The 144,179-nt window shown below is 41.0% G+C and overlaps 2 protein-coding genes across 5 annotated transcripts; one reads left to right on the forward strand and one right to left on the reverse strand.

The window, feature by feature from the left end:
* Positions 1-11,614: 11,614 nt before the first annotated feature.
* On the reverse strand, positions 11,615-102,087 carry WRN (WRN RecQ like helicase). Of its 4 annotated transcripts, none has more exons than XM_051967192.1 (32): positions 102,001-102,087; positions 91,684-91,797; positions 88,465-88,565; positions 86,991-87,136; positions 86,343-86,488; positions 85,402-85,551; positions 84,335-84,404; positions 81,809-81,923; positions 77,815-78,220; positions 75,324-75,404; positions 74,726-74,855; positions 73,254-73,329; positions 71,501-71,568; positions 71,086-71,194; positions 68,945-69,013; positions 65,129-65,211; positions 61,203-61,309; positions 59,422-59,609; positions 56,323-56,497; positions 51,285-51,466; positions 50,788-50,889; positions 50,438-50,530; positions 48,424-48,565; positions 43,616-43,786; positions 43,275-43,372; positions 33,235-33,325; positions 32,429-32,541; positions 30,881-30,995; positions 25,380-25,511; positions 23,106-23,268; positions 15,408-15,598; positions 11,615-12,391 (listed from the first exon to the last, which is right to left on the reverse strand). In XM_051967192.1, the coding sequence occupies exons 2-32, from the start codon at positions 91,777-91,779 to the stop codon at positions 12,269-12,271; spliced, it is 4,032 nt and encodes a 1,343-aa protein (XP_051823152.1). In that variant the 5' UTR covers positions 91,780-91,797; positions 102,001-102,087; the 3' UTR covers positions 11,615-12,268. The 4 variants fall into 4 exon arrangements, with proteins under 4 accessions (XP_051823152.1, XP_051823153.1, XP_051823154.1 ...); XM_051967193.1 differs by lacking the exon at positions 102,001-102,087 and adding an exon at positions 99,283-99,384; XM_051967194.1 differs by lacking the exon at positions 85,402-85,551.
* A 351-nt stretch (positions 102,088-102,438) lies between these two features.
* On the forward strand, positions 102,439-110,021 carry PURG (purine rich element binding protein G). Its single transcript, XM_051967197.1, has 2 exons — positions 102,439-102,659; positions 104,381-110,021. Exon 2 carries the CDS (start codon positions 104,387-104,389, stop codon positions 105,425-105,427), a length of 1,041 nt encoding a protein of 346 aa, XP_051823157.1. The 5' UTR covers positions 102,439-102,659; positions 104,381-104,386; the 3' UTR covers positions 105,428-110,021.
* Positions 110,022-144,179: the final 34,158 nt, after the last annotated feature.

Below are 144,179 nucleotides of genomic sequence, written 5' to 3' on the forward strand. Positions count from 1 at the left end.
TCAGATCTGTTTGATGTATAGATCAGTTTGGGTGGTTTTTCCCCTCTTTTTAACTTAAATAAAGTTTAACTTAAACTTTAAAATTATTATTTGTTGTATGGAATGGGAAAGGAGAGGGGTAATGAGAAAAATTCTAGTGATATAAAAAATAAACAATTTTTAAAAGAAGCTTAAGTGGCTACAATTGTGCTACGATGTACTGGATATTTAAAAGGGAAAAATTAAAGTAAAGAGGAAAGACTAACGGGGAGCAGTCAGTGAAAAGTCACAGAAATGAGATGGGAATAATATGGAGCCAGTTTGATTGTAGAGGAATCATGAATAATAAATAAAGCTAACAAGATAGGTGGGGGAATAGTTGTGAAGGGGTTATTTCATGTCAGAAAGAGGCATTTGCAATTGATCCTAAAGTCATGTGAATTTTGAGTGTAGGAGAGAAACAAAGTAAGATCCATCCTTTTCAATTTTTTTTTATTCTGTACTCGACAATATAGGAACACAGAAGGTACAAGAGAAATATGTGAAAACTATGTGAATCCATAAATCATTATTTCATAGACATTTTTTTTAAAGAAAAGTATAAATTCAAAAAGTTCTTTTCAAAGCTGTCCTGATTTTCTGGATTTCCTTTTGACCTTCCTTCTATTCTCTCCTATTCATTTTTTAAATGCCTCCTTCTTCTCTTTCTGAAATGTCCATGACTGCCATGTCCCAAAAAAAAAAAAAAATCACATCTCATTCTAAAAGTCAATAAACATTTATTAAGCATCTACTATGTGTCAAGCACTGGGGATACAAAAATGGTAAATGGTCTCTATCCTCAAGCTTACAGTCTAATGGGGAAGATAACATGCAACCAAGTATGTACAAAGAAAGCTCTATACAAGATAAACAGGAAATAATTAATAGAAGGAAGATACTGGAATTAAGAAGTGTTGGGGAAGGCTTTTTGTACTAAGTGGATTTTAATTGAGAGTTAAAAGAAGCTAGGGAGATCAGTGGAAGGCTGAGCCCAACTTGCCCAAATTTTGGTTGAAAAGCCCCTACCTGCTAATTTAACCAAGGTCCAAGATATTAGTTTCATGACTGACACTCTCAAGTTTTTGATGTCATTGCTGATCTCCAGCATAATAATGCAGTGGGACAGACCTCTCAGATTGGTTAAGATAACAGGAAAAGATAATGACGAATGTTGGAGGGGATGTGGGAAAACGGGGAAACTGATGCATTGTTGGTAGAATTGTGAACACATCCAGCCATTCTGGAGAGCAATTTGAAACTGCTCAAAAAGTTATCAAACTGAACATATCCTTTGACTGTTACTGGGCTTATATACCAAAGAGATCTTAAAGAAGGGAAAGGGACCCACATGTACAAAAATGTTTGTGGCAGCTCTTTGTAGTGGCAAGAAACTGGAAACTGAGGGGATGTCCATCAATTGGAGAATGGCTGAATAAGTTGTGGTATATGAATGTTATGGAATATTATTGTTCTGTAAGAAATGACCAGCAGGATGAATACAGAGAGGCTTGGAAAGACTTATATGAACAGCCTCACATGAATGAGCAGAACCAGGAGATCACTGTACGTGGCAACAGCAAGATTATATGATGATCTATCCTGATGTACATGGCTCTTTTCAACAATGGGGTTGTTGATTTATGAGATGTTTGTTGTTTATGTTGATTAATGAGATGATTCAGACCAGTTCCAATGGTCTTGTGATCAAAAGAGCCATCTACATCCAAAGAGAGAACTGTGGGGATTGAATGTGGTTCACAACATAGCATTCTCACTTTTTGTTGTTTGCTTGCATTTCATTTTCTTTATCATTTTCTTTCCCGGTTTGATTTGATTTTTCTTCTATAACAAGATAATTGTATAAATGTGTATATTGGATTTAACATATATTTCTACCTTATTTAACATATTGGACTGCTTGCCATCTAGAGGAGGGGGATGGGAGGGGCGGACGACTGGAATACAAGGTTTAGCAAGGGCTAATGTTGCAGAATTATCTATAGATATGTTTTGAAAAATAAAAAACTTTAAAGAAAAATTATAAAATAATAATAATAAAGCAGTGGGGCGTTACTTTGTTGGTATTTTACTTTGTTGATAATCTTCACCCACCCATCTCAAAACACATTAAGTTGACTTTGTGATTGGCAATATTCTAACATCGGGTTCCTTCTTGAGACCACAACACAGTTAGTGGTCACTCATGCCAAATCTGCTTAAACTCTGAGTTGCAACCCCATATGATATCTTGTAACTGAATGTGAGAGTTGCAAAATATCAAATATTCCAGCAAGATTTAATTCTTTATGTAAAAGTAAACAAGCATATTCAACTCATTGGTATGTAAAATTTGCTATCATCTTTAATAAATGGTAAAATTATATGTATAACAAAATTGTTTTAAAATAAATGTTTGGTTTATATACCTATGCACTTGGGGGTCACATAAAAACTTCTCAATCGAAAAGAGAGAGTGGGAAAAGCATAAGAAGCCCTGCTCTAGCAGAAAAGGATAAAATTAGTAAAAACAGGATCTTAGAGAAGCTAAAAGGAAATTTTTTTCTTGCAACTCCTTCTGCAGCTGAAGCAGCCTATTTCTCTCTTTTCCTCATTTCATCCTCCCCACACCATCAGAATATGAAAGTATGGTTTCTTTAATCAACAAGAGACATAAGCCAAAAGTCTATTTTTACTGTTTAAAAAAAACAAAAAACTACTGGAGGGCAGAAAGCAGAATGAGGGCTGGGGTGGATGCTCAAAAAAGGAAAGCACCCAAGAAAGTATCGAAGGACTCTTCCTATAACCCCGATCCTTCAGCATAATGCAGTTCCAGGGAGGGTTGGCTGTCGGGATGGCACCAGGAGGGAGACATTCAGGCAATGCCCCTTATCCCCATGACTCCTGCTGGTGATATCTCCTTATTCATAAGGGGCCAGTGTCATCTGCTCTAGTTGACACCAGTGTCACCCTCTTGGTTTTAAACTCCTCTGCCTTCCCAGGTAATCATAAGTATATCTTAATTCTGGGGATCACTAATAAGACCATTGTAGCCCACGTTTCAGAACCTCTTCCACTTTTTATTGGAGAGATTGATTAGTGCTTTTCACTCCTTTGTTTTGGTCCCTGGGGCCCCTAGTCACTTACTAGAAAGTGATCTGCTCTATTGATTAAAAGCCACTATTTCATTTGACCTAAATGGAACCCCTTCCTTGTGTCTTTTATCCCCAGCACCCTCTACCAGGGAAAGTGCCCCCACTCCTTTAAGTCTTTTTCCCTTAATCCCTTCTGGCCATCCAATGTTTACCCATGGGGTCAGTTAGCAATGTCCCAAATATTGTTGTGCAGTTGGACCCTATCTAAATTCTTACCTCCCATACATCAACACCATCCAGAACTAAGGCAATTGAAAAGGTCAGGCCCCTTATTAATGCTTATTTATCTAAAGGCCTTATCTAATATACTTCCCCTGTGAACACACCCATCCATCTACTCCATAAGCCTGGTGGAAAAGGCTGGTGACTGGAGCAGTTAATGCTGTTGTAATACTCTGAATAAGGGGTAATATACCTGTCATCCCAAATCCCTACATTCTGTTTGTATCACCTTGGATCGCTCACTTCACAGTGGTTAACCTCTGAAGTGCCTTCTTCCTAATCCTCGTTGCCCCTGAAAGCCAATTCATTTTTGCTTTTACCTGGGAGGGATCACTGGGTAGCAATGTTGTTTCGAAGTCATCCCTCATAGAGGAGGATCTTAGTGATTTAAACAGGTAAGCAGAAGGTTTATGGAACAGGAGCCAAAATATTGCATAGTATGTTACTCTTTCTCCTTCCTTTCCTATTTTTCCTGGGTGCCTAGAATGCATTCTCCATTCTGCTCTCTCTCTCTCTCTCTCTCTCTCTCTCTCTCTCTCTCTCTCTCTCTCTCTCTCTCTCTCTCTCTCTCTCTCTCTCTCTCTCTCTCTCTCTCTCTCTCTCTCTCTTTTGTTTCTCTCTTTTCTTTCTCTCTCTCTCTCTCTCTTTCTCTCTCTTCTTTCTCTCTCTCTCTCTCTCTCTCTCGATCTCTCTCTCTCTTTCTCTTATCCCTCTCTCTGTCTGTCTCTGTCTCTCTGACTCTCTCTATCTCTCTGTCTCTGTTTTTCTGTCTCTGTCTCCTCTCTCTCTCTCTCTTTCTCTTATCCCCCTCTCTGTCTGTCTCTGTCTCTCTGTCTGACTCTCTCTATCTCTCTGTCTCTGTTTCTCTGTCTGTCTTCTCTCTCTCTCTCTCTCTCTCTTTCTCTCTCTCTCTCTCTTTCTCTTATCCCCCTCTCTGTCTGTCTCTGTCTCTCTGTCTGACTCTATCTCTCTGTTTCTCTCTCTCTCTCTCTCTCTCCCTCATTTGCCTTGCCTTCTATCTTGGCTTTTACTTTGCATCTCACTCATTCAATTTTCTTATATAATATCAAAATCATTGTTCCAGGTAAATATTCTCCCTTGGTCTGCAGGGCCATTCTGGCCTTTGACCAAAAGGGGGTAGTATCAGGAGATTTTAATTCTCATATTAATTAATATATTATTATAGTGTAATATAATTATAGTGTAATGATTATACTATCTAGATTTGTTGGAATTCCCATTTTCCAGGAGATTCTGGCTTAGGAGCCAGGACTACAGCCAACTTGCATAGAGCATAAAGTCATAAATCAACAACTCTTGCATGTTAACAATTTATAAATTCCTGAGTCAATAACCACCAAATAAACCAAACCGGAGGCTACTACACTCCTGTTCCCACCATGCTAACTCTGGTTTTATATACTGCTGAATAATTACGATACTCAATGACCCTTAAGACTAGAGACAATTAACTCAAGAATTGTTACCACAGGACTCAAGAGCACTTGTATTGGCCCTAAAATGCCTGCACACGTGGGCCTACCATAAAAACTTCCAAGACTTAAGAGTGATTGTGTTGTGATCTACCTCATTTGTGGTTTTTATGTATATAAGTCTTGCCTTTGCTCTAACAAGAGGATCTCTCCTCAGGGGAACTTTGTTTGCAAACTCATCTTCTTCACTCTAAAATTAATTTAATCACTACTTGATTCCTGACACAACTGCCTCAAGCCTTCTCTGTTTGACTCATCATTCCCAGGTTAGAGGCCAGTTCCAATCCAGTTGATATGATACAGACCTAGTAGTGGTATTACTAGATCAAAATGTATGCATAGTTTTAGTCTTTTTATAGTTCCAAATTGTTATACAGAATGGTTGAATTAGTTCATAACTCCATTAACAATGCATTAATGTCTTATTTTTCCCCATATCTCCTCTAACATTTATTTTTCTTTTCTGTCCTAACAGTCCGCCTTAAGAGGTATGAGAGAGTACCTCAGAATTGTTTTAATCTGCATTTCTCTAATCAATAGTGAATTAAAACATTTATTCATATGACTGGATAGTTGTAATTATTTCATCTGAAGATTGTTCATTTATCAATTGAGGAATGGCTCTCATTTTTATAAATTTGACTCAGTTCTCTATAAGGCTTTTATCAAAGAAACTTGCTTCAAAATTTTTTCAGTTAACAATTGCTAACTTATTTCCCTCCATCCTGTTTCCCCCCATTTATTCTATTCTCCTTCCTTTCACCTGTTTCTCCTCAAAGGTGTTTTGCTTCTACTCGTTCCTCAATCTGCACTCACTTCTATCATCCCCCTCCCTCTTATCCACTTATCTATCCTTCTACTTTGCTGTAGGAAAGATAGATTTCTACACCCAATTGAATGTGTATGTTATTCCCTTTTTAAGGCAATTCTGATGAGGGTAAAATTCATTCTCCCTCACTTCTCCGTTCTTCCTCTCCTCTGTAAAAGCTTTTTCTTGCCTCTTCTATTAAAATATTTTGGAGATCCCCCGTTTCGCAAAACTAAGGCCCAAAAAGGAGGCTGTGCCCTACATTTGACATAATAATGATTCTTTGCACCTTGGATAACTCACTCCCAGGCAAAATGTATTGCTTGGACCAGCATCAGGAATTTAGAGATTTAGCTCCCCCTATTTCCCAGGGCCATCTATCACATGTTCACAATTCCTGTTCCTTATAACTACCAGACAGTGTACTCCTGTTCCTATCACAGACTTATGTACCTCAGAATAATCACAACCCCAAGACTTGAGACAATGACTCAAGAACACTTGTACCGTCCTAAGAAATGCCAACCATGAACTGTTTCAAGACCTAAGAATGATTGTATATAAATGGCCCCAGCATCAGCAGCATTAAGCCCTCCTTTGTTAGGAGGGGAACTTCCACATGCAAATGTCATTTTCCTCATTCTGAAATTAAATAAACTTTTGTTTATGTCCTGACTCTCCTGTATCTAACCTGTTGTTTTGGATCTGGCCACCTGCAAGTTCAAGCTGGTTCCTGTCTGAATGACACTTTGATGTGAGATAAATTTCCCCATTCTACCTCTCCCTTTCCCTTTCTCCCAGTACATCTTCTCTCACCCCTTAATATTCTTTTATATAGCATCCTTTCATATTTAACTCACTCCCATGTTTATATATATATACGTATATATATATACTCCTAACTTTTTTAATTATGAAAAAGTTCTTATGTGGGAATGTAAACAGTTTAACCTTGTGTCACTTATGATTTCCCTATTTCTCTTTTTATACTTCTCTTGAGTCTTATATTTGAAAGTCAGATTTTTCTACTCAGCTCTGGTTTTTTCATCAAGAATCCTTCAAAATCCTCTATTTCACTGAATATTCATTTTCCTCCCTCAAGGATTATAGTCAGTTTTGCTGGATAGATGATTCTTGATTGTATTACGCTCCTTTGTCCTCTGCAATATCATATCCCAAACCCTCAGATCCTTTTATGCAGAAGTTGCTAAATCTTATGTTATTCTGATTGTGGCTCCATGATACTTGAGTTGTTTCTTTTTGGCTGTTTGCAATATTGTTTCCTTAACCTGGAAGCGCTGGAATTTAGCTATAATATTCCTGGGAGTTTTCATTTAGGCATCTGTTTCAGGAGTTTAATCAATGAATTCTTTCAATTTCTATTTTACCTTCTGGTTCTAGAAGATCAGGACAGCTTTTCTTGATCATTTCTTGAAAAATGAAAGATGAGGCTCTTTTTTTAAAGCTTTTTATTTTCAAAACATACATAAGTAGTTTTCAACATTCACCCTTGAAAACCCTTGTGTTCCAAATCTTTTTCTCCCTCCTTTCTCTCCATCCCTTCTGTAATAGGCCAGAACTCTGGAGAAATATACTTGAGGCAAGGATTCTTACAACAAGGTATTAACTCAGTGGAATTGATCAGACAATAGTTATCTAGTTTAGCATGGTGATTAATACTTCTCTAGTTCAGTGCGATTGATTTAATCTTACAACAAATAATGGTTCACTGGTGATATGCTAATTGGCTTATATCAGTATGATGAATGGATTTAATTGTAATACAGTTAATTAATACATCAGAGTCAGACCTAGAGGAGGACTCGAAGAGACTTGAAGACAGACACCCTCGTGGTGGCTGGCCTGTCCTTCACTTCTCCACTGAGACCAAGGCCTGTCTGAAGGTCCCCCAGAAAGCTAACCCAGCCCCAGGCGAAGAAGACTGTGAAGGAGACAATAAAGACTTTGGATTTTATTCCTGACTATTCTTGTGGTGATTATTCTGCTGAAAACAAGGTCCATTCAGAGGACCTTCAGAGAGCTAGCCAGAACATTACACCCTGTCAAATAATCCAATATATGTTAAACGTGTGCAATTCTTCTATATATATTTTCACAATTATCATGCTGCACAAGAAAAATCACATCAAAAAGAAAAAAATGAGAAAGAAAAGAAAATGCAAGCAAATAACACCACCAAAAAAAAAAAAAAAAGTGACAATATTATGTTGTGATCCACATTCATTCCACATAGTCCTCTCTCTGGTACCAGATAGCTCTCTCCATCATAAGAACATTGGAACTAGAGGCTCTTTTTTTAATTATGGCTTTCAAATAGTTCAATTATCTTTAAATTCTCTCTCCTAGAACTATTTTTCAAGTCAGATGTTTTTGCAATGAGATACTTCACATTGTCTTCTACTTCTTCATTCTTTTGATTTTATTGTTTCTTGATATCTCACAGTCATTAACTTCCATTTACTCAATTCTAATATTTAAGAATTTTCCTTAGTGAGCTTTTGTTCCTCTTTCAATTCGCCAGTTCTGCTTCTCAAGGAATTCTTCTCATCATTAGCTTTTTGTACCTTCTTTTTCATTTGGCCTACACTGTTTTTTAAGGTATTGTTTTCCTCAGTATTTTTTGTCTTTTACCAAACTGTGAACTCACTTTTTCATGCTTTTCTTGCATCACTCCCAAGTTCTCCTCTACCTCTTTTACTTTTCAAAATCCTTTTTAAACTCTTCTGTGGCCTGAGACCAATTCATATTTTTCTTGGAGGCTTTGGATATAGAACTATGATTTTGTTTTTTCTGTGTGTTCTGATCTTTCTTGTCACAATAGTAACTTTCTATGGTGAGACTTTTTTCTGTTGTCTGCTCATTTTCCCACCCAATTTTTTTACTTTTATTTCTTTGTTAAAGGGCTCTGATGGAAGGAGGGCATATTGTCCCAAGCTTTAGGGGTTTTGTGCAGCTGTCTTCAGAAATACTTCTAATAAATTTTCAGTTCTTCCATGGTGGGATGATCTAAGGAGGTATGTTTACTATTCTTCTGGTCTGTGCTCTGGTCTGCGAGTGGCCACACTCTTTTCTGCCCTGGATCAGTGAAAAGGTCCCCACTATATTGTAACCACAAGCTCTGGTGTGCTAGTGCTTCTCCTTGCCATGAGACTGCCACCCAGATCTAAATATGAGCAAAGCAAAACAGTGCTAGCAGAGATCCCTGTAATCTCCTTCTGACCAGTTGTTCAATCCTCTTCCTGTCTGAGAGAGCTCTGGAAGCAGCTGCTTCTGCTGATTCACTGGCACCAAAGTTTGGTCCTGGTTTGCTAAAGCCCAGATCAACTGAAAAAAAAAGAGTGATCATCTAAAGAAAACTAAGGAGAAACAGGATGATTATCATCAAGCATTTGAACAAAAGGCTATCTCACAAAAGGGGAATTAGATGTGTTTTTGGCCACAGAGGATGGAACCAGGAGCAAGGGCGAGGAAAAGGTGCATGTTGCAAAATGTCAATTTAGGTTTAATTGAGGTTATAAACAAAAATAATGTCTAACGAGAGCAGTGCTGAAGCAGACCATGACTTCCCCTTCAGGTGCTCCCTCTCACTGAGTGTCTTTAGGCAGAGGCTGCAAAAGGTTCCTTTTGTCCAGGCAGATCTACAAAAAAAGCCAGGTAATATGATTCAGTGTCTGCATGAGGTGAACTGAGGGAGCTGTTAGGCCTGGAGAGCCAATGATCAGTAGGTGGACTAATGGACACTAGGCAGAGAAGCCTTGAAGGCCCTTTTAAAAAGTTGCTTTCCCTGAGGTCTCCATTGTCCGAACTACTGGTGTGTGGTCACACTGTGAGTTATGGGTGGTTAGGGGCTGTCTTCTGCCTTTCTTAGCACAGGCCCTGGCACACAGTAGGTGCTTGAGGAATGCTTGCTGACTACAGTGCAAAGTCACTCTGAGGACTGGAACACAAGGGTTTACTTTACATACCATCCATGTCTGGCTGGCACTTTTCTTGCATCGTTTATACAATGTGCTATTGACAAGTATCACTATATTTCCCTATCAAACTATTCTTTTTCTTTTGCCATTCTGGGCTGCTTGCTGCTTCTTCCATGCAAGGCCCCACTTACTAGCCCTTTGCACAGGCTCCCCGGCCACACTTAACCTAGGCCAGGCCTAAGCTCCCTCCTCCCATCCTCTCATCCCATTCCCTCCTGGAATCCTTTTCCTACAAGACTCGGCTCATGCAACAACTCCTAAGACTTCCGGTGGAAGCCGGGAAGGGAACACCAGCCTAAAATTACCTGCATCTCCTTCATGTAGAATGTCAGCTGTTGTTTCCAATTGAACAAGTGAATTGAACTATAACAAAGTCAAGGATCAACAAAATGTAGAAGCAGCATTAGGATTAAAGTTGGAAGATCCAGATTAAAACCCCAACAGCTGCTTGTTGGTCATCTGGAGCTTAGTTCCTTCATCTCTAAACGAGAGAGCTGATCCAAAGTGGGGCTTTCCCCGCTTGTGCCCTGGACCTCCTTTCAGAATGATAGTTGCAAAGGGATAAAATACATGGCTGAAATTACTGAGTACCAGTTCTACCTAAAATAGACCTCCCATTGCATTTTTGGACAGTTCTAGCTGGAAGGGAAGTGTCCCTCCCATCAAGCTGAAAATCTGCCTCTCCAACTAACACACACACTACTGCTTCAAAGTTATCTGTTCCTGTGCAAGCCTATTCGTTATTTGCCCAAAATTTTCTGGAACATCATCTTAGGATAGTAAGACCATGACCACTTTAAGATAGCAGGCCGAACTGGAGATGTCATAAAACCCACAGAGGCCAGAGAGGGTCACTTAGCAGCCCAGCATCAGAGGCACCAGGTGGAAAGACCAAGGGAATCCAAGCATTAATCTTCTGACTCTGTATTTAACATGTTTCTCAAGCTACCACACTGATTCTCTGAGACTAGAGTGGTAAAGCGACTGGTTTACAGTCACATAATCAGAGAGCTGGAGACCATCATAAAAATTGCCCACTTCCTCAACATCAAGCAGATTCCCTTCCAAAACTGGATTCACAGTCTTTGGGCTATTCTCAATGGTTACAAAGCCTTGTCTATAAGACAGAATTGATTTCTTGAGAAAACTGTCTGGAGAGAAAGGTACAAGAGCATTGAAGGAAGGATGGATGGTAATAGAGGCATCCCACCTCAAGCTATTAACAGAAGAAGCCAAGGGAGAACTGGCAGGTATACTCTGGTAACTGAACCTGGAGCCCTGCTCTGAGGCCTGGGAACTTCTGTGTAAGGAAATCTCATTCACCATGTGGTAAAATGTAGATAACAAAGACAGTAATAGTAACAGATTCAGCATTTAGCAGTATCAGGCCTGAAAGTCTGTAAAAACATTTCCCATATTATCTCATTGAATCTTCAAAAATAATTCCTTTCCCTCCTTACCCCACAGGTTGTTATGAGGAAAGTGTTTGGTAAATGGTAAAAGAGGAGCATTTATCAGTAGCTAATTCCCCAGCTTTTTCTAGAGAGGATATATTATGACAGAGAATCAGTGAAAAGTTTCCCTCCTCAGGCTACAATCCTGAGCTCTGGCATCTTCAGCTTAACCATAATAATAAATAGCATTGCCATCACACTTGAGCAAATGTATTATCCTCCCCATTCTATAAATAGGAAAACCGAAGCCGAGAGAACTGGATGAATCCAAATCAACTACCTCAAACTTTTTCACTCCAGAGGACTAAGACATAGGGTAACCCAGGATGTACCAGTGAGGCTGCGTGGCCAAAATGGACTGGGCAAAGAGACAGTGAGGGCTGAATCGGCGAGAGAGTCTGGGAAGTCAGAACAGAAGCAGCACAACCTCCCAAGCCCAGGAGGCTCAATATAAAACAATGGAACATTCAGGAACAAATAGGCATTTATTTTATGAAAAACTACCAAACAGTCTAAGTACTAAATGACCCTTTAAGGAATGAGACTGAACGGCCATAATGAGCAATTCCATCCTTTGACGATGTACGCCACACATCCGGAAGCTAAAACGAAGGGGGATAGTCCCCGAGCCCTCTGCACTGGCAGCAGTAGACAGGAGGGCAGCCTCATAGAAAATGAGGAAATCACAATGTTGGGTCCAAGGGGTCCCAAAGAAACAATCTTCTTCTTTAAAAATAAAAAAAACTCTTGGTCACTGCAGTTCCAATAGCAGCTCCAATAGAAAGTGCCTGTGTTGTCAATGCCTCTGTGGCCAGAAGCTGCTTAGACTTGTTCACCAGGCCAATAGGGCACACTTTCTGGCTGGGTAAGGACCTGTTTCTACTTAAAAGAGAAAAAAGAGGTCTTCCCCTTCCCTTTAATGTCTCAGAGACCCAGGTTGAGGCCATAGAATAAACAAAGGTCTTGAGAAATCTCCCTAAAAATCTCTTCCTAAGGCGAGCTGGAAGGGAAGTGGTACAACCATGACATCCTAGAAAACATCCATGTGTCTGATGAGAATTCCTCCCCAATCACAAAACAGTTAATAAATGCCCAAGAGAGATGGGGTGTGAACACCAGTTCAAGTGAAAAGCCCCTTCCTGGCTCCAGGCTTTGCTTTCTTGGAGGTGCCCCCAGGAGGCATGGGCCCCTGGACTGAAGAGAACCAGCCTGGGAACTTCCTCTTGGAGGTCTCTGTCACTGGCTGTGGGGGAAAAAAAAGAGATACTGAGCAAAGAATGCCTCAGGGCATGCCCGTGTACACAAAAATCTCAAGCCACCCATTGTCTACACTGCACACACCCTCCCCCCCACACCCTCACACATACACACACACACGATCATATCTCCTGCCAGTCATTGCACCATACACACAGGTGCTAGGGGTTAGTCAGGGCACTTGCAGAGGTTTGATGCAAGAACTAAAGGTCTCAAGAGGTGCATCAGCAATGTGGACAAAGAAAACCCCCGGGGAGTCTGCAGAGTGCTCTCCCCATGTCACCTCATTTGGTCCTCACAATCACCCCAGGAAGTAGGCACTCTTAGTACCCCCATTTTACAAATGAGGAAACTGAGACAACAGGAGTTAAAGCGACTTGTCCAGGGTCACACAGCTGTGTGGTGCCCAAGGCTTGCAGGACTTGGCATCTGATGTGGTCTTCCTGATTTCAAGTCCCCCAACCACGTGCTGTCTCGAAAGTAATTTCCTATCCAAGGGATTCTACTTATAAGTTCAAAATCATTTAGAGTAATGTGAATAACTAATTAATGTTATATTAGGGAACTATGTCTCCCCATCACTTCTATCCTGGTTAACAAAAGGGAGCCTGAATGTTTGGGAAAGTGTAGCCATATGCTGAGCCATAAGGACACCAGGGAAAGCACAGCTCCCCCAGCCCCACCTCACCTCTGAACCTATAAGTTCATGATGTAGAGGGAAAGTACACTCAGGAGGAAAGAAGGTGAAAAACCCAGTTTATATTTAATTTGCTCAATAATTGGGAGCCTCTAAGGAAGTCTGTGTAGAGGAAACACATAAGCAAGTGCCTCTAATAGCCAGACTAAGGTAAAGAAGTGCAACTGTCAAGAAAAAAAAAAAAAGATTAACTAATGAAATCTCATGTTGGAAGGTCATAGCTTTAAAAAGAGAACAAGGAAACCTTTCTGGATAAAGAATGAGAAAACCCACTGGGGCAAAAAGCAGAGAAGGGTTTGTTAAAGGCTCTAGGTATGATGAGAGAGCACTGTGGTCCAGAGCTGATCTCCCTAGGCCAGACCACACAGACTAGATGAGGGCTTTCACGCTAAGAGGCACAGAAACTCTCCCTGAGAGGTGACTGGCTCAGAGTCACTTCACAGAGGTCACATATCCTTTTCTAGGTGCTCATCTCCCCCATTAGCAGGTCAGATCTTTAGAATAGGGGTTATTGCCTTCTTAGTACCAGTATATCTAGCACCTGACCAGAGGAGTGGCTCAATAATTTTGAGGGAATGGAGTGACTGAGGCTTTGGACTGTGGCCTGAGAGCATGGCCAAATGGCCCAACAACATGGCATCTCAAGTAAAGATTCTCCTCCTCCTTTAATGCTCCTTTCATTTCCCTACTAGACCTTAATCCAGCAAGAGACGAGGCTGAGTCAGAGCCAGCCAGCGAGCCAAGAAACAGAATGAAACAAAAGCCAACGAGGGGGAGTGGGGTGAGAAGCACTAAGTATTACTTCCCTTAGAGTAGAATAGGTGACCCAGTGCGGGATAGGGTGATATATATATAAATGAAGAAAAGGGTGATTGTGAGGGGTGGCATCTCACCCCCAATTAGGGTACAAAGTAGTAGGGACACTCATGAGAGCCAGCAGTGGTGGTGGGGATGATGTGGTACTCCTGAGGTCTCTACTCGCTCTGGCCCTGTCATTCTCCACTTTCCAGAGAAGTCCCAGGATGGAGGGCAACAGCTCCCGGTTACAAGCAGTGCCCATACAACAAGAGGAGGAGGTAGTAGCATCAAGCCCGAGCTCCAGAGTTAGATGGATTCAGTAAAACTCACTGGGGCCACTTGGAAGCCACTCTCAGTGCTAACTCCATCACAATTTACCACAACAGTTAAGGTTTTCCTTCTTTATCAGGGAAAGGAAGGCCAGGAACCTGAAAGGCAAAGTAGAACCAACCCCAAAGAGAAAGAAAGTAAAAAGAAGAGCCAGGTTTCATTAGAAACCTCCAATCCCAATAAGAAGGATCATCCTGGCCAGTTCCACTGCCTTGCTGAGCTGCAGAATTGGAAGGAATATCATTTCTTTGGATTAAATCAGAGGAATACTGTTCATCAGCAGGCAGAGCTAACCTGACTGGGCTCTTAGACCCAACAGTTTTCAGAGTTAGGGCTCTTCATCTTTGGGGGCTACAGACCCCTTGGATAGTAATCATTCTGGTGAAGCCAGAACCATATTTTTAAATGCATAAAACATAATTATAAAAGATGCCAATTAACCTGGAAAACAATGATCAAAAAAAAATCTTTTTAAGAGTTCATGGACTCTTCATTAAGAATTCCTGCTTAGGGAAAAAGGGATCCTTTGCCCACCTTAAAAGCATTAAGGTCCACTACATGGACATCATAAACAGCTTTGAACTGGAATGGAATCATAGCCCCTAACTATCCAGTTGTCCATCCCTAGAATGACCTAAGAATGCAACTCCAGTGACTTAGATTCACATACGAGAGGTACCCTCAGCAGGGAAGTTCAGATGGGCCAGCTGAAAGTATGCAGCCTTTGTAGACACCTTGAATGCTGTTATACAGTCCCACAGGGACCAGAGCCAAGATGGACAGAGCTTCTATACACTCTACCATAGCCCTCAACTTTCCATCAGAGGCAGGCAGAGGGCACATTTAAGCTCCAGTTCCTTGAGGGAAGCCAACTGTGTGACAGGAAGTTTTCATTTGGGACTTTAACAAGATGCTTTTTTCTACTATAAAATTTCCTCATATGAGCAGAGGATGTCTAGTGTGCTGATAAAGTCACTTTATATCAGAATTCATAGATGCTCAGGGTTAAAACTAAACACTAGTTATCAATCATTAATATTGAAAGCGACCTTGGAAATTACCCTGCTTAACCATTCCCTTGCCTACTGATATGACAATTGTATTAGCACAAATGGTTTAGGCCTGTACCTCCCCTGCTGGGAAGGGGGAGGTCACATCCTTTGACTTGACTACCTACCTTTTTGGTACCCACACAGGGCTTCGAAGTGCTGGGCACGACACTCTCCACTTTGGACTCTTTTGGGGATGGGTCAGGGAGTGTGGTTTCTGATTTCCTTTCCTTTTCTACCAGTGCCACTGCTATCTGGATGAGGTAGGTTTCAACTTCTGAAGGAACCAGTGTCCTGATGGCCTTTATTTTAGAAGTATCTGAAAAGAAATGCCGCTAAGTGACAGTGGAGGAAAATAACAAAGTTTTGAATCACACGCAACAGAACCCCAGATATGGGCATCCCCAGTGAGAAGGTCACGTCACATTAGAGAGAGCGTGTGAAGCACAGAACAGTGGAAGGAACAGCAGCATCCTTAGGTATCTTAGAAAGAAGCCATTAAGTACAAGCTTCTCCCTGGGACTCACTACCACTTCTCATTTACAGGTGGTAGAAAAATTTACCTCAAGCTTTACTAAAGTACACAGAAATACAAGGCATCACTTGACTCCCAAGTAACCTTCCCTGATCTCTACTGTTCTGAAGTGCCTGTCTCCATGCCCCACTTCTGATGGGGTGAATCATGAGGGAAACATAGAAGAGCCTTAGGGATAAAAGGTATGGAATTTAATTTAATTTAGTAATTTAATAAAAAACGCGGAATTTAAAAGGAACTTACTGATGTTTGCAGGACTCCTTGTGAACCTTGTCTCCCATTTTACCTACCTTATCTTCCCTTTTCACTAAGTTTCCTCCTTCATCAGCCACCCATCCTACTATCTGTCCTATCATCTGCCTACCCCTCTGTCCTGAATCTCCCTACCTGGACCACCAACATTCATGCCCTAGTCCCTATGGAAGCAAATCCACTGATCTTTGAAGCATCTCCCAGGACCCAACATGGGTGGTAGGTGACTGTATACCAACAAAACTTAGACAATATATCTCCTGGCTGGCCCCAAACCAGACCATGGGGACCAAGTGTCCCCTTCACAATCTATCCAATCTTCTTCCTAGGTCAACTCCCTTCCCTAGACATAATAATCAAATCTATAGCACCATCACTTCTGGAAAGGACATGTCACTGGGAATATTAACCCACTCTCCAGATAAAAAACTACTTCTCTGACAACCACTTCCCTCCATATGGTATCTCCCTTATTAAAACAGAAGGTCCTTGAAGAAAGGGATCATTCAGCAGGATGATCTCAGAAAGGCCTGGTGAGAGTTACATGAACTGATGCTAAGTGAAGTGAGTAGAACCAAGAGAACATTGTACATGGAAACAACAAGATTATGAGATGATCAATTGGGATGGACTTGGCTCTTTTCAACAATGAAGCAATTCAGGACAATTCCAATAGGCCTGTAATAGAGAGAGCCACCTGCATCCATAAAAAGGACTGTAGTTCACAACATACTATTTCACTATTTTTGTCATTATTTGCTTGCTTTTTGTTTTCTTTCTCATTTTGTTTCTTTTTGATCTGATTTTTTTTTTTTTTGTGCAGCATGATATTTGTGGAACTATGTATAGAAGAACTGAACTATTTAACATACATACATTGAATTATTTGCTGTTTATGGGAGAAGGGAGGGAGAAAAAATGTGGGACATAAGGTTTTGTAGTGATGGGTGTTAAAAACTATCTTTGCATATATTTTGAAAATAAAAAGCTATTATTTAAAACAGAAGAAAAAGAAGGAAAGGATCATTTCACTTTCTGAAGAACCCAGGTTTAACAAATGGGTTTTCATTCATGCTATAATAAAGTGGTGACTTTTTCCAAGCAGCTATTTGACATCATTAATGGGCTTCCAAGCACTGCCGGGCCACTGCCGAGGGCACTCTGGGTCTGAAAGGTCTAGAATGGATTCCCTCTAAACTCCTTTCCAATTTAAAATCTATGATTCTCTGAAGCCACATAGGTGAATGGCCTCGAGCTAAATGACTGAGAGCTTGGAGATCTGGCACAGTGAAGTCACTTCAGAAATGTTTGCTTATTGACTTGACAAGCAAGCAAGAAAGGTTTGGAATAATTGGTGTGAGAATTAAGGGTAGATGACAAGAATGTTAGAGCGTCAAGAAAGATTCATAATTAAATCCTCATTTTAAACCCTCTTCTTTGGACAAACACAAACAATTGGAGACATTTTATTTAGTCTATGTAATGAGTCAAAAGGTAGGATGTACATCTAGTAATACAGTTGACAAAGGAAAGGGGCCAAGTGGGGAAGGTTTTTCAAAACAAACAGAAGAGAAACCAAAGGAAGCCCTAGAGCTTACTCATAGGGAGAGGAATGTGGTCAGACTTGGGCTTCGCTGATGACAGTTTTTTGTTTTGAGCTCCAGAGGATCCTTCCTCACTGAATCAATCAATCATTTCACAACTTGACTCTAACTTCCCTTCCCTAACGAATCTTCCATCACTTCCCTGCATTCACTTTCTATAGCTAAGTTGGCTTACTGCTTCATACCTGGAACCTTGTCTGAAATATCCCTTCCCCTTCACTGTGCTTCTGGGGCAGCTGGTGGGGTTGTGCTAGGTCTGGAGGCAGAAGATCAGAGTTCAAATCCACCCTCAGATACTGGGTAACTTTGGGCGCATTGCTTAATCTCTATTTGCTTCAATATCTTCATGTGTAAAATAGTGCTTGTGAGGGTAGAGATATTTGTAAAGCACTTTAAAAACCATAAAGTCTAGATACATGCTACAAGGAACATTCTCTCTCATTCCTTCAAACCTCTGCTTACACTAGGCCTGTCCCCACCACCCCTCAGCTGCTGGTATCTCCTCTGCCAAATGATCCTGTATGTGCACTTGCAAAATAAATGAACTGGGGCTCACTTTCATTCTGAGAGCAGGGACTCCCTTTGTCTTTGAACATTGCTTTAAAACAATTACCATGTCCCACTCAAAAGTTTGTTCTTCTACCTAAACAATCTAAGTTCTCCCAACCCCTTAGTAGTTGATTTCTTAAAATCAGAGACAGTAATAATTCTCATTAAAAAAAAAAAAAAACACACAGCAAAGAGGAAAGAAACTAACCATAGAAATGTACTATGGGAACAGGGAAAATCAGGGTTCATCTTCAGAAGAGAACACTGAAGTGAAAAAAGCTTCTTCCACCCCAAAGAATAACATTAGATGGCCCCTGCCCAGAGAGAATTTATAGAAAAACTCAAAAATGAATTTAAAAGTCAAATGAAATACATTGACAAAAAACTAAAAAATAAATAAAAATAAAAACCATCCAAGAAAAACATGATTATTATTTAAAAAAAAAAAAAAAAGGTTAACCAACTAGAAAAGGAAAGAGAGTCTTAAAGATGAAAATAACTCTTTGAAAATTAGAATTGGGCAAGGGAAAGCCAGTGAAGCTATAAGGGAAATAAAACAGAATATAAAGAATGAAAAAATAGAATAGAATGTGAAATATTTTATAAGAAAAAACAACAGATCTGGAGAACAGATAAGAAGAGAAAAACCATAAGAATTAAATACCTGAAAGTTGTGACTAAAAAAAGAACCTTGACATAATAATGCAAGAAATGATCTAAGAAAATTGTCCTGGAATGATAGAACATAAGGGAAAAATAGAAATAGAAAACATCTACTGATTGCCACTTCAAAGTGATTTTTTGTGAACAACACATAGGAATATTATTGCCAAATTTCAAAAACCCCAGATCAAAAAGAAAATTCTGCAGGAAACAAGAAAAATACAATTCAAATATGCTGGAGTTACAATTAGAATTGTACAGGACTTAGCAGCAGCCGCAATAAAAGGCTGCAGGTCCTGGAATAATATATACCAACAATCAAAATAAGTAGGCCTACAGCTCAAAATATCATATTCCAGCAAAATTATCCAGAATATTGGACACTCAGCAAACTTGCAGATTTTCAGGACTTTCAACCAAAATTGAACTCAACAGAAAACTTAACATATAAGAACCAATATCAAAAATCAATTTCAAAGAATTTAATATTGACAAGTTGTTTTTTACATGGAAATATATTTAAGATTGTTTAAGATTGACATCAGCAACTGGATTGTTCAAAAAAAAAAGATTGGGGCAAAGTTGAGTATAATCTGAGTCCAAAAAGCAAAACTGTCTTAAAAAGGTAAAAATGGTAATTATGTTAGATAAGTGAGGTGCAGAGGAACAATAGGCACAGAAGCAGTAGAGGTAGAAAAAGGGCTCATAACTGTGAAAACCTTGGGAATGGGTTAAATAGGCAACACAACATATATACTATGAAGGGTATAGCACCCTCCAAAATCTATAAATAAATAAGGGAGGAGAGATAGGTGGAGGGGGAAGCAAAGGGTGGTGGAAGAAGACAAGAGAGGGATCCCTGGGTGGGGAGAGGTTAAGTAATAGCAAGGCAAGTTAAGGAGCAGAATTAAAGAAGAGTTGGCAGAGATAGGAAAGAACTATACACAAACACTACAAGGATCAGGAGTAGAATTTATTAGGAAAAAAAAGCATGGCTAGTAATCACTGATCTTAGACAAAGTCAAACTTAAAGATTCAATCAAGAGAGAAATCTAAGTTATGTCAGCCATACTAATATTGTAAATGCATGTATATGTATCTATGAGTCTGAATATATATGTTTACATGTTTCTCTATGTGTGTGTATAGAAATTTGTATGAGTGGGTCTGTGGGTAAGTGTGAGTGTATATGTATATATGTGCATGTGTATATATAAATATATCTATGCTTAACTGTAGCCTGCTTGAGGAAGGTGGGAGGGATGAAAAGGGGAAAAAAGAATAAAATAAAAAAAGTACACAGCAGAGAACAAAAGAATAATCTGGAAGGATGCAAAGATGGATACTCATGAATATAATTTCTTCTACTGTTATATATCCTTTTCTGAACTAGTAATTTATTGTTATATGTTCTGAATTGTTCAACATTATGTTGTCTGCTGGGCACATGACAATGTTCTATTCTGTTCTATTTTCCTTTTCTGTTTTCTTTTTTTCATTATTCTGCTTTTTTTAATAAAATTTTTTTAACAGCTCTATAGAACTATTACTAAAATGCAACTTGGCCTTCTGGTATCATCTCTTCAGGGCCTCCTGATCCCAAAGGGCTGATGAGAACATCACACAACTGTTAAAAGAGCAATGGGACTCAACGGCCTGCTTCACAGGTACAATGGATTCTTACACCTATATAAAACCTGTTTAAACAGCACAGACAATTGTAACATTTTTAAAGGAAGGAAGCAAATGAAATGTAGCCTGTTTTTAGAGACCTGATACTTGTGCAAAATTCAGCTTGGGCAAAGGAGAAATGAAAGTTTTCTCTATCTTGTTCTGGTATGTCTGTCAGGAGGATCCTAGAAAAACAGCAACCCAAGGAACACATAAGTACCTCTTTTAAGATGCAAAGAGATTGTTTTTACAAAAGTTCATTATTTTGAGTAACCTAGAAAATTAAACTAGACAACTTTAACTGTCTTAAATGAAATGTGTACAGAGGAAACTCAAGGGGGATCAATCTCAGGAAGACAACATAATATTGAATTACTGTTTGTTGACTATGAAAACCCATTTGACTTGACAAGGGAATAAGCTGCCCACGAGGCTCTCCCCTCCCCAAGGAGTCTCTCATGAGCACCTGAAGCTCACCAAAAAGTCAATGAAGGAGGTAACAAAGTGATCCTGGAGGTTAAAATTAACTAAGTCATAAAACAAGACAAAGGGACCTATCACTGTCAGAAAGGATGCCCAATGCTGAATATCACTCACCCAAAGGAGAAGGGAATCACTATGGAGTAGAAGGGGAGGAGGATAGAGTGAGTGTGTGTGTGTGTGTGTGTGTGTGTGTGTGTGTGTGTAGGAGGGGGGAGGGGGGAGAGAGGGTCTTCTATAAGACTGTTTGTGGATCAAATAATAGACTACCAGCCACAAGCCCAAGAAGACAGGTCTCAGCAGAGATACCAACACATATGACCTAACTACTCAGTGAGTGAATAACACATGCTATCCACACTAGGCAGCCCAACCAGTAAGCACCTCTCTTAGGGGCTGGGCCCAAGAGATCAACTGGACAACGTTTGGGAATCTGAGCCCCACTTTTCTGAAACAAAAACTCATTTTTTTTTGCTCAACCTTCCCTTGGTAAGGGTTGAGATATACAAAATCATCATTACAATAGCTAACATGCCTAACACTTTAAGTTTACAAGAGTAGTTTGCAGCCATGATCTCATCTGGTCCTTACAATCACAATCACTCTGTGAGAGAGGTGCATTTTACAGGCAAGAAAAAAAAAGACTAAGCCAATCTCTGGACTCCCCGACTCAGAGACATGTGATGTATTGGGAAGTAGAGGAAGAGGGCCATCCAACCCACTAACAGGTTGGACAGGGCCCAAGAAAGACAGGGACAGAACTGGCTTCAGATAAGAATGGCTGAGGGAGCTAGGAAAGGGAGGGGGAATACAAGCTGTTTGCTAACAAAAACTGAATACTTGCCCTAATTAGTTTCATTCTTTCTACTATTTGCTACAGCATTCTAGGACAATTTAAGACATAAGCATTTTGTACTTATGATGTCACTGACTTTAATGAATGTAAAAAATTATTCAAAGAACATCCAATTTGAAAAAATATATTGACCTAGACACTGAGGAGGCCACAAAGGAAAGTTTGGAAGAGAACATGGCCAGAAGAAGGGAAAGGCTTAGAGCTCCATCATATCAGTGACAGTCATGGCTGAATCCCAAAGAACCAAGCTGATATTAGCCCTCAATGTGCATGGTTTGGTGGGGCAAAGGGATATCCAGCATCAACCATAAGAAAAGATATGTGATTGTGACCTCCAAATGAAGAAATGCACCCAAGTTGCACTCAAATGCACTCAAAATGGCTAGGCTATGTACGTAAGGACATGGATTAAACAGGAGACTGCCCTGGAGAGTGAGGACAAACCCATATGCTAGAAGCACATACAGCATCTCAGGCAATCCTGCCTGCAGCCTTCCAGTGTGAGCCTGCCTCCCCCAGAGGCCTGTGGCTCCGTGAACAAACTGCCCACATAACCAAATAAGCTAAGGGCAGATCACTCAGGCAGTGAATTAGCTCAATTTGATTTAAATGTTTTGGCCCAGAGCTGTAACATCACCAGTGCATTAAACTCTCAGAGAAGAACATTCCTTCCACACCTGTTCTGTCCCTTGTCTCTGAGAGTGGCCTGGGGCACAGAGGGGAGGCCACCTGTCCAAAATCAGCCAGAAAGGAGGACCATGGGCCCAGGCCTCCCTCTGGACCATCCTAGAGGCCCGTTCCTGCCACACTGCCCTCCCTGGCTGCCACCATCAGTACTGAGCAAGGGCCTGTGACATGTATACCCCTCATGAGAAATCAGTACAGGAGCCCTAAGAGAAACAGCCCTGGACTGGGGGCAGGAGCACTTAGGTGCAGATCCCGACTTCCTCCTGCACTCCTGGAGCCGCCTCAGACAAAGCACTGCCCTCCTGCGCCCAGCTGATTAATGTGCAGACGAAGAGCCAGAACAGCTGCTGTCCTCTTGCTCTCTGTTCCATGCTTTACCTAGTGACCCGGTGGGAGCCCTTTTGGCCTGGAGAAGGGCAGGGAGGGGCGTGCCCCCAAGCCGCAGGGGGCGCCGCGGCCTCTTCCTAAAGCACCACACCAGCAAGGCTGGCCTCGATGGCAGCCGGCAGGCAAAGGCGGGGGGGCTCACCTGAGTTGATGGGAGGTTTCTGGATCACGTCAGTGATCATCTTCCGGACGTGGGGAGTCAGGCCGGCCCGCTCGAGGTCCAGAGGGTAGCCTGCCTTCACTGCCTGGGATAAGTGACTGCCGACCACGGGGAGAGGCATCGTCCTGCTCTCAGCGATGCTCCACTGGGAAGACAAGCACAAAGATCTGCCATGGCTGAGGCAGCGCCTGGGAAAAGCGCGCTGGACAAGCAGCACAGCCCGCGAGGGAACCGGGGAAGGGGCCCAGGCTCATGCTCTGGGCAACCTGAGTTCTGCTCTGCCCCAGCAGTGATGGGGGACAGGGCTCAACGACAGCCAGGGCTGAAGACCAAACAGCCCCGGGTCCGTGCCCTCCTCTCCTGGGACCGCCCGTGGCCCTTCACAGCAAGGGCGAGCCAGCTGTTGGCCCGGCCTGCCTGCAAGTGGTCTTGGGGACTCAGGGTACATGGGACTCCACCACAGTTTCCTGTGATCTATCACACCAGAGACTCTATGCAGGTGCTAAGCAGGGAAATAAGCCGGAAGTCACAGGAAGTGCCCATCTCAGAAAGCCTGCCACGGCTTTCTACTGCCCCTCTGCAAACGAATCATGTCCTTGGTCACGTGCAGGCTGTAGCGTGATGTACCGCCCTGGCCATTCGCATCAGGAGATTAGGGGAATATTCTTTAGATAAGTTTGCTGGGTGACAGCTTCTCTCCCGGGGTCTTCTTTCACTCTACCTTGACCTGCTGACCTCACAAGGTCTTGGAAGATCCTGAAGTGGACTTACTGCTCATGGGAAAGCCGCTATACTCCCAGAAGAGGCAAGAGAAACCTTCAAAGGGAGGTTTCAAATTACTTCCATAAACTTTTCACCCTTCCCTGCTAGACAGGGCACCATGTGTGTGAGTCATAATACCAGGGTTATTTGATACAGGGCATCAAGTTACCGCACACTAATTGCACCACTGCTCCTGAGTAATCAGTCCTTGGACATTTTTAATTTTGTGATTAACTGACAAGTCCCCTTATTTCAGCCTCTTGGGAAGGAAAGCTAATTACACAGCCAAATATACCAAAAATAATAACAAAGAGCACTACAATAAAGGCCACACCCACTGAGCATGGAGAAGAAGGTAACCAACTGCCGCTGAAAGGCCACAGGTCCATGAGAGGAAAGTGCTTTGGAAATCTTCCAGTTATTCTGGCATGGCTGGGACTGTGATTGTCATGTTCCACACAACTGCTCAAGTCCACATATTTGATTTTTCAATGGCAATTTTTGGTTCCTATTTATAACAGATTTCATCCTTTCTAAATGGCTTCCTGGGGCACAATGGCTAAAGTCTCAGATATTTACTAGCTATGTGACTCTGGGCAAGTCATATATTCTCTGCCTCAGTTTTCTCATCTGTGAAATTAGGAAAATAACACTGTGTCCCTCCATAAAGCATTATGCACTCTTAAAGTGCTCTATAAATGCTAGTTATTCACAATCAACAAGAAGGATGACTGGGACAAATCTTGACAAATTATGGAGATGTTCAGCTCTGTCTACACTAGGCCTTACCAGCACACAGAGTCTGAAATAGTCAGAAAAAAGACAGACAGTCAATACTTTAACATATTTAACACGTATTGGTTGACCTGCCATCTAGGGGAGGGGATGGGGAAGGAGGGAAAAAGTTAGAACAAAAGGTTTTGCAAGGGTCAATGCTGAAAAATTACCCATGCATATATCTTGTAAATAAAAAGCTATAATTAAAAAAAAATAATAAAGTATTAAAAAAAAAAAAAAAAAGACAGACAGTCAGACCAGGGTCAGCAAGAAAATCACTTTAAGACACACCATGCTTCCTTTCCAAAAAGACTCAGGAAAGTACATCATTCTTTTGGAGGGACACATTCCCATGAAAGCAAGGAGCAATGGAAGTCTTTGAAGGGAAAAAGATTTTGAAATTGCATCTAATTCTCTAATCTATGAGTTTCCATAAGTCACTGCTTTGAACAATGACCTTGACAAAGTTGTACTCTGGGGCATCTGCTTGTCTCAACATCATAATGTCCATCTACATATAGTAGTTAAAAAGGCCAGTAATACTAACACAAGGAATCCAACCAACGCTGAACTTAGCAAAAATCAGAGACACAAGAAAGCACAAATTAGACCAAAAGAGCAGCTGCCCAAATGACAGCTTGGAACCTTCAACACTGTCATGACATAAAGGGGCATGAAGCTTGGCACCAACCCCTCGGGATCAAAGGTAACACTCACCAAAGACATGTTCTTTTCCTGGAACAAAGAGTAAGTGATGGAAACCGACTTGGGAAGTGGAATGTGCTCATATTTCTTTGCTGAATTATTCTTCTCTTTCAATCCAGGTGAAGGGCTGGAAAACAAGTCTGTCTACAAGAGAGGAGAGAGAGTAGGGTCTGTGTTTTGTTGGAGGCAACGCAAGAGCTTCCCAAGTTTGTCCAGAAATAGACAATGTCATGGAAGGCAAAGGGATTCTGGAAAGTAGGACTATGCAAGAAAGGGATAGATTCAGGTCAACCCATGTAAAATGCTCATGGTGCATGTGGATGTAGGAGCAGGTTTGCAGACTCACAAATGTAAAGATGGGCATCTACTCCAAATCCCTCATGATGAGGAAACAGGTCTCCAAGAGAAGAAATAAGGGTTCCAAAATCCCAAAGGAGAGAAGAATTTGAACAGAGGTCCTGAGACTCCAAAGTTAGCTTCTTCAGTAGACTACACTGCCTCCCTAGAAAGTTTGAGTCTTCCCTCTGGCCAGAAAATGGCATGCCAAAAGGCTTCTAGCTGTTACTCTAAATGCTAAAAAGCAACACAATTTTAGAAGATCCAAAAATTGCAAACTTCCACTACTTATAATGGAACTTTTAAAACAGGAAGACTTGTGGAATGGAAAGGAAAACAAACTCCCTGAAAGGAAGCACCATCTCATTTCCATCTTTGTGTAACACAGGCACCTTACTCACAGTACTTACACTTCCTTTAGCTCATTTTTTTTTTCAGATTTATTATTGTTATTCTTTTTTTCCCCAAAGGATAACACATATACAAGCAGGAAGGCCTCTTGGAGGTCATTAAAGTCAACATTTTACAGATGAGGAAGCTGAAGTCCAAAGAGTGAAGGCACTTGTCCCACATTCCAGATCATTTAGTGAATAGCAGAGGCTACATTCAGGAAGACCTACCCTTGGGGGCAATTAGGTGGCACAGTAGATAGAGCATCAGCCCTGAAGTCAGGAGGACCTGAGTTCAAATGTGATCTCAGACACTCAACACTTCCTAGCTGTTATTTATAATCAACAAGAAGGATGACTGGGACCAATCTTGACAAATTGTGGAGCTGTTCAGCTCTGTCTATACTAGGCCTTACCAGCACACAGAGTCTGAAATAGTCAGAAAAAAGACAGACAGTCAATACTTTAACATATTTAACATGTATTGGTAGATCTGCCATCTAGAGGAGGGGATGGGGAGGAGGGAAAAAGCTGGAACAAAAGGTTCCATGGCAAGTCACTTAACTCCAATTGCATCAGCAAAAAAATAATAATAAAAAAAATTAAAATCTGGCCTCGGATACCTTACAGCTGTGTAAATCTTGTGAAGTCCCTTCATCTCTCCCTGACTCAATAATCCCCATATCTATAATGGAGAGCATAATACCTGGTCTATAAAAATGACCTGGTACTTAATACACATTTATTTTCTACCTTTTTCCTTCTTTGACTAGCATTACATCATAATTTGTTTACCATTTTTATTCTCCTTCATTTGTCACCTCCAATGGCGAATTACAATCCTTTGCCTTCATGTACTGGTGGGTCCATTCTCTAGTGGTTACATAGTGAAGGAAATCTCCAACGACATGGAAAACAGGACTGGGATAATAGTAAGCTATCAGAAAGTGCTTGAAGGTGTACAAAGCACTTCACAAATGTTATCTCCTTTGATCCTTATGTGAACCATCCTGGGAGGTAGGTACTATAATGACTCCCAATGTAGAGATCGGGATCACCAAGGCAGGCAAAAGCTAAATGATGTGGCCAGAGCCAGAAAGGATTTAAATTCAGGTCTTCCTGACTCCAGGTCTACCACACCACTTAGTGATCCAATGATCCATGAGGATCTGTATCTCAATATATAGCTAGAGTCCATCTGAAGGGTCAGGTCAGATGTCTGAATTTAAGGTAGGAAGAAAAGGATGACAATGGAATTGATTCTATACTATCAGACTATGCTTAGATCCAAAACTCACGAACCTATCTAAGGTAAAGCTCAGGGCTTTTTTATACAGACAGAAGTATCTGCATTGGGAGAAAAAAAAGAATTAGGGAATACCACAAAACACAACCACTGCAGAAATGTGGAAGCCACGGCCCTTGCTGGCTGGAAGAAAAGGTCTCAAAGGAGGAGGGAGTGAGTAGCTCTTCCCACACATGCACCTCTTCCTCCAATCTCACCACCTGGGCTTTTTGATGTTCCCACAACTGTTCCAGTCCCCTTCCAGAATCTATTATGTTTATCTATTGCTCCCTCCACCTAGGGGTCTCTAGGAATCCAAGCTGCTATTTGCACATTGGCAGAGAAAAGACCAATACCCTCTCTAGAGCATCCGAGGCACACCCAGACTATTTAAGAAACTGACCCTGTTGAAAAGGGATAAGAACCACATTTTGCAAGAGAGCCTAGAATCATGATCTATACCTAGAGTCTTCAGGCTTGAAGGCACACTGAGGCTAGAGAGGAGAATCAAATACACCAACTCACCTCCAGGGAATTTTCCAAGGTGCTGACAAGAGAGGGTCAGTCTTAGGTCCTCTGGCAAGCATGCCAAGTTAGTTCCAAATTTCATACTCCCCTTCTTCCCCTGCCCGCCTTCGCTTTCCCCACCCCCCACCCCTGCAATGACTATCCAGAGTTAATCTCACAAATCTTGAAAAGGAAATTCAACCTTGAAAAAACATGTCATGAGTGAAACAATGGAGTTAACCCTTCTGTTTAGTGAAGCGCAATATAATGTCATTCTGACAATCTTATGAGTTAAAATTAACTCTCAGGCTCCTCAAGGTTTGGGTCAGAAATACTAGTACATTCAATAATTTTGTCAGGCTTTCTTATGTTTGAGGATCTGCATTTCAATGAGCATCACATACAATGAAAAACGCTATTTCTGCCTCACAGGAAGCTCTTTCAGGCCCCTAAAAGTATGGAATTAGAATCTGCTTCCAGAGCTGGAGAGTATTTGAAAAGACTCTTTGCATTTACATTCATGAAATTCAATCAAACTATTTCCTCCTAATTCCTCCCTAAGACTTTGTAACCGGGCTTGTGCTCCTATCTTCAGCTACAGAATTGTGATTAGAAACAGAAGCACAAATGCTGTCATGAGGTTTTTCTATATATCTGCCCCTCTTTTTCCCCTACTTCCATAAAAGAGATTTGGACAAACCATGAAATCTCATTTATGATGCCTTAAAAAACTCCTATTTTTGAAAAGAAAAAGCATCAAATTGTTATTTGTGCCCTTGGAGATATGACTGGTGAGCAAAGATCAATCCTAGTATGTAAACTAACTATCCCAAACCTATGCAGAAAATTCTACTCTAAATTAGATGCTCATGAACTTCTCCAAATCCTATTTCCCTTCAAGAGGGAGGAAACACAGTCTTTTAGAGGCATCTGGGACTAAATAGGGTTTTTTTCCCCTAGCATTATTTATAATTACAAACTTCTGAAATGAAGCATGTGGAGGGAGGAAGAGAGAGCATGCTCTTCTTTAAAGGGAAAAAATCACCATGAAAATATAATTTGGACTCTAGCCATTCTCAAATTCAATCAATCAATAAGCAGCATGTGCCGAGTATTATATTAAGCATTGGGTACACAAAGACAAAAGTGAATCAATCCCTGTCCTGAAAAGAGATGATACCAATAGTACCTATAGCAACTAGTGCACAGAGAAGAGCTCCCAATAAAGATGAGAATAATGGGGAGGGAGAATGCTCCCAGCTCCTGCAGGAGTTTGCTCCTGAATCAAGTTTGAGGCACAGAGATGGAGGAGGTAGTGTCCTGTATGAAAGGGACCACAGGCCACAATGGTTTGTACTACAGTGCACATGAAAGAAACAGCAAGAGAGTGACAAATAAGAACCAGGGAAAAGTGGGATAAGGACAAGCACAATTGGAGAGTTTATGTTTAATCCCAGAAGCAATAGGAAGCCATAGAAGTTTACTGATCACGGGAGGACTGTGCAGGGGTTACTTTGTAAAGAAATCTGGAAGCAGGGAGTCCAGAAGAAGGATAACATAGTCCTGAATCAGGGAAGATGCCAAGGAGAGAAATCTCCAAGACCAAACAGCTGATGGTACTAGCAGAATGAGTGGAAGGAATCAAGACTAGAAAGGCCAGTGGTACCTCAGAGAGGTTCAGAGGGGAAAGACCCTGAGCTCTGCCAAGAGGACAACCAGTTCTAAATGCCCAGGAGGCACTGGCAGTGATCAAAGAAAGACTGGTATAAAGATATGTGCCTGGAATCATCAGAGGTGATATGAATACTCACAGGGACTAATGAGGTTATCTGCCTCATAGACAAATTAAAGTCCCTGGACCCCTGCCCAGGACAAGGCTTTTATATAACAAAAAATAAAATGCAGACAATTCCAAAGGAAAACAATTATCTTGAAATACAGTTATCAAAATATTTTAAAAGCAAATTCATTAAGGTGAAACAGCCCTGGAGTAGAGGGAAAAGAAGATAATCCAGTTGATTCTTGAGGAACAGTCAGTTAGTAAATAAGCATTTATTAAGCACCTACTATGTGCTACGTACTGAGGACATAAAAAGTGATAAAAGACGGTCTCTGCCTTCAGGGAAATTAAAATCGAATGGGGAAACAACAAGCAAACAAATATACACAAATAACCTCAAGACAGAATAAACTCTCTTTTTAGAAGGAAGACTCTGGAATTAAGAGGGGTTAGGGAAAGCTTCCTGTAGAAGGAGGGATTTTAGTAAGGACTTAATGGCAGCCCAGGAGGTCAGCAGTTGTAGCAGAGGAGGGAGTACATGGAAGATCTGGAGGCCAACCAGAGAAAATGCCCAGAACTAAGTGAGGGCAGGTTGTGTTTAAGGAACATCCAGGTGGCTACAATCTCTGGACTGGAGAATATGTTTTTGGGACCAAGTTATAAAAAGATTGGGCAGGTCATAAAGAGCTTTAGGAATCAAAAAGAATATTCTATATTTGATCCTGGAAGTGACTGGAAGCCACTAAAGTTAAATGAGTAGGAAAGACAATATGATTAGACCTGGGCTTTAGGAAAATCACTTTGTTAACTGAAAGGAGGATGGACTGGAGAGAGGAGATACCTGAGAAAGGCAAACCCACTATCAGCCATTGCATTAGTTCAGCATGAGGTGATGAGAGTCTGAACCAGGGCAAGGACAACATCAAAGAAGGAAGAGGAAAGTATTTGAGACATGGTGTAGAAGTGACATGGACAAGGTAGAAAATGAGCAGTCCATGACCTTTTTGCAGAGGAAATACACCTATCAAGGAGAGCCCACCACACATCTGCCAGCGTATGAAAAACCCAGTGTCTACCACAAAGGGTCACAGGTCATTTCTGTTAGGAGCACATCTGATTGCAAGAGCACTTGTTAGATGGCAAAGAGAGGCTGGGCTAAAGAGCAGGCCATGAGTTGGGAGGAGGGAGAAGGTCCCTTGCCTCCACTGCATCTTACCGGAAGGTTGTTTGTCTGGCTGAAGGCACGAATAACCTCCACAAGAGGGGCTAACATGGTGCATTTGGCCTCTGACACGCCATCAATGTTTTTCAGACTTTCCAGGGTACTTGGCCTGTTGAAAAAGATGAGATGAACATGAAAAAGGCACTCTATACACATGTAGGTAGGAACTGACTGACAATGGTTTCATTCTGATCCTCAACAAATTAAGGGGAAAAAATGGCCCAACTGATAAAACTCCTTTTTCCCAGAGATGATAGGTTAACTTGGGCTCTGCTATCATTTTTGGGCTATGTGGGGACCTAGGGCACAGTGCTGGGATTGGAGTTAGGTAGACCTGAGTTCGAACCTACCCTCACTCCCTAACAAGTCCTGGGACCTCTGCCTCAGTGTGCCCCCTCTGTAAAACGGGGATAATGGCATCTACCTCCTAGTGTACTTGTGGGGATCAGATAAGGTAACATCTGTAAAATCTTAGTAAACTTTAAAACACAATATAAATGATAATGATGTTATCATTAAGTAAACTCCACAAAGAATACATGATAGTTTCACTTGAAATATATCCAACAAATTAACAGGCAAGCAGCATGGGTCAACAATCTGAGAAATGTCTCCTTACCAGGAATCTTGATTTTTAAGAGGAATATGACTAAGGGACAGTATTTGGTCAAATGCTATAATGACACAACCCTTGGCCTGGAGCCCATTCAATCTGAGAGGATACAGGCATAGAAGCAAAGGAGCTGTGCAAAGAAGGGAAGGGCTTCCAGGCAATGATGAGAAGGGTAAACCAGTCCAGGCATGGATGCCCATCTGCAAATGGCCCCCAAACCAAGCAATAAAGGAAGTTGTCTGATATATCTACATTATTAGGTGAAAAATTTGGAACTGGCAGGGTCCCAAGAAGTTCCTCTAGATACCTCACTTTAGCAAGGAGCAAACCAGGCTCAGACAGGAGCAATGACTCACCCCCAGTACCCCGCTTGGGTCTGGGGACCCAGTCATATTCACACTCACTGATGCCCTAACTGTGCCAAAACTATACTGGGGACTTGGGGATGGGGAGACAACCCAGAAAAGATGGGCAGGGAAGCAGATTTCAGATTGGCCTTATTGAATAGACATGCTTAGAACAAGGAAAAATGGCAGATAGAGCTAGAGGCAAAGCAAAGGTCAAGGTTTCATAACAAATGGGGATAGGAGAGACAAGGAAATCCAAGGCCTCACTGGGGTTTTCCAGCCAGGAGATTGGGAGGTTGTTGGCACAATCAGAAGTAATAAAGAAGCTAGAAGAGTGAGCTATAAGTGGAATGATCTCAGGTAGTGAACAAATCCTATTCTTAGCTCTAGCAAGAAAAAGTATCCACTGGATCTCAGGTAGGCAGGCTGGAGACCCAGCTATTGAAATTCCTTTCAGAAGTGGATCAAGGAAGTCAGAGGAACAAGCAAGGGATGAAATGCATCATGTACTGTGGTCTAGGAGGAAAAGGAACTGGTATATATAAGCACCCCTGACACTCATGTGGTGGTACACAGACTCACCTCATCTTGGCCATATCCACCAGCACCTTGTTGGTAGCCAATAAAGCTGGAGGGATGTCCTTTTCGCTGGCCTGCTTCTGCCTTGCTTCCATCAATTTGCAATACAGTGCAGTCTGGACAAAAGAAAATCATAAGCCCTACAAGTCTCAAAAAAGTACACTAAAATAAAAGTCTGCCCATAGAGTTGGGCCTCAGCTAGCACATGATTCCAGAATATGGACAGATATTGCAATAAAGGAAGTTGTCTGATGTGTCTATCATTAGGCGAAAAATTTGGAGCTGGCAAGGTCCCAAGAAGTTCCTCTAAATACCCCACTTTAGCAAAGTACAAACCAGGCTTAGACAGGAGCAATGAATCTCAGATTTCCAAGGGGTATACATAGGCCACTCCATGCACAGCAATCTCTATTCCACCTGAAAAGGAGTCGCCCAGTCCTTGCCCAAAGATCTAGAGCAAGGACCCAAGCCCCATCACACACTGACATGGTGGGACAGAAACACCAATATCACATGGGCATAATCATGGACACATTTTGGTGAACACTGACATAATACTTTCCATATTAACACTGGACCAGTCCCCTGATCCCTCCATGCCTCAGTCTCCTCTAAATTATAAAATGAAAGATTTGACTCTCTTATGACTCTTTAGACAATGATAGAAAACAGCAGTGCAAACATTAGCAATCCTTTTTATTACAGATGATCCAACAGGCTCAGGGATTGTCCAATGTCACCAAGCCAGGCACAGTGAGACACAGATATTCTGTCCCAAGGAACAGCCTCCCTTTCTCACCCTGATTTACCTGAAACTGCTGCTCTTTGGATGAAACAGATTCTGGGGAGTCACAGGAACCAGGAAGAGGAAGAGGCTTCGCTGGTGATGTTGGCCAAACTCTATATGATTCAAAGGAAAAAAAAAAACTTGAGGTCAGAGCAAGGTGAGGCCTTCATTCGTTTGGCAGCTAATTTTCCACCAATTCCATTAACCAAAGCTCCCTGCTGAGATACCATTGCTTTTTCATGACTATGGAAATCCAGTAGGCAAGCATGTGGCTGACATTCAAAATCATCTGTCACCAAAAAGCAGGCTTTTCTATTAACGAATGATGAGCATTTCATTGTCAACTCCCTCACAGAGGAAAGAAAATGATGTCTTAGCAAAAGTCAAAGGAGGAGTGGAGAAATGAAGACCCAAAGCACTCTCAGGAAGAAATAAGGAAGAAGCTCAACATGAGTATTTAAATGAGATTCACATACTTGAATTACCCTCTAGTCTGACATTTATCAAGCAATTTACTGAGCACTCAAGTCCATTAATTTACTCAATCTTCCCAAAAAAAAACCCTGGGAACTGATCTCTCTCTACAGGAAGGACTGTCTCCATTTTATAGAGGAAGAGTCTCAGAAGTAACTTATATTAGAGTGAAGACAAATAGAGCTAAATCAAAATATACAGTTCATGAACTTTAAATTTATGTAGACTTAGGGTCTTGAACTTGAGGAAAAAGTAATTCAATTTAAGAATTCTTACTATCACGGTCTACTAAGCGAAACCGAGGGACAATTAAAAATGAATTCAAACAGCAATTTTGTTCAGTGTGAGATTTGATTCTGATTGACTCTTCTCCTTCTTCCCCTTGATATTCTAGCCTTTTTGTCCTTTTGGATGAATGTTATCCTTCCTTCTAACTATGCATAGTCTGCAAGATATTGCACAGATAAAGAAATGCATAAAGAAATGCATCTAGGCCCCATGGCCACAGGGCCTGGTCAATAGGATGGCCTCTTGTTCCAATGATTCTGTAGGGCAGTTGTCCCATGATTCTTGACCTCTAAATGTTGGCTGATTTCCTTGGCCTTGAGACACTGCTCACTCCCAATTCTCTTCTCTTTATCATCTCCTTCACTAACTTCCTCCAAGAGAAGGCCTTTGGGTTCCTTGTCTAACCTCTCCACATTGCCCTGATAATCATGTTCCATCTATCCAACTATCTCTTAACCATTCTATACTCCCTCCCCTCCATCTTCCCCCAATCATCCATCTCACAGCTTCAAATGAAGGGTAGCCTGGAGCCCTCTAACCGGACATCCCAGCCGCACCTCACACCATAAAGAACTCATCATTTCCCCACCAAGCCGGTCTCCTCCCACTTTCCTCACAGATGGCAGAGATGCCAACATGCTCCAGGTACACAGTCCTCTTGAGGGGGGTGAAGAAAAAGGCGAGCTGTGGAGTCCTGGCCTCCTCCCTCCCATCAGCTAACAGGGCATAACTTCAGGCTTCATTCACTCCCTCTTTCCTGGATGACTGTAACAAGTGATGACCCTAGCTGTCATCTCTCTCCTCTATAACTATCCTCTCTGCTAATGTCTCATCTGAACGTCCCAGATCTGGAGGGAAACTGCCCCAAGCTTCCTAAGCCAGCCACTGGATTATGTTCCCTCCCAAGACCCTCAACTGTTTCCCACAACTCCATCTCTCCCAACTGTCTTCCTTGGTTCTGTCCCCATACGTAGTCCAAACCCCACACTGCCATCACCCTGGTGCAAGCCTTCATCACTGCATGCCTGAGGGCTGGTCTCCCTGCTTCAAGTCTGTCCATCCTTCACTCAGCAATCTTTCAAAAGCCTAAGTCTGACTACTCAGTGAACTCTAGTGGCTGCCTGTTATCTCCAGGAGCAAACCTAAAATCCTCTCGGGCTTTTAAAGCCCTTCATATTCTGGCCTCTTTCTATCTTTCCAGTCTTCTTATACCTCACTCCCTCCTTCCATATACTCTGCAGCCTAGTGGTGTTCCTTGAAAAGGACTCTCCATTTCCTACCTCCTGTCATTTTCACAGGCCACCTCTCTGACCTGGAAGTTTCTGCCTCCTCATCATCCATTGCTAGCTTCCCTCAAGTCCCAGTTAAATCCCACCTTCTGCAAGAAGCATTCCCAACTCCTCCTCAACCTCAGTGCTTTTCCCTCTGAGACTATTTCTAATTTAACTTGCCTGTATCTTGTTTCTACGAAGTTGTTGGCAGACTGTCTCCCCCATTAGATTATGAATGCCTCGAGGGCAGAGACTATCTTCTGCTTTTTTTGTATCCCCAGAACTTAGCATCCTGCCTGGCACGTAGCAGGAGTTCATAAATGTCAGCTTACTTGACATTAAAATCATTTTCCCAAGTCAACGGTTTGCCATCAATGTCACCCCACCCTCATAAAAACATCAGCTGCTTCCTCTTAGATAAAGACTAGAATTTGCCCCTCTCTCACTCGGTCTTCCACCCATGCTTCTTATACTGTGCTGCCGCCCCTTTCCCCATCTGCCCATACTAAATTAGAAGCTCATGAAGGACTCAAACAGCTTTCTATCCCTGCTTTTTGTTTCAGTGTCCAGCAAAGTATTCTATTAAATTGAAAAACACTAAGTCAGAATAGGATAAGGTCAATCAAAGGACATCAGTGGTCCCATAATCAAAACCAGTAAAGGAGAACACTTTGACTGAAGTAGAATTTGACCTATTTATTTAAAAATGTTTATTAAATTCTTCTCAAATTAATTCATCAACAGAAATGACTCAGCTACAGAAGAAACACTGATTACAAATCTCCATCAAGTGAGACACTACTCACAAAATCACAGACAGTCTGAAGGCTTCTCAGAGGCCTTCTAGTCCAGCCTCCTAATTTTATAGACGAGAAAACTGAGACATAAGAAGTCAGGTGTCTGCCCAAGACTAAACAGGCAACAAAGGGGGGAAAGCCAAGACTTGAAATCTAGTCTTCTGGTCCCCAATTCAGTGCTGGTACAACTGCACCACCCCATGAAGGAAATTAGACCAGAGCAAGACCTTGCCCCTCATTTCAGCTCCTGATGGGCTCACAAGAAAGGAAGGGGAGAAGAAATGGTTAAGTGAGAAAGAAAAAGTCACTGAGAATTTGGTGCTAAATAACTGAAAGTTGCAGCTAACCAAAGAGTGATCTGTGAGATTGTCAATCCCTCATATCAAGTCAACAAGCATTTAATAAGCACCTACTCTGTGCCAGGCCCTGAGATAAGTACAGGAGATACAAAGAAAGGCAGAAGATACTTCCTGTATTCAAAGAGCTCAAATTCTAATGAAAAAGACAACATACCAATAGCCATGAACAAATAAGCTATAGACAAGATAAACTGATAATCATACACAAAGGAAAAGCATCAGAATTAAGGGGATCACAAAACTACTCTGAAGGATTCATGATGAAAAATGCTGTCCATATCCAGAGAAAAAACTGATTGTGTCTGAATTCAGACTAAAGCATACTCTTTTTTTTTTTTTTTTTTACTTTTTTTTCTTGAGATTTTTTTTTGGGGGGTGGGAGAAGACTATGTTTTCTTTTGCAGTGGAAAATGTTTTGCCTAACTTCATATGGTGTTTTCTCAGTGAGGGAGGAGGTGAGAAAGAAAGGAGAGAATCTGGAACTTAATGTTTTAAAAAGCAAAAGTAAAAAATTGTTTTACATGTAATCAGGGAAAATAAAAATATTAAAACATAAAATTAAGATGGCTCCCAATACTCCTATAGAAGGTGGAATTTTACCTGGGACCTGAAGAAAGGTATAGGGCAGAGAGGAACAGAAAGAGCAGCCCAGCGATGGGGGAACAACCAGAAAAAAAATTCCAGGAATCAAGAGATAAGAAGGTCTGGTGAGATGAACAAGGTCAGTGCTACTGGATCATGAGTATTGGGGCAAAGAAAAGTGGGGGAAAGAGGAGAAGGGCAAAGTATAAGAAAACTGGAAAGGTGAGATGGGGGCAGGCTATGAACAGCTTTAAAAGCCAAAGAAGCATTTCATATTGGATTCTAGGGTCCAATGGAGTTAATTGAGATGGGAGTCCTAGACTACAATTGGTCAGACATTTGCTTGAAGATTAATTCACCCAAATAGAGGATAGACTCAAGTGGGGAGAAGCCTGGGGTAGGCAGATTCCCAGTAGCTAGTACAATGATGCAGGTATTAGCAGCATCAGGCGAGCAGGTATACATATGAGAGATGCTACAGAAGTGAACTCAACAGATCTTGACTACAACTTGGGTACTAGGGCAGGTGGGGAGGGGAAGATCTCACCCCCAATGAGGAATGAGGAGTCCAGAATGATTCCTAGGTTGGGAGCCCAAAAGACTATAAGATGGGTGATTCTCTATAGTAAGAGACAAATTATGAAGACAGGAGAGTTTAGAGGGAAAGATAATGAGTTCAATTTCAGACATCTTGAATTTAAGCTGTCTACTGGATAGCCAATTTGAGATGTCTAAGAGGCAGCTGGAAATGCAAGACTAGAGGTCAGCAGAAAGATTAGGGCATAGGTGATTCCACATCCAAATGAGCTGATGTCATCATAGGAAAGAAAACAAAGGGAACAAGATCTGGTACAGAACCTGAAGGAGCTGATAAGGATCCAGAATAGGAGTGCTCAAATAGGCAGGATGAAAACCAGGAGAGAGGGAGTCCCCAAAACTCAGAGAGAAGAGATTGTCATGGAGGAGACCATAATCAAGTGTCAAAGGCTACAGAGAGATTGAAGAGAATGAGAATTGAGCAAGCTGATAAGTTATTTAAGTCATAATTCTTAATGATCCCTTTGGGATTATTCTTAGCAGAGATCCTGGATTTGTTTGCCATTTCCTTCTCCAGTTCATTTTACAGATGAAGAAACTGAGGCAGAATTAAGTGACTTACCCAGGATCACCCAGCTAGGAAGTGTCTGAGGTCAGATTTGAATTCACAAAAATGAGTGTTCCTGACTTCATGCCTGGCACTGAGCACATTAGCTGCCCTGTCTTCTTTTATATTTCTCTAATTATTAATGATTTAAACCTTTTTTTAAATGTGACTATTAATAGCTTTCTTTCTCTGAAAATGCTTGTTCATATGCTTTAACCATTTATTAACTGGGGAAAATATAAATTTGACTCAATTTTCTACATATTTGATAAATGAAAACGTTTACAAAAGTAAAATTCCTTTGGATCTGGCCAATAAGAGATTACTGGTAACTTTAGGGAAAAAAATTAGCTTCACTGGAGTGATGAATCTGGGAGCCAGACTGCAGATAGAGATAAGAAAATTATAATCAAGTTAACAAATGTTTAAATTTTTTTTAAATAAGGTGAATTATTCAAGAGGAAACTTCTCTTATATTCTATATAATAGAATACCAGGTGTTTGAGTCCCAAACTATCAAAGACTATGTAAGATAAAGTCCTATTTTACATGCAAAACTAATGCTCAGAGTTTAAGAGATAAATCCCTAACTGAACAGCGTCCAAGATCTAGTATTAGTCGCGTTATTTGACAATTAAAAAGATTCTGTCTCCAGACTTCAGCACCAAGAATCCTTCAAGATCCACAACCCCAAGAGAATAGGGTTCCTCAGCCCTGGAAGCCTCCATTCCGATCCACCCTCTTTCCCCAAACACCTCCACCATAGTCACTGGACCCAGATCTGCCTGGCCTGATATCATTAGCCCAAGAGCACTCACAACCAGATTTGGACCTTTCTTTTCTGACTGAGAAGTCATCTCTTCAGTCTGTCTCATCCCTCATGTTGCTGATGAGGTGATGGACTAATAACCAAAGGAAAATTCCATCTTGACTTGAGACATACCCCCAGGCTCCAACTCCCCATCACCTGTAGGCTCTCACTTGGTACTACTGAAGGGACAACCTACTACAGATGCCAAAGCTAATGCTACCAGAGCGGTGTCAAAGGACCCCAGAAAGCAGGGGGTCAATCCCAACCTAATAGGACTTTCCCCTGTCTACAACTAATCAAATTCCAATTCATGGCCCCTCAGTCCTTAAGTTTCAGAGACCCTGTGCAGCAAGGCCAAAATGTAGACCGAAAGCCTGGAGGGAAAAGACTTGGAGACTTTTCTTCCCATGGATAGAGCTCTCTTTGGTGGTCCCTGCTCTACAGCCAGCCCTCTGCCCCTTAGAGCACTTGACCACCTGATGGAACCTTAATTATTCCAGAGGTCCTGGTTCCAGTACTTAGTCCCATCAGGGGACCATAAGGAGATGGCCTGAATAGAGTGGCCTCCTTGCCTCTGAATTTGCAGCCCTCCATTTACCCAATGTCTAGATCAGAGGAATGGTGTCTAAGCTTAACAAGGTGGATCCTTCATCAAAAGGTTCCTGAACTAAGTATATCCGGTTTTCTGGCTTTCCAGTAGAACTTTACCAAACACAATTTTCACCATAAACGGTGCAGGTCCAGGACAAGGCATTCCTATTTGCCTATTTCCTAAGTACAATCCTCTTTAACACAATCCTAAAATTGGGAGCTTCCAGTTCTCTCTTATATAGTTTTTATGGAAAGAAGGATAGAAGGAAGAAAGGATGAAAGGGAAGGAGGGAGGAAGAGAAGAAGAGAGGAAGGAGGGAAGGAAGGAGGAAAGAAAGGAGGAAAGAGAGAGGGAAGAAAAGAAGGGAGGGAGGGAGAGAGGAAACAAAGGGAAGGAAGGAGGGAAAAAAGAGAGGGAAGGAGGGAGAAAAGGAGGGAGGAAGGAAGGAAAAAAGGAAGGAAGGAAAATTTTGATTACATTAAATGAAAAAGGTTTTGCACAAACAAAATCAATGCAGCCAAGATTAGAAGGGAAGCAGAAAACTGGGAAACAATTTTTACAACCAATGCTTCTGATAAAGGACTCATTTCTAAAATATATAGAAAACTAAGTCAAATTTATAAGAATACAAGTCATTCCCCAATTAATAAATGGACAAAGGATATGAAGAGGCAATTTTTAGGTAAAAAAATTAAAGCCATTTTTAGTTGTATAAAGAAATGCTCTAAATCACTATTGATTAAAGAAATGCAAATTAAGATAACTCTTGAGATACCACTTCACACCTACCAGTTTAAGATGACAAGAAAAAATAATGATAAATGTTGAAAAACTGGGACACAAATACATTGTTGGTGAAGTTGTGAACAGATCTAACCATTCTGGAGAGCAATTTGAAACTATGTCCAATGGATTATCAAACTGCGCATACTCTTTGATTCATCATGATTAGGTCTGTATCCCAAAGAGATCAAAAGACGGGAAAAGATTCACATATGCAAAAATGTTTGTAGCACCTCTTTTCTCATAGTGGCAAGGAAGTGGAAATTAAGTGGATACTCATCAGTTGTGAAGTGATTAAATAAATTATGGAATATGAAAGTAATGGAATATTATTGTTCTGTAAGAAATGAGCAGGCTGATTTCAGAAAAGCCTGGAAAAACTGATGCTGAGTGAAATGAGCAGAACGAGGAGAACATTGTACACAATAACAATAAGATTATGTGGTGATCAACTATGATATACTTAGCTCTTCTTAGCAATATGATGTTCTAAGACAATTCTAACAGACTTGGGATAGAAAATGCCATCAACATCCAAAGACAGAATTAAGGAGATTGAATATAAATTGAAGCATAGTATTTTTACCTTTTGCTTGTTAGCTTTTTCTTTCTCATGCTTTTTCCCTTTTGTTCTAATTTTTTTTCTGTTGTTGTTGAAGCAATTGGGGTTAAGTGACTTGCCTAAGGTCACAGCTAGGAAGAGTTAAGTGTCTGAGGCCTGATTTGAAATCAGGTCCTCCTGACTTCAGGTACTCTATCCACTGCACCATCTAGCTTCCCCAGTTTTTCTGATTTTTCTTGAATAACATAACAAATATGGAAATATATTTTAAAATATTATACATGTATAATCCATATCAGATAGCTTGCTATCTGGGATAGTAGAAAAAGTAAAGAAAAGGAGGGAGAAAAAATTTTGAACATAGAATATTATAAAAATGAATGCTGAAAACTATCTTTACATGTATTTGGGGAAAATAAAATATTATTGAGAATAAAAAGACTATTATCTCTTATTTGGATTATTTTTTCCCAGACAAAATATTATCAGTAGTTTTACAAGACTACATCTTCTACAAGATTTCCTGGTTTAAATATGTTCAAATCCCATAAAAATATAAATTATTAAAGTATGAAGAAAATAACTAAAAAAAAATTTTAAATGCATTTAGAAACACACACACATACCCCCAGTACCAGTTAACCATGAAGAATAACAGCCCACAACAGTAGAACTCCAACTGTTTGAATCTTTGAATCATTTAGATACTCTTTCCTTACTCATAGCCCACCACTTCCATTCCCCAAGATAAGCTTTCTTTGTTGTTTCAACTTTCTATGTATAAAAAAGCAGAAAAATCAATACTTTACTCAGGAGAGTTCCTATCAGCTTGACCTCTAAGACTGACCCAACTATGAAAACTGATGCCACTAGCCTTGGGAACAAGCTCAACTAATCAAAGTCTCTAAAAATAATTTCAAACAGGATAAAACATAATAAAGTTCTAATGAAGAATAAATTGAGCAAAAGAATTCACTGATCCCACATTCAAGTTAATCAAGGCCAAGGCTGTAATTAAACGTAGAATATATTAATGAATTTATTAAGTATCACTAAAATTAACCTCTAAAAATTACAACAAAAAAATCAATGCCAAGAGGCAAAATGTGTATAAAGCTTCTCAAAAAAATCTAATTTATATAACTTTAATTGCAAACCTGATATCACCTGTCTATAGCTTTTTAGCATGTAAACATGTTGAAGTGTTAAAGCCATTTCTGTTCTAATTAACTTTAATCAATAAGACACTTCTAAACTTTTATTCAGCCTGAGACTTCTGATAACAGTATAGAACTGGAAGGGACTTTAGATGTCACCTCTTCCCAAAGCCCAGATTACAATCGAGGGAAGCAAAAAACAGGGTGGGGGGCAGTACTATAGAAGCTGCACAGGAAGCAAGCAGCAAAACTAGCATTTGAAGCCAGGTCCTGTTTCTCTAAATCCTACGCTGCCGCATTCCATGATAACAGACTTCCCCTCTTGCCTTTCCTCAAGAAACGCTGGGCCACCAAAACCCTACAAGACTCCAAGAGAGGGAGAAGCCATGCTCTGATGCACCTGCTTCAAATCACTACTACCCGTCCTCTTCCTTGGAGAAAATCCCAGACCACAGAAATACAAATTTAAAGAGTGTTCCCTCTGGATTTCAAATTTGGTTCTTTCATGTCACTTTTCTCCAATCAAGACGAATTACAAGTTTTATTCCAGAGCTAATCTTCTCAATGGATACAAAGAAAGAGGCAAAGAAAGAAAAACCTCCCCTTGACCCTTTTAAATAAACTTCCTTCAAGGAAGGAACCTTCTAATCGAGGAACTATGAATTCTATGAATGCAAATCTTATTGTAAGATTATTCACAATAAAACCTGTTAGGTTAAGTGTTAAAATAATTCTGATTTCAGACAATCAGCCTTGAGCACTTCACAAACTCAATAAAACCCAAACTTCAACATCAGCTTCACAGGTGACAGCTTATACTCTCCTCTCAAGGATAATATTTGCTTTTTTTTTTTTTTTTTTTTAAGCCTATTCAGCCAAATCTCTGAAGAGCTCAAGAAGGAATTGAACAAATTATTACAACTGATAAAAAAAGGTTAAAAAGTGACACCAAATGGTCTCCCTTTCACCATTTGAAAAAGAGAAAATACATGACTTCCCCACCATCTGAGTCTTCTTTAATGGGAAGATGTTGGTCTCAGCACTGCACTCAGCCATTTGTCATGCTATCGATAGCTTCATCCAACTGCCTCTTCTAACCTATATCTTGCTTTCCCATCTAATAAGTATATGGGTTACAACCTAAACATAGCATAAACAGGCATTTCACATACTGTGAAATGATAATGTTGAAATGACTTATTAACAAGAAAACTAATGAAAATTTATTTTTAAAAAATGAACCTTGGTTTTAGTAATTTCCTTGGACACAGGTCTTCATTGGCATGAAGGAGGAGCGTCTGGGATGACTTATCAGTGGCTTTATCCAGCCAGATTCTACCCTATAAAACAAAACCTCCAGTCAGACAATAAATATTTAGTATATGCCTGTTTTGTGTAAGGTTTTGATAATAAGCGTGTATTGTATGCCTACCATACATAGAGTTCTATATTAAGTAAACAAAGGTTAAAAATAGTCTCAGCCATCAAGGCGCTCATATTCTAACAGAAGAGGTCCATTTAATATATTTTATGTGTGAATATAACATAAGTATAACAGAAAGGTCAACTTCTACCCTTCTTACCTTCTTTGTAAGAACACAAATTTTGGCAAATTTCTTGGATCCTGACTTTTCTTCTAAAAAACCCTCTGAAATCAGCTGCCGAGCCAAAGCCTTCCACCAGCTCTCCAAATGGTCCTTGCCACCACCAAAGAGACAATGATGACGGAAATTATCAGGAAGACGTTGAGAATTCTGAAATTAGGAGGAAAAATCAACATCTACATATTTTTCTTTACTTATAGTAGACAAAATACTTATTTCCTCAAGTAGACAAGAAAAGCAGGCTAAAATTCTCTTGGGGTGGGTGACTTATCTTGAGTGGCTTGTGCTCCTAAAGACTTGTGACTTTGGCAGATTCCAAGAGTACACCCCCGGCACTACATTACTTCCAGGCCAGTTTTCTGACACATAAAGGAAAGATGATTGAAACCCACCATCTGGCCAAAGCCAAGAAGTTTAAAGTTCACTCTCATAATATTTTATTTCTATTTTCCTTGTGTTCAGAAGTTAAACAGTTAAACTGACCAAGCCCTACAACCAGTGAGGGCTCCTCATAAGCCAGCTTAGAATAGTGAAATGTAAGATGCCAAAAATAACCAAAGTTCTAAACTACTCCAAGAAAAGGATGGGGAAATGACCAAGGAAGGCAAACAGAAACCAGAATGCCCAAACTCATATTTTTCTTCTGTCTTCCATGCCAAGGAGAATAACCTTTGGACCACAAAGTATAGGACAAAAAGAGCTGAGAAGAAAATTCACAGCCAGCAAGGAGATAATATAAGCATACCTAGTTGTACTAAATGAAATCAAGCCATCAGCCCCAGACTAACTGTTGACTGCTAAAACACCCGTGGTTAATGACCTCAAAAAGACTGGGAGACAAGAACTCAAAAAGCAAAATGTTGTCCCCAAGACTCCACCATCACCTGCTTTCCCCATCAGGCAGGACAAGGGACATGAAGCTTCTGCCCAGCCAGTTGCAGGCTTGACCTCTCCATGATCTCACACGGCCCATGCTCTTCTTTAGGTCCTTGTTACCTCTTGCCTGGACTATTAATGAATTATTGCTTGCTCTCCTTTCATCACATCTCTTTATTCTCTAATTCATCCTTTCCCAGCTAGTAAATAAAATTTCCTAAGACATAGATCTAACTAGGTCATTCTCCTCCTCAAAAAGATCCAGCTACTCCCTAGTGCTTCTACTTAATAACACAGTAGTATTAAAATTCCTTCACCTTCACTTAGTATTTAAAATTCCTCTTAAGTCTGATTTCATCCTCCTAGTCACCATTTACATTATTCCTCTTCGTATACTGGGTACTTCAGCCAACCTGCCTCACCAGCTTTTCCCTAACCATGACAGTCTATCCCATTTCTACACCATTTACATGGAGGAGGGGTCCTGTTCCTATCCTCCTGACACCTGTGCAATACCTTCTCCTTTTTGCCTCTTGCAATCTTACTTCAGATTCCAGTTCAAGCCAGTTCAAGCTGATACCCTCGGTTTATGCCAGTGTTCAGTTGCATTCCAATGACCTTGAGCTTACTCACTGGCTATATCCCTCAAGTGCAAGGTTGCTCTGCTCCCAGAGTGTTGTGCAAAAGACCTCCTCCTGGCTATAGCTCCCAGCCTGGATGGAAGACCATGGGTGACAGGCCATCTTAAGGAAGGCTCTTGTGGATTCCTAGAATTGCAGCTTCTTCTATTATCTTTAGTTTTGAATGCTTGGTCCAGCTCAATCCCATTCTGATCCCAGACTGATCCAGTCTCCTGCAGGGGTTGCTATGTATCCTTGACCCACTAAGTAAATCTTTTAGCAAGCATCCAGATAGACTGCTGATGAGATCGTGTTTTTGTTTTTGTTTTTTTGAAAGCATCACTTCCTCTGACCTTTTACGCTTTCTTCCAAGGTGCACAGACATCAGGAGTCCCCAGCATCAGGAGCATCAGATGGGAAAGAGCAGGGGACTCTAAGCTAGATGATCTATGCTAGAGTTCCAATCTAGCTAACTAGCTGTTGTGATCATTCCCATGTTCCTAAACTTCTCTAGTCAAGTTTCATCATCTGTCAAATGAGGCTTATGAAGTACCTCAAATTCACCCATATGTACTGACCTTGGGTAACCATCTTTATCTCAGTTTCTTCTTCTATAAAATGAGAGGGAAATGGAAATGACAAATCACTTCAGTATCTTTGTCAAGAAAATCTCAAATGGGATCACAAAGAGTCAACCCTGATTAATCATCTGAACAACTACTCCACCACCCAAAGCCTTTTCTAAGCAATATTCAGCAAAAGGCTACAACTTCACCATCTCACAGTTGAATGAAAGAGGACAAGAACAGAAGAACTCTTTTGGCTAATTATTTATGGACTAAGAAAAAGCTTATGATTCTACAGCAGAAAACTCTCCCAAAGATAGAAATGAAAACTGAGATATATCCCTCAATTTATTCATCACAGTTCCAAAGTTCTTTCTGCAGCCTAATTCTGTCATTCAGCATATTGGTGATTCTTCCACAATTTGGGTCATCTATCAGTTTGATCAACAGGCCAACTAAGCATTCATCCACATCTTTGATAAGACTGAACCAAGCAGGACCATGGACAAAAGCCTGCAGCAATCTACCAGAATTGGGATTCGTGAACTTTGTTTTATTTGTTAAACAGCATTTTAATATGTATGATTGGTTTCCTTCATAGGCCTATGGATTTTGACTTATGCATTTAAAAACATTATTTGAGTTGAAAAGACAACAAAAGTAACCCAAGAAAAACAGGTTAAGAACTGCACTTCAAAAAAGTTTCCTATAATTGTCTGGGGCAATATATGAAGCAGATTTGTTTCAATTTAATTGTACTAATAGAGGGTTCCTATACAAGCCAAAAATGAATAATCCTTAAAAGAAAGAAAAGAAAGGAATTCACACAGTTGGCAAATTATTTAAATCCTGAGGAAAAGGCAAACAGAGTTCACAACATCAAACAATTTTATGTACCTAAGGAGGTGGAATGTGCACTATTGGAATCATAGTGGACACTTGGTATCATTACCATAAGGTATAAATAAACATAAAAGTTTGACAATTAACTTATATTCCACCATTAATAATAGTCTGCAAAGACAGGTGTGGTCTTGTCTATCAAAATAATACGTGTATACACTCAGATTTATTCTAATTAGGAAGACAATTTCCTGAATTCCCAAAGAATTAAAAGTTAAAAATTTAAAATAACCATCCAAGCTATTACGGCAACACTTTCCAGAGAAATCAAACTTGCCTTGGTTTTGCAGCAAACAGTGGGTTGCTGCTGATATGACATTTGCCTTAGTTATTAAGTGGCTTTTTAAAAAAGATTCTAAATGTCTAGCAAGGGTGGTATAAAATTTCACAAAGGATAACTTTTTAAATTGAAGACTCCCATAAGGACTTGTCTGACTCCGTTTTCAAATAACAGGTGAAATCTGATCTCTCCTGGGAGCCCTTTCAGTTTTGTCTAGGAGCCCACTTACATTCATCAAGGACACAGCCAGATTATACCAAATTAAAACCAAGATAATTTAACATGTCATACTCCAACTAGGCGATGTGGATTTTAAGGGTAAAATGGACAAGTGGATCATTTAATAGGATTTTTCAAAGACATTCAAAATCTTCTCAAATCTTAATGGTATTTCAGAGACGGAATGAGTTTCACATAAATTAAGTAAAATGAAAACTAGAAAGCTATAAATCTGTCACACTCCCATCCTCCTCATCCCCTCATATACTTCCCTGGATTATCACTCTTGGGCTGAGACATCCAGCTCCCCATTCTTGCAGACTTTAAGCAGAAAAAAACTCTGAAGTCAAATCAGCCTCAAATTAAAAGAAATTCTTGTTCAAATTTTTAAGAAGGTGATATGCATCCAAAGCAAGTGCTTATAAATATATAATTTTTCTAAAATACAAACAAAAACCTATTGCCTTGCATGACCTTATGTAAAGTTCTCTTTCCCACTTTCTTGAGAAGGAAAAGAAAAGGGAACAAGCATGTGTTAAGCTCTGAATGTGTGCCAGGCATTGCTTTATAGCTATTATCTCAGTTGATCTTCACAAAAACCTGAGAGGGAGAAGCATTATATACTAAGTGATTTTTATAGCTAAGTGACTTGCCCAGGGTCAGATGGCTAGTAAGTGTGCAAGGCTGGATTTCAATCTAGAGCATCTTACTGACTCCAGGTGCAGCACTCTATCCACTGTATCACTTGGCAGTCTAACATTAAAATAATCCAGTTAACAAGGACTACAAAATGTTCACTTAGTATAAATGAAGAATACATAGGCTCTCCTCTGAAGCAAAGGAGAACTAATTGCCTCATAGTTGCCAAAGAGTACAAAACTACATTTGATAGGATCAAGTTTTTGCTAAAAAGTGCCAGGTATATACTTACAGATTACTGATCTGACTAACAAGTATCCGTTAATTACTACTTTTCAACAAAACGTACTCAGTAGTTCTCAATCTAACAGTGTAGATTGTACCAGTCCCTGGACATCCTGAGAGTGAACTTTTCTTAATGGTCCCAAGGAGATTGGCTCTGGGGATTCCTGGATCAGCCAGAGATCAAGGTGGCAGAAAAGGCCCCAGGTGGGGACAGAGAATGAAACCTCCTTGGTGATGAGTCACAGGAGCATATGTGCCAGGGAAAAGCAGGGGCCTGGCCACAAAGACAAGCCCTCCCTCGCCAAGAACAGGCTGAGCGACAACATGCCAAGCCCCTCCGGGGATGCTAAGGGGTGGCAAACAGCACATGTGATGGTGACCCAAGAGGCAGGTACTCACCGATCCCCGAAGAAATAAAACTGGGACCCCAATTCCAAACTTCTCTCCTAAGCTGTACACTGCAAACAGCAGCTTGTAGGCCTGTGGCCCAAAGTCCTGCAAGTGTTCCTCAGAGTCATCACTGGAATGAGGGTCATTCAGTCTGAAGACAGAGATACTTAGTGAATTCACACATCTAAGACATCTAAAACTAGATTCAAACTGAATCAGGGAGGACAATAGAAATTTTAACAAGAGCCAAGGGAACATGGCAGCACATGTCATATGACCAGGGAACAACAATGATGATGAAAATGGTGATATTGATGATGATGATAGAACTCTCATAGAAAATTCTGAGGCTTTCAGAGACCCATCAGATGACCATGATGTGAGGGAGGCTGCCCTATGACTGTAGTCCCATTTTCAGATGAAAAAATTAAGACTATGTAATAGTGGCAAGTACCCAGAAGTAAGAGCCAGAGCTTATAGAGCATGTTAGCAGTTTGAGGACAATCATTTTATTTGATTCTTACAAGAGTTGGACAAATTTTGGCTATGAGCCTTCCCATTTTATAGAGGAGAAAATTGAAGCTTGGAGAGGTTAACAATGAGTGACATTAGCCAGGTTCACACCCAAGCTCACAAGTCAGCTCCTGCACTTCCACAGGTTTGCCTCTAGCATCTCCCCATGATCACTCTTGATGTACCCGTGATCCCCGAGATGCTGCTCTGTCACCAGGAGGCAAACTCCTGTGCATGCCCCACACTGGCACCAGTGAGGTTCTCCTGGGTTCAAATAGTCTCATCAAACTGGCCTAGGCTTTTATGGCAGCCATAGTTCCTTGGTTTCCACTGTCACAGACAACTCTGAAAAAGTCCTCACTGGCATTCTACAGGATCCCCACAGCATCTGAACCAAGCAGAAAGAGGCTGCAAGGAGAAAAAGTGCCTGCCTGGCAGGAATGGGAGCCAATGGGCAGGCAAGAAGCAATGTAGGGCTTCACTGGTTTTGCTAAACCACTATCTTCCCCTGTCCCTTTAATACATGGGGCAGGTCTCTAGAAAGTAAAAAGGATACATTTGTAAATGAAGGTGGAAACCAAAGAAATTAAAATTATAGAAAAAAATATCCTTTTTTAACTACTCCCAGTCCTGTGGGTGTCCCTGCTCAGAGCAGGGTCAACTTCCAATCTTCCTGCAACTCCTTGGCCTTACTGATGGATGGCAAAGAGAGACCTAAGACCGCCTGCCACTACAGAGGACAGAAGCTTGTAATCAGAAGATCTGGACTAGAGATTGAGCCCCTGCTAACCACCACCTCTGTGAGGCTCAGGAAATCAAGTCCTCTCTTTAACTCAGTTTTTTCATCTGTTAAATACAAGAATCAAGTTCCATGTTCTCTCAGATCCCTTCCCTTACTGTAATAATTTTATCCTGCTCAAATGGCAAAAAGAACAGCCAGAGTCACTTTACACAACATAAGGTTTTCTTGAAAAGTAAGAAGGAGATTTTAAATTGCCCCAAGGGGCTAAAGGAGTCTAATGGCCAACCTTCTGAGAGACAGAAAAGCAAAAAGAATCATGGCCAAGAAAGCTGGCTTTTTACAAGCAACATGCTGACTTGATGAAATGCTTTTTTTCTTAAATAGGCTATTTCATGTTCAATCCTCCTTCTGATCTACGATGAATATGGAAAAAATTCTCATCACATCTGGTGTTTATGAAGTCTAGAATGGTTTTTATGAAGTGAAAGAGCTTAGGAAGGAAAAATCTGGGTTTCCAAATAAGCATTTATATACCACTCTAAGGTTTACAAAGCATATTCTGTCACTGCATCTGTGCTTTCAAAAGCTACATTTGCTTATTTTGAGAGTTAAAGGAGTTTAGATGTTTTTTAAGGAAATGAAAATGAGCATTATGTTAAAGAGAGCCAGCATGCCAACCAGCAATCATTAATGCCTTATTTCTTACTAGGCAGGTGATACTGGGACATGGGGATGGTACTTTCCAAAGTGGCCGAGAGAAGCACTCACCTGGCCTGACAGTTGTCACAACACTGCTCTGTTCCCATAATGCCCAAGGAGGCCTTTCGGAGTTGTCTATCTTCAAAATGAGACAAGATGATTCTACCCATGAGGAAATAGAGAATTCAATGAATGAACCAAAACTGACATGTTGAATTCATTACTAAAAATGAGGTGAAATCACCACTGATTGACTCACAGGGGAGGTCATTATACAGCTCTGATTCACTCATAAGTCAGTAAAGCAACTTAAGACTCTGATATACACAGAAGCATGACAACAATAATTCAGTGAAGCATCAAGGCTTATCCTCGTACATGCTAAGCATGTGACGTTCGATAGAACCCCACCCACTTACTTCCGCCTGCATCTGCTGGACTGAAGGTACTTCTCTAATTGTCTCATCATCTTCAATTTGTACCGTCGAAAGTCGACATTCTGTATTTCACCAATGAGGTGCCTGTCAGTTAGAAATAAAGGATGAGGACAAAAGAATGAAACTTGACCGTTAATTTATAATGATAAGCAGATTCTGTTCAGAGGGAAAAAGGAAGTTTCTTTCAGAGTGTGCACTAAGCAATAATTGTCAAATCTAGTTAGATTACTCAAAAGGAGAACCTTCATTTTATCATCAATTGTGCCACCACCTGAAATGGGTTTCTATTATTTGGAGGCAGTCGGGAGGCAGTATACCTTGAGTCACATTTGAATTTAAGTCCTCCTGATTCTGGGGCAGCCTCCATCCATTGCACCACTTAGCTGTCCCATGGGTTTCCTCTTATAGACCATATATGGCCCTTCAGGAAAAATACACAGCATGAAATTCATCAAACACACATACATCCTGCCCTTTACCTGTTGAAGCTTATGTCTGCAGGAGCCCAGAGCACATGGCAAGCACTAGGCAGGCCATCACGGCCAGCCCTACCCATCTCCTGGTAGTAAGATTCCATTTCCTTGGGAGCGCCATAGTGGATGACTTTGCGGATGTCTGCTTTGTTAATCCCCATACCAAAGGCAACTGTTGCTATGACACACTGAGAACAAAAACACCAAGGCAATTAGTTTAATGCTGCTAACCTCATACAGTGAGGCTTCTGGATAAACGTGTTCATGAACAGAGATGGAAGGGTTAATAATAAACCTAAAATTACCCATTTAAACTTTCTGCCTAGATGTCTAAGAGAGTTTCTGTATAATGGATAGCTCAAAGGCCAAACTGGAGGTTGCTCTTCCTGGCCCTCAACCCGTGTCAGATGGACAGGTGGAAGACTTCCCAGGACTACAGACGCCCTATCCAGACAAGCACTGCCCTGGGCATGCCACTGAGTCACTGGCCTCCATCAAACATGGCTCTGGAGATGAATCTGTGCCCACCAAAAACTGGAATTAAGCTAATTATGATGCAGTATGGCCTGAGTAGTTTCGAGGAGGGTCCTACCAAGGAATGAAATGAGTTAGAAAGAGGAGAAAAAACTATGCAAGGGAAACAACAAATAAACAAGTGGGCCCCAAAAAGCATATGGAAATGAAGAGAGGATCTAGAAAAGGAACCAAGATTTTTGCCCAGGCAAAGGCACATGTGAATTCACACGACACTTCATATTGCTCCAAAGCAGATACCGAATGACTGGGAGATAAATGCTAGAGCATGCCATTACAGAATGGGCAAATGGCTTTTTCATGACTTCTCTTTTTTTTCTTAAACCTAATGTATTTAATGTTAATATCTGAGTGTTGAATCCTTGGGATACTTTCTTCAACAAAATGCAAAATTCATTTTAAACACATCTGGCTCACAACTCATACACAATGACCATAGCATCTTTCCATCTAACCTTCCTATATAGGATGTTTCCCAACATCATAATGTGAGCTCCCTGACAACAGAGGCTGTCCTTTTCTCCTTAAATTCCCAGCACTTGGCAAATAAGTGTTCCATTAAGGCTTTTTAATTTATTCTTGTTGTATTGTTATAACTCTCATTTCAACTAAACATACCCATAAGCAAAATGTGGGTCCCTGATCACTGTCAGATGTCGGATATAAGTAACAAATATGCACACAAAAGGAAGAGGTGCTAACAACAGCAAGGACAGAAGAAATTTTTTTAAACAAAGTAGAGCTGCAGATCAAAGGCAAATAAAAACAACCAAGTAGGATTACTTTATTAAAAGACAAGTTAATATAATCTTTCTAAAACTAAGACCTTGAGCACGCACCTCAGCTTCTTCTCTGGCTTTGTAGAGCCTAAATGATGAAAAAAAACTAAACCAGCTCTAATGAGTAAGCTCCAGAGGAGGCAACAGGAACCAAAGTAATTATGACTCAAGAGCACTCAGAGTTCTGCAAGCCCTGGAGTAACAGGCAGCCCATCCTGCCGCAGGGACAAGGGAAAAGAATGCACTGCCCAAAGAGGGACCCACAGGTCTCAACTGTCTTTCCCTGCCCCCAGAAGACAATTCTACTTTCATTTGTTTCATTTTGTCCTTCTGAAAGGACTTCACCCAGAGATCCAGGGAAGGCTGGAAACCTACTGTCCAAGGACCTGCCTTATTAATTCAGTCCAGAGGAACTCTTCTCCAGGGGGAGGTACCCTACAGGAATTTCTCCACCATAGAAGTTCTCCAAATCCCTTCTTTGTTTCAGAGGGATTGCAATCTGCAATGGAGAAGGAAGAGGAGCAAGTCTCCTGCTAAAGTGACAAATCCTTGAAGCAAGAGAGTCAAGAATCTCCCCAAAAGTGCAACCTTAACTCCTGAAGAAAAACAATGAAAGCCCTAACTCTCCCCAAACAAGAAGTTATCATGAAGGCAGAATTTATCTGAAGACATAAAGAGAACAAATAATTGCTATACTGGGCCAAATACCAGAACTCTAATGACAAGTCTTAAACCTATCCCATAACATCTTTGAGTACCAAGAGCCAATTAACCATTAATTTATAATGATAGGCAGATTCTATTCAGAGGGAAAAAGGAAGTTTGGCACTTTGGACAGAGGATACCCCAAACCTTTTCACTTAACTAAGGAAGAAACTGAGGGACACAGATCCTAAACATTTTACCCAACATCCAGTATGTCAGTATGTAGCAGCACCTATCCTGGAAGCCACAAGGAGCAAGCTGGGCCAAGAGATACAAACTCCAAGTCAAAGCAGCCTTTAATAAAATCAGGGTGAAGAATAGGGCACCAAAAGAAAGGAAGACACACAGCATACAACTTGCAGGAGGAGGAAAATAAAAAAGAAAAAGACCAGAGCCACCAAGAATCACACCAACCCTTAGCCAATCCAAAAAGTCCATTTCTGGTTTTTAAATGCATTATAACCAGGCTTAGGAAGATCCTTTCATCTGGGAGAAGTTAACATAATCCTAAAATCCCCAACTCCACACCTATAATCTCCACAGCCAACAAATATTCACTCTCCAAGTAAGGAATACTTGCTTACAACAAGTGCTAATAAGGCCATGCTCCAGTTCCCAAGACCTTTTTGAAATGAGAGTGTCATAAAAACAGAAGGAAAGCTAGATTTCTGACACCTGTTCACATAGAGCTCTTGGCTAAGAGAGTAAAGAGTACTTAATATCCAAAGGTCTAGGTCACCTGCCTAAAGTGCAGATGTTCAGCAGACCCCATCTCAGAGCCTCCACTCCTCCATCTTGTCCCCAAGACCTCAGAGGAAGGGGAGAATCAGGAGTGGAAATGGGATTTCACTGACCTTGACCTTAATCCTAATTCCCCTTACCAATGTTTATCAGCCTCTTCCAAGAGGCCAGGATAACGTGGCAGGTTCTTTGTCACAGGCAGGATCTCTAAGTGAAACTAGAATCAAGTTTCAAATCTATATTTCCTGGTGAAACTTAGGAAGAACATAATATGGTCACTCACATACTGACAGAAGGTTGGGATTCTCCTCCAAGACGAGCCCTTCAGCTTATCAAGCTGGATGCCGGCATCTCTAAACCCATTCTCAAGAGAAGAGATGAGCAAAAGCTGGACATCAAGACCAGGAGCTACTCCTGGCCAAGCATGTATGGCCAAGCATGAGCATACACAAATAAAAGCAAGGCTGACCACTCTGACAACTTCCGGTTAGGAGACCTTTCCATAGGAGGCTATACCCTCTTCAGGAGGGATGGCAGTGTTGGTCTGATGGTTATACTAGGCAGTGGGCAAGAAGATGAACACAGGCAAAGTATTAGAAATTGAAGAAATGCTCTTCAACTGGAGAACGGCTAAACAAGTTGTGATACATGAATGTAATGGAATAATATTAAAATGATTATTAAAAATGATACAAGCAGGTAGATCTGAGAAAAACCTGGAAAGACATAAGTCTTGAACTGATGCAAAGTAAAGTGAGAAGTAAGAGAACACTGTACAAGGAGAAAAGCAACACTGAACTATGATCAAGTCTGATTGACTTAGATCTTCTCAGCAACACAATGATCCAAGACAAGAGAAAGGATCCATGACGAAAAATGAAAGAAAGAACTAATAAGTCTGAATGCAAATCAAAGCATACTATTCTAACTTTATTTTTTCAAAAGTTTTTCCTTTTGTTCTATTGTTTCTTATACTTATGTCTTATATGGAAATATGCTTTACAAGACTGCACATATATAAACTATATAAAAGTGCTTACTGTCTTAGGAAAGGAAGAGAGGAAGGAGGAAGAAAACATGGAACTCAAAATTTTCTAAAATGTGAATATTAAAAATTGTCTTTATATGTAACTGGAAAAAATAAAATGTCATTTAAAAAAGGGAAAAAAGAAAAGGAAGATGGCTATTGAAATTCTGGGTCCCTGGAAAGGATTGTCAATTAGATTGGGGGGGAGGGAGGATGTCATCCCAGGGCAGGAGTTCAGAAAATGAAGAACAAGTTAATACATATCAAAGACCTAGTCAACTCCCCACTTGAAAATTTTGAAACTTCTATTCAACTAAGCTTTATCTAAGCGGCTCAAGACAGAATCTAAAATTGGGAGATGAAATGAAGCTATAATAAATAACACAAGAATGGAATCAAAACTTAAAAAAAAAAATTCTAAGTCAAGAGTAAGAGGAAAACATCAAACAAGGAAAGGTAAAATGATCAGGCTAAAACAACAAAAGTGAGCTAATGCCCTGTCTGTCAGACTCACAGACTCTCCCTGAGAGAAGAGTTAGCCAAGAGACAGATATAGAGCAGTCAAGTGAGAGTCTCCACAAACCCTATAGTTACCCAAAGCATCTTTAAACTGCATGACACCAAGAAACAGCACAAGCCCTCACTGAAGCTAATCACATAGCACCAAGACCTGAGAGCAGCTGCCTCTGTTGCTATTTGGCTTCCCAGTTCCCTGGATAGATAGGTGGATCTGTCCACTGGGGATCAGGGGGTGACTGTGTCTCACCATTTTCCCCAGTTTTTGAAAAAATAAAAACATGACCTGAACAGAGAAGCTAAGAAGTAAACCCTAAAACCTTGGCCCAAGAGACCCTTCTCAAGCCTCTGGTTAGGCCTGAAACAGAGAGAGACATGTAAGATAGGAGCAGTGTGATAGGCTAAACTACAAAGGAACAGAGGGGCGAGTGCCAGAGGGCAAACCCCCTCAGATGACATTGCCTCTCACCACTCCCAAATGCTCCAGGCAGAAAGGCAGCAGAGATGAGCAGACACACCAAAGACCGTGGGCCAGTCCAAGAATGAGCCAAATCAATTCCCCCGCTTCTAACTGAGGACTACTTTCTAGCTAAACAACATCAGAATTAGTAAAAAATCTCATTCAAATTTTAACTGGAGATGATGGGAAGGGACAAGATCAGCCCAAACAACCAAATAGCATGTGTGTTACATATTTCCCCATCTGGCTTTTTCTCAGAGGAACAGGATCCAGCCTACATACCTGAATTTCATCACGCATGAACTTGTGGTGGATCTCTCGCCTCAACTTGATCCCCAGGCCCGCATGGTACGTTCCACAAGCTAAGTTCAGTTTCTGGAGCTCTGCAGTCACTTGTTCAGAGATCTTTCTAGAAGGGCAATAGATGATGGTGGGGCCTTCAAATTCCCAGGATGAGCTGAAATAAAGTGAGAAAAATATAGAAATAGAATACACACACATATACCGTAAGATATCTGGATAAAATTTAAAAAGAAGTTATGGGGGAAAAAAATACAGTGAAGTCACAAAGGCCAAAAAACTTCCAATCACATCAAAAATTTTAGCCAAAAAATGAAATGACAGCTTCCATTCCTGCTCAACCTTGAACCAAGAGGCACTAGCTACTCCAGACAGCACACTGAGTAACCTGCAACACATGGGGCTTCTGGGCCCCCTTGTTCAGATCATTTACTTCACAGTCAAAGCTAATTACAGGTGTGACTTGAAGAAGCACATTATGACTATTCTGACCCTGGGGTCTCATCTATAAAATGGGATGTGATCTGTAGTATGAACTTCACAGGATTGACACCAAATATCATTCTGCAAAATATGTCACGTACTGAGTAACTCTCAGTAGCTATGATTACTTACACTATATAGTGCCAAGTAAAAAGGCACTGACCACTGCCAAGTCCTCCATCTGAGAGAATCACCTTTTTTTTCTATGCTCTCCTCAGACTACCATTTTCTCCTATGGCCCTTGAGCAAAGTGCTGAGCCTGCCAAACATGCACCAAGGAAGCCCAAGTTGAAATTCTGACCAAAACTTACTTAACTCTATAACCCTGGGCAAGTAACCCAACTTGTCTGAGCCTCGGTTCTTTCATGTATAAAATGGAAATACCCAAGCTCACAGATAGATGATAAGGAAAGGGATATGCCAGCCTCAATATAATGTCCATAAAGGTGATCAATGACAATGTCATTCACTTCTAGCTGATCAGACAACAAGCCCCACCTCTAAACACCAGGGAGGCCTCTTCTCCATAACAGGCCCATGACCAAGATCAGGAGAATGCAAAAGAAAAAAATTCTGATTTGGGTCCAGCACACTTTCATTTCCTGAGGTTCCCATGCATGTAATCTCAATTTCTTTCCTCATTCACTTCTCCAATCCAATCACTGACCTCATCACACCATTCAGTCTCTTCCATGTCTCCTCCCCCATCCCTTCAATCCTCAGACATAGAGATCATCAGACAAGAGCTTTCACAGGTTTCTGCACCATCACTCATTCCTCCTAAAACTGCCTGAATCATCACAACCTGATATTATAGCTCCTTTCCAGGGGCTTCCCCATTTTCCTTATTCACAGACAAACCGCAGCTAGCAATATGAGGTTGCTTGCCAAGCCTTCCAAAGGGAAGCCTAGGGACCAGCCATAAGGGAGTTCAGAAATGTCACTTTCCTGTTTCCTTGCTGACCATATGCTGGGTTCTGCCATTGTCCATCAAGTCACTGGCCTGGTGGCAAGGCTGATCTGACATGCCACAACCAGTGATCACATAAGTGGACCCCAAGGTACTATGCCCACAATCTCATTGTAGTTATTACTATATGTCTATACAACTACTATACAACGTGCCATCTAGGAGACTGTAATAAGTGTGTACTGTCTAGACCACACCAATATGAACATTCCAGGAATCAGGAATTTAGGGGGAAGGGAGGAGGGAGAAAAGAAAAAAAAAAAAAGCCACTTGATTTTTCAATGTAATTGATATTTTGACTAAGCTCCAACTATAGCTTTTCCTTAAAAAGCATATATTTCCAATTAATCAGAAGCTTAAATGATGTCAGCACATTAAGAAATTTTTTTTTAAAAGTTAATAGCGGCTAGAATTTATATATTACTTTGGAGGTTTGCAAAGCACTGTCCCTGTGCTACCTCCTTTAAACTTCATAGCAATGCTGTGAAGTAGATGGTATTAGCATTCCCATTCTACAGCCGAGGAAACAGATACAGAGATTCAATCATTTACCCAAGGTCACACAGCTACCATCTGAATAAGGATTTAACTTGTGTTTGAATCACAATCCAGCACTCCATCTGCTAGGCTATCTAGCTGCTTTAATCTTTTCTCTATTAATAGATTAAGAAAAGTGTGGGTTCCATCAAACTAAGTCAAATAAATAACATCAATTAGAACAACTAATAACTAGAACATAAAACATAAGACTAATAAAGTGAGTAACTGCTATCAAATGTCTCCATCTTGGCCTGTGCAGTATGGAAGATCCTAGGAAGGGAGGTCATTCCTGTTTTTGCATTCTTACTTTGTTATCGTGGCAACTACTTAGTAGTTGCACAAACCTGTGATCCTAACACAGGAAGAACCAGACACAAGGTGACTACCTTAACAATAATAAACAACCAGAGAGAAAGCAAGTTAACACCAAAGATGAGAAGAATCTGTGAAACGACAAGCATACTGATACATTATTGTGAACTGTGAATGTTTAGCCATTCTGCAAAGTGATTTGGAACAACTACAAAAGTAAGTAAAAAATTCCTTAGATTTCACATAAACTCCATTAGGGTCAGTGATTTAAAAAAAAAAAAAAAAAGAGGCTCCCTTTTCTATCAATCAACATTTCTATAGCAGTATTTTTGGTGGTGAGAAAGGAATGAGGACATGGCAGATGATCCTTTATGCAGAATGGCTAAACAAGCTATAGTAAGTGAATGTGAGGAAATATGACTGATTGCATTTTGAGAAATAAGGAGTACTGAGAGCACATGGAAAAGGGAGAACATTTCTGGGAATCAATGCCAAAGAAGTCAGCAGAACCAGGGGAAACACAGACATCACTGGTACCCACTACAAAATCCAAGCTGACACCTGAGTCAGTGTCCTGGTCAGAAAGGACCAAGGAGAAAAGCTGGCATGACTAGGCAGGCAGCAGCCCATCCCACAAAAGACCCCTGATGAGCAGCTTACCAGGGTCAGCTCTGCAGAGGCAAGGCAGGAATGCACATGTTGGAAAAGGAAAGGGGCAGGACCAATCAATAAGGTACCAAGAGAATGTTCACTGAACTCAGCTGATGGCTGCTCACCTTGTCTTTTGCACAAGAAACCTGTCCAAATCCTTAAGGATATTGCCCGTCTTCCGCCCAACTTCCAGATAGAGGTTGGGCCGGTCAAAGCTGGTGCAGGTGACCTGAGGGTTCCGCAAGTTGAGGCAGTGCATGATGTCTGTTCGAATGGAGGAGCTCGCAGTTGCTGTCAGCGCCAACACAGGCACCTGGAGGAAACACAGACGGGACCCTGATACAACCATCTACCCATCCACTGACCAGCATCCACTCAACATCTACAACGCGCCAGCTCAAGGAGCAAACATGGTGTTGAAATGAGCCCTGCCCTGCAGGAGCTGATGTTCATGGAGCAGACATTGATAGAGGGAGGTATGGGAGAAGGAGGTACTTCACCTAACATTTGGAGGAAAGCAGGGACTCCAAAAGGCAGGAGAGAGGAAAGAAAGAACAGCAAGAGCAAAGACATGGAAGACAGGAGACGATGTATCAAAGGGGAGGATAAGGAAGCCCATATGACCAGGAAAAGATGAAGGGGAAGAATGTGTGAGGAGCACAGAAAGGCAGAAAGGGGCCAGGTTGTCAAAAGGAGCCAATTTCTGATTCTATAACCCATAGAAGGTTAATGGGAGAGGAGGTGACAAGGTCAGACCCGAGCTTTAGGATCATCACTTTGGCAGCTGTGAAACAACCCCTGAATAAGGAGTAGACAGAGACCTGAGCAGGGAGATGAATAAGAAGTCTCCCCTGCCTCCAATCTAATCACTAAAGTGATTTTCCTAAAGCACAGATGCTACCTATTACTTCACCACTCAATAAACTCCAGCAGCTCCCTAATGCCTCCAAGTACAAAACTCTCTGTTTGGCATTCAAAGCTCTCCATCATCTGCCTTGATACCTTACACCTCATCCCCCACTCTTCATTCCAATGGTGCCACACCTCCTGGCTGTGACACCAACAAGCCCCTCTGGGCACTCCTTTTGGCTGCTCCCTCAATCCTGGAGCACTCTCCCTCCTCATCTCTGCCTCCTGGCCTTCCTGGCTTCCTCTAAATCCCCACTAAAAAGCCACCTTCTACAGGAAGCCTTCTTCAACCCCTCCTAATTCCGATGCCTTCTCTCTACCAATTATTTCCCATTCATCCTGAATATACAAATATACAATTGTATTGTATATAAATATACATTTGTATATGTTTGTTATGTGTGATCTTCTTTATTAGACTTAACTTCCTTGAGGGGAAGCCTGTTTGCCACATAGTAGGCGCTTCAATAATTACTGAGTGAAGACAGTGGTCAGCAGTATGCAAGTCTACAAAGAGGTCAAGAAGGATGTGAGAAAAGTGAAAAATAGCCCCGAGATTCGGGGCTTAAGATGTAACTGAAGATTTGAAGGAGCAGGGGAGGGGAAAGAGGGAAGATAGCAATGATTAAAGGATCCTCAAACAAGCGTGGCTAGTCTTCAGTCCCAGGACCGGCCCTAACAAGTTCGGATGTGGTCACTGTTTCCAGTTCATGATCTTTTAACCATAACAAGTCACCCAAGGGACAATGTCCTAAGCCGCTTGGAAGGACACCCGTGGTGGTGAGACAGTGACTTGGAGGGAAGGTAAAGCATGTGACACACAGGAAGGTGGGCTTGAAGAAGCAGCCAGCCACCAACAAGTACTGATAAACAGGTGTTTCAAAGACAACAGTATTAAAGGCAACATCCCCACCCTACCACTGGGCCACCCTCCCACAGACATGTTCTTTGGAAGGAAGGACCATTTCTTCCATCCTTGAAGTGGAGAGCGGCTTACCAATGGCAAGGTGGTCTTCAAGGAGCCCAAGTTTCGGAAGGAATTTCTGAAGTCATGCCCCCACTCTGACACACAGTGAGCCTCATCCACAGCAATCAAGGTGATCCCTAGGGAGAAGGAGAAACTCATCAATGAGGGAACCTCAACATGGAGCTAGCCAGCCCTCAACAGTCAGCCATTAAAACCAAAAGCAGAATCAACACCTCAGAGACCAAATGTGACAGAAAGAGGAGAGAGACAGTTCAAGCCTAAGTCATTCAGATAAAACTAAAACACAATTCCAGATGAGAAGAAAATGAAAGGAGACCCCGAAGTAAATTGGACTGGATGGCTCCTTTCCTCCTCCAGCACAAAGCTTTCATACCTTATTGCTCTTAGAATGCTCCAGCCTCTCACTCTGCACCTGCCATTTGGGCCGGTAAATTCCAGCTCCATGACGACACTGCTGGCATTTGGACCAGCTATCACGAGGCAGGCATCATTACCCTGCCCTTCACATGCATCACTACACAGCCCAATGAGATCTGCCTCCAGAGGCACAGAACAGGGAGCCTAGAGGGACACATAACCAAGTGACACTTGCACACCTCCCCACCCAGATGGAGAGCACCTGCTGGACAGGCAAATAGGGAGGAGTGGGGGATTTAAAAGCCAGTTTCTGTCATTCTGCCACAGAATACAGACTTTGAATAATTCGAACAGAGGCCTCATGATGAGAGGAGTGATGGATCTGGAATTTGAAGATCCCACCTCTGACTAAGCCTCTCTAAGCTTGTTTCCATAAATATCAATTTAGGGGATCAGAATAAATAGGTTCTTGGCTTCTTCCTGATCTAATTCAAGGATCCTATAATTTTCTTACTTGAAGTAGCAATAACTGTTCCTTTACATTATGTGATTAACGCACAACCAAGTAGGTGCATAGCTTTCCCCAACCCTGTACTGTTCATCACATCCAAAGAGCTGAACATCCAGAGATAAGAGTGCTGCTCTCTTGACAACCAAGAAGCAACTTTTTGGTTCCAAGAACCAGTTGTCCTAAGCAAGACCCAAAGAGGCAGCAGGGGAGACACTGAAAGTCCCTTCAAATCTGGGTCTCCTCCCAGTGCCTTCCCTTTGCTAATTATTTACCTTGTATAAGGCTTGTTTCCACATATTTGTTTGCATATTGCCACCATTGTTAAGACTAAGCTCTCTGAGGGCAAATCTATCTTTCTGTATCCCTAGTGTTGAGCACTGTACCTGGCACAGTGTTTAGATATTTTCTTAATGACTAATGGCATCTCTTTTACTTCAGATCTGTCAGAACTCTTGGTTGGTAACATCACAACCGTGAAGTACCCCTATGCCTCAGCACTATCTTTTGAAAAGAGGGCCCAGCCTCATTTCCAAAATATATAGAGAACCGACTCTAATTTATAAGAAATCAAGCCATTCTCCAATTGATAAATGGTCAAAGGATATGAACAGACAATTTTCAGATAATGAAATTGAAACTATTACCACTCACATGAAAGAGTGTTCCAAATCACTATTAATCAGAGAAATACAAATTAAGACAACTCTGAGATACCACTACACACCTGTCAGATTGGCTAAGATGACAGGAAAAAATAATGATGAATGTTGGAGGGGATGCGGGAAAACTGGGACACTGATGCATTGTTGGTGGAGTTGTGAATGAATCCAACCATTCTGGAGAGCAATCTGGAATTATGTCCAAAAAGTTATCAAACTGTGCAAACCCTTTGATCCAGCAGTGTTTCTACTGGGTTTATACCCCAAAGAGATATTAAAGAAGGAAAGGGACCTATATGTGCCAAAATGTTTGTGGCAGCCCTGTTTGTAGTGGCTAGAAACTGGAAATTGAATGGATGCCCATCAATTGGAGAATGGCTGGGTAAATTGTGGTATATGAATGTTATGGAATATTATTGTTCTGTAAGAAATGACCAGCAGGATGAATACAGAGAGGCTTGGAGAGACTTATATGAACTGATGCTGAGTGAAATGAGCAGAACCAGGAGATCATTATATACCTCAACAACAATACTGTATGAGGATGTATTCTGATGGAAGTGGATTTCTTCGACAAAGAGAAGATCTAACTCAGTTTCAATTGATCAATGATGGGCAGAAGCAGCTACACCCAAAGAAAGAACACTGGGAAATGAATGTAAACTGTTTGCATTTTTGTTTTTCTTCCCGGGTTATTTATACCTTCTGAATCCAATTCTCCCTGTGCAATAAGAGAACTGTTCGGTTCTGCACACATATATTGTATCAAGCATATACTGCAACATATCCAACATATATAGGACTGCTTGCCAGCTAGGGGAGGGGTGGAGGAAGAGAGGGGAAAAATCGGAACACAGAAGTGAGTGCAAGGGATAATGTTGTAAAAAATTACCCTGGCATGGGTTCTGTCAATAAAAAATTATTATAAAATAATAATAATAATAATAATTTTTTTAAAAGAAAGAAAGAAAAGTGGGCCCAGAAAAGAATCAACAAGTGGTCACCCAGACACTGTTAGAAAATGCTGGAAACTTGCTCTTTACTCTCTAGCCCAGGATACCTCCAGCCAAGTTTCCAAATCCCTTTGCCATCCTGCCTGCCTCCATTCGGATATAAACTCCTTAGGGGCACAGACTGGCTTGTATCTCAGCACTTAGCACATAATAAGCACTTACAAAATGTTTCTTCTAATCTTTAAGTATCATAAATGTTCATCCACTAAAATTCAAAGTAAGATTTTCAGTAGGCTCAGCCTTAATACATTTTGTATATTCTGTATACATTCTGTATACAAAACTATCCTCTTGGTCAACATCAAGCATTTAATGAAAGCATTTTACAAACTTTTTCAATACATAAACACTAAAGTCCCTTAGGGGCATGCATAAAAAGATTACTTAAAAAAAAAAAGATAATAAAAATAAACTTAAAGCCTTAAAAACTTAAAAAAAAAAAAAAAGATAAAATCATAGATCTTATGTGGCTCTGAAATATTAAAGTGAGGAGACAAGTTACACCTAAAAGTGACAACTCCTCAGCAGCCAGCAAATGAAATAGATTAGAAGTCAAGGGTGACAGGGGCCCTCCTGGAAGCAATCTCCCTCAGTATTCATTTTCTTACGTGTAAAATGGGAATAATAATAATAACCCTTGTTCAATGGGCTTTCTGCAAGCAATTAAGAGGAAAATGCTCCATTAGCCACAGAACCATATGCCCCACTAGGCAGACTTCTCTCAGCATCTATAATTCCTCTGGCAACTGATGGAAAAATGACAAAGCATGGGGAGATCTGTACTATATTTCTGCTGCTTGTGGCCAGTGTGACTCTGGGCCAATTATTGAGCCTCTTGAACTTCACTTTCCTGATCTGTAAAATGAGTGGGTTAAATAAGTCAATACCTGAGGATCTTGCCTCCTCCTAATCATGATCACAGGAAAAAAAATCAACAAAGTTAGGAAAATATGGCATTTAGTTGACTCCCATTCATCACTGTACTTAAATATAGGTACTAACAAACAAGAAAACTTGACCAAAAAGGTCTGTTGGAAACGTGACCGAAAGTAGCCCCCAAAAAGGGGGGAAAGAGAGAAAAAAACTACAGCTTCTAAAAGAGTCTTCAGAGACATTAGTTCTTGAACAATTTTATCCATGCAAAGAAATCCATTTTTGAGAAACATGGTGCTTCTCTCAGTATTTTGATTTCATCGTGAAGTATACCTGAGAACTATTACCTGAGTATCAATGTCATTTGGACTCTCAATTGGAAAATCTTAACCTTCCTAGCCCCCAAAGGCACTAGAAACACTAAACCACACATACAAGACACAGACACAGAACTCATGAACCACAAAAGTACCCCCAAGAACATTAGCCACAGAACACAGGCTTGACACCTCTGCCACTTACCCAGGTCAGCATCGAGCTGCTTTAGTAGGTTCAAGTTTCCCAAGCAGAATTCTGGAGTGATATACACAACCCTGTACTCTCCCCTGTGACAGAAAAGAGAAAGGGAGAATGAAAAGTTGGCAGGCTGAGCTCTGAAGCATATGCCTCACCACATCAGCCATGATCACTGAGACTGATTTATTAAGACACCATTACTAATTACATCTTTCACTCTTAATGCTATCTGTCAAATAATGTCACTGAGAATTTGAGAATCCTCACCCATTTGGAGCCCATTACTATCCCTCCTTGTCTAAGGAGCAAAAAAGAAAAAAAGTGACAAAATCCAACTCAGCCAGGGAGTCTTAGGCCATGAAGCAGAACTGTGAGGGTCAGGCGGTCTAAATTTGTCTGTTGCTCGGGGGCCTTTATCAGTCTGCAGAACAGAAGCCAAGCACAGTCTGCCAAGGTTTAACTGATTATACTCAGCCTACAGAGAGGCGTGCCCTTACTAGATGCCCCATGGACCATACAGAATCCTAACCAGTTTTGTTATTCTTCTCTTCTCAATGGTCACAGGAAAAGGGATGGTGAGGGGGAGAATTTAGAACTAAAAATAAAATAAAATAAGGTCTCCCAGAAGTCCAGAATAGTGATGGGTTCCAAGTAGTGGATAGCTACCATAGGAAGATGGTAGGCAATATGCTTCACATCCCCCACCCCAAGGAGACCAAAACCAAAGAGCCAGGAAGGAAGTAGGAGAGAGTTGGAAATCAGCCACAAGGAGGAAACAAAGGAAGAAAATAGAGCTCATGAGGTAACAGCCTCTAACCTCCTGTTAAAGAAAAGTGACCAAGAAGTAGTCCTGGCCCTACCCCGAATGTTGCCCAGCCCAAGGGATGGCTGGGTGGGCTTAAGGAGGGCCATGATAAAAGGAGAAGCCCAGGGCCAAGGCTTGGGCTCTAAGTGAGGATCAAGGCTGGGCCTCATTCCATAGGGAGTCTTGCGGTCCATCTGGGTTTCTGCTAGTGCCAAGGAACACATACCTACAGACCAGACAGTCTCGGGAAGGTGGGAAGGGCTGGGGAGAATGCTGGTTAACTCCCAGAAGAACAGGACGGAAACAAAGAAGGACAAGCATGGGAAAGTGTTCAAGGAAACTGGGTCTCCCATGCCAAGATCAAGAAGAGAGGAAGATGATGGCAAAAGAAAGAAGAGTGAGCAGGAAGCTGGGAGAAAGTGACCTCCCTCAATGGACAATGTCAATAGGAGAGTGCCTTCAAGTGAGCATCACACAGCAACACTTAGGAGGGAAAAGGAGGTGGCCAACAGAGTTAAATCCCTGCCGAAGCATCATGGCAACTCACTATTGGGCTGTAAGCCAAGGGAGGAGCTGGCTGTCTTCCTGAGTACGGCTCTCTGGGTAGAATGAAAACCTCCCAAGACTGGCCCAACCTATGATCAATCTCTACTTAAAAGTGCCTGAGAAGGACTCAATGAGAATCCCAGAAGGAGCTTTGAGAGTACACAACTAAAAGTCAAAGTCTGGGAAAACTGTTGGTGGAGTTGTGAACTGATCCAGATATTTTGGAGAACAATTTGGAACTAAGCTCAAAAGGTTACCAAACTGCATATCTTTCCATCCAGCAGCATCTCTACTGGGCCCGTATCTCAAAAAGATCATAAAGAGAAAAAAGGACCCACAAGTGCAAAATTGTTCATATCAGCTCTTTTAGTGATATCAAGGAACTGGAAACTGAGTGGATGCCTATCTGATGAGGAATGGCTGAATAAATTATGCTATATGAATGTAATGGAATATTATTTTTTCTATAAAAAATGATGAGTAGGCTGATTTCAGAAAGGCCTAGAAAGACATACAAGAACTGATGCTGAGTAAAGTGAGCAGAACCAAGAGAACATTAAACACAGTAATAAGATCATGTGATGATCAACTGTGATGAACTTGGTTCTTTTCAACAATGAGGTGATTCAAGGTAATTCCAATAAATTTGGAATGAAAAATGCTATCCCCAATCAAAGAGAGAACTATGGAGACTGAATGTAGAACAAACATGCCATTTTCACTTTTTTGTTTTTTCTTTCTCATAGTTTTCCCTTTTTGTTCTGATTTTTCTTTCACAACATGACTTTTATAGAAATATGTGTAAAATTATTATACATGTATAACCTATATCAAATTGCTTGCTGTCCTGGGGAAGGGGGAGGTAAAAGAAGGAAGGAGAAAAAAATTTGGGACTCAAAATCTTACAAAAATGAATATTAAAAATTATCTTTACATATAATTGGAAAAACAAAATATTATTGGGGAAAAAAAAATTCCAGGCAAAACCCAAAGGCTCCAGGTACACAGGACAGCTTTATCACTACAAATGCCTGAAGTCAGACAACTCATCAGAGGCCAGGCCCACTTGAAAAAGACCACAGCTAGCCAAAAAAAGGGGGAGAAAACTATGGATAGTTTTAATCAGCCCATGGCTGAAAATATAGAAATGTGGTAGTACTAAACAAGGAAAGATTCAATGACACAGAATAAGAAGAATAACAGACATTCAGCAAAAGAAGCAGAAAACAAAAAACTCAATAAAATCCATGGCCTCAAACAGTGTCTTGTCCAGAGTAGACATTTTGTATAAATGTTTGTTGAACTGACCTGTACTATCTACATCCAAATGCACAGAGAATGAGTAACTCATTGAGTAAAAAAATAATCCATGGAAGCAAAAGAGATTTGAAAGGTCTCCCAGGGACAAGGAATATGGAACTGGAAGAAGTCTCTGACAACAGACACATTACTCAAAATGAATAAAAATAAAGAAGCTGTGAAACACACAAATTCTTGCAAGGAAAGCCAAGCACCTGAAAGGGAAGGACAGAGCATACTCAAAGAAGATTCTGTAGTCTCCTACTCATGCCTTCATCACATGTGGGCCCTTGTCTAAAGGGCAGTAGCTCATACCTTCCACTGCACTCCCCACTATCACTCCTCATACACAGTAGTTCAGTTGCCATTCTAGTGTTTGTAGTTAGTTAGTAGTCTAATTACTCTATTCCCCCCATCCTTAAATCTTCACAAATCCATCCTGTTTTGGTTTTGTTTTATAAGTTATTAAAAATATATCTTGATTAAGAACACTACAAGTTTTTCCCCCACCCCTCTGAGGGCTTCTCCAATTTTTTACTCAAGAGACAGAAAGGTGATATTACTTGTGACCATTGTTCCCATTACTGCTGGTAGCACAGTTTAGTGGAATAAATTCTGGACAACAAATCTGAAGATATCCTTTCTCAATCAAGACTCTATGAAGGCAACAGAATGAGACTGGCCTGATGTCTTGAGAGATGATATCATAAATATTAAAATCTTTTAAGAATTCAGAGCGGTGCTAAAATGCTAATGAGGAAAACTACAGATTACACATGGTCCAATCTGAGCAGCTTTTCATCTACCACAAGGCCAGGTTGGTACTTCTAAGTGGAGGTGGCAGGGCAGTGCCATGGGATCCCACAGGCTGCCAGGCTTAAACAGCACAGATCCCAAGCCAAGAAGGCTTCAGGGAAGGTTTGGGTTCAACCAGGGTTCACCACATCAACTCCAGCTCCATAGAGATTCAGCCCTTACAACCATAAAGAATCCCTTCTAAGGGAAGGAAGATGAAGGGTTACAGCAGGAGGGTCAAAGCACTATCATCAATGTACCCCAACTCCCAAAGGTTACTGAAATATTACTGCCATGGGACAGGAACACACGATGCATTCTATATTACCTAGGTTTTTCAAACAAGAGAACTTAGGAACAGAAAAGAGACTACTTACGCTTTAACATGCTTGATGATATTTTCGGACTGAGCTGATCCAAGGAAACAAGCTTTAATGTTGGACATTCTGAAAGAAAAAAATTTTGAGTTTATGTTCAAGGATGTGTTCAAGGGCCTCCTTCTTTTGGAGAGACTCCAAGAGAGAAAACAGAACCAATGACTCCTGAATTGCTCATTTGCTATCTCAATCAGACATGCTCCAAGGATCTTTCCCGAGCCAATCACTGAGGTGCTCCAAAGAAAGGGAGACAGTCCATGCCCTTCAGACTGGAGTCACAACAAGTGTAGCACTAAGAAAGTAGAAGACATTTTCCAGAATACTAATAACTGGGGGGACAATGGGGAGGGTCAAGGAAGAAATCCTGGCAGAGGGGGTCCCTGAGCTGCCTATGACACATAAAAAGATTTTCAGTGACTGCAAAGAGGATGAATACATTCTAGGGAGAAAGAGAACCAGAGCTTATGCATGGAGACAGGAGATGTAATAGTAGTGAGGTGTGGGAAAGACCAGCAGGCCCATGTGGCTAAATATTTTCAACCAAGTGAGTTACTGAGAGTAAAGCCATCTAAAGCCCTAATGGACAGAGTAAAGAATTTGTATTCTATGAGAGAAGGAATCAGGAGCCACTGAAAGTCAGTAGTCAAAGGAGTCACATGGTCAAATCTATATCTCAGGGAGATTATTTTGGCAATTGGGTGGAAAATGGACTATAGAGCTGAGTCACTTGGGCAAAAACATCAATTACTTTGCTCTTACAATAAACCAAATGAGAAAAGATGAAAAAGTGAACAAGAATCTCAACACTGTGAATGGAAAGGAGGGAGCAAAGGGAAGGGGTCCTCTAGATGTAGGATAAGGAAGAGGTAAGAAGCAAGAACAAGGTTAGATGATTGAGTAGATGATCATACTCTAAGAGAAATCAAATTCTGGAAGGAAGGCAGATTTGGGGGGTGGGGGGGCACAACAAAATTCATTCTTCTTTGAACCCGAGAAACTAGGACTGGAGTTCTAGTTCTGGGAATCCTGCGCAAAGGGATGATGCAGGTAAGTTAACCAGAAAAGCATCTATATAGATAACAGGAAAAGAACAGCCAGAGCCTCCAGAAGACTGACAATGAGTGCACAAAAGTATACACTGCCTTAGGCTAAGGAACTAAGAGAAGCCACAGTAATGTCACAGAGAATGAAGCCTGAGCAAAGATCATTGGACTCAGCAGGCGGGCATCCACAGGTGGCCTTGGAGAGAGCAATTTCAGGAAAGTCAGCTTACAAGAGGCTGGTTGCTTTGGGAGTTTTTTCACTTTATACTTGAGCCTCCCACAACCTTCCCCAAAAAATCCTCTGAGACCAAAAAGGGTGGAAAGCAAGTTGTTTAATTAAGAATGATAATAATCATTCTAAAAACGTATTCTTAAATGTCAGTTTACCTAAAAATAAATGTTTTAAAACGTCCTGCACTCTAACAGAGCAAAACAGAAGCTCTGTGAAAGTAGTAGCTGCTTTGCCTCAGATTCTGCACCCTGGAGCCCAGAAGGCTTGCAGCAACACTTCTTGAAACACCAAAATCCTATTTCTAAGCCACCTGAAGAGAAAGTAAGGAACAAGATGGCAGATGTCCCACCCTACATCTTTTCTAATTCTGTAACTGCCCCTAATCCCTGCTATGTACCCTAAAGACAAAAAGGAACACAAACATATGTTCTCTTCAGACAGGCCTCGACAGAAAGAGCCCAAAGCCACTTACCCAGGATATCATTTTTCCTCTTTCAAAGATCTTCCTAAAATGAATACTCATTCTATATCCAACTACACTCCAAAGGAAAAGGCCCATGAGAAAGAAGAAAATCTAATACATATGACTTCAAAACTGCATCTGATACATTTACTAGGACAAATGCAATAATGGGATATTCCTTAAAGAGGCCCTAAGATATAGGGCTTAGGGGAGGATAAAGATCCTGTCCACACTAGAACTGTCATTCTACTTTAAATGGAAAGGATTACCCTTTCTTAAAAAATCTGGCAGGAGCCCAGATTTAAATGGTAACTCACTCTGTTCAGATGCTTCATTCCTGAAAGAAAACAGAACTCCAGAAGGACAGTAAGACAAGGCCACCGACAGTCGACCTCCCACTTACTCAAGTTGAAGCACTTGGTCTTCCATCAGAGAAATCAGAGGAGAAACAACAATGCTGATTCCACCAACAAATACAGGAGGAAACTGAAAGCACAAACTCTTGCCATATCCTTCAAATGAAAATAATACAAGACAGACAAGAACAAGAAGAACCAACATGAAACATTTTTCCAGTAGCATCACTGACCCCCAATCTAGCACTCCCTGCACCAGGGCTAAAGGAGCTTCCTCAAAAGCACCTAGGCCTTCTATTCTCCAGACCCCAGAGCAGTCTCCATGGTCTGTTTCTGAGCATTTGCGTTCAAAGACTCAATAAAGGAGGAGCTCTTATTACACTATAGTTTTAATTAAAAATACAAATTATTTTTACAATTAAATTACAATTAAAAATACAAATACTGCTTAGCATGACATACCAGTAGCCATTACTACAAGATTATCTCTTCTTTCTTCTAAAACAGAATGGATCACTTTCCACTGCATACTTGCAAAGGAGAAAAAAAAATTGGGGAAAGCAGATATTAATTAGATGATAAGGAACCTTAGGAAGTTATTTAATACCCTAAGTCGCTTCTCAACATTCCCACATCTGTCTTCCTGGTCCTGGACCTGGACCAAGATTCTGTCTAATAATGTCTAAAAATGAAGGGTCCCTTCAGCTAAGCAACTGAGCCCAAGCAATACTCATCATAAGTAGACTTTCTTTTTTTTTTCTTTATTGCATGTAATATTTATTGCATCATGATCTGAAAAAATGGATTTACTATTTCTGACATTTTGCATTTGATTTTGTGGTTTTTATGTCCTGATACATGATCCGTTTTGTGTGTGTGTATGTGTTTTGTTTTTATTTTTTTTTTATATAATACTTTTTATTGACAGAACCCATGCCAGGGTAATTTTTTACAACATTATCCCTTGCACTCAATAAGTAGATTTTCTTGTTGAAACATCTCTTTATTTGATAAGAACAGAGCCAAAAACGTGATTCAAGACAACTGGGTATCCAACAGAAAATAACTGGAGTTTAGGAAAGAAGCCCTAAAAAACCCGAGGCATGGGTTAGAATTAATATACCTGGGACAAGAATAGAAGGGAGCAGAAACACCTCTATCTTCTGTCTGGAAATTCATTAGTGGACCACCTGCTAAAGATCATTCCCAAAGGGAAAGATTTAACTTAGCAGAGCACTCAATACATAACCTCAGGGTAAACTTTAATGCATTTTGAATTAAGTAACAGAGCAAACTGCAGCAGAAAGAGGTATACTAAATGAATGTATTTCACAAGAAACTTCTGAGTATGCTCTAAGGTGATTGGTCATCCCACACAATGAAGAAACCTTCACTCTAAGAAGAGCAGCCCTACAGCAAAAACAAGATCAAATCTAGAACCAAGCAGAACAGGCATGCTCCCTGACCCAACTCCATTGCAAATACCCACACCATGGATCCGCAGGGGTCCTCAAACTACGGCCTAGGGGCCAGATGCGGCAGCTGAGGACGATTATCTCCCTCACGGAGAGCTATGAAGTTTCTTTATTTAAAGGCCCACAAAACAAAGTTTTTGTTTTTACTATAGTCCGACCCTCCAACAGTCTGAGGGACAGTGAACTGGCCCCTATTTAAAAAGTCTGAGGACTAATGATTTACAGTATGGCTGTGGTTGGTATATTCTCCCCATAGGCAGGCCCTCTCTCCTAAAGCTACAGTCTACTCCGTGTGTGTTTATGTGTGTGCGTGCACATGTACATGTATTAGATTTTATGCCCTCAATTTACAAAAGAGGGAAACTAAGGCCCATGGAGATAATGTAACTTGGCCAGCTAACATATGGTTAGTGTATCTAAAGTGAATTTGAACTCAAGTCTTCCCGACTCCAGTTCAATGATCTATTTACTACTCCAAGCTGCCTCAGTAGCAGACACTCAATAAACATTTGGTGAACATAAAAGAGAACCGAAATTATTTCTCCATTTAAATTAATATCTGTGACTGCCCTATCTTCTTACTAGCAACAACCACAATTTCCAAAATCCAACTACATCAGAAAGCATCTCCATTAGGAAGGCAATTCTAAGAAATAAATCATACTATGACTATGAGGTTTTTCTCTGCATTTTTCCTCATTAAGAAAAAAATAAATCTTTTAGTTAACAACATAACTCACGGTTTAAAGCTGGAATGTCCAAAGTAGGTCTTCAGGCAAATGATTTGTTCTGCAGTAGGTGTTGGTAATGAAGGATCTTAAAACAAAATATTTGAATTTAAGTTTAAACAGAAGATTTTAATGGGGAGGAAAAATGTAACTTTTATCCTTTTTTTAAAAAGGAAAAAAATTTGAGTCTGCTTCAAATCCCCCTTCCCTCTGGACTTCATACTTTACCCAAGTAGCTACTGGATGACTTAATCAGATGTTGTTTAGAGCAGTATCTTCAGATACTACCCAGTGCCTTCAAGTCAAAATCAAAATGTTCCAAGGCCCTCTATCCCAAAGCCCCAACCACTTCCCAGGCTTCTTTCCCAAGTCCTCTCAGTCCTCCCCAGCCTTAAGAGGAGACCTCCAAGTACCTCCTTACCCTGGACATGTACAAACCTTAAGGCTGCTCTGCCACCCCTCTCCACACTTACACAATGGCCCGGTGTCTAACACAGGTCCACACTTGCTGCTTGACACTTGGATGCTTCCTCCTTCCTCAGGATTTTTTTCTGTTAGCTATCTTCGCCCTTCTCTTTCTCCCCTCACTAGAATTAAGCTGAGGCTCTAAGGCAGGAGTCCTCAAACTACGGCCGCGGGCCAGATGCGGCAGCTGAGGACGATTACCCCCTCACCCAGGGCTATGAAGTTTCTTTATTTAAAGGCCCACAAAACAAAGTTTTTGTTTTTACTATAGTCCGGCCCTCCAACAGTCTGAGGGACAGTGAACTGGCCCCCTGTTTAAAAAGTTTGAGGACCCCTGCATAAACTAATATAATCTCTCCATTTCACTAAAGAAAGAAGCCAGGACCCAGGGAGATTAGTAGGTCAGACACAGAGAAGGGTCTCACTCTCACAGACTGATTTATCCTTTACTCTTGTGTGGCTTGTCACTCACTTGACAAGAAGCTCCTTGAGGTCAGGGCAATACCTGGAAACTACTGGATGCCCCTTGACCTCCCACTCATCTGCACAACACAGAAGCACTTTTCTCCAATTATTGCTGGCCTAGTTCAAGTCAAGCCTACAAATAGGCAACCAGCCTGTGGGAGTTTCTTTACCTTGTTTCATTCAGGGAGTGGGTACTACCCCGGGGTAAGAGGCACAGGAAGCATGGTCAACCAGCATGTGGCTCTGGCCAAGCATCGCATTTCTGGTACAGCCCATACAGTAAAACAGAATCTGACACTCCCCCTGCAGTTCATCCCCCCAGCCCCTTAACTCATCTACACAATCAGTCCCCTGAAGCCAATTAGGGAAGGTTTCTTATCTAGAAGTCCAAGATATTAAAGCTGCCCTTCCTTGACCTTTTATTTACCTCTCAAACCAAGAAAAGATTCAGGTAAGGAAGCCTGTCTTCTAACTGAGGACGCACCCATACCCACACCCAGTCTTGAGTAAACATCAATAATGGCAGATACTGACAACCCCATTCTCCTTTTTACCCCATTCATCTTCCTCTTCTTCAATAGCTTCCTCGTCCCCCTCATCAGCAGTGATCCCAGCCTTGCCTTCTGCTTCTGGCAACTCTGACACATTCAGCTTCAATTTGCCACGGTCCAAATCTTCTAAAGACTGAAAAAGGAAACGCAAACCAACTCTCATGGCCATCTCATTTTCATCTCCAGATCAAAGGGAAACTATTCAGATGGTGCACAAGCCAACCCTGATCCCTAAGAGTCTGGGGGCCACTCTCCAATTAGACTTCAGAGCCACCAAGAAAGAATGATTTCTAACTATGCTTAATACACAGCATAAAAATCCCCAGAGAGGGGAATTAAAATACATTTTGTTTTCTGTGACTAAATTTTGCTTTTGATGAAACTTAGCAAATATTTAAAGTGTCCCAATTAATTAAGTCACTATCTCAAAGAAGGAAAAAAATTTAGATGAAAATACTAGAATAAAAATACAGACAAAATGAGATATGGCTTTTCCTATGTCTGCTACACTAATGGACTGGTCTCCTTTTAGGATACTCTTAAAAATAATCAACATCCTTCACAACAATATCCATTTCTAATATCAGAACCAAAAACATACTTTAAGCATCTGCATTTCCAGATCTTCGTCACTTTCAATAGCATTAGAAAGATCATGAGCATCCATCACAGAAATTAAGTCCTGGGGGAGAAAAATAAATGATTCTATGGTTTGAATTTATAGCATTCTTTCCTTTTCTTCTACAGAACCCATTTACTATTTGTTTTGAGGGAGACAATTGGGAATAAATGACTTGTTCAAGATCACACAGCTAGTATCTGAGGCCAGATTTCAACTCAGGTCCTACTGATCCCTATCCACTGAGCCACCTAGCTGCCCCCAAACCCATTACTTTACCACTTAAAAAACAAAAATCTGTACATAGTCTCATTCTTTTAACACATGAAGTAATCAAAGTGTCAGTGGAATGATAAGAAACTGATTCTTCATTCAATAAACACACATTAAACAGCCACTATATGCCACTATAGTGCCAGGCACCAGAATAAGAATGGATCTGGATGAGCAATTTCACTGAGAAGGAACTGCCAGTCATGAGGAACTTTGAATTTTCTGCTTCAAATAGGGGGTAAACAAAAAGAGGGCAAACTGACACGGAGCCTGAGGTTAAATGCACTTTTGTTGGGACCTGAAGAAGAATGGATTTGAAGTTATGAACCTGGGTTCAAATCCTGCACCTGCTACTCACTGGACCTAAATCTCTCATCTGTAAATTTGGAGGGATAGGAGTCACAGCCCTAATTGATGAGCTTTTGACTCCCTCATTTCTCTATTTCTATCTCTAGGACCTTGAACAGATCTGAGCATACAACCACTTTAAAAATGCTTGCTGACTGCTATGTGTAGCTTATTAACAAAAACTGAGCCTATGGATTAATATTTATTACAATTCTTCATCATCTCTTTCATAGAAATAACATCCATACCACATCCCCTTTGACATCTTAAATCAATCCCTTACATTGCTCAAAGACATGTTAGCATCACATATTTGTCATGTCTGCCATCAGAATAACGATCAAGATAAGTCAAGAGGTTCATCTCCAGAAGGGGGACAGAAAGGAATTAAAAACAACTACTAAACATAAAAGACAATTTTACAACAGAAGTTTTGTTTTGTTTTCGACTTTTTAGTAAGTCTCTTTGATAAGTTGCATTAATGAATAATTATACAAATAACTGAAGAGAAACAAGAAATGTCTGGATAACTGGCTTGTTAGGGACTCTGTATTTCCCTATTTTAACACATGAAGACTCCCTAACAATTGCTATTGAAATTCTGGCAAGGGCAAAGTTTGAAAATAGCAGAGAAATCCCATACAGTTCAGTATGACAAATAGTAAATATTATTGTAGTTTATCAAACCACTTGTAATAAACTTTAAATCCACTGAAGTTTGAATTTTTAGTAGAAAACTGAAGGGGACAATATAATTCAAATAACCTAGAAAATACTGATTTTCCAAACCACTAAAAATATAAACAGAAAAAATATTAGGGGGATGGGGAATAGAAAAATGCTCTAGGAATAAAAATTAAAATTAAAAAACTTATAGAGGAAAACTCAGAAAATCATATTGCCTTTAAGATGAGATTTTTTTTCTAAATTAAAGACTACAATATAGTGATATCTGGAGCCTGAAATTCACAAAATAGGCTTGTGAACCCTGGAAGCAAAAAAAAAAAAAAAATCTCATCCTGCAAATTAGCTAGAAGCAGAAATTTCTTGATTGGGGAGAAAAGTATAAGCAGCAATTATAATAAGGAAAAATTATGAACATCATACATGTTTTCAGGGAGACAAAAAAGCCAGAACATTTCAGACAAAACTTAAGAAAAGATGACATCAGTGTTAGCAAAAGTTTCCTGGGGCTAAGACAAAGAACCTCTCTATCTTTGGGTGATATTGTCATGACAAGTGCACTGAATAAACTGACCATGAAGATTAGGGAAGCTGCTGCCCATATGGGCCCAGACAGGCCCAGACCCTCTGCTCAGAGGAACTCCTGGGGAAAGAAGCAACTGTGAAATAACGACACCACAGTCAAGAAAAACACCAAAAAGTAAATACAAGTGAACAACCAAAAGGGACTTTGAAGGGATGATGTGTTTTCATGTTAACAGAGGGAAGAGATCCCAGGATCTCATCAGAAGTCATAGGACTCAAAAAAGGAAGAGAACTTAGCAAGGACTCAATTCTATCAGGGTGAGCAAAAACAGACAGAAAATGGGAGGAAAAGAGGGATATAGCTCATCACCTCCCTGTGGGCAGACATGAGAAGAGGGGTGGGAGGACTTGGCCAGTGCCTTCCATCCCCTTACTGCCTTAATCTTAGAGGCCAAAGACTACGACAGAGGTTCAGATGTAGACATACAGTCTACATGTCTTAACTTTATATCCACTAAAAAAGAGGCTACACAGGGTTTTCACCTATTTTTCTCTTACTGTGTAAGATGATACCAACTAATATCCATGAGGATCTTTGTGGAGGATCATGCAAACTGACTTTAATGATGATAATCAGAAGTACCTGATCAGACACTTGTACGGCTTCATTCACTTCTTCCCGCGCCTGCTGCTCCATCATCTGAAGTTCGTATTCAGTAACATCCAGTGACATTAAACAAACCCTTTCCCCGACTTCTTGGGGTTTTTGATCCTCCCTTCCACCTTCAGACCCATCTTTGATCAGGTCCACTGTATTGCCCATCCTACTTCCTCCTCCACATTCAATGAAGTCACCACCATTTGAGTCCCTTTCACCATGTTTTGATGTGGCCTGAGGCCCTTCTCCAAGTCTTTTCAGTTCTTCCTCAGCTGCAGGGCCATCATCTGATGGGGTATCCCTGGGGAGCCTCTCCAAGTCAGGAGCTCCAAACAGTGCAGTCCTTAAGGCCCCCAGGTCATCTGAAAGATTCTTCAGTAACTCAGTAATTCTAAAGAGCAGGCCAGGGAAATAAACGTCGCAAAATTAACAACATGACAAAATAACTGTATGATATGTATACATATATTGTATTTAACATATACTTTAACATATTTAACTTATGGGTCTGCCTGCCATCTAGGGGAAGGGGTGGGGGGAAAGAGGGGAAAAGTTGAAAAACAGGGTTTTGCAATTGTCAATGCTGAAAAATTACTCATGCATATATCTTGTAAATAAAAAGCTATAATAAGAAAAAAATTTTAAAACTAACTGCACAGCCATTATCAAGGTTCTATGCTAACAGTGAGTCCCTTGAAGCTCTCCCAATCCCTTATTTGTTTTCACAAAGACAAAAGGTGCCAACCCAGAGACCACAAAGGCCATACTATTTTGCCAAGTTCTTTCATTACCAAACCACAACATGCTTCTAAAAAGGTGGATGAAAAACTAGGAGTTAGAAAGCAAGATACTTAGGGTCATAATAGAAGGAAGAGGCCCCTCCCATTCAACCTAGGGGTGGGGCTTGGTAAAAATGCCAAGCGACTGACAGCTGGTAGGGCCAATAGAGCTCAGATCTCTGGGAAAGTTTGGAATATGCATCAGACAGATGATTTGGCTATTCAAAGACCAGCACAACTAACACAGAAATTTGCTTTTCTTAAGAATCCTATCATTTTCATGAATAAAGAATCACCCAATTCTGATGAGGCACCTAAAGAGCCACCCGAGAGTCCACAAGGCCTACTTCCTGACCAGGCGGACTAGGTGGCTGTTTGAAGACAGGAAACATGAAGTGACCTGGCAGCTAGGTGGTGCAGTGGATAGAGCACCAGCCCTGAAGTCAGGAGGACCCGAGTTCAAATTTGACCTCAGACACTTAACACTTTCTAACTGTGTGACCCTGGGCAAGTCACTTGACCCCAACTGCCTTGGCAAAACAAAAATAAAAATAAAAATGAAGTGACCTACCCACCTCCATGCCCACATGGGGCCATGATCCCATTCCATCTCTGGGCTCTGCACCCCTACCAGGCTGTCAATGCTGCCCCTCACACTTCTGTCCCCCAGATTCCTATGCTCTTTCAAGGCAGCCCAGATCACCTTGGGCAGGAAGTGGCTGTTGGTTCTTCACAAATACTTCTCCCTTCCTTCTCCACCTTTCAAAGTAGTTTCTTTATTTTTGTTTAAACCTAAATGTGCAAATTTCCCCAAGAGAATACAAGCAATTGCAGTAGAGAGATTATTTCACTCTTACCTCTGTATCCCCAGTACCAAGCACATCATAGGTACCTAATAAATGCTTGACAAAGCAGTGATATTAACAAATAAGCTGCAATTTGTTCCTATCCTAAGTGATAATTTTGGAATCACGAGAGCTGCACCCTGACTGTCACGTTAGCTCATGAGCCTCCTGGAAGGATAGCTTTCCCCTCCCCTTTAAATTGCTACTCTGAAACTCTGAGAAATAGGAAAACAGATCTCCAAATATGTAAGAAAAATATCTAAATTAAGAATAATGTTCTAAATGTCTAAGAATGTGGTCAATTTTCTCCTCTAAAAAATACTTTATGGTATTTTTTAATTTCTCTCCTGCTTGAGGACTATGCTCCATCCACAGAAGATCACTACAGGTGAGATATTAGCCCCCAGATCCATTAAAGAACAACAGGATCCTGGTATTACGCCTGTATCTTCTTTTAATTTTTCAGTAGAAATGAATCTATTATGTTCTCTTCTCACTGTAATCAATGAACCTGTACACAAGCATTAACCTACACTGCATTCAGGGATTCTAAAAAGTAGAGACAAGAAGGAAGAAGATTCAAGGACCTAGGGACAGATACCTTTATAAAAAGGTAGGAGATGGAACAACACACACACACACACACACACACACACACACACACACCCCAATCAATAAAATAGAATAAAAAAGGTTTGAGAAAGAGAGGAAGGGGCTATTGTGGACTATCCATTCTAAAGATAGAAGTTTCTATTTCCTTCTAGAATAGAGAATTACTAGAGTGTTTGATTAGGGAACTAAAGAGATCTAAGCTTTAGGAAAATTCTTTTGGCCACTATGGAGAACAGACTAGAATGGAAAGAAATTACAGCTAGAAAACAACAAATAAGAAGCTATGTCTTAGATGAGGCAAGACAGCTTAACAGGGTCTGAACCAGCATCGTGACTTCATGGAGAGAAAGAGAGGGATCTCTCCAAGAAAGGACACAGAGGGGAAGATTTGGTAGCTGCTTAGGTATATAAGTTGAGAGAAGGCAAGAATGACACCAAGATTGCAAATGAGCAACCAAGGGAATGGGAGAACCCCCAGTCAGGCAATAAACATTTACTAAGTCCTTCTGTACCACAACAGTGCTAAATGCTGGAAATACAAAAGCGGGCAAAAGCCAATCTGCCCTAGAGGAGTTCCCAGTCGAATGGGGAAGAGATCACATAAAAAGAAGCTACAAATCAGTAGGGAAGGTGCTGTGGACATGTAGGAACTAACGGCTTCCCTGAGCAAGCCCATTCTCCTAGATAAGGAAGATCTGGACTCTGAGGATAGAAAGAAACAACCAGGTGTATCTGGAGTGCATAATGAAATCCAGAGGAGTACTGCCTGATGTTGGGTTTGGGAAGATGGACTCATCTGAGAAGAAAGAAAAAGAGTTCATTTGGGGATACAGTGGATTTGAGATATAAGTGCTTTACTGAGACTATATTCCTGAGTAATAAGAATTAGCATTTCTATCATGCACTAAAGTTTGAAAAGTAGAAACATTCTGCATGACTACATATGTAGTAATCTATATCAATTAACTGTCTTCTCAAGGAGGGGAGAGGGGAAAAATAAAGGAGTATGGAACCCAATTTTTTTTTTAAATGTTAAAAAAAAAATTGTCAACATGTAATTGAGAGAAAAAATTTTTCTTTTCTTTTTTTTTTTAAGTCTGCAAAGAGCTTTATAAATATCTCATTTTATCTATACAGCAATCTTAAGAGTAGCTGCTATTGTAATGCACACAGATGAGGAAATTGAGGCAGAAGTGTGCTGATTTGCCTAGGATCTGCCTGTTAGTTCCCTAATCAAACATTCCAATCCCTATTACTTCTAGGATGAAATAGAAACTCCTGTCTTTAGCATTTAAAGTCCTCCACAATAGCCACTTCCTCCCTTTCTCAAACCTTTATTGTGCTGTATGAGAGTGGATTTGAACTCAGGTCTTCCTTATCCAGGTCTAATGCCACCCAGTTGCTAGAAGAAACTGTATTTGAAACCAGAATCCAAGAAGCTACTTATTCTAGGCCAGAAGGCATGACTCTTCACTATGCTTTCTTAACACCCCCAAGGCACGAACCTAGAAACTCTTCCCAGTTGTTACATAAAGTCCTAAAAGACTGAGCTTCTTTACTCTCTGATTAGACCCATGCAAGATGACAATCTCTCATCTCTTCACAAATCAGAGCTTAGTAAGCAAACTCTCCTGCAGATCATCTTGGCTGACAAAAACACTTTTAATGAGATCATCTCCCCATGTCAGCAATACACAGACCCAACACAAAGAGAACAAGACAGAGCAGTAAGAAAGAACATGCCTCTGTGGCTTGCCGCAGAGTCTCCAAGGATGGGAAAGACGCTTGGTCAGATGTATCATCTCTTCAGAGAGTGACAGCAACTGCTTCTTCACCTCCTCAGGAAAGCGGTCCACCCCTGGAAAAATCAGGGTTATGTGCATCAGCCAGAACACCACATTGACAACCCAAATGCTTCCCAACACTGCGATTTTTGCACTAATCCAAGCCACACACACACACACACCCTCTTTCTCTTCTCATTTATTTTTTTTTTAACTTTTTATTGACAGAACCCATGCCAGGGTAATTTTTTACAGCATTATTTCTCTTCTCATTTAACAGCAGCAATGCTAAAGGCAACATTTTTAACATTGTTTAAAAAACACCACCTTTGGACAGACCAAAATGAGTGCAATGGACATGAGAAAGAAATAAGAAAGAAGAAAGGTTCGTTTTACCATCCAAATACACACATTCTTTCTCAAGCATTCTTGAAGAATTTTAGGGTACACTTGTAACGTGATGTAGTCACTTCAACAAGTATCTGTGTAGCCCTTACTGTGTAGCCATATAGAGACCAATATGAACAAAACTGAGTTGAGTTAGTGGTTTTGGACAAGATTTATGATTTCATGAATCTGTCCATGCCTTCTAACATTGGCTCCCGGAGCTACCACACCTCCAATGGTATTCTAACCAATGACCCCAAGCTCCCTCATGCTCTGGGCCACTTGGATTAATAAGACCATTGGTTTTGGACAGAGGATAACATTCAATTGCCCTTACAGGTAAGGGACACCTTCATTACTGTATCTATCTCCCCAGTATTTCATTTACATGGATCCCAAGACTTCCTGACTAGAAGACCAACCTTCTATCTAGTCCAGGGATACAAAGATAAAAGAATACTAAATGATGAATCCTCTCTCAATTTATCTCAAATTTAAATCTAAAGAAAAATATCAATCAAAGAGAGTTTCAAGTCTACAGCTCACTTAGCTTAGTTTCCTATTCATGATCTACCTTCTTAAAAGTTTTTTAAAAGTTAGAAATTGCTTATAAACAAGCCCTCATTTCCTAAGTTTTCTTCTCTATATCACAGTCTTCAAAATAAAGGTAAAATATCACTTTAAAACAAGGAAGAAAAGGTGCAAAAATGACACATGTTAATCAAAGGAAAGTAACTAGTTTCTCACACAAAATAGACATAAAAGGTAAATTCTAATTGAGACTATTATGACTGACACCCTGGGCTGCCCAGTCCTTTGACCAGTCATGTGAACCCTGGTTCACATGTTTGTGAGCACAAAACTAAGACTGAGGAAGTACAGTGAGGGCATATATCACCTGGCAGGTTCCAATGTTCTTGGAGTATGGGCCCAAAGCATTCCCTCCCTCATTCCTGTCTCTGGTTTGTTGTACCAGAGCACAAAACTGCTGATTTCAGGATAATGGGGTTTAACTCATCCAAAAAAGAGGACAAACCCTAAGTAGTCTATAAAGTCCCCCTGTTTTCATGTAGGACAGGATAGAATATAGGCCCACAAGGGCCTAGCAACAGAGGAACACTGTTTTCCAGGAAGCCTGTTCCCCCGTGGTATGGCGTGACATGGTGAAGACCCTGGGCTCAATAATGCCAGGCCAAGGGCAACATCAACCCCACTGAACAGCCTTGCCCAACAGACCCAACAAAGAAAGAATTTGGGTGAGATCAGCATTAGAGCCACTAGCAATTGGCCAATGAATGACAATATGCTTCTACCAAGGGGATGGGAATAGGCATTTATTAGGCACTGATGTGCCAGGCACTGTGCTACACACATTCCCAATATTATCTTACTTATAAGGTACAAACATACTGCACACACAAGCACTGAAAGAGACAAGGGAAATGGGCTGGAAGATCCATCCAACTCACGGCTTAGGTTAGCGGGAACATCAAGGTGGATCCAAGTGCTATCCCTGCTGACACAGCAGGAACATCCCAGACAGGTGGTCAGTCACCCCAGGCTCCTGCTTAAATGGCTCAAATGGTAGCAGAAAAACTATTGGATCTAGTTAACATTTTAGCCATTAGAACTTGGAGGAAAATTCCACATGAAGCCAATTAACTCTGTGCCTGACATATTGATGGACGGAAGCCTAGGCAACCATTCCAAGTTGGACAAGATAAAAGCAGGCAACTCTCCTGGAGACCCTGGAGGACTCTGCCCTAGATGGCCTTTTTAAACTGTGAATTGCCTGGCTCCTTCCCTATTTGGACCTAAGTTGCTCAGGAGTAGGGAATGGGCTATTCAAGGTCTCTGTGCCCCCAAGGCTTGGGACCAAGCAAGTGCTGACTGATCAGTGTGACAGCAACACCCTCGGCCAATCTCTCCGTTGATACCTGGCAGTGCTGGAATGAGCTGAGTCACAGACACCATCTCCAGGCGGCACATCACTGTGCCACGTGGACTGCCAGCGGACCCTCCCTTATCCCCAGGACACGTCAGTGTTGAGTTTCACAGCACTTCCCATTTTGCCTCATGGAGCTCAGAAAAAACTCACCAGTTGTTGTCGGCAATATCTGTTCAGTTCCACTCATGGTTTCCAATTTTTGGTAAACTATGAGACTAGCCTACAACAATAAAAGAAAAAGATTATAAAAATCTTCCCCAAAAGCTGAATGTCACTGAGGCTATACTGCCAAGTGAAGGGACTGACCAAGGGTCCTCCAAGCCCAGGTGATTCAGAGACAGGCCTTGTATCTTGGTCCTTTCCACTTCAAAGCCAGCTTTCTTCCCACTGTTCTACCATACTCAGCTCCTGGCACAACACATCACCCTTTTTAGAGGCTATGCCAGTGCAGGGGCTCAGTCAGACTCTACAAGCTCAGCAATCAGACCAATCACCAAGACAATATGTGATGCCCCAGGGCCACCCCCTGAGCCAACTGCTTATGTGGTACAAAGAGAGAGAGAGTCTCCCCTTGCATTTCTTCCAGTGTATGTAGCAGGTGGCTAAAGAGTCCGGCTGACAAGGAGGGCAGTCCCACAGAACCCAGGAGAGCAACTTGACCTGCAGAGTTATGGCACCGAGGAAGAAGCATGATGACACTGGAGGGAGGGAAAGAGAGAGCTCCGCAGTGACCTGGGTGAGAGACCACTAGCGTCCTTTCCACTGTCTCCACTAGGGTTCTGTGTCTATATGCCCACTCTCCTGTCTTGAGACAAGAAATGCTTTGTTACCACCATTCATGCCGAGCTGATTCAGTACAAATCTCTGATATTGAGCTGTTGGGGTCACCTGGCTGACTATGACAGGTTAATACGAGCAAGAGGTCCTGAGCTCCAGGTCTATGAGTATGGCTACAGAGGGCTAGCTTGGGAGGGGAGACAGAGAAAGTTTGAGTGACAGAAGCCACAGACTAATACTCCAACTGAGCTTTCCTTTAACTTCAGATCAACAATCACAAGAGTTTTGTCATCTGTGAATGGGCACTATTTGATAATCGACAGGAAAAAAGTCAGCAGTAAATGCCTTCTGCAGTCTTTTCCACACTAAGATAGGCTGAATTTGTGACCAGTATTAGAGCTCCAAACCAAGGCAATAAAACCTGTCCCCTGAATACATACGTAAGCGTCAATGGCAGCATATTGCTTCTGGTCCTCAGTGAGCGGGAAGTCCTCCCAGCGACTGCAGCGGAGGGACTGCTCCTTGAGAAGCCGCTTACTGAAAAGATGCTTAACCAAGCTGTCCAAGCTCCAAGTCTCTTTACATCTGAGCTAAGAGCCATAAAAGAGGAGCACAGAACAGTACTTACAGACCTTGTCCAAGTGAGGACTGTGCCTGCCTGCAGCTTGAGCTTGGAATCATTCATGCAATCCCTCCAAGAGTCCATCCAGAGAGATAAGCCCAGACCCCAGCCCAACTCAATCCCTCAAAGCACAGGAATCAAAAGGGCACCAGCTAGACATTTTAGAGGTGGAAATGGGAGCCTAAAGAGGTAGTAGGGACCTGTCCAAGGTCATATAGGAAGTAAAAAGAGATGCAAGCTGGGATTCAGAACCAGAACTCCAAACACAGGACTGGATCACCCAATCAGTCACTAGTTCTAATTCTGAAATTTCCCTGAGACATTAAAAACTGCTTTTTACAACAAAGAAGTGGAAATGGTCATAAACATTTCATTTTCTTCAATCAACTATTTGATAGAGTATGAAGAAGGGAAAGGACAGCACTAAAAGTCCAAATCTTTAGACCCGATATTTATAGACACAGTGGGACTTATGGTATTTTTCCTGAAATATCAATGGAAGAGGGCAGGATATATAGGAACAGGGGCATCCCTCCCCACCTCAAAAAAATAGGGATTCTTTTTATTTAAAAAAATCTCCAAATTAATAGCTGTCTCACAAAGAACAGTAAGTGAGAAAAGAGGACTGATTGGAATGAACAGTCATGACAGTAGGTGTCCACAAGGACCATCTCCAACCATTTAGTAATGTCTAACTCCCAAGACTGGCCCTACTCTGTTTCTACCAAGGAGAAACATCAAATCTAGGCATATCTCTACCTTCTCATTGGCCATACTGGCCAACTCCACAAAGCTCTTCAGGTGGATATCAAAGTCTCGGAGAAGTTTCCACTGGTCTGCAATTCCCATACCAGCCTTTTTAACAGCTTCATTCTCCAGTAACATCTTTAAACCCTGAGGGAAAACTGAAACAGATACTGCAGTTAGTTCTCAGCCACTCTTATGTTCGTTCCCCAAAAGCTATACTTTGTCCCCTCCCTATGTCCTGCTCTCCTATCCATCATCACTCTCTATTTTATCGGGAAATCACTTGTTTTCTTAAAGTGGGAACACATTACTCTGGGAGACCACTCCTCTTATTGTGAGGTCCAGATCATTAGTAACTATTAATTTAACAAACATTTATTAAGCACTACTACTAACCAGGCATCATGGTAGGTATTGGATATATTTAAAAATATATATATATGAAGCAGTCTCTGCTCTCAAGGGGTTTATAGTTAACCGAGGAAAAACACATATCCATGAAGAAACCTAAAACAGACCCCAAGAAAATTCAAGGTCATGTGGCAAGAGATGGGTGACTAAGCAGCTGAAGACAGAAGGAAGAGTCTCCTGTAGGCAATGACAAAAGGAGGAGTCCTAAATGATACCTAGGATTCTCAGAGGCAAAAGAGCAATACCAACCTGACATAGAAGCCACGTGAAATAAATAGCATTTGCTCTCGGAAACACATAACTGAACAAGGGCAACCTTGCCTGACTTGCCCTTCCAAAAGGGTGGAGGCCATTCGATGTCAAACCCTACCACAGCTCCATCAGTTAAGTTCATTCTGAAGGGGAAAAAAGAGCCACATTATTCAGTCCAAAATTTTCATTTCTATACCTCCCTTGAAAGCAGAGCTTTTCAAGTCAACATTCTCAGAGCAGTAATGGTGCAGTGTTACCTTTGAGGATGTCCAAACTTGGACTAGAACTTGCATGACATGAACTTGATAGGAGCGTGTGCAAGTCCCACTGTCCCACTAAGGCCAGGTCTCCCTGCCAGACCGGCTGGGACCATATGTGGACAATTTACATTGACTCTAAAAAGGCCTCCAAACAAGTAAAGGCACAGTCAGCCTTAAGATTAAAGAAGGTCAGAGGGAAGGGAGAGAGAAAATTTTGGAACACAAAGTTTTGCAAGGGTGAAGGCTGAAAACTATTTTTGCACATATATATTGAAAATAAAAAGCTATGCATTTTGTTTTCTTTCTCAGTTTTTCTTTTCCTTCCTTCTTGATCTGGTTTTTCTTGTGCAGCAAGATAACTGTATTAATAAGTATACATATATTGGATTTAACATGTATTTCAACATATTTAGCATGTATTGGACTACCTGCCAGCTAGCGGAGGAAGTAGAGGGAAGGAGGGGAAAATTTGGAACTAAAAGTTTTGCAAGGGTCAATGTTGGAAAAAGTACCCATGCATATGCTTTGTAAATAAATAAAAAATAAAAATAAAAAGCTATTATTTAAAGAATTAAGTCTTCTGTCTCCTCTTGGCATATGTACATATACAGCCAACACAGTGTTCTCCGTCAGTGTTCTGTGTTGTGGAGCAGTGTACCTGGTCCAAAGAGGCATGGGAAGGGAGAGGGTACTGCCCTGGGAATGGGAAAAACCAGGGTTCAAATGTGGCCTCAGAGATTTTCTAGCTCTGTGACAAGGTGTGTCATTGGTCACTGCTTGGGCCTGTTTTCTCCCTAAAAACTACTCCAAAGTCCCTCTCAATTCTCAATCTATGACTGATGCTATGAGTTTGTAAGGAGACAAAAACAGAACAACTCATTTATTAATTCGATACAAAATGCAGGTTTTGTAGATACTAAAAGACTAGAGACTTGGTGAAATCAGGAAGGCTAGAATTTGCGTTCTGCCTCTGACATAGACTGAAGAATAGCCACCTGACCTCTTGGAGTCCAGTCTGCTTCCAACATAACAGCCATTCAAAAGACTAGATAAAGTCCAAGGACAGACCAAACATGCTTAAACACACAAAGCTGTTACCTGACTAGGGTGTCTCTGCTCAGTCACCTGCTGCCCCTCGTGGAATTGAGAACATTAGCAACTACCCTTCAGAAGCAGAGATACAGTGGTCCTAAGGCATTCAAGACTCTTACCTAATATCTTCTGCTAGGAAGGAACAATCACTCGCTTCATAACTATAAATGATGGAGCCAGGGAATTCCAGTAGGGGAAGATCATCTTCCAGAATACTCCTCTGAAGAGAAAATCCATGGGAAATAAAAAATCAGTATTCAAATGACTACTTTTGTATTTTCTCCACTGACTTTCTCTAGACAGCTCTAATTATACAAAGTCAATTCCACCAATAGGTCCTGAGCACCTGCCAGAATGCTGAGCTACAAAATAAGATTACAAAGGCAAAAATGGAAAAAGGTCCTGCCCTAGAGGCCTTCTCCATCAGTGGAAAAAAGGAAGAGGGGGGGAGAAGGAAGAAGATGAAGAGAGAGGAAGGGAGGGAAAGAGAAGAGAGGAGGGAGAGGGGGAGAAGATAGGAAGTAAAAAGAAGAGAGAGAATAAAGGACAGGAGGAAGAGGGGAAGCAGGAAAGGGAAGAAGAAAAAAGGGGGAGGAAGAAGGAGGAGGAGGAATAGAGAAGAAAGAAAAGGAAAGTAGTAGGGGAAGGAAGGAGAGACGGTAAGGACCCTTATACAAGGCAGCAGTGCGTGCCCTGCATTCAGAAACTAACTAGGAATTCTGGAAAGCAGAGATAATTACAGAGGGAGGGCTTTCTCCTGCCATCATTCACCCCCCCAAGGCACAAATCCAAATATGTCCCTCTATCATCTTCCTTCTTGTATCTAACTTGGGAGCTGCTGACCCACCACTGGACCCACTGGGCTTTAGAAGTAAGTGCTCTTGTCTGAGCTAGTGCTTTTCTGCTACAGAACAACCAAGCCCCCAGCTCCCCATCGGCCATCCTCTCCATCAGGCCAAAGTGGGCCCCTCTACCTCCGCCCTCTACCCCTCTCTACCCCCTTCTCTCTAGGCAGCCTATGCAAATGTTCACATCTACCCCAACCTTAAAAATACTCACTTGAGCAAGCTCACCTATCCCACCACCACAACCCTAATGCAAGACCCTGGAAAGTGTAAGAGGACTGCCTCTATTTGTTTTGTCTTGTCTCTGGTTTCTAAAGTTCTCCAAGCTCTCCCGAGTATCATGGCTGTGTCTTTAGTCCTCCAGATAGGCTCTTGCACCGATTCTGGCTAGCCTCAGGTCTCAGCTCCCTTCATCCTGGGCCTTGCCCTCCTGGCTCTCCTTCCAGCTGTCCCACTACTCCTCAGCTACTCTGCAGGAATAACCCCAGCCTCCTCATCTAAGGTCCTCTACTCTTCTCCCTATACATACAACTCCCAGAGAGCTCTCTCATCAATCATATTTCTCTACAGATGATACCCAACCTCATGCTTCAAGTATTAATTTTTCATCATTGATTAATTGTTTGCTGGAGACTTCCTGTTATAAGTCCCACAGATCTCTCACAACTCCACAAAACAAAACTCAGTATGAATTGATCTCCTTCTCGAAGCTGTTCTCCAATCTCCTCCCTGTTTCTACTGAGGAACCAAGGGTGCCACTTCCCGGTGACCTTGAATTTTTTCCATCTCCCGATTCTTACATGTCCATAATCTCTCAGCCCCTTCCTCTTCTTTCTTTTTTTTTTTCCCTGAGGCAACTGGGGTTAAGTGACTTGCCCAGAGTCACACAGCCAGGAAGTATTAAGTGTCTGAGGTCAAATTTGACTCAAATCCTCTTGACTTCAGGGCTGGTGCTCTATTTACTGCGCCACCTAACTGTGTAGGCCCTTCCTTTTCTAGTCATGTCCTCACCATGTACCCCAGGTCTTCCTATCCTGTCCCCTTCTGGCATAGAATGCATTGGTCTATACCACCAGGCTCCATTGATAGATTAGTTCTGCTAAAAAGCTACAGAATTTTTTTCCTTTATTTTATTTTTTATTATAAGGGATGGCTCAGGTCAGGAGGTAGAAGGAAGATACTGTTGAGAAAGGAAAATGATACGTAAAGAAAAAAATGACAAGAATGAAAAACTAAACAAAGCTTTTTTTAATCTGAGGCCTTTGAAAGTAAGGGATGTTTTACCATCTTTGCACTCCCTGGATCTGGCCTGGTGCCCCCCAACAATGGACACATGATCAATCTGGGCCAATTTCAGTGACTCATGGTCACTTTCACTATGAGGATTGCTTGCAAGGATAATTGTCTATAGTATCAAGAGCAGAGGAGAGAGAATTCTTTATAAAATGTGACTTTCCAGTTGTTATTTCTCAGTCATCACACAAACCTAAAATTACAAGTGAACAATGGCTAATGAGAGATAGATGCTTTCACAAATAATCAAATTTAAATTTCTCATGGGCCTGGTTTACACAGGCGCATCAAATAATCTAGGTTATGAACAACAAAGCTGAAACCAATTACAGAAAGGAATTATAAACAGGAATTACAAACTAAGGAAGAAGCTGTCCATGCTGAACACAGCACATTTACAAGAGAAAATACTAAGAGAAAAAAATCTCTTGATAACCTCATATAAAAATCATTCTTCTAATGACAAATGTTGGAGGGAATGTAGGAAAACTGGGACACATGCATTGTTGATGGTGCTGTGAAGTGACCCAAACATTCTGGAGAGGAATTTGGAACTATGTCCAAAGAGCATACCCTTTCAAATTGAGCATACCTTTTGACCCAGCAGTGCCATTACTGGGTCTATATGTCAAGGAAATCATAAAGGAGGGAAAACGACCCACATGTGCAAAAAATGTTAGTAGCAGCTCTTTTGGGGATAGCAAAGAACTGGAAAATGAGTAGATGCCCATCAATTGGGAAATGGCTGGATAAGCTGTGGAATTTGAAGATAATGAATATTATTGTTCTATGAAAAATGATGAATAAGCTGATTATAGAAAGGCCTGGCAAGATTTACATGAACTGATACTGAGAGAAACAAGCAGAACCAGAAATACATCATACATAGTAACAGCAAGAATGTGGGATCAACTATAAACTTCTCAGTGGTTCAGTAATTCAAATCAATCCCAATAAACTCTGGATAGAAATCATGATCTAAATCCAAAAGGAGAACTAAGGAGATTGAATGTAAATCAACACATGCCACATTCACTTCTTTTTTTTTTATTTTTTTCTCTAATGTTTTTCCTTTTTGTTTTGATTTTTCTCTACCAACATGATTCATAAATAAGTGTGTATTTTAAAAGTTGATATACATGTATAACCAGAAAAAAAAACTAATGAAAAATAAAAATCGTTCATCATGAGTTAACAAACCTTTCTTTTATCTGTATCACATCCTTTATGCGGTGTAGACATCCACTCAGGAAGTTTTCGTGCTTGGAGAGTCTTTGTCATTGTATTTTCATTCATTCTGAGAAATCTCCAGTTCTTAAAATGAGAAAAAAAAACAAAAATTCAGACAAGATGGGGAAGGACCATGAGAGAAACTCACAGGAAGCTTAGTTGGAAGAAGAGGGCAAATCTAGCCTTCAAGGAACAAGACTGGGAAAGGTAATGAAGGGTGAAGATGTGGTTATACAGACAAGAAAGAACATTCCTTATGCTTCAGCCTCCTGAGGCTGAATGAAGATCAAGAGGGATAAGTTGCACCACAGAAGACCTGGGTTCAATAGAAGAGGAACAACTGCTAACAAGTAGTGCCGACTGTATTATGGACCATCTCAGAGGGCTTCCAGTGAAGGCTCAATATCTATCTTGAGAGGATCTATGAGATCCTTTCCTACTTTAAGAGCCAAGATTCAACAATTCATAGAGTCAACTCACAATGTAAGACTGGGAGGAGAAATGTCAAAAAATGGAAACAGATACAGCCATGCATTAGCTCTCTAAATGCCTGCATCCTGTTCCACACATATGAGTTGGGGTCTGAAAAGTAGCAGCAACAGGAAAACATTAAACCTCAAGAATATAACTTTAAAAATATCAATCTAAACTAAATGAGCTCTAAGGTCACTTTCAATACTAAAAGTCCATAATTTTGTGAGAGTTCTTCCTTCAAAGAATACATTCAACTCATCAACAATATTTGGATGTGTAAAGAAATTCTCTGATGGAGGTAGACACATAACTTTAATGTTCTCTAGGAATTAAATATTACAAGTAATTCATTACTTAGCTCCATTAACATGTTCTCAGAAAAGTTCAACAAAACTATATGTGATCATTCCTTTACAAACCCATTAGGAGATCAGACAGCAGACACTGCATTGCAGGTCATTCACTCACAATATCATGGAAAAAAAACCCCACAAAACAAAACAAAAAATCAATAGAGTTCACTGGAATTCTGTTCCTGCTTTCCAAAAGTAAATTTTTTTACTTTGACAAGGTTCCTTCCCTTTCCTTTTCCTTACCCTTTCCTGCTTTCCCCCTCATTCCAATTAAGAATGCAAGAAAAACAAAAACCCTATTACAAATATGTGAAACAAATTACATCATTGACCACATTAACAAAAAACAAAAAAAAAAAAAAAGTCTCCATCTACCCTCTGAATCTATCATCTGTCTGAGCAGCATGAGATGAAATGGAAGATAAGGGAGCTCTCCTCAGCATGAACTGCTACCCTGCAAATGTTATGTATACACACAGACACACACATTCTAGACCACTTATTATCTCACTTGAATTAGTTATAGGTTCCTCACCAGTATCCCTACCTCGATTAAGTCTAGCACTAAGTAAATGCCAGTATTCTCTATTTCCTTGACTAAAATCACAACAAGCATTTTATTGAATACTTACTATGATCATGCCAGCACTGAGAATGAAAACTAAAGCAGCAAGAAGCCATCCTAGCCTTTCAGGAGTTCCAATTCTAATGTAGAAAAGGGGGGCGGGGGATGAAGGTCCAGCCATGGCAGAGAAAGTCTGGCATCAGGAGGGTAGCAACTTGGCAAAAGAATCTTAACTTCCTACTGGACTTCTGAAGACTTTCCTAAACTGGCTCCATCCTCCCTTTTCTTCCTCATTAGATAGTATCACCCTTCCCATTCTTCAATCTAGTCAAAATGACCTCTGCTGTTTCACAATACTTTCTCTCCTACTTCATGTCTTTGCACCTGCTAAATCCCCTGCCTAAAAAGGCCTTCCTGGAATTTTCGACCAAAGAACTAGAGTTCATTATTGATAACAAAATAGAAAATTTTGATTATATCAATTGAAAAGATTTCGTACAAACAAAACTAATATAGACAAGATTAGAAGGGAAGCAATAAACTGGCAAAACATTTTTACAGTTAAAGGCTCTGATAAAGGCCTCATTTCCAAAATATATAAAGAATTGACTCTAATTTATAAGAAATCAAACCATTCTCCAATTGATAAATGGTCAAAGGATATGAACAATTTTCAGATGAAGAAATGGAAACTATTTCTAGCCATATGAAAAGATGCTCCAAATCATTATTAATCAGAGAAATGCAAATTAAGACAACTCTGAGATACCACTACAAACCTCTCAGATTGGCTAGGATGACAGGAAAAGATAATGACTAATGTTGGAGGGGATGTGGGAAAACTGGGACACTGATACATTGTTGGTGGAGTTGTGAATGCATCCAATCATTCTGAAGAGCAATTTGGAACTGCTCAAAAAGTTATCAAACTGTACATATCCTTTGATCCAGCAGTTGTTACTACTGCGCTTATATCCCAAAAAGATATTAAAAAAGGGAAAGGGACCCACATGTGCAAAAATGTTTGTGGAAGCCCTTTTTGTAGCAGCAAGAAACCGGAAACTGAGTGGATGCCCATCAATTGGAGAATGGCTGAATAAGTTGTGGTATATGAATGTTATGGAATAATATTGTTCTGTAAGAAATGACTAGCAGGATGATTTCAGAAAGGCTTGGAGAGACCTACATGAACTGATGCTGAGTGAAATGAGCAGGCACAGGAAGTCATTATATATTTTAACAACAATACTATATGATGATCAATTCTGATTGACACGGCTCTCTTCAATAATGAGATGAACCAAATCAGTTCCATTTGTTCAATAATGAAGAGAACCAGCTACACCCAGCAAAAGAACTTTGGGAAATGAGTGTGAACCACTACATAGCATTCCCAATCCTTTGTTTTTGTCCGCTTGCATTTTTGATTTCTTTTTCAGGTTGTTTTTACCTTATTTCTAAGTCCGATTTTTTTGTGCAGCAAAATAACTGTATGGCTATATATACCTATATTGTATTTTAAATATACTTTAACATGTTTAACATCTATTGGTCTACCTGCCATCTAGGGGAGGGAGGGGGGGAAGGAGGGGAAAAGTTGGAACAGAAAGTTTTGCAAGGGTCAATGCTGAAAAATTACCCATGCATATGTAAAGAAAAAGCTGTAATTAAAAAAAAATAAGAAAGAAAAAAAAAAGGCCTTCCCCATCCCTTCCAGCTTGTTGAAACTCTTGCTTCCTCAGCTGCACTCAACCTTCTCTAGCTCTTCCAAATTGTCCCCACCCGATTCCAGGAGCATCCTCCTTCCCACAACTGCCTTCTATTTATTCTGCACATTTAGAGGTATACATAAAATGTTAGCTTTTTGAAGGCATCAAGTTTCACTTTTTTGCCTCTGAATCCCCAATAATTACTAAGTGTTATGAACTCTGAAGCAAAGGATTCTTACAAGGTGTTAACTTAAGTCAGTGGAAATGATAAAGACAATGGTAGTTCAGTACCTGTACTTAGTACTTAATATTAATACCAAGATTCACACCTATGATAAAAGAGAGTATAAAAGCTTGGACAAACTCAGCCAGAATCAGAACTAGGGAAGACAGAGAAGTGGTGGTGATCTTCCTGCCTCCCCCACAGAAACCAAGACACATACAGGAGGACCTCAAGAAAGCTGGCCCGGGCCCCAGGCAAGGAGATAATAAAGGATTTGGACTTTTAACACTTGGCTATTTGTGTAGTGATTACTCTGAACTGAAACAAAGGCTGCTCCCAGAGACCCCAAGAAAACCCAAAAGAGAACATTACAACTAAGGGCCTGAACATTAGCAGGCACTTAATTTAATGCTTGCTAGTCAGCTGACAGTTTAGATTCTTTTATCTCTATATGCTTCTAGTCTGCCTGGAATTCAAGTAGTTCAAAAGGTCCAGAATATTTAAGCCCCTGATGAAGCTTCTATTTCACCAGTACAGACAAACCCACTATGTTTTAAGTTAGCCAGGCCAGAGTAAAATCCACATTGCACCTAACAGTGGTTTTTTAAATTGTAGTTATTATAATGCATTCAGAAATTATTCCAGGCAGCTCTGAGACAAAATGAATTCTAATCAGCTAGCTTCCACCTGAAGCCTTCCAGTGGAAAAATCCCCCTCTGACACAAGATAGCCCCTTCAACATCTGGACAGCTCCAATTTTTAGGAAGTTCTGCCTTACACCAAGCAGAACTGTGACTTTTTTGCAATCTAGCCAATGTCCTAGGTCCAGCCAATGGGCTTGAAGGCAAGTCAAATTCTCTCTTCCCACAGATTTAGCCCTTTAAATAATCAAAGACAACTTTTATCTACCCTTAGCCTCCTATCCATAGAGTTAACTATTGGGCAGACAGAAGCGAACACAATATTGCAGGGGTAGTCTGAGCAGGCCTGGCCCCTCCCCAGAGCCAAGGACTTCATAAATCCAGATTCTCTTATTGTAGCCAGAGAACTAATGAGGATTCTTGGCTGCTCTACTATACTAGTGAGTCCATCAGGATCCCACATCTTTTAAAGTCCTGTCTATCTAGGCTTTCCTCCTTTGCTAATTGCAAAGTTGATTTCTGAACCCAAATGATGTTCAGTAGTGTCGGATTCTCCATGACTCTGTATACTATAATGTCCACAGGGTTTTCATGGCAAAGACACTGCAGTGGTTTACCACTCTCTTCTCTCCAGTGAATTAAGGCAAACAGAGCTAAGTGACTTGCCCAGGATGACCCTGCCAGTGAGTGTCTCAGGCCACATCAGAATTCAGGTCTTCCTGACACTGTCTTGGCATCATTCCAAATTGTTCTCCAGGGTGGTGAAAGAGAAAATAGAAAAAAGCGGAAGGGAATAAGATGGAGAGAACAGTTAGCAATTGTTAACTATGGGAAAAAACTCTGAAGCCTGTTTCTCTGATAAAGGCTTCATTTTTCAAATATATAAGGAACTGAATCAAATTTATAAAATTAAGATAAATAATCAAGATATAAACAGTTTTCAGATGAAATAATCAAAGCTATCCAAAGGCATGTGGGAAAAAAAAATCTAAATACTCTAAATCATTATCAATTGGAGAAATATAAATCAAAATAATTCTGAGGTACTATTTCGTACCTATTAGATTGACTAATAGGACAGAAAAGGAAAATGGTAAATGTTGGAGGGGATATGGGAAAAATGATGCATTAATGCACTTCTGGTAGAGTTGTGAACTGATTCAACCATTCCATAAGATCAATTTGGAATTATGCCCAAAGGATTATAAAATCATGCATAACCTTTGACATAGCAATACACTACTAAGTCTGCATCCAAAAAGATTTAAAAAAAAAAAAAAAAAAAAAAGGACCTGTATGTACAAAAAATATAACAGTTCTTTTCTAGGGGCAAAGAATTGGAAATTGAGGGTATGCCCATCAATTGGGGAATGGCTGAACAAACTGTAGTATGAGACTGTAAGGAATACTGTCGTGTTATAAGAAATGAACAGGATGCTCTCAGAAAAACCTTGAAAAAATTACATAAGCTGATACAAAGTGAAAGGTACTGTGTGTAAAGTAACAGCAATATTACTATTCTCAGCAATATAATGACCCAAGATAACTCTGAAGGACTTAAACCATGAAAAATGCCATCCATCCCCCAAGAAAGAACTGATAGTGACTAAATACAGAGTGAAGCATACTTTTTTTACTTTATTTTTCTCGCGTTTCTTGAAGGGCAGTCAATGTTTTCTTTCCCAACATTACTAACATAAATGTTTTTCACGACTACACATATATAATCTATATTGAATTGCTTGCCTTGTAAACAAGGGAGTAAGGAAGGGGAAGGGAGAGAATTTGGAATTCAAAGTTTTAAAAAGAAATGTTAAAAATTATTTTGACATGTAATTGTGGAAAAATAAAAAGCTAAATTTTTTAAAAGCATATTTGTAGCAGAAAATAATTTTAATATAATAAAAATGTCCATCTGTAAAACTAAAAGCTATCATTATTTATGTAAAATCAAAAGCTACTTTTTATAACTGGAAAATGCTAGAAATTCATAAGCATGGGAATAAAAGCTATCCCCTCTCCAAATTTTTACAATTCTAGAAACTAGAAATTGCTATCTAGTGATAGCAATACCAAGAAACAGAAATAGAAGAACTACTGGAAAAGAAAAGCAAATCTCTAGCCAGTGGTGACATTTTTTTCTTAATATGACTTCCATGACTGTGAATCCAGACTCTCTCCAATTTGAGAATCACTCCATTTTGTCTACTTTATCTTATCTATCCTCTCCCATTAGTGCTTTCAATACAAGTAACACAAAATAGGTTGTGCCATAGTAACCTACTATACATTTGTTCTGATAAACATCCTAGATTCCCTTACCCTCCCATCCTAACCGTTAAACTAAGTAAAAGAGTTATTATTTCATCAGATCAGCCTTGAGGTCCAGGAATTAACCAATCAACTTCTGCCTCATATCCTATCCTGTTAACAAAGAGGTAACAAAAAAAATCCATTAAATTTGTATAGCAATAATAAAGTCCACTTAAATAAAAAAGGGAATTCCATTTAAATAATTATTAAATGCATAAAATATTCAAACTATACACTCTAGACAATTACAAAACACTTTTTAAAGAAATTACAAATGACTTTATAATTATAAATATAACATTTATTGTCAGATGCAATGTATTGGTTTTAATATTTTTTCTTCTTTCATTTTTATTACAAAGGAAGGTTCACTGGATAACAAGAAGCTATGTATGCTATAAACATCACATTTTTTTCTGTCAGAATCATGGTAGAAACATCTACTAAGGTCCCTGCCAAGAAGGGGACATTAATTGGTCCCCAAGACTCAGAAGACTACAACTTGAAGCACTTAAAAACTTTCTAGCTCTATCTATATGATAAACCTGCAGGGAGTGAAGATACAGACATGACATACTTCTAGATAAGTACATTAATCAAGGAAATGAAGAGGGAGGGGAACAACGTCCAGCTGAATTAGTGTCACACCCTTGCTGAAGATCCCTTCTAGGATGAGGCAGCTAATGTAGTAGATATGGCTCAAAATTTAGGGTGAAGAAGACCGCAGTTCCAATTTGGTCTAATACCTATTACCTCTATGACCCTGAGCAAGGCATAACCTGTCTGATTCAGATTCTTCCTCCACAACATATGAGAATAGAATGAGATGTTTGTAAGCCTTTAAAAAATGCTATATAAATTAGCTGTTATTAATAATCAAACCTTTTGTTAAATGTTCATGTGATATGATAGAAGAATTATGTGCCATTCAGGCTAGGCTAATATTCCCTTAAAAGATATTCAAACTGTTCTCAACTCATTTGGCTCAAGAGACTGACACTTTGTTCCTTTCATATAATTTTATGAGGACCAAAGAATTTCATGTAGGACAGTAAATTTTCCATTCTCAGATTTCTGACTGGCAGACTAAGTGAAAGGCAGAAGAGCTGAATCAATGCTGTATCCTTGCTAAGTATCTTTTTCACACCCTGGTGTAAGGATAATTCTTTTTGGAAATTGGTCATGAGGCCTTAAACGCCAAAATGGGAATTCTCTGGATCCCTCACAAATTCCCCTCCAAACAATTTAAAAACCACCTTAGAACTGATTTAGGATCTAGGAGGCAGCTTACCAACTCTAAAGGAAAGTTCTGTTTCACTGGAGTGATAGGGGAGCCAGGTCCTAGAGCAGCAACAGCCAGCTTTCCAGCGGAGGCAAGGGCTCTGAACTCTGGGGCAATCCAACAGCTAGGCCCCACCCTCCTGCAAACCAGCGACAGATACAAGCCAGCAGTTTGCACAGCATAGCTAGGCCTTCCCAGCAGCCCAACTCGCAAGCACACGCTACAAGCTAAGCCTCAGATATCTTAGTCAGATCTAAACTGAAAAAAATAGTAATTGCTCATGAGTAGGCCAAAACAACATAATAAAAATGACAATCCTACCTAAATTAATTTACGGTGCCATACCTATCAAACTAAGAAAATTTTATTTTGTAATGTCAGAACAGATAAAAAAATTCATCCAAAAGAAAAGGTAAAGAATATCAAGGAAATCAATGGAAAAAAAAAAAAAAATGAAGGAAGGTGATTGAATGGTCCTGATCTCAAACCATATTAAAAAGTGCTAATTATCCAAACAATCCGGTACTGGCTAAGAAAGAGTGATAGATCAGTGGAATAGATTACACATTGTAGTAAATGGCCTTAGTAATAAAGCCAAAGATTCAAATTGTTATGTGATCTAGGTTTTTTCCATTTTGTTATAAAAAGCCTAAAGAACCAATCCTGCCTAAATCAGCCTACAACATAGTCCAATCCATGAGTAATTCATTTCAACTGCAGTCCTGAATCTCTCTCTCAATGTCCAAATTCACATCTCCAGCTACCAGAACTTATCTAATTCTCTATTTAACATTAAAAGATCCTATCTGGTCCCACCTTTCCAATTCCAATCTTATTACACCTTCCCCATCCATACAAGACACAGTCTCTTGATTTCTGAGTGCTATGTCCAAAAGAAAATAAATTTTGGTTGCTCATAATATGCAAGGTATCCCGGGTTTGCAGGATTTTTTCTTCCCTATTTATTCTATTTTGTCTCAGGTAATTTTCACTTAAGATTTCTTTAAATAAAGCTCCTTTTTTAATGCCTTTAAACCCAAAAGTCTCAAGCTGTTACCAATTGATCAATACTGGGTCTCAGCCCAGACCTCACCAGCTCATTGTTTGGGATTTGATGGTTCAGTAAGTGTAAATAGCAATAGTTTCCATTCTAGCCTGAAAACAAGAAGTTCTTGTTCTCTCAAATTAAATTTTTTTCTGAAAGCAAGCTTGGTTATCTTTTACTTTAATTCTTACATAGCCTTTAAATATTGAATAGATGTGGTCTCTAATAGAGATGGGAAAACTTCAGCTTAAAATAGCTAAGGTCTTTTAGTGCATTCAGGGCCATCATAAATGACCCTGACCTATGTCTTGCCACTGGACTCTGATGACTGGAGAAGACAGTGAGGCTGAAGATTCTGCACAGCCCAGCCTCCCTTAGGTCCAATTTACTTGCAAGTCAAGACATCCTCCTCCTGTCATTGGGCCTCTCTGAAAAACGAAGGACCAACAAAGGCCAAGCAGTGCCTGAAACATAGCAAATGCTTAATAAATGTTTGCAAAACACATGCACAGGCCTGGAGACATAAGGCCAAAAAAACAAGAAGCTACATACTATCCCATGAAACGTGTATAATAAGCTTAAGAAAACATAAAATGCAACCTGTGCAAAGTAAATACAACATTACTCGGAGTACATCTCAACTGCCCAGAAATTCTGGGGAAATATTTATGCAATCTACAAGATTCTTTCCATCCGTCCTGCAGATGAGTTTTCTAACAGTGTTGCTATGCAGCAGCACATCTCGCTTTCGCCTAACTGATTCTATCCCTTATAGTATTGGGTAGGTAGGTAGTGCAGTGGATAATGTTAGGAATGAAGTCAGGAAGACTCATCTTCTGAGTTCAAATCCAACCTTAAACACTTTCTAGCTCAGTGACTGTGGGCAAGTGATTCAAACCCTGTTTTTGCCTCCGTTTCCTCATCAGTAAAATGAGCTGGAGAAGGAAGTGTATCTTTGTCCCCAGTCAAAAAAAAAAAAAAAGCATGAAGAAACGACTGAACAAAATTCCTGTCATTGCTCCGACCAAAACTACAGTGGCTCCTAGGGATGCATAAATCGTTACGTCTCTTCCGTGATGTGGCTCACCCAAATGTCCCAAACTTATCTCATCACTGACCTCTATAACGCTTTAAACTTGACTCAAAAACAGGCAACCTGGCAGTACCTTATATCTCAGGCTACTTAAATTATTCCCTAATAATCAAACGTGTTCTTAGCCTGCCCACGTGGGGCTTCCCCTCTCCCGGGTGAACGCAGCGCGTTCACAGAGAAGCCCACACGGGGCACATGTTGTATATGGGGGAGTGAAAAATGCCTCGCTCCCAGAGACGCGGACGTGGTGGGTAGGCTCGCGAGAAAGGAGAGCGTTGCGGCCACGCACCTCACTTGACCTCTCCTCCCAGGGAGATTAACCCGGACAAGGCCGCTAAGCAGAGGCCAGAGGGGATCCCCTGGCGAGCGGCAGGAGGGGAATAGGGGGAGGCGCCCCAGAAAGGAGAAGCCTGAAGCAGCTCATTCACAAGTGCGGGTCCCCGGGTGCCTGGGCCTCCGCCCAGCGCAGTCTAGCCCTCGGGCGCCCACGTCGCGCACGGACAACGTCACCGACACATGCCCGAAGAGGCAGGAAGGGCCAGTCTGCCACGTGCACTGTAGAAAGCTCTACTGAGCGCCCTGTCCTCACCGGGATCTTGCAGCTGCCAGATCCTGTGATTCGTCTTCCTCCAGCGGGCCCTGAGCTCGGAAGTACCCCACGTCACCCCGGGATTTCCCTCCTTGCACCGCCCCCTGACCTCCTTCCTAACCTTATGCGCACCCGCCCGCTCGCCAGCGTGCACCTCCCCTCACCGGTTCCCCCAAAACAGCTGCCGCCTGACGTCACGAGCGTGCGCGAGCCGCAAGGGTTTCCTCGCTGCAAGGTATCCTGACGTCAAGCGCACGCGCACGTCTACGGGCCTACCGAGCCTTCAGAGGCGACTGAATCCGGACGTCGTAACGTAAAAATCATGACGTCAAGCGCACGCTCCCGCCCGCGCGTTGTCTTTCCCGCCCTCCCGTAACGTCACACGCACTCCCCCGCCTACGCGCGCAGCCCGGGCTCTCGCGGAACCTCCTGTCACCCACCCCCGCACGCAGGCGTGCGCGCCCCGGCTCGAGGATCCGTGCGCGCTCCCGCCCGCCCTCCCTCCCTCCGGGGTTGAGGCGGCTCCGGGGCCCGCCCGACATCTCTCCATCCCCGACGGAAGGAGCAGAACGGCAACTAGGGATGCTTCCGCCCGGAGGCGAAGGAGCGGCGGCGGCCAAGGGCATCCGCGCTGAGGAGGACATGGCGGCAATGCGGACGTGAGTGACCGGCACGGAGGGGGGAGGGGGGAAGGAGAGAGCAGGGAGAGAAGGGGCGGGGCTGGGGAACTGGGAGGGGAATGGGAGGACCAAGGGGAGTAGGAGGGAGCGGGAGGGGCGGGGCTTGGATCAGCGGGTGTGGTCACCTAAGGGAGTGGCTTTAGTGGGAGGGCCAAAGGGGGAGGGGAGGGGCTAAGGTGGTGGGTGTGGCCGGGGAGGGGAGGGGCTACATTGGGTGGGGAGGAACGATAAAGAACTGGATCAGGCTGGGTGGGTGTGGCCAATGAGGGAAGGGCCCTTAAGAAAAAGGGGTGGAAACAGGTTGTATGAGAATAAACCAGTAAGGACAGGGGGCGGGGCTGTTGTAGGGGGAGATGACCAATGAGGGGGAAAGGTGGAGCCACAATGAAAGTGGGTGGGGTGGCATGGTGGGGGCAGGGCCAATGATGAGAATTGTGGAGCTTGTCTGGGTAGATGTGGCCAATGAGGAGAGAGGGCGGACCAGTGAGAGAGAGGGTCAGAGTCTTGGGTCCCCTAATGGAGGGGTAAATCCAGCCAAGGTTCATTCTTTAGGCATTGTGAGAGCCAAAATTGACGAGGGCACTAAACCTGTTTCGATTCCTTGGATTCTCTTCGTGCTCTTGAGAAGTTGGGGCCATTGTTGTTCCCATTTTACAGATGGGAAAACTGAGACACAAGGAAAAGTGGAATGATTTGTCACATAGTTACTGAGTGCTGGCTTTGAACTCAGGTCTTCCCTACTCCACGTTTAAGGCTGTATGCATTGGATTTTCTGAATGTGAGAGTCCTAAGTAATGTCCTAAATGTACTAAGTAAAACCCCCCACCTACCCAGCTAACCTACCCCCCCCCAAAAAAAAAAACAGAGCCTGCCCTTAAAGAGCTCCTAGTTTATAGAAAAAAATAACATGCAAAACACAACGTACATACAAGAGACAGACAGGATGGGTTGGGGGTAGTTTCAGGGATGGTGGGAAAGGACCATCTGTAGAAGATGGGATTTGAGCTAAATCTTGAAGGATATTGGAGATGCAGATTAGGAAATATGCTTTCCAAGATTGGGGGACCTGACACTGAAAAACAGAGAATTGGTAGCAGAGGGTCATGTTTAGAACAGGCAGAAGGCCAGTGTCACTGTATTCAAAGAGTATTTGTGAGGTAATAAGCTTTAAGAAGACTGGAGAAGTAGAAGGAGACTTGATCATAAGAGGCCTTGAATGCCAAGCAGCATTTCCTAGACATAACAAGGAGCCACTAGAGTTTATTGAGTAAGGAAAGGAGTGACATGATCAGATTTGTATTTTAGGAAATCATTATGGTGGCTGAACTGAATGGAAGGTGAACTGGAATAGGGAAAATGTTGAGACACTCAAACCCCTCCCCTCCAGCAACTATTACAGTAGTCCAGGTGGGAAGTGATGTGAATTTGCCTCAGCATGAGAACAATAAAGAAGGAAAGAAGAGAGCATAAGAGAGATAGAAAAAGAAAGGAGAAGAAGGTTTTTCAGGGGAATCTAAAACAACCTTGACCATGAAAGGGAAGCTAAGGGGACAGCCCTTACTATTGAGAGGAGACTGGGGTGTCTCTGAGTACAGAAGGGATGCTAGGCCTGCAGAGCTCAGGAAGAATTGAAGAGGAAGATGATTAGGGAAGCTTTTTCTCATCCCAAGTTTTTGCTTTCTTCTCCCTTCTTCTTGCAGCTAAAGATGGAAAGATCTGGGAGAGGAGGTGGAGGTGGAGGCAGGAGTGCTGGAGGGGGCTCCGGTGTCAGCAGAAGTGGCCTTTATGCCCAGGCCCAGCAGTCCCCGTGTCCACACTACCCCCCACCCACCGGCACTCCCGTCTGCCAAACTGGAACCGCCGTGGAGATCCAGGAGCTGGCCTCAAAGCGGGTGGACATCCAGAAGAAGAGGTTCTACCTCGATGTCAAGCAGAGTCCCCGCGGCAGATTCCTGAAGATCGCAGAGGTCTGGATAGGCCGCGGCCGACAGGACAACATCCGCAAGAGCAAACTGACCCTCTCGCTGTCCGTGGCGGCGGAGCTGAAGGAGTGCCTGGGGGACTTCATCGAGCACTACGCCCACCTGGGCCTGAAAGCCCACCGGCTAGAGCACGGCCACGACCGAGAGCACGATGCCAGGAGGCGACCACAGCCCTCAGCACCGTCCCCGCCGGCTTCCGTGGTGTCTGAGGAGCACCCTCACAGCGTTCTCAAGACAGACTACATCGAAAGAGACAATAGGAAGTACTATCTGGACCTGAAGGAAAACCAGCGGGGACGTTTCCTCAGGATTAGGCAGACCCTGACCCGAGGCCCCGGAGGGATGGGTTACTTTGGGCACACTTTGGGCCAAGAACAAACGATTGTCCTTCCAGCCCAGGGAATGATTGAGTTCAGGGATGCCTTGGTCCAGCTCATCGAAGATTATGGTGACAGTGACCTAGAAGAACCCCAGAGAGGAGGGGAAGAGGAGCCCCTCGAGCTCCCAGAGGGTACATCCTTCAGGGTGGACAACAAGAGGTTCTACTTTGATGTGGGCTCCAACCGCTATGGCGTTTTCCTGAAGGTAAGTGAGGTGAGACCCCCTTACCGTAACACCATTACTGTTCCCTACAAAGCGTGGACACGGTTTGGGGAGAATTTTATCAAGTATGAAGAGGAAATGAGGAGAATTTGCAGCAGCCATAAAGAACAGAGAATGGATGTCAGAAGGGACAGTGGCGAAGAGCAAGAAGGTCTCGACTAGAGGACCAGTGAACTGTCTGTCTGTCCTCCATCTGTCGTGATTTGGAGAAGCGTTCCTTCCTTTGGGGGCCCCTCCTTGCCCTTTACACCTCCTGTCCCTCCACTTTCAGGAATCTGGCTATCCTAGTTATACTACATAGAACCCAGTAGAAGCCTCCCAGGGAGGTCATGGGGGAATTCCAGCCTTCCCAAAGCTGCATCCTTGGCAGCTTCAAGCGCTCAAGACTCTTGACCCAGGCAGGTCAGCACAGTGATGACATTCTGACCTATAGGTTAGAGGCAAGGCTTACATTGATTGCACTATTACCCAGTCCCAAGAAGACACTTGAGCCTGCTGTGGAAGGCTGGGCTTTCTACCTGACAGGTTTCCCAAAAGGAGGATTTAGGGAAAAGCTGCTAGGATAAATTGTAGGGAATTTGCCAGCAGAACAAAACTGAACTACCCATAGTCTGCATTGATGCTTTCAAGGAAACAGAAATCTTAAAATGGTTCATTGGCCACTAAGTCTGAAATGTTTATACTACTTAAGGGTAGAGATCTTGTGAGCCACCCAACTCTTTAGGAAGTTCATTGACATATTATATTGGATGAGATTGAATGCCGTAGTATTCTGTGATTGCATCATTCTGGGCTCAGCGTGCCCTTGACACACACCACCACAAAGCCACAGAGGAGAAGGAAAGTGTGAGCCCGAGCTGGTGGAAACCAGCCCAGTAGTCAGTCACAGGATGGATGTCTTAGAAGGATGCCCTTCTATGGGAACTGTGTAAGATGAGATGGATATTTTTAACGGTTTTCCAAATTACAGAAAAATATTTTTATATCCCCATTGGGGGTAGAGGAACACTCCAGCTCATGGCTTTGTGGTGGGAATGTAGGCATTGAGCATTTTGTGCTAGCCTGAGGAGTTTGAGGCTTTTCTTCTCAGATGTTAGCTAGCCGATGGTTTCAGGGTTGAAAGTATCATTTTAGGCTTCTCCTTAGAAAGAATAGTTAAGGGTTGGGCAAACCACTTAGCTGAAAGATGCAGAAATCCATACGTCATTACAGACTTGAGTAGCACCTTTGTGATTCAGCTGATGAGGCTGTCTCAACACTTCCAATAGAAACGTGTCATGTACAGGCTGGCTGCATCCAGAAAAAGGATTTCCCCCAGACTGTGTGCCACCGTGGAAGAAGGTTATTTAAAGCTTGGTTGTAGGCACATTTCAAAGCAAAAAAATGAGGTGCTTTTTGTAATTCTTTAAAAGGTTTTCTTTACAGAAGATCTACCCCTTTTATCTATTTTTAGTATTAATTTCGAGAAAGCAACTTTTCATCACCTAATTGATTTTTTTCAACAAGTGAGAACACAGTACATGTGTGCTCCAACCAGCTTTCTTTTAATTGAATGAAATTCCATCTCTCAAGCTGCATTTTCTTGTGAATGAAATGATTGCCCATTATCTTGGCTTTATTCTGCTCCCACATCATCTAAGAGCCAAACACTGATTTCAATCTCCAGAATCAGTTCTCCCAGATCTCTGTGAGAGCTGGTTTCAGGGATTAAAAACAGGACATGGCTTTTAGCATATGTGATTTATTGAAATCTAAAATAATGTAACAAAAAAAGTTTTGCACTAAAGTTGCCCCAAAATGCACTTCAGTAAATGTAATCAGAAAATATCACAGTTCTGATGGAAATAGGAGAATCGAGAGGGAAATGGAGACAGTTCCTTTCTGTGACCCAGCAGTGCTTTAGGGCACTGGGGATCGGGGACAAATACTGTCTGTTGCAAAGGGACCTTCATGAGCTCAGTGCATGTCACTGGACCGTCTGGATCTCTTTGAAGCTGCTGACAATTAGAAGGTAATAGTAGCACCTTGAGCTCCTGATACGCATGGTGGAGGTCGAAGATCTCCAAGGAGCAAGGCTGTTTTCAAGAAGCCGCAAATGTGAGTAGAAAGATTCTGTGGCTTTGCTTAAAGTCCAGTGCTGTACACTTGGACCTTTGGCTACGCAAGGCCCCAAGCCGCTGGGACAACTTGTCAGATTGCAGCCCCCTCCGCTGGGGGTGGCCCACCACAGCGGGAGGCCTGGGCCGGCCCAGCCTGGCAGGCATTCCTACCTAAAGTTGTCTCTTTCAGTGTTCCAGTCTAAAGTGTGTGGTGTCGACTGATAGTAAACACTTCCTCTCTTGGTTTTCATTAGTCTGATACAGAGGAAGTATCTGTGCACCAATGCAAATGCTTGTAATTAGTGTTCTTGTTGGCATCATTTTGCACCAGGTTTTTCTTTAGGATAATTATATAATGGATTAGTTGAGCAAATAACATTCCAACATGGATACATCCTATACAAGGAAAAAAGTCATCTGAGAGCGTTCAGTTGGACTGATGAGTTTCAACTGTCATGGTCTAGTTATAGCCAACCTATTGAATATTCTGTAAACTAAATAATGTGTGTAACTATTTAATCCTTTTATTTCTTTTTCCCATAAGTTATATTTCTTTGAAAAATGAAGGGAAATGGTGTTTTTATAAGGAAGACCTAGGAAGTCACTAGCCACAGGCTCACAAAATCCAATTCAGAATTCTGATGCCAAGGCACCTACCTATTGCCAGGTATCTCCTAAAATGAGCTATTACATTGGCATGTGCAATACACATTTTATTTGTTGTCATTTATCATTTTGACATGGATTTGTACAAAAGAAGGGGAACCCCTGCCTTGAAGACATTCAGTTTTAAAGGTGCCTGGATTTCAGAGGGCCCAAAAGCGCATTTCTGTTTGGAACCTGCTGCATTTACTCTTTTTCAAAACCAAAACCACTTGTTCTCTGTGCAGTCCAAAAGCACTTGATATTTATTTGCACATTGGAATCCAAGGAGGAAAAGTCCAAATGTAAGAACATGAGCTTATAGGGTTAGATTTGAAAACGGTTCTTCCCCACCTCTGGTCTATGATATGGTGGCAGCAGCAGAGGAAGGAGCATTGCCATGTCCTGGGGTGTTCAACTTCAGCTGTTTTGCAAATCGTTTTCATTGTTTAAACCCCAAGTCCATGTCCCTTAAACTTGAGTAAAACACAAGCGTATTTGCACTAAAGAACATGGCCAAAAATGAAATCAAAGCTAGGACAGGGTGGAGACAAGTAATTGGAACCTCTTGAAATAATTGGTTCTTTAGAAAAATTTCACATTCAATCCCCCACCTCTATTTTAAATCTGTACGGTCCAGGCAGAAACGTCTGCCCTTTCACTGATTTAACAATTTAATAATGATAATGCACTTTACCTTTTGTATATAATGTGTACATTGCTGCTGCCTGATGGATGGAACGTGCTTTGGTAGAACTATCTAGTCAGTGTCTATGTAGAGTGTTCTTTTGCATGTAGATGTTTTCTTAGTATTATTGTAATCACTTGAGCCCAGTGAATTGGTGTCATAGAGAAGGGCAGAAAAAAAAATTACAAACAAATCTCAAACTATTTATAATGAATTTTAAAGTAGTCTTAATATCTGTATTCATAAAGGCTCAGAACCAATAAAAAACAAATTCTTACTCGGTTTAGTATTATAACATTGCTCATTAAGGATTCCCCCAAATTAATTTTGGTGGATTTCTCTAAGCCGTCCTAGTGTTGATGATCATTCCAAGTCAGGTTGTCCTTCTTTCCCCTTCTGGTGAAAATGCAAAGTCTATTAACAGTGTTCTTGTTGATTGTAACTGGAGGGAACTGCTGCCAGAAAGGTACGCTGTGCTATATTAAATTCTTAAGGTTACCAGTGAAGCAGTGTCCAGAAAACACTTACCCGATCGTCAGAAAAAGTGAGTGGTCACATTCAAGAAATGCAAAAACATAGCTAAAATTGGTCAAAATCATTCCATGCTTTTTCCAAATTGGCACAAATTGGCCTTTGCTTCAAATCCCAGTGCTGGGGATTGCCCTGAGGCCCCTTTCCATTCTGATTTCTGTGTGAAATGTACAGTTGAAAAACGGGATAAATGTTACTTCACAGCTATGTACTTTTCCAAGAAAGAAACAGCGTTTCTTCCTGGCTTTTGATCAAAGGGGCGCTACATGCCTACATTTGTTATATGTCTGTATGTATATAAGTACATATTTATGAATAGGCATACTATTTTAAACTATATTTCTATGTGTTTATATTGTAGTTTTGCAAATTTTTCAGTAAAACAATCAATTTAGCTGAGCTGCACAATTTAAAGATGAGGAAAGAAAACCTCTTAGAGATACTTAGTTTTAAAAAACAGCTTTATATCACAAAAGGTCATACATATATTATTTGCCATCTCTTTAAAATTTTTTTGTAATTCATTTGTAATTTGGGGGGAATAGAACTCTTTTTGGAATTTGGAAAAGGAATGTGATGGTTTTCTAAAAACAGTTTTTAGTGAGTTTTTTAAAACTTAATGTCTACATATCTTTCATAGGAAATACAGTTTTAAAACCCTTTTCCTAGCTTTATAAATGAGGGTTTGCTGTAGCTCCCCATACTGTTCCAAGTCTGTCTTTATATGCCAAAAAACTGTGAGTATTTGGCAGGGTAAAATCATTTCAAGATCCAAAATAAACTAGAGAATTTTAAACTGGGCTTCATATCTATACAATACAATTCAACAAAACTAAAAAAATGCTGTTACCCTTTTGTCACTGCCAGAACAAAATAATTGCACCCTTTTTCAAAGTGTATTTACTCATTACTTGAATATACAGGGGAGAAAACAAAGGGCTGTAGAGATACAGAAAGCAGCCTAGACTCTGGATTGTAGGGAGATGTCAAGGAAAAGATGTCAGCCGGGAAGGAAGTGGTGGGGATACTACCTGGATGCTGGTCGGGTCCTCTTTAAGTCGAGAGCACTTCTTGAGGAGGTGTTTCTCCTCCTCACCCCACCCTTACATCATTGTAGTATGGGAGGCCACTTTGGCACGGGAGAGAAAATACATGGTCCATCCCCCACATCTGTCCATTGATCTGATTCCTCTGTCTTTGACACAGACTACAAAATACAGAATTCTTCCTTTTCAGCTGATGGAACTTTGTTGCTATCTAACTCATTTTCACATAGCCATTTTAGATGCACTATCTTCAGTAACATTTCTAATTTTTTTTTTTTTAACAAATGTATAGCTGATGCCAACCTTATTTACACTGCACTTTTGCACATAAGTGATATTGACTCCCTAAGAATTTTGCAAAAGAAAAACATATATAAAAGTACATAGAAAAGTACTGGTATAAATAAAAACTAGGCTCCTGTGTTCCCTATTTAAAAGTGCTTAAAGAGTCTTGTTAATTCTGCTAAAAATTATCCATTCATCATGTTTAATTGTTACCCTTGAACAATGTCACTCAGAAAACGGTTGAATCATAGTGAACTTAGCCCAGACTCTTTATGTAATTAGTCCCTTTCCATAGGCTTTATACATCATGTAAGAGGTCCTCCATTTTTGTCACTGATATTACTAAATCATAATTGTATTTCATCTTTAGCACAAGGCTCCACCATATTTAACAGCAAACATCAACTGTTACTTTCTATAAAAAGTAAATTAAGATTTCTACTGGAAGCTTTTGATTTATCAAAATGAAGCCTCTTTGTTGTTCACATGTTCCAGTTCTTTCCAACTCCTTGTGATCCCATTTGGGATTTTCTTGGCCAGGATATTGGAGGGGTTTGCTTTTTCCTTCAACTCATTTTACAGATGAGGAAACTAAAACATACAGGGTTAAGTGATTTGCCCAGGATCATCCAGCTAGTAAGTTTCTAAGGCCAGATTTGAACTCAGAAAGATAAGTCTTTCTGATCCAGACCCAGCACTTTAAACATTGGTACTATTTTTCAATCATTTCTTTAATACTAACATATTTGCATAGCTCACAAAAAAACCTGCAATATGTGTTGTGCTACAAGTACTCCTACTCACTCCCTCCCCCACTTTACAGTTGAGGAAACAGGCTCTAGAAAGGTAAGAAACCTGCCATCAGATCACCCAGGAAGTGAAATTTTGAGATAGCACCTAAACCCAAATCCCCTCCTAACTCTTAAATTTAGCCTGCTTGGGGCAGCACCAGCCCTGAAGTCAGGAGGACCTGCGTTCAAATTTGACCTCAGACACTTAACACTTCCTAGCTGTGTGACCCTGAGCAAGTCACTTAACTCCAGCTGCCTCAGCAAAAAATAAATAAAAATTTAGCCTGCTTCCTGCTAAACCATGCCCTAACTTCCAATTAATAGTTGGGCCTAGCAAATAATCTCATTCAGAACAACGGCATATATTCAGAGAGCCTAAATTTTATTTTGCTATCTTTTTTTTTAATGGCTTTCTAATATGTGGTCTAAGGGCCTCTTGTGATGCTAGACATCAGAAAGCATTGCTCTAAGTTAGAAGAGAATGATGTGTCTGAGGTCTTCCAACTCTCAGGAACATCTCTTCAGCTTCCAAAGAGCCCACCCTCTTGTAACTGCAGATAGATGGGGTAGAACTGAGGCTGAACTCTGAAAAGAGACCTTTGCCAAAGTGCCCCTGGTGAGAATATAGAAGCTGATTTATAGACCATGAAATAGCATCCAAATTTCATAAAAATCAAGTTCTTTGTAATTTAAAGGAAGGAAACAAATGTGCTTTTTTTTAAGATGTTAAAATAACATACTTCTGTTATAAGAAGCAAGATTTGTTCTTTTTTTGTGAACTGCACGCCTGTTCAAAGATAGTTTAAGAAAGGCAGTCATGAGATAGTCATCAGTATGCTGATTTTTGAGGTTTAGGCCCTGAATCAAATCCTAGCTCTCCTAGCTTTGTACCCATGTGAACATAAGCAAGTCACTGAGCCTCAAAAAATGGCCTTGTAAAGCCTGAGGTTGCTTATCTGTAACCCTTACATGAGACTAGCTGAAGCTATCTCCTAGCTCTCAAGGCTATAATCTGTAGAATAAAGTCTGTACTCTGAGGGCTTTCTGCCTCAATGACTCTATGACCTCTCTGAGGTCATCATTCTTGGTGGAAGTATAGGAAATGTGACAGTGCCAGGTGACTTAATCCATGTGTTTAGGGATAAGGTAGATATCTGAGTCAAAATCCAAAAGGATCCCAGCAGGCAAGACCATTGGACTGAATCTAGTAAAATGCAATTCATCAGAGTTACACACATTAATTCTTTATATGAAACTTGAAAAAACTCTGAAAAGGCTCTGAGGGTCTGGAGGAACTGACAGCTTAGAATCAGTCAGCAGCAGGATGTGCCCAGGAAGATGCCTAACTTTGACTCAGCTGAAGAGGGGCAGAGCTTCCAGGCATAGGGAAGTGGCAGATCCTCTCCTTTACTCTGGCCAGACCTCAGCTGAACCACACTTATGGGTACTGCAGTTTGAGGAAATCATCGGGGAGTATCCAGAAAAGGATGCATCCCAAAACGGACAATGGCCTGAGTCCATGTCTAATGAAAATAAGCTGAAGAAGCTGAATGGGTTTAGCCTGGAAAAGAAAAGCTTCAGGGAGGATGTGAGCACTGTATTCAGTTGTCTAGAGGGCTGTTATGTGTCGGAGATGAAATTTGTTCTACGTGGCCCCACCAAGCAAAACTGGGAGCAGTGAGGGGACATGGGGGATGACTATTAGGACAAATCTTGTAAGCTGTCCAGAAGAAGAATGGATTGTCTCAGAAAGTAGTGAGCTTCTCTTTGGTGGTCTTCAACTAGAGCCTGGCCAGCCACTTATCTGTCCGTTGCATTGGCAATTCTTTTTGTGTACAGGTTGAACTAAGTAGCCATTGTTGTTCCTTTCCACTCCAGTCCTGTATCTGTGTGCTCTATTGTTAAAAGAAATTTTTTTAAAGAAGAAAAATTCACTTTTAAGGAAAAATTTTGCTTCAGTCTAGCATAATCAATTTTCTGGTAGTATTTTCTCAGTTTGGAATGATGATGCTAATGGTGACATCTCTGGGAGATGTGTATTTTCTCTTCTTTTTTGAGGTAGTTATTTCCTCAGAAAGAATCGTTCCTGTTGGTCAGGATGAGCTTTAACCTCTACCAGTGTCAGTCATAGTATTTCTTCACAGCTGAAGCTTAAATCTGCTATACTTAACAGGCTCAAAAAGGGAAGGACAAGTTTCATTGGGAGTTTCTGTTGGCCAATGTTTTAGTTTTCACTCCAATGCTAATCAAGCTTTTCTCTGGAAAGATACAGATGTGGAAATAATGCTACAAAATGAGTCTTTATGGTATTTAGGACCAAAACTATCAAAGGAATAGGACTGGAAGGAATTGACTTCTGTTGTTTTTTTTATTGGGATAATAACACTAATCTTAATGTTTAGCTTAGTGTTTCTTGGTTATGGCCACCAAAAATGATGGAGATGTTGGGTAGCTTTAAGAGCTTCCAGAATTAGGGAAGTTACCAGTTGACTGTACTCTGACCTGGAATTTAATAATCTGGGAGAGTCCAGAAGAAAACAATCAGGATAGTCAAGAGCTTTGTATTTCATTGTATTTCTCCCCATTCTCTCCCTGCATCACCTAGTTTGGAGAGGGGGTCACTCTTACACTGATGTCTTTCTTTCTTGGTTTCATTGTCTATCCAACTCCCTCCCCTTCCTCTTTTTCTTAGACACCAGGCCAATAATGTTTAGCAGACAGAATAGTCTTGGGCTTATTATATTTGCAGAAACTTCCTCTGGGATGTGGGATCTTTTCTTCATTAAACCCAGGCTAGGAGCAGCAATCACACCAAAAATGTTGCCACATCTTGGGGAAAGAAAACCCCATGCTCACAGAGGCCCATCCCAGTCAGAACAGCCCTCTGACAGCCATTGAGAGGTAAATGATGTTTCCAGGATACTTTCTTCCTTTTACCCTTAAAACTCTTTTCCTTCATTTGATCCCTTCCCTGTATCAGTGATGAACATTCTCTTCCATCCTTTCTTTTTGAAACAGATCCAGATGAATGGTTTTAAAGCTGGCAGGCAAGGCTTCCCTTTCAAGCTCTTGGGAATTGCTTCTGATTTATAATGCTCAAGCAAGGTCTTTAATTTTGTACTCACATTTCTGCTCTGTCTCTAGTGAGCTCCTCTGGCCTCCATCTTGGTTAAGAATTCTTCTCTTCACCATCCATGATGCTAAGACAGGTCTGTCTCTTCTTCTCCTGCATTTTATTTTAATGATGTAACTTTTTATATTCAGGCCTAAATCTGAGTTATAGAAAGCATTTTAATAACTTTCCTCTTCAGAGAATAGGAATAGTTATAATGAACCAGGCTCAAATGAGATAATAGAAAGCATTTTGCCAACTTTAAAGGACTCCATGTGGCCATAATCATTCTCATGGAGTCATGAAGACCTCAGAAAATGAGTCTTCATTTAATGCTTTCATTCTTGACTACTCAAGAGGCTCCAAGGCTGCCGCTGTCTGCTGAAAATCTGTGCTGCTTAACATTTTTATTTCAGAGACAACGTAGGTGTGTTTTTTGAATCTAGCTATTAGAATTATATTCCAATATTTCAGTGCTCCTAGCTGTGTGTGTGTGTGTGTGTGTGTGTGTGTGTGTGTGTGTGTTACTGGTGAGTCAGAGCTGACCAAAAGAATAAATCCATTCATCCATGAAAATGTGATGTTGGAGTAATGTTTGTGAATCTCCCCAGCCTGGACCTGCCACTTAGTTCTTACGTCACCCTCTCTTCTTCAAGGCACCAAGAGCCTTAAACTTAAGTTCAAGGAGCAGACTCCCCACCCTAAAGAATCTGCCCTTCACTGAGGACCTGAAATGAGAAGACTTGGGAGCCCGCTCTCACAGCCTGGCTTGAGCCGGATGCTTAGGGATAACTTTAGTTGCTTCTTGGCGAAGAGACACCCAGAATTCGTTCGTACTTGTCTCCTTTTAGCTGTGGGTTCGGTCACTGAGTTGTGTGCTGAAGCAGATGTGCTGTGATGAGTATCCTGGCAAGGTGGGCCTTGGTTACGGCCAAACGAAAGGCCACCTGGATTGATTGGCATCCAGAAAGAAGAATCTAAGGAGCCTTGGCTCACGTGCCTGGTTGGGAATCACAAAGGGATGGAGACTCGTTCTTCCCGCTGAAGGGCCATCCTTTTGTGCTCCTCCTTACAGACTTCTGGCTGGGGTAGCCTCAGGAGGTGTCCCAGAAGTCCCTTCTCACTCTGCTGTTCTGTGATTCGTTTAAAAGAGCTTATCTCCTTGGCAGGAGGCATGGCCTAGTGGAGCTAGCCCTTGAGTTGGCTTAAGAAGACCTGGGTTCGATTCCTGGCTCTGCTGCTTACTCACTGCCTGTGTGACCTGGGTAAGTCATTTAGCCCTTGTAAAGGCTCAGCTTCTTTAGCAGCGCAATGAGGGGCAGGCTCCCAGAGACCTTCAGGTCCAGCTCTTGATGGCGATTCTGTTTGGCTTTTTTTCCCCAGGAATAGTAACATGCCTGCCAAGTAGATGTGTCTGATTTAGGCGTGGCAATTCAGATGGAAATTTTCTGTTTGCAAGGACCTAAGTGGGGGGGGCCCTTGTTGAATTGGGAAGCAAGCTGTAAAATGAAGTACTGCCACAGCAAGATGGAACCGGTATGTGCAGAAAGGAGGCCATTTCTGCTCAAGCAGTAGGCAGCCTGCAGTGCTGGGGCTTGCCATTTCCCCTCCATCTCTACTGTAATCTAATTTCCAAAACAAACAGAAGAGGGAAGCATTTGGTTTCTAAGTCAGTCTTCAGTACTTGGTCTTTAGCAGGCCTTTTGCTGTGGTGATTGGATGTCCTCTGCAGGCCTTAAGTGGGCCACAGGCCCCCAGAGGCTGATAGAGCCTCTGACATCCTCGTGCTGAGAAACAGCCCCTGAGCATGCACCAGAGGTGAAACGTTGGGCCAGCTTACCACTGGCCTCTCTGTGTCTCAGTCACCCTTGCAATTGGGCTAATTGAGCTTAAGGCCTGGGTTTGAAGCCACTCCCTTTGTTCTCTCTCATAATAGCCTCCTCTCTAGTTATACTAAATTTCTGTTGTCAGATGGTTTTGCTCAAAGCCTTGTAAAAGAGCCTAAGCATATTAGGACAGATCTCCACCAGATCTTTCTAAATCCAGAACCCTAGTATACTTTTCCAAAAAGCCCAGAGGACAAGGAAGACTAGGTCTGGAACTCCCTCAGACCCAAAGACTTTGCATTCATCTGTCTAGTCCCCTTCCTATTTTGCCACCTGAGGGGTGAGAGAGGTTTTCCTTTTGAATACGATTGGGCCCCTTTGTTTTATAACTTTCCTTCTTGGGGAGTTAGCCACATATACTGTGTTTCCCTGGTAGCCACCCAGCCATCTAGGACTTAGCATAGTGCAGGCACATAGTAGGTGTTTAGACCATCTGTCTGCTAGATACTAGTTGCTCACAACCAACATCTCCAGAATTCTGTTCTATCTTGGAGCCAGTCTGTTAGTATCTTTTCTTTCATTGACTTCATTTCCACACTCAGTTATTTTGGTGATTTTTCTCAGTTCCCTTTTTCTTAAAATTTCATCTTCTCCAGCCCTATTAGTCATAACTTCTTCCTCAGTTTACATTTCCTACCATTCAGTCTTAGAAATTCCCAGTCCACTCATGTTCTATGGACATATTCTTCCTCCTAAATATGAATTTAAACTACAAAGCAACTACATTTCCACAGATAAATTTTGTGTACAGTGGAAGGAGGTGTCATCAGGATGGAAGCTTGGAGCTGCTGGAGATCCCAAATTCCCTTGGACCTTTGTCCCTAGGCCTTCCCCTTTTCTGCATTGTACTTGGATACTTAAGTGGATATGGGATCTTGTCAGTAGAAATACTCCTTCCACCTGAGTACCATACATACAACATAAAATGAGCCCAGGTTAGAGATGTGATAGCTGTTTGTCTAGTGACAGTTCTTATCTGGAGAGACTTGGCAGATTTTCTTGGATTTCATAGTCCTGATTTTGCTAGGCTCTTTCACAAGAACTTCTTGAAAACAGATCTGTTGCAAAATCTACAAATTCTTGAAAATCCTTTCTGGTTTTTCAAAGACATTGAAAATCTTATTTTTCGTTTTGAAAACAGACATTCTGGCATTTGTCCTTTTGATGATCTTTCTTGATTGATTTGCTTCTCAAATTCATTTTTCTTTGGTTGCGAGAGAAAACTGTAGATTCAAAGATCTTAGCTGGAAGGGACCTTAGAAGTTGTCTAGTCAAACCCTTTACTTTACAGCCAGGGAAACTGAGACCCAGAGCAATGACTTGACAGAAAGCAAGTGCACTGTAAGTGGCATAAGCAGTATTCAAGGCCAGGTCCTCCCCCTTCCAGTTTAGCCAATTTCCCAACATGCCATGTCCCCATCCCCAGGCTACCCAGCCATCCAGATTAAGCCACAGGATCAAGGATGCAAAAGTGGAGTATTTTCTCATGTGAGAAGATGCTTACCTTTGTGTAGTACTTCAACATAGGTATCTCTTTGTTACTTTAAAAAAAAAGGAATTTAACAAAGTTGCTATGACAAAAATCCTCAAAAAAAGAATCCTACTTCTCCATTAAATTTCATTATAAAAAACAGAGCTATTTCTTTTAGAAAAAATTCTCCCACTAAGAAGGAAGAACTCCCCTCTCCAACATTGAATGTCCTCTTCTGGGTACCTGGTTTGTGATCTCCCCTCCTTGGATAGATTTTGCCTCGCCACTGCCCTCACCCAAAATCTGTCAATTTCTTCCATGCTTTTAGGGTTCCTCAATCCTAATTACAAGAGAAATAGCTGCTCTTTTCCACCTGAAATGTCCCACTACCCACTTTTTATTCAGATGCAAACACGAAATCCCCCTCAACGCCCTGCTCTCCTCTCTTTCTGCATTGGGCCTTTCTTGGTTAAAAGAGACAACATAGGAGAGGGGACATAATTCCTATTTATGTGATGTTTGTGAAGTGTACAAAGTCCTTTCTTCTCAGCCTTGTGAGAAAGGTCAGAACAGGTAAATGCTTTATACCCATTTTACAGGTGAGGAAATAGTCTCCTCAAAGTCAAGTGTTTTGTTCAAAGTCTTGTTTGTTGTTGAACAGAAATATCTCAGCACAGGGAAATGTGTAAAAGCTTGATATATCTTTCCTGTCCTTGAGCTCCTTGGTTGTGAAGGGCTTGTAGAATATGGATAGTCTTTGGCTTCCTTTTAAGTTCCCCAAAGAGTAATGCTTGAACCTCTCACACTTTCCCTTCTACATGTAGGCTCTTTCTTTCTCAGATCACTTCTCCTTGCTTCCTTGGCTATCAGAATGCCCAGTGGGAGGTTGTTTGATTCTGCCTTTGTTTAAGAAGTTATGTCGGGGCAGCTAGGTGGCGCAGTGGATAGAGGACCAGCCCTGAAGTCAGGAGGACCTGAGTTCAAATCTGACCTCAGACACTTAAGACTTCCTAGCTGTGTGACCCTGGGCAAGTCACTTAACCCCAATTGCCTCACCAAAAAAAAAAAAGAAGTTATGTCATCTTATAGTCCTTTAAAAGAGTGCTTCTCTTAATCAGTTTGTCTGTCAACAGAATAGAATTATAGTTTCTTTTTTGAAGTAATCCTTTTTTAAAAAATCAAATGAGATAACATGAAAAACTTTTCAAATGCTAAGTAAAAGTTAGCTATTACTAACAATTCTGAATTAGTGTTCTGCATACTAATAGGTGTTTAATAAATATTTATTGATAGATGAGGCCTATGAAGATGTGGAGACACTAATTTTTATTCTATTAGAATTAGTTTGGAATTGTTCGATTAGGAAGAAAAATCCCATCGGTCAAAGATAAGATCAGAGGACTTGGCTGGACCTCGGTTTGATGAAAAAGAATGGGGGGGAGCGGTGTTGAATGGAGTTCACATGCAGCCCGATAGCCATACAGGTTGATAGAAGGCTACATTCAGAGAATTTAGAAGAAAGGAAATAACAATCTCAATGTACTCCAGATCCCACTGGAGAATTAGGTTTAGCTCTCAGCAGATTTTAGGAAAGACAATGATCAGGAAGATGAGGGATCTGGAGACCAGACCTCGCTAAAGTCACAGGGAGGAAATGGGAATATTGGACTCCCAAAAAAAAGAGATATCAAGGGGCCATGCTGGCTGGCTGTCGTGTAAGAGAGAGCTCGTGTCTCCTCTTGTGGGCCTTGCAAAGGAGCAGAGGGGCTCCCCCACTGGAACTTTCCCAAAATGCATAGGATGGGCCGCCTCAGGAGCTAGTGGGCTTCACTCCCCTTGAGGATTGTCTTGAGTCTGGACTAGAAGACCACTTGTTTACGATTTCTCACTGAGACATCCTCCTTGGGATGCTCTTTATGTGCTGAAGGATTATGCATGAGATTTATAAGTGCTCTTATAGAAGTCCACAGTAAAGTGGATGTGCACAGTTAGGCCCCAAAAGAAGGCACTTTGTTTTGAATTTCCTGTTAATAAAGAACAGGATGAATAATATATCTCAGATAATACTGGATGAGACACGTTTTCATTAGTGCACACATAAAGAAACGTGGCAGTACTGTTTTCAGACTTTAATTACAAGGACTATTAAGTAATTGAATACATGAAGGATTACGTTTCTTTAAATAAATTGGTCATACCTGATTATCAATAATATAGTTTCTGATGCTTTCTAACAGATCCCTATTGTGGCGTAATGTAGAGAATACAGCCTGGATTGAACACACCCTTGATCCATATGCCTAATGTGACTCCAGACAAGTAATTTCCCTTGTTTCTGTTCTAGGTAACTCTTTTTTTGTTTTATTCTGTTCTGTTTTCTCAATTGCATGTAAACAAAAAAATTTAACCTTTTTTTTTTCTTATTTTGAGTTCAGATTTCTCCCTTTCCTCCCCGCCCCAATTCTTGAGAAGGCAAGCAAGTTGATATAGATTATACAAGTGCAGTCATGCAACACATTTCCATATTAGTCATGTGGACAACTCCCTTAAAACAGGGGTTCTTAACCATCTAGGGGTCAAGTTCCCTCTGGCATGGCCCATCAAGTCAACAAATTATTTATTAAGCAATATATATGCCAAACACTGTTCTAAGCACTCCGTGAAACCTATAAATCTCCCCACCCATCCACCCATTCCATATTTATAATATGTTTTGATATAGAAAATCCAGTTTGACAAAGATAACCAATGATTTTGAAGTTCAGTTATTATCAAAATATTGAATAAACTAGTTCTAAAATCCTCTGCAGTTAGGTGGCAGAGAAGGCAGCAGCTCATAATGGTGGAGGGAGAGTTCTCATTGGGAGTTTTCTCTGCTAAGGAAGTCACTAGTCCAATTCACAGTTTCTGAATCAGTGACATATAAACAAACCTGTACGTGAAATTAAAAATAATACTTTACATGTATTTTCAGTGTTTTTCAGAGCTTTTTCACCTTTTTTATTTTTGTGGCATAGTGAGCAGCTTTGGAATCAGATGTTCAAATCCTGGCTCCAAAACTTTCTTTATGGTAATCAAAGCCAAGGGCAAACCTCAGGATCATTGAGAAAGGTAAAAGAATGTCATTTTGTAAGCTCACAGAAAAAGCATTGCCTTCCCTAATAAACACTAATTGCTGAGTGAACTAGGCATTTCTCTTTTTTCTGCTATGGTTTGGCCCAGGAAATTGATTGGCGGTTCTAAATTAGCTATAGTTGGTCTACTCTATAGTCATCCTTGAGTCTGTTTGAGTAGCTGGGAGCTTCTTAAACTCAAGGGAAAGTGGCTTCCCTGCTATCTGCTCAGGACATCATTCCAAGAAAAAGCCACCTTCAGTTTAGTTATTAGTTTAGTTAGAATGTTAGTATCATAGAGAGGAACTCAGGCCTAACCAAGAAGCTCCATTAATTCATTCTTCCCACATCTATCTGTCTGCCCACGCATAGCTTTAGACCTTTAAGTGCTCCCATTAGGGAGATTCGATCCATGCATGACCCATTATGGTTCCAGAGTCTCCCAGTCTGATTTCTGATCCCTTCCTGGACAGATCTTGGGCTCAATCCCTTAATTTCCTTGACTTTTACTATAACTGAACTTCTTAGGCTGGATCACCAGCTTCTCCCATTCTGCTTACCCAGGCTCTCAGGCCTCCAAATTGTCTTGTCCTTCCTTCTCTAATATCTGGTTTATTGTTGCCCTCACTAATCCTGGACTACCACTTTACTGCTCCCTAGGTCTTTTCTTGAATCATGGAGCTGGCCCCCAGATTCTGCAAGCCAAATTCACTTCAAAGTTGCAAACATTTTATAAAATGCATACATTTTATGTGCTAAATACTGGGGAACACAAAGGTATATGATTGACTCTCCCAGCCCTAAGGAAATTTAGACTTAAGCACATTTTAACTTCTTTACATCCTAAATTCATTAGGATTTGAATAAGTCAAATAAGTATTGTATAAAAATAAAAAATAATAAAAATGTCATTTAAGTAGACTAACATATATAAATATGTGGAATAATGTAATATTAATTAAAATGTCATTTTAAAGATTATAATAAATTAGATCTTTCTTCCTACAAGAACAAGAAGGAACCTTAGGTCTTTTCCACATCTCAACCCATGATATCATAATGTTCTTTCATCTAACCCCTTCCCATTTTGCACATAAGGAAACAGACCTGAGAAGGTTAAGTAACTGGTTGTTTGCTCAATGGTAGGAGAAAGACTGGAATTAACTTCACTCAAGGCAAGACTAGTTTTCAAATGTATTTGAAACTTTAGGTTCTTCATGTCCACAGCTACCAAGATTGATCCATGAAAGAAAGGCTTTTCCTATCCAAAGGTATGTTGTGCAGGGTTAGTGGCGCACAGTTCTTGGGCCCTGTACCCTTCTTTAACTTTGTTGGTTAAGCCTTCAAGGATTCATAATGAATCTCCTAGCATGATCTAAGTAGATTATAACAAGTTGTATGTTGAGTGCTAAGACAGAGACAGCCATAAAATAGCTCCTGATCTCAGGAACTCCCACTCTATGGGAGAGACAAGATATACACATTTGAATATATAAAGAAAAAAAGAATAAAGGTCACCAAAGACCCCTGCAAACTTAGGAAGACAGTGTTGTTCTAGCCACATTTCACATCAGGATCAATTTTTTGATGCTGAAATCAATTATTTGATAATGAAATCAATTTGTTGCTTTTTTTCCAACATAAAGAAACTGCATGGGGGACTCGGGCAAAATGGTGGATGTACTTTAAAGTGTCTACTAGAATAGTGGAAAGAAGTAACCACAGCTGCTTATTTAAATCTATTTATTAGTATCAAATGAGGGACAAAATGGGGGTATATGATCCCTAATAGTAGTCAGCATTGTCAACAAGGACTTCCAGTGAAGATGAAAGAGCTAATTCCATTTTATCATGATGTCTTCTTCTGAAACTAGCTTTTGGATGATGGGGTGCTGACTACATCAAGTCCAGAAATCCTATAGAGCATCCCAAGTGAGACTGGTGGTCACTCAATAGAGTTTGAGCAAAATAACCATATGGGAAAATCCAAATGGTTGAAAAATGCTTCCCAATATGAAATGCTATAGATTGGACAGCCCATAGAGCTTGTAACTGGGGCAGACACTGCAAATGGACAGTGAGAAGACCCAGGATCAAAAAGAAAAAGAAGGGCAGACAGAACTGCCTTTGATGGATTGCTATGTCCTTTTAAAGACCCCAAGATTTCCCTGAAACAAAAGTCCATCTTTTGAACACCAATGTTTTTCCAATGACATTAGATAAATTATGGAATCCTCTTTTTTTTTTTTTCCAAAAAAATGGAATTGATGATCATTCAAAGAGCCATGGAGAGGCACCCAGGGGGTGTGTCTCCAAGCTGCAGTACAATAGAAACCAGGTGTTTTGGAAAAAAAATAAATAAGTGCCATAGACTGTCATTAGAGTGATTCAGAGCTAGGGACAACCCATAGACATTCACATACTCTCTTGGTCTCCATGCAACATCACAAGAATTGAAGGAATGATGCAAGCACATTACATTTACCCCTATGGCAGACTCATGGGAAGAAGTGGATAAGAATTGCCCAGGATGGGAACCCATATGGATAAGATCACAAATCTATTGTGAAGGAAGGGGGCCAGAAAATTAGAATAGGCTGTTCTACATTTAAAATTTTTTAAAAGTCTGCCTTTGAAAGTTTTTTGTTGTCCATAATTTTCATTTGCTTCCCCACACATTTTGTGCATGCCATTTCAACTTGTTCACTGATACTAATGCCTACAATCTCAGAGACCTATCCATCACACGCTACACAGACTTAACCCACTGTATGGGTTTGTATGCAGTCTCATTGCAGAAACTTGAAGAGCCTGCTTATGGAAGGGTAACTGTGGCCTTTCTCATGCACACTTTCCCATCCCAAGCAGGAGCACGATCTCCGGAGTGGTCAAGAACCGCAGGGGCTCTATCCATTGGAACAAGCTCTGTCATGCTTCTCTGGTCAGGAAGAATCCTGGTAAGGTCTTTCTTGGGGAGAGTGCACCAGGCTTTCTAGTCACATAGTAGAGTTTGGCATCCTAGGATCTCTGTTTTTAGACAAACATAACTATTTTAGTTTCTAAGGATTTTCAGAGTTGCAACACTTACCCCAATTACATGTAAAAAACCATTTTCACATTTTTTTTTAACTTTTGAGTTCCAAATTCTCCCTCCCTTGCTTCTCTCTCTACCAATTGAGAAGACAAGCAAGTTGATATTGATTATATGTGTGCTGTCATGCAAAACATTTACATGTTAGTCCTGTTGTCATTACTGTTTTTTTAGTCATTTTAAAGGACTGTTGTCCTCATGGTTTGAGGAGTTACCAGACCAGTAGCTAAAGAGATACTAACTACATTCCACCTGTGCTGCTGGTCTGTATTTCGTTAGTGCCTAACTTGTAATGACTAGACAATCCATAGACAGCTGTATCTGAAATAATGTGTGTTAATATGTGAATTTGAAAGCCCCAAAGTGGATGGGTGGTGGTAAATGTGTTACGTTTGTGTGTACCTATGTGTATATGTATAACACACTTATGCAGTACCTACCATGTGCCAAGCACTAGGTCATGGGTGCAGAAGCCAATTAAATTCCAGGAAATAGCCCCTGAAATGAAAGATACCCCATAGCATTTGTATGAAGGTTTACAAAAAAATTGTCCACTCATGTTTGTGTTAGAACTTCTGACAGTATCTGTTGGCCTGAAGAAATTCTAATCAGTCTTTCTGTTTCTGATCTTCTGATCACATAGGTAATCTATATACTAGAGATAGAGCTTGCCTGCTGAATAGCCATACTCTATATCAGTCCAAAAGTAGCTCCTCCATGGAGGCCAGCCCATGTTTAATCGTCCCTTCCTTCTGAATACTGAACCATACTTAACTCCACTGAGCTCCAAAGGATGGGGAATCAGCATTGTGTTGGTTGACCAAGTACTCTCTACAGCACGAGACATTTTTCCTGTCAGTTATCTAGGCCTGAATTTGACTTGAACCAAACCTTAAGTTGTGTGAGTAGATATCAAGGGGCATGTGAACTTGGGTGGGAAAATAGATACAATGTAATTTCCACTGACCTTTAGTGAACTTAGGTATTTTAGTTTATAAATTAAAAACATGATTATAAGAAGAGATTACTCACCATCCAAGGGGTCCAACACATAAAAAGGATGAAGGACTCCTGCTTGCCATCTTCACAAGGCTCCTCTTCCTGAGAGTGATGGCCAAAAGTTCATGTGTGATCCAGCTGCCTGGAGAGCTGTAGTCTCCCTCAGGAAATCAGCACGACTGTGGGATGGAGACATGTCCTCCACATGAGTCATCAACAAGTGCACTTTTACAAGGAAGAACTAATACAATGAGTGTCTTTTCTTGTACTCTTGCAGGGAAGATGCAATTTCAAGGGACTAATGAAATACTCAGCTCAGCCATAAGCAGTTGGTATAAGTAGAAATATGAAGGGGAAAGAGAGAGCACTCTGCCCACAGCCATCAAGGATTTTTTCACATTTAAGTAGGAATGAGCAGCCCTTTAGTTTCTCTACTGAGTAAATGTACACATTTATCATTTTAAAATTATATTTTAAGAAATATAAGGGGTACAAAGGAGAGAAAATTAATTTTTGTTAATTTTTTTTAATTATTTTTTATTAAAAGAAATATTCCTAGTTCTCAACCTGAAGAGTACCAGAGTTATAGTAAGATAACCCCTGGTAAAATTTTCTCCAATACCTTTGCAAATTAGCATGTTCATTCTCCCTTCTTTAACCAATTTCCCAATATGATCTTCATAATTGTCAGAATCCCTAGTGATATCTACTTTAAAAAGACAGAATTTAATTCTGAATATGAGTCTTCTTCATTAGAAATATGAATATCACTAGTTCTTATTACCACTGAGGAACAGGTTTTATTCACTAAGATTATCTTAGCTTCAGAGATAGGGAATTGACTTTTTTTCTCATGGGTATTATATGTTAGAGTCAGGCTGTGCCATGATTAATCATCTGAGGTAGAAGACATGTCACTTCTGAGCACATCTCCCAACCAAGCATCCCAAATGCTCTCCCTGTGCAGGCCAGGTTGTACTTTCTCTGGGTTAAAGGACTGTTCAGGATTCTTTGGTTCTGTTGGGTGTGGGTGTTCCCTCCACCAGCCTTCCCATGCCTTGGTCCACATTGATTTAGAGGGATGCCACAAAAAGCTTATCATGGGGGTGCAAGAAATATTTGGTAAATCACACTAGAGATTTTCTTCTCATCCTCAGTAATATCCTCTGAAATGTCTTTTTAGTTTCAGTAGTGAGACTCTCCTTAACAGATGCTTGTATTTGTATTTTGTTTCCTTAAGTTTTTAACATGATCGCTAGTCTGAACTGATTTCCTTTGAGGTCTAGTTCTGATCTCCTAAGAACAAAGCTATCAGGCACTACATCTATTGTTCTAAATTGTATCCAGCTTTTGTACTTCATAAAGTAAAACAAAGAGGTGACTTTGCAGTAGCATCAGGCTTGTTTTTGCCCTTCTGCCTTTCATGTAAGCATTGCTCATGACCTCTTGCCTTGGCTGTAGTAATAGCCTTCAGGCTGGGGGGTCTATGCTTATCTCTCTCCTCTCCAGTCTGTCCTTCTGAGAACCACCAAGAAGTCTTTCTAAAGCACATCTGTAGTCATATCCCTCCCCTAGGAACAAGAATTCATAATAAGATTCTTCTGCACCATAGCTGTGACGGATTTTTCCAGCTTTCTTACTCTCTAAACCCAATCATTCTCCCTGGGCAATAGCTGGTCCCTGATCCTCTCCTAACTGGTGCAAGGCATCCTTCATGCCTGGAGGGCGCTGACTTAGCATCTTCTGCTGTTACTATAGGCAGTCTTCTCCCTCAAGAACTAGCTAGGGGCTTCTCTAGGAAGCCTCCCCTTCTTCCTTCCCCAACTTTCCCCAAAAATAAGCTCTGTTCTCCTTGCCCTGCCATCTGATCTTGTCTCATCTCAGAAGGTGTTGCCTCCCAATCAGATTGAGGTCAGAAACTTGGCAGCCAAAGGGCCAGGGCCCAACCGGCATTCTTAGGGTTTTTGCCACCCAGTGCACATTCTGCTCATGAAAAGGATAGAACTCTTGGGATCCACTAAGGACCTGGCAGGCTCCTAGTTTGTTCTACAAAAGGGTCCGTCTGAATCCTAAACTCATCCCGATCCTCTCCTCTCCAGCCACTTAATAATCCCTGGGCCAGTGCTTTAAAAACCATACATCCCCTCTTCCTCCTCAGAGCCACAGTTAAGTGTCGTGCCCAAACACCTTGTATTTGCACAATACTTATGAGTGCCAATAATAATTCTTTGAGAAAGGGACCTTTCATTTTTGGCCTCTTCCCCAGTTTCTAAGATTCATTCACATGGAGAGTTCCCACACAGTGACATTTATCATTTCCTTTGTTCTCATTCTTGTGGCTTGGTTCCCTAATGTCCTATGATATTCACTCATTGTAACTTTCCACTGATTATCTATGTAAATGCTTTGCTCATAAAGACTAATAAGCAACGTTTTCAAAACCATTGACTCCATTACCCTTTTTAGGAATGAGCTAAAGTTAAAAGGCTCATGTCTGACCCTGCATCTTACAGCCTTATTTTATTTATTGTGTCTAATCTGCTAAAGATTTTTTAAAAGAGAGAGAGAAAATACAAGCATAATGTATAATCAGAATGCTAAAAATTGGCTATCTGTAAGCCATTGTGAAAAAGGAGGTCTTTTATGAGACTCTTCTAGGATCTCTGTGTCAAAATATTCAAAAAGCTTGCCAAAACAGCTCTTAATGATGCTTTTCAGGCCTTACAGGGACGCAGGATCTAAATTAGGAATTGAATAATCACAGTTACAAAGATCTTTAAATGTTATGAAAAGCTGTGTTATTTTTTGAAAGTTGTAATTATTTTCTGGAAATTGTCTTATGCTAGATTTGTGAAATTCAGTGACCTTAAAAAAAAAAAAAAAAAAAAAGGAATGTGTAAACCACCTGCTTATAGACAGATTTGTCATTGCACAACTAAAACATGTAGCACGAGCACTGTGGCACCTTGGTTAAGGAATGTGTAATTATCCTTCTAGTCTCATATCTCCTCCCCTTGAGTCAAGCTGACCAAACAGCCATTCAAGGATCCCCTTTGTGTGTGTGTATGTGCGTGTGTGTGTGTGTGTGCGTGTGTGTATGCATGTATGCTGCTGCCGACATTAGGCCAGATATCTCTTCTTCTCCATCCCCTGAAACTGTGCATCCCTTTGCTGTTAGCACCCAAACGTCCTTCCCTTTTTAATATGTGTGCCCCTCGCTTCACTCGCATCCCAGTTTTTCAACATTGGATTTGGGGAGTATTTAAAATCCATTTATTCACTATGAGAGAAGCTCTTGAAATGAAATAGTCTCTTGCTGGTGTCTGACTTGAAGCACTTATTGGGAAGAAAAAACCCAAACGTGCATTTTCTTAGCTCCATTTGTTGTAACTGAGTAGTTGGTAATCAGACAGCCTGAGTTTATCTTAAACTCTGGAGAGACCAAGAAATCAAACCCACAGGCATGGTCCAAAAGGAAAATCTCATCAACACCAAAGAAATAGAGGGACCCTAGTAGGAATTAAAGCAATCTGTGATTATAGATAATAAGCCCTGCTTTTTACAGAGTAGGAAAGGACCAATCTAGATTTTTTTTTAAGTGGGAAAATAATATAGTTTTGGAGGGGAGGGGGGAGAGGAGGGGAACAGGGACACAGCTTTTCTGTGATGCTATGGTTGATGGTGCTGAAAACTGGTATCAGTATTGAGTAAGCGAGGTCGCCATTGAGATTATGCACAAACTGTTGCAATAAAAAGCATTCCTTGTGCCTGCAATTAAACATTTAATGTCATTTTACTCTGGGCTTTCTCATTTAAAAGGACACTTTCTTTTCAAATGATATAACATTCCTACAGATTATTTGAATGACTAGAATGATAGTCAAGTGGCAATAGCAGTAAACGTTTGTACTTTGTGGTGAGCAAGAGGTTGTTGAGCAAATAGCTTTTTTACATGGGCATGTATGTATGAGGCAGGCTTCCCATTTAGAAATCAACTCTCCTTTCCCTCATCATTCTAGAAATTACATGGAGAATTACAATCCTATCAGGTTTTTAATTACCCAGTGTTTTATATGGCTTTGATGTGGACCAAAGGTTCCAAAAACAAAAAACAAAAAAACCCTTCAAAACTATGCTAGTTAATATATACCCTGGGAACTACTAACCCTGATTGTTTAATTTCCTATCAAGCCTTAAAATATGCTTTGGTTTAAAATTTAAAAAAAAATAAAATAAAAAATAAAAAATTTACCAGGAAGAAAGATCACTTTGTCTTGTGCTAAAACTGTCTAGATTCAATTGAGGTATTCTTTATTCTTTGATAGCTTTATCATATTCTTTAACTTTTTCTAAAATCATAGAATTATAGAAGCATATGGCCAGCTAAGATTTCTAGACATAAAACAAAATGATTATGTAGACCTCCATGGGTGGCTAACAGGAATGCATGTATCAAATGGAAAAAAGAGAGTTAAGGGGAGCAATAGAGGAAAATGGAGAAAAGTCAATGACATTTCATTACCTTAACCCTTTTTAGAATTGTTTGCTAAGAAAAAAAATCAGTAATTGAAAAATGATACTATACTATCTTGAACAGCTGACCAAATACTAAGGCTGTCAGATCAGCCCAGCCTAAGGACATTTTCATTTCCATTGATGCTTTCAGTGTAAGCTTTAAAACATTAACCATCCAACTGTATTTTCCATCCAACTCAAATCAGTGATGCATTCTGAATTGTAGACTCCCAGCTAACAGTGTGGAGCTGCAGCAGGAATGAGTGGGTGGCAGTTTCTGTCAAGGTCATATTAAGGAAATTAGGTGGGTGCCCATGAGATGAATTTGTATGAGCTTGGCTCCATTCAGGGAGAAGATAGAGGCATTTGTTTGCTTCCCCCTTCAGTTAAGCCTCCTCTTCTTTCCAGAAGGAACAGTTAACTTTTAGCCAAGAATTTTCTTGCTAGAAGAATGTTCCAAAAAGAACAAAATCCGGTTGTTCTCACTTGGTTCTGTTCTAGTAGTGTTAGTTTAAAAAAAAATATTAATCCTATGTAATGTCCCAGAAGTGAGCTGTATCATTAGAACTGCTGTTGTCTTTGATTCTTTCCTTGTTTCATGGTCATTGTTCCCTACTCTTTTTCATTCCTTTATTAAAAGTGAAAACAGTATTATAGTCACATGGTTTATTTAATAAATGATGCTGAAATGTGTCAAGTTTATCACACAGGAGTCTGCCTGTTATCCATTGGGCAAATTCGTTGGCTTTTGGCTCCATTTGGTTTAGTAGCAGCAATCTCTGGGAATGCTTTTGATTGCTTTTGGGAGAAGAAGGAAGGAGGCTATATTAAGCCAAAGGTGTTAAGCCATTGTATGATCGATATTTATTATAAGCTCTATGGAATAGTTTGTGATGCTAAGAAGCTCCTCAAATATATGTAATGACATCCCTTTTTCTTAGTAACCTTTGTTTATTGGTCATTGTTGTGAAAGTTTGGGTCCAAGTAGAACTTAATGTCAGGAACCAAACTGTTAATGATAGAAAAATGATAAAGAAATCATTATTAACTTCATTGTTAAATTGGTTTTCATACAATATCTTTCACTATGTAATTAGGATATAAGAATGCAACTGTCTTGTAACTTAGCACTTTTTCCTAATAAGCCCTGTTCTTTTCCAGAATTATGGTATTAATGCAAAATTCATATACGCATGGTCTCGGTGTGCAGGTATATACACACCATATACCTGGCATTTTTCTTTGAGATCGAAATATACCCATATATTCAGAGAAGCGCAGGATTCAGAGTCAAGGACCTGAGTTTGAATCCCAGCTCTGCCACTTATTTCCTGTGACTTCTGACAAGGTACTGAACCTACCAAGGCCTCAGTTTCCTCATTTGCAAAGTTAGGGGGTTAATCTGTGTGCCCTTTAAGTTCACTTCCAACTCTAAATCTATTATATCAATCTCAGTTCCCCATTTCTCATGCTGTATCTTTCAATATGTTTAAACTGGACAGAAGTATTTAAGTCAAGACTTTATACATCATTTCTTAATAGAAATTTTATCTGTAAAATTATAAGTTGTCAGAGTCCAATGTGGCTATTACTCTCTTTAACATACCATACCCTCTTTTAAATAACTGTTTGTCCCTAAGCCGAGTAAAATGACCACAGCCTTTTGGGAAAGGAAAGAAAGGTCCTGGACACTCAGCAGAACAACCCTGGCCTGGCTCTGATCTCTTGCAGTTAATTATAAAGACCTTTAGTGAGAAGACAGAACCAAAGCTGATCATACCCCATCCCATCTTTACTTATCATTTTCCCCAAAAAAGGCAAATTGAACGGGCCTGTTGACATTGGGCTTGGCCATGGTCACCAATCATGAGCCTTGTTAGCCACAGTGAAGTAGCCTGGGATAGAGGGAATAGTTTTATTCCATTTTTGTTTTCCTATGAAATATTTCAGCTTTTGAAAGAACTCCTAGCAGCACAAGGAGGGCAAAAGAGATTTGAAAAAGCTTTCTGAAGAGTGTCTGTAAAAATATCACCTGCATTTCAAAGGAATGAAATAATCTCAGTCCTCCCCTCTGAAGGAGGGGCATTGACTTTGGGGTTTTAGGGGAGTACGCTGCCGGGTCTCAGCTGTCACGTACCTTAGGTTCTCATCGATCAGCGACTCTTGTACTGAGTGGAAAATGCATCAGTTGCCTTGTGTCGTTTGTACAGGGCTCTAGGCCTTGTTCTGCACCCGTTCCCGTAGTCCACGTGTTTCGATGATGCCTGTGAACAGTTAGGTCCTCAAACTGTGGTGCTATTTACTCCTTCTGTAACCAATGGTGCTTTTGTGGATGCTAACTGTGTACTTGTGGAACAGAGCTTAAAATTTAAAATCCTCCCATTATCTGTTTGTATGATGTAAAACAAGATGTCAGACTTGAATTTGTTTTGGCGTGTCATTGACAATCGAATAAAGTGTGTGTGTGTGTTTATGTGTGTGCTTGCATAATCTGGGGTTTTGGATTGCTTTTTCAGAAAACAGCCCAGCTCCAGTAACAGGCTGGGACCTTTACCTCAGCTGGAGAATGGCTGAGTCTGTGTTCCTTCATCTTCCCAAGCACCCTCTGGGATGTGTCCTCTGCCAAGTCTTAGAATCTGGTGGGCCTTACTTACATTGCAGTTCACTGCACCTCCTTCAGCTTGGAAAGTAAGCTAGAGAAGAGGAGACAGGACTGGGGCCTTTGAAACTCAGGGACCTGCTCAAGAGGCATCCTGTTAGCATGTGGACAGCAGCAGGTGGTGGCTGTCTTTGGACATGAGGGCCACCCAAAGTTGCCATTAGTCTAAATTATGGCCAGAAAAATAACCAAGAAAAGCCCATCAAGGTCTTGTGTTGATGTAGAAGAACTGAGCAGGATCAGAGCACCAGTACACACGCTCTAGGCTTGGAGCCACCACGGCAGGGCAGGGAGCTGCTCCCAAATAAGCCAGGCCACAGCATGAGGGTTTGGGTGATTTTCAGAACAAAATGAGAGCTAGCAGTTAAGTGGTGCACCTGGAAAAGCTAAGGTGTACCCAGGTGCAGAGAATGGTCAGGAAAGCACATTCCCAAGGTGTTAAAGGTTTTTTCCCTGTATTTGTTTAAAAGAACTGCAAACTGAACTTTAAGGAGCAATTTGGATACAGGCCTGCCTTCTTGCAAGGCCAAGAGGAGAAATGGGTTTGTTATTCTGATTTCAGCCTTTAAAAAATGAAAAATCCAGAGTGTCAAATCTCCACCCCACCTACAGGCATTTTATTTCCACAGTTTTATGTGCACACACAGGGACACACACACACACACACACACACACACACACACACACACTGATAGAAGGTCAAAGGGCTGCTAAAGAATTGTAGCTTTCTTAAGACAACTCCACTAGCAAGATGGTAAGCAGAGATTGACAGGAGCCTTGTGAGTAGTTACCCTTAAGGCAAAATCAAATCTATTCCTAGGGATATTGGAGCTGCTTTTTTGGGGGGGGAATACATATAATTACCTAGATTTGTATCTAATTGAAATGGAATCAGATAGTCACCCCTGCTGTCAACCAAATTTGCATATTCTTGTTCTTCACAATATTTGTCCTGTCAATAAATTTGCTTACCTGTGTAGTCAAACAGTGTGGGTTGTTCTTTTTTTTATAATATTTTTATAAAAACATCTTTCAAGGAGATTATTTGGAAAGCTGCATCCTTATCTAACTATATATATAAAATATATAACTATATATATAATCCTAACTATAATTAATTGAATTTCTGACCCCAGTCTTCAATGTGAATCATTCTCTTTCCTGCTTGCTCCCCATCCCCACCCCAGTCCTATTGGATTCAGCCATACCGATTTCTCAGGGAGTGTCTTAATGTCTTGTGCCCCGACCCAGTCTTTCCCTTTGGGGAACAAAATTTCCTCCTGAGTCCCACCAAAAAAAAAAAAAAAAGGAAGGGGGGTTGCTCGCTGATCCCATGAAAACACTCAAACAGAACATCAAATAATAGCATTGGAACCCAAGAATACTACCAAAGACTTGTTTTTGAGTCCATAAACAGTGAAGAGAACACCTGTTCTCTAGTTGGTTCCACCTTCCCTAGAGGCCTGCACCATCCACATGAGTCATTACCAACAAAAGTATAGGTCCACTCTTTTAGACCCTAACTTCTCAATGGGGAGATGGGTAGTGCAGGGAGAGTGGAGAGAGGGAACAGAAGGACAGAACTTGTCAGGAAGTCCGGTTCATCAGGATCTAGTGGTTGGGACTTGTTACCTGACACTCTGAGGAGGTAGGTAGGCAGGGAGGGTCTGTCCCCCCTCTTTCTCAAGTGAAGACCTTCCCAAGAGCCAGAATAAGGGTATCAGGGCCTTCATGCTATGGTGCCAGCTCACTGGCCAGAAAACTGCTCCAGGTTCTTAACTGTGAACTCGCCAGGAGCTCACCAGAACCAGCACAGAGGGCCACAGGTCCCAGGGACAAAGCCAGGCCCCCTTTGTCAGAGCTGGCCTGGTCCAGGGACCCGGCCGACTTGCTCTGGAGGAAGAGGACCAATTGCTTCCCCAGCTCCTCTGCACTTTTCCTTCTGTGATGGCACAATTTTAGGAACTTGAACCTTACTGGGACTTGCCTTCTCTGTCTCCCCTAGAGAGCTGAAGCATGAGGTAAGTGACAGGAGCCTGTCCTAGGATCTGTCCAGTGGATACTAAAAATCCAGCATCTACACTCTGCTTTGGAGATTGGGTTCTATCTCAAAGTTCACCGTTGGCCATTGCTGAACTTGGCCATGACCAACTGAATGGAACTCAGCCCATGCCCTGGGCTTTTTGAAGCTTCCTAGGCCTTTAGAGTCCCCCTCTGCCCTGTGCATGGACCCCAAAGCACTGCCCCAAGTCCCAGCACTCCTCAGTTGTTCTTCTTCACCCTTCCCCATATATGTTTGGTTGCCAAGTTTTGTCCATCTTACTTCCTGACCACATCCCCCTTCTTTCTGCTTCCACGGTTTGACCTTCATCATCTACCACAAGAACTATTGCAGTGGCCTCCTAATAAGTGGTCTCTGTAGATGAAATTTCCAATCCATCCACCACCAAGTAGATGAATTTGAGTGAATTATTTTGTACTTAGTATGGGTTAAGCACCGAGGATACAAATACTCAAATGAAAGCTTCCCTGCCCTCCAGAAATTTCCCTTCTATTGGAGAGCCCAGCTGCAGAGGGAGAGGTGACCAGGGCATCTGGAGGGAAGTCACGGGGCCACTGAATGAGGCTCTTTGGACTGGACAGCTCTGGAGGCTGGTGATTTTGCACTTAATTACGACTCGCTTGCATGTCAGGGTCCTCTTCAGAGGGACAAAGAACTTCACCAGAAGGAAAGGGAGTACTGACTTGGTGACTTTTCCCTGCCAAGTGGGGAAGATAGGAGATGAGGTGAGCTTCCTCATGGCTCCAAGGCAGGCCAGGACACTAGCCACTTAGCAGTGGTGGCTTAAGGCTAAGGCCACCTGGAGTCATTATTGCTGCTATTTTTTATTTAATGCATTGCCATCATTTCCCAGTAAGTCCCCCCTTCCCCATAGTACACTTGCCTACAACAGCAACTTCCCCAAATCATAATGATATTGTGACCCTAATTGCAAAGCAGTATTGAACAGCCTCCAGTTCCTCATTATGGAGTGGGTGAGGGAGGCTAGCCCATTAGGGCCACAGTGAACCAACTTCAACCACACCGGAGAAAGAAGGAAAGAAGCATTGATTAAATGCCTACTATGTACAAAGCCCTGTGCCAGGTAAGCACTTTCCAGCTAACTCATTTGATCCTCAGAACAACCCTGGAATGGTTGGAAGGTAGGTGCTACTTTTCATCCTGTGTGGAAAGGTGAAGAACTTACAGATTAAGCACAGTCCCATGATTTTAGATAAGGGCTGGACTACATTCCATTGTCTAAAGAAGGGATTAAGGCCGAAGAAGCTGTGTATCACTTTGTCTACTACATTCCACTGACCAACTAGGGGAACAGTGGACTTATGTAACCAATCACAACATATAGAGGGCGGGATTTTGGAGGTTCTTTGTCTGAAATGTATAAAAGCTGTAAGCATTTTCAAGGCCCTGCCCTATCCTGCTGTGAATTTGGCTTGCAGACCAGGATGGGGTCTGCTTCTCGAGATTCTAATAAATAATTCTGCTTCCTATGAGTGATCTCTGAGTAGTCAATTTGGATAGGTCTTTTTGTCCCAAACAATCTCCATTTTACAAGTAGGAAAACTGAGGCAGGCAGCCATGAAGTGACTTGTCCAGTAAATATCTGAGGCTGGATTTCAGCTTGAGTCTTCTTAGTCTAGACAGACTAACCATCTGTTAGTTTAGAATAGGTAAAATTTACTTAAAATTGAAAGGGTATGGAATGGAAACTGAAATACTTGGGAAATGGGGAAGGGTAAACAGCCAGCTAATTGAATGACGAGCACCTACAAGTGAGACTGATCAGAAATAGAGTTCCATGTTTGAGATATGAGATGAAGGGAGCCTAATCCCTTAGGCAAGGAGCCCCTTCTCTCTCTCTTTTTTTTAAATTTTATTTTATTTAATAATAACTTTATATTGACAGAATCCATGCCAAGGTAATTTTTTACATTATCCCTTGCAATCGCTTATGTTTCGATTTTTCCCCTCCCTCCCTCCACCCCCTCCCCAAGATGGCAAGCAGTCCTATATATGTTAGATATGTTGCAGTATATCCTAGATACAATATATGTTTGCAGAACCGAACAGTTCTCTTGTTGCACAGGGAGAATTGGATTCAGAAGGTAAAAAAAACCCAGGAACATGCAGATAGTTCACATTCGTTTCCCAGTGTTCTTTCTTTGGGTGTAGCTGTTTCTGTCCATCATTTATCCATTGAAACTCAGTTAGGTCGCAGTATATCCTAGATACAATATACGTTTGCAGAACCGAACAGTTCTCTTGTTGCACAGGGAGAATTGGATTCAGAAGGTATAAATAACCCGGGAAGAAAAACAAAAATGTAGATAGTTCACATTCGTTTCCCAGTGTTCATTCTTTGGGTGTAGCTGCTTCTGTCTGTCATTTATCAATTGAAACTCAGGTCTCTTTGTCAAAGAAATCCACTTGCATCAAAATATGTCCTCATACAATATCGTTGTTGAAGTGTATAATGATCTCCTAGTTCTGCTCATTTCACTTAGCATCAGTTCATGTAAGTCTCGCCAGTCCTCTCTGTATTCATCCTGCTGGTCATTTCTTACAGAACAATAATATTCCATAACATTCATATACCACAATTTACCCAGCCATTCTCCAATTGATGGGCATCCATTCATTTTCCAGTTTCTGGCCACTACAAACAGGGCTGCCACAAACATTTTGGCACATACAGGTCCCTTTCCCTCCTTTAGTATCTCTTTGGAGTATAAGCCCAATAGAAACACTGCTGGATCAAAGGGTATGCACAGTTTGATAACTTTTTGGGCATAATTCCAGATTGCTCTCCAGAATGGTTGGATTCGTTCACAACTCCACCAACAATGCATCAGTGTCCCAGTTTTCCCACATCCCCTCTAACATTCATCATTATTTTTTCCTGTCATCTTAGCCAATCTGACAGGTGTGTGGCAGTATCTCAGAGTTGTCTTAATTTGCATTTCTCGGATCAATAGTGATTTGGAACACTCTTTCATATGAGTAGTAATAGTTTCAATTTCATCCTCTGAAAATTGTCTGTTCATATCCTTTGATCATTTATCAATTGGAGAATGGCTTGGTTTCTTATAAATTAGGGTCAGTTCTCTATATATTTTGGAAATGAGGTCTTTATCATAACCTTTAACTGTAAAGATGTTTTCCCAGTTTGTTGCTTCCCTTCTAATCTTATTTGCATTTGTTCTGTTTGTACAAAGGCTTTTTAATTTGATGTAATCAAAATTTTCTATTTTGTGACCAGTAATGGTCTCTAGTTCATCTTTGGTCACAAATTTCTTTCTCCTCCACAAGTCTGAGAGATAAACTATCCTATGTTCCTCTAATTTATTTATAATCTCGTTCTTTATGCCTAGGTCATGGACCCATTTTGATCTTATCTTGGTATATGGTGTTAAGTGTGAGTCCTTGCCTAATTTCTGCCATACTAATTTCCAGTTATCCCAGCAGTTTTTATCAAATAATGAATTCTTATCCCAAAAGTTAGAATCTTTGGAGCCCCTTCTCTCTCAATGGATAGTTCTCTGGCCTGGGCCATAGTTTCAGGAGGGGTCCCCACCCTGCCCACGGCCCAACTTCTGTAACTCACTCTCCAAAAGTGGAACAGCCCTAGAGCCAGCAAGACCTGATTCCAAAGCCTGCTCCCATTCCACCTGACTCTCAAATCCCACCTCACACTCTGCTATATCCCCTCTTCCATCTTCATCCCCTTGTAGATCACATTGCCAAATCCCAAACCAGAGTTATCCCCACATCTTCTTCCTCCATTCTTTGCTCACCAATCTCTCCCCCTTCACTTCTTTCCCAGATCATCACCCCTTCCACTGGCTGTCCTCCAACCTTTGGTGAATTTGTATATCACAGCTATTCCTCCCTCGCAAATCTCTTGGCCCCTTGTCCTTGCACTAACTTGAGGAAGACTAAGGTGGAGGTATAAAAAACAATTCCTCAGTCACACCATTTTTAAAATGAAAAATAAAATCTAGCAATGGAAGAGGCTATTTGAAATCTCAGTTCTCATACCTTTGATTATAATTATTTGTCTTTTGGACAAGTTGGATATGAGACAGACGGAAAGTCTCATTAATAGATTGGGCAGCCGTGCCGGCTCTCAGCACAGAGGGACTGGAGGCGGCAGATCCATTTTATAAGACATCTCCTCTTCCATAGAAAAGAGGACCATCTATGTCCGGCCCCACTGGTCTGCTGACAATGGACCAATCCCCCCCAAATCCATCCAATGGCACCTCAGAGAACCTCTGGGGCTCTCTGTCTTCACTTTCTCCACCATGCAGGGACCATAATGCCAATCTCTGCCAGTTAAGTGCTGCCAGGTGCCCTCCTCTCTAGGAGTTTGTACCCAAAGAGTGTGGTTCCGACCCTGGAAGGACAAGGGCAAGCTGGTGTTCCTGTGCTGGCTGTGGACTGCAGACACCTGGCTTTAGTCCCACCTCCCAGTGAGGCGACCCCACTGAGGAGATCTGCCATGGGTACTCCTGAGAGTAGCGCAGGTCATTTTAGAGGGAATTTTAGGGTTTTGAGCTCTGCCTGCTGACTTCCCAGTCCTTGCTGCTGCCCTGGACCACACTACAGTGACTGTACTGTGGCCCTCCCCGGGTCCTCACTAAAGAGGAGGACTTTCAGGGCAAGGAGCCAGGAGAGGGGCCCAGACCTTCCATCCTGGTGCTGGGCCCAGGTAATCAAGCTTGGTATCACTGGCCAGGGCCCTGGGCTCAGACATAGAGCGTCCTTTGTCCTCTGCTGCTATGGAGAGCATGAATGCTATCGGAGTGAGCCATTCCTGCCTCCTCATGATACCAGGGTATGCGACAAAGTTTCGGGATTAAAAGGGAAACTGTTAATTAATTCAGGGGGCTTTTATGAGCCATTTGGGCCTGCTGAATCCTAAGCCAAGGAAACTGAGAAACAAAGAGAACTAGAACACTTCAGTGCTCCAAGACGCGGTTTCTTCATCTCCAAAATGGGCGTGCTAATTTAGAATTATGCCCAAAGAGATATAAAATTGTGCACACTCTTTGAATCAGCAGTGTCTCTACTGAGTCTGTATCCCAAAGAAATCATAAAATAGGGAAAGACACCCACATGTGCCCCTTTTGCAGTGGCAAGGAACTAGAAATTTAATGGAAGCCCATCTGTTGGGGAATGGCTGAATAAATTATGGTATAGGAATGTTATGGAATATTATTGTTGTATAAGAAATGATGAACAGAAAAACCTGGAAAAACTTACACGAATTGATCCTAAGTGAAGTGATCAGAACCAAATTATTGCACACAATAACAGCAATCATGATCATCACGGGAGCCAAGATGGCAGAGAGTAAATGGGACATCGCTTAAGCTCTCCCCAGCTTCCCTCAGAATCAATGCTGGATCAAGCCTCTGAATGGATTTTGGAGTGACAGAACCCACCAACATTTGGAGGATAAGGCTTTTCCAGCCCAAGATATCCTGGAAGGACCTCAGGAAAGATCTGTCTCAATTGAACAGGAGGGAATGCAGGCCAGTGCAGTCCCAGCACAAGGAGCCCAGCAAGGAACCTAGCTGGAGGTCCATAGCCAAAATGCAGCAGCGTGGCTATTTTATCCTGTGTCAGAAGGCCAGTGCACCAGCAGGCAGCTGTGAGACCGCCAGTGCAATTACAAAAGACAAATTGGGAGTCCCCAAACCCCAGCACAACAGGGAGGACTTGGCCAGGCCCAGCCAGCCCAATGGAGAATGGTCCTGCAGCAGCACCAGCCCTAGCTCGGTTAGTGGGAGGCCCCTGTCTCCCTACAAAGGAAGCTTGGTACACTCTCCCCTGTGCTCCAGGAGCAGAGCTCAACTTTTTAAAATGAGCAAAAAGAGCTCTGACCATAGAGAGCATCCATGGAGACGGGGAAGATCAGAACACAAACCCAGAAAAGAACAGCAAAGGCCTCAAAGGGAGTATGAACTGTTCTCCAGCTCAAAAGGCTAGAAGAGTGCAAAAAAGAAACTTAAAAGAGAGCTAGAAGAAAAATGGGGGGAAGAAATGGGAGAAAATTATGAAAGTGTTGGTATAAAAGCCAACAGTTTGCAGAAAGAAGCACAGAAATTGAGTGAAGAAAACTTCTTAAAACATAAATTTGGCAAAATGGAAAAAGACAATTCCTTTAAAAAGAGAATTGACAAAACAAACAAACAAAAAATCCACTAAACAAAACAGATCTTTTAAAAGTACAATTGGCCAAATGCAACAGGTGAAAAAGCTAACTGAAGAAAATAATTCGCCAAAAATTAGATTTGGTGGGGCAGCTAGATTGTGCAGTGGATAGAACACCAGCCCTTAAGTCAAGAAGACCTGAGTTCGAATTTAGATTCAGATACTCAACACTTCCTAACTGTATGACCTTGGGCAAATCATAACCCCAGTTGCCTCACAAATAAATAAATAAACAAACATAAATAGATAGATAGACAGATAAAAACAAAAACTAGAATTAGATAAATGGAAGTGAATGACTCAATGAAACGCCAAGAATCAGTCCAACAAACCCCCTAAAATGAAAAAAAAAAAAAAAAAACCCAGAAGAAAATGTAAAATATATCATTTGTATGTAAAATATATGTTTTCCACAACTGATGTGGAAAATAAATCCAGGGAGACAATCTTAGAATTATTGAACTACCTGAAAGTCATGGTTTTAAAAAGAGCCTGTACAACATTCTAAAAATCATTCAGGAAAGCAGTCCTGATATCCTACAACCAAAGGGCAAAATACAAGAATTCACTGATCACCTCCCAAAAGAGACCCCAATAGGAAAACTCTATGGAATGTTGCCATTAAATTGCAGAATTAACAGAATAAGGAGAAAATACTGCAAGAAGCCAGAAAGAAACAATTCAAATATTAAAGAGCAATAATCAGGATTACCCAGGACCTAGCAGCTTCTGCATTAAAAAGAACCTGGAATATGATGTTCTGGAAGGCAAAGGAGCTTGGACTACAACCAAGAATCAACTACCCAGAAAATTTTAGTATGATCTTTTAGGGAAAAAGATGGATATTCAATGAAATGAGAGATGAGAGATTTTCGATCATTTCTAATGAAAAGACCAGAGCTGAACAGAAATTTGGATCTTCAAATACAGGACTTGAAAAGCATAAAAAGGTAAATAGAAAGGAAAAAAGCTATGTTTTTAAAGGCTAAAATGTTTACATCCCTACATGGGAAGATGATACTTGTAATTCTCAAGAATTGTATCTTTGTCCAGGCATTTAGAAAGGGTATACTTAGAAGATTTAGTTATAAATTAACTTTAATGTGATGATATAAAAAAGAAATTGGGGGTGGAAAATGGATTGTTTTGAGAGAAGTGAAAAAGATAGGTAAAATGGAGTGAATTATATTACATAGACATAAAAGACCTATTACAGTTGGGGGAGGGATGAGCATTGTTTGAACCTTAGGATATGGCTCAAAGTTTGGTATGGAAATTAGTTTGGTCTAGAAATTTATCTCACCCTACAAAGAAGTAGGAGGGGAAAGGGGAAAGAAAAGGGGGGAGACTAACAGAAGGGAAGTCAGAAGTAGAAGGGGAAAGGGATAATAAAGGGGGAGGTTGAAAAGGGCAGGCAGATTGAGGGGAGTGAGGATCAGAAGCAAAGCACTGGTGAGGAGGGAAAGGGTGAAAGAAGAAAGAAAAGTATAACTTGGGGAAAATAGGATAGGAGAAAATACAGTTAATAATCATAACTGTGAAGGTGAATGGAATGAACTCTCCCATAAAATGGAAGCAGCTAGTAGAGTGGATTAAAAGCCTGTAGATAGAGAGTAAAGGTGAAAGGCTGGAGCAGAATATATTATTCTTCAGCTGAAGTTTAAAAAAAAAAAAAAAAAAGCAGGGATACCAATCCAGGTCTCAGATCAAACAAAAGCAAAAATGGATCTAATTTAAAAAGATAAGGAAGGAAATTACATCTTGCTAAAAGGTACCATAGATAATGAAGTAATATCAATACTAAACATATATGCATCAAGTGGTATAGCATCCAAATTCTTAGAGGAGAAAGTAAGTGAATTGCAAAAAGAAATAGACAGCAAAATTATAATAGTGGGAAACTCTCAATCTCCCTTTATTAGAGCTAGATAAATCTAACCACAAAATAAATGAGAAAGAAGTTAAAGAGAATAAATAAAATTTTAGAAAAGTTAGCTGTGAAAGACTTTTATGATAAAATTGAATAAGAATAGAAAGGAATATAACTTTTTCTCATTGGTATATGGCACCTACACAAAAAGTGACCATGTATTAGGGCATAAAAATCTTACAACCAAATGCAGAAAGACATAAATACTGAATGCATCCTTTTCAGATCATGATGCAATAAAAATTACATGTAATAAAGGACCATGGAAAAAATAGAACAAAAATTAATTAGAAGCTAAATAAATTAATCCTAAAGAATAAATAGATCAAATAACAAATCATAGAAACAATCAATAATGTCATCCAGGAAAATGACAATAATGAGACAACATATCAAAACTTATGGGATGCAGCCAAAGCAGTTCTTAGGGGAAATTTTATATCTCTAGATACTTATATGAATAAAATAAAGAAAGAGAAAATCAATGAATTGAACACGCAACAAAATGAAAAAGCTAGAAAAACAAAATTAAAAACCCCAATTAATACCAAATTAGAAATTCTGAAAATCAAAGGGGAGATTAATAAAATTAGAAGTAAGAAAACTATTGAACTAATAATAAATAAAACTAAGAGTTAGTTTTATGAAAAAGCCAACAAAGTAGATAATCTCTGGTTAATTTAATTAGGAAAAGGAAAGAAGAAAACCAAATTACCAATATCAATAATAAAAAGGTGAATTTGCTACAATGAAAAGGAAATTAATGTATTAATTGAAAGTTATTTTGCTCAATTGCTTGCCAGTAGATCTGATAATCTAAGTGAAATGGATGATTACTTACTATTAAGGACCATGCCTAAATGGGAAATCCCCCCCTCCCCCAGCTGTGAATCATAACACACTTGAAGGAATTGCAAATCAGCCTTTATTGATGCAGATGTTGCTTGTGAATTGGGAATGGAGGCAAGAGGGAAGAGGAGAGAGGTCAGAGAATGCAACTGTCTCTCAGTCTCCTTGTATCATTATCATCCTCTCACATGAAGGGATCTATTCTGCTGGTCAGAATTAGATCCCCAGCAATCACTAGCAAGTGGCTCCAGTAACAACTTACAAAAATAAATTGCCCAAATTAACAGTTAAAGAAATAAAATACTTAAATAGTTCCATTTTAGAAAAAGAAATTGAACAAGCCATTAATGAACTCCGGAAGAAAAAAATCTCCAGGGCCAGGTGGATTTACAAATGAATTTTACCAAACATTTAAAGAATAATTCATTCCAATAATATATAAACTATTTAGAAAAATAGGGGAGAAAGGAGTCCTATTAAATTCCTTTTATGACACAAATATGGTACTGATATCTAAACCAAGACGGCCATAACAGAGAAAGGAAATTTTTTTTAAAATTTTCCTAATGAAGGAGTTACTTTGCCCAACTTTACGACAATAAATTCGACAACTTAAATGAAATAGAAGAATACCTCCAAAAATATAGCTTACCTAAACTAACAGAGGAAGAAGTAAATATCCTAAACACTCCTATCTCAGAAAAAGAAATAGAACAAACTATCAATCAACTCCCTAAGAAAAAAACCCCAGGACCAGATGGATTTACATCTGAATTCTATCAAACATTTAAAGATCAATTAACTCCAATGCTAAATAAACTATTTGAAGAAGTAGGGATTGAAGGAGTCCTACCAAACTCCTTTTATGACACAGATATGGTACTGATACCTAAACCAGGTAGGCTGAAAACAGAGAAAGAAAATTA

This window comes from Antechinus flavipes, chromosome 6 (genome assembly GCF_016432865.1).
Source record: "Antechinus flavipes isolate AdamAnt ecotype Samford, QLD, Australia chromosome 6, AdamAnt_v2, whole genome shotgun sequence".
Taxonomy (NCBI): domain Eukaryota; kingdom Metazoa; phylum Chordata; class Mammalia; order Dasyuromorphia; family Dasyuridae; genus Antechinus; species Antechinus flavipes.

What these genes read in the sequence shown, in the direction of transcription:
- WRN (XM_051967192.1), bottom strand. Translation starts at nt 91,779, where the DNA reads ATGAATGAAAATACAATGACAAAGACTCTCCAAGCACGAAAACTTCCT. An exon ending in TGGAAATGCAGATGCTTAAA is followed by an intron (nt 74,856 to 75,323) that starts GTATGTTTTTGG and finishes TTCCTTTTTCAG; the next exon opens with TCTTTAGAAGATTTGGACCG. An exon ending in TTTCTTGTGCAAAAGACAAG is followed by an intron (nt 56,498 to 59,421) that starts GTGAGCAGCCAT and finishes ACTTTATTTCAG; the next exon opens with CTCATCCTGGGAATTTGAAG.
- PURG (XM_051967197.1), top strand. Translation starts at nt 104,387, where the DNA reads ATGGAAAGATCTGGGAGAGGAGGTGGAGGTGGAGGCAGGAGTGCTGGA.